The sequence below is a fragment of the Ananas comosus genome, linkage group 19 (assembly GCF_001540865.1).
Source record: "Ananas comosus cultivar F153 linkage group 19, ASM154086v1, whole genome shotgun sequence".
Lineage (NCBI taxonomy): Eukaryota > Viridiplantae > Streptophyta > Magnoliopsida > Poales > Bromeliaceae > Ananas > Ananas comosus.
This window is the reverse complement of record NC_033639.1, coordinates 566,502-710,680: the sequence shown is the minus strand read 5'-3', so window position 1 is coordinate 710,680 and position 144,179 is coordinate 566,502. Positions and strand designations below refer to the sequence as shown.

General features: G+C 35.0%; 13 protein-coding genes across 24 annotated transcripts in view; 8 read left to right on the top strand and 5 right to left on the bottom strand.

Annotated features, from left to right (window-relative positions):
* On the top strand, positions 7,467-15,092 carry LOC109725119 (UDP-N-acetylmuramoylalanine--D-glutamate ligase-like). Its single transcript, XM_020254192.1, has 13 exons — positions 7,467-7,677; positions 9,437-9,541; positions 9,627-9,770; positions 10,422-10,538; positions 11,079-11,189; positions 11,302-11,364; positions 11,455-11,581; positions 12,469-12,551; positions 12,649-12,865; positions 13,082-13,209; positions 13,937-14,011; positions 14,627-14,747; positions 14,843-15,092. Exons 1-13 carry the CDS (start codon positions 7,552-7,554, stop codon positions 14,947-14,949), a joined length of 1,524 nt encoding a protein of 507 aa, XP_020109781.1. The 5' UTR covers positions 7,467-7,551; the 3' UTR covers positions 14,950-15,092.
* LOC109725121 (SURP and G-patch domain-containing protein 1-like protein) lies at positions 17,329-22,502 on the top strand. 3 transcript variants are annotated; one of them, XM_020254196.1, is made up of 9 exons: positions 17,329-17,442; positions 17,813-18,270; positions 19,613-19,739; positions 19,893-20,005; positions 20,082-20,225; positions 20,983-21,117; positions 21,345-21,524; positions 21,910-22,088; positions 22,203-22,502. In XM_020254196.1, the coding sequence occupies exons 2-9, from the start codon at positions 17,868-17,870 to the stop codon at positions 22,227-22,229; spliced, it is 1,308 nt and encodes a 435-aa protein (XP_020109785.1). In that variant the 5' UTR covers positions 17,329-17,442; positions 17,813-17,867; the 3' UTR covers positions 22,230-22,502. The 3 variants fall into 3 exon arrangements, with proteins under 3 accessions (XP_020109785.1, XP_020109784.1, XP_020109786.1); XM_020254195.1 differs by having other exon boundaries at positions 17,332-17,442; positions 17,734-18,270; XM_020254197.1 differs by having other exon boundaries at positions 17,349-17,442; positions 17,806-18,270.
* LOC109724672 (3,9-dihydroxypterocarpan 6A-monooxygenase-like) lies at positions 33,463-36,971 on the top strand. The gene is made up of 3 exons (XM_020253565.1): positions 33,463-34,098; positions 35,389-35,791; positions 36,096-36,971. Exons 1-3 carry the CDS (start codon positions 33,560-33,562, stop codon positions 36,717-36,719), a joined length of 1,566 nt encoding a protein of 521 aa, XP_020109154.1. The 5' UTR covers positions 33,463-33,559; the 3' UTR covers positions 36,720-36,971.
* LOC109725108 (protein ABHD18) lies at positions 42,305-47,105 on the top strand. 2 transcript variants are annotated; one of them, XM_020254181.1, is made up of 6 exons: positions 42,305-42,511; positions 43,112-43,571; positions 44,521-44,605; positions 44,896-45,065; positions 45,606-45,877; positions 46,713-47,105. In XM_020254181.1, exons 2-6 carry the CDS (start codon positions 43,196-43,198, stop codon positions 46,887-46,889), a joined length of 1,080 nt encoding a protein of 359 aa, XP_020109770.1. In that variant the 5' UTR covers positions 42,305-42,511; positions 43,112-43,195; the 3' UTR covers positions 46,890-47,105. The 2 variants fall into 2 exon arrangements, with proteins under 2 accessions (XP_020109770.1, XP_020109769.1); XM_020254180.1 differs by having other exon boundaries at positions 42,305-42,516.
* On the top strand, positions 50,219-52,681 carry LOC109724827 (FT-interacting protein 1). The gene has a single exon (XM_020253752.1). It carries the CDS (start codon positions 50,253-50,255, stop codon positions 52,647-52,649), a length of 2,397 nt encoding a protein of 798 aa, XP_020109341.1. The 5' UTR covers positions 50,219-50,252; the 3' UTR covers positions 52,650-52,681.
* On the bottom strand, positions 52,797-56,203 carry LOC109724828 (60S ribosomal protein L6-like). The gene is made up of 2 exons (XM_020253753.1): positions 56,000-56,203; positions 52,797-53,077 (listed from the first exon to the last, which is right to left on the bottom strand). The coding sequence occupies exons 1-2, from the start codon at positions 56,137-56,139 to the stop codon at positions 52,912-52,914; spliced, it is 306 nt and encodes a 101-aa protein (XP_020109342.1). The 5' UTR covers positions 56,140-56,203; the 3' UTR covers positions 52,797-52,911.
* On the bottom strand, positions 59,974-66,371 carry LOC109724642 (transcription factor HBP-1b(c38)-like). Of its 3 annotated transcripts, none has more exons than XM_020253522.1 (11): positions 65,970-66,366; positions 65,261-65,358; positions 64,426-64,481; positions 64,205-64,321; positions 63,513-63,584; positions 63,299-63,358; positions 63,065-63,142; positions 62,874-62,955; positions 62,490-62,761; positions 61,092-61,331; positions 59,974-60,257 (listed from the first exon to the last, which is right to left on the bottom strand). In XM_020253522.1, exons 1-11 carry the CDS (start codon positions 66,104-66,106, stop codon positions 60,096-60,098), a joined length of 1,374 nt encoding a protein of 457 aa, XP_020109111.1. In that variant the 5' UTR covers positions 66,107-66,366; the 3' UTR covers positions 59,974-60,095. The 3 variants fall into 3 exon arrangements, with proteins under 3 accessions (XP_020109111.1, XP_020109112.1, XP_020109113.1); XM_020253523.1 differs by having other exon boundaries at positions 65,261-65,344; XM_020253524.1 differs by having other exon boundaries at positions 60,137-60,257; positions 61,092-61,302; positions 65,970-66,371.
* Positions 74,035-82,131, top strand: LOC109725212 (TBCC domain-containing protein 1-like). The gene is made up of 10 exons (XM_020254314.1): positions 74,035-74,043; positions 74,311-74,973; positions 75,933-76,073; positions 76,515-76,925; positions 77,401-77,505; positions 79,091-79,231; positions 79,854-80,057; positions 80,602-80,697; positions 80,989-81,100; positions 81,719-82,131. The coding sequence occupies exons 1-10, from the start codon at positions 74,035-74,037 to the stop codon at positions 81,760-81,762; spliced, it is 1,926 nt and encodes a 641-aa protein (XP_020109903.1). The 3' UTR covers positions 81,763-82,131.
* On the top strand, positions 83,940-86,601 carry LOC109725197 (30S ribosomal protein 2, chloroplastic). Its single transcript, XM_020254297.1, has 4 exons — positions 83,940-84,312; positions 85,245-85,346; positions 85,466-85,765; positions 86,347-86,601. The coding sequence occupies exons 1-4, from the start codon at positions 83,989-83,991 to the stop codon at positions 86,383-86,385; spliced, it is 765 nt and encodes a 254-aa protein (XP_020109886.1). The 5' UTR covers positions 83,940-83,988; the 3' UTR covers positions 86,386-86,601.
* On the bottom strand, positions 87,335-90,120 carry LOC109725300 (rhodanese-like domain-containing protein 9, chloroplastic). Of its 3 annotated transcripts, XR_002220233.1 has the most exons (7): positions 89,964-90,120; positions 89,073-89,314; positions 88,829-88,979; positions 88,485-88,570; positions 88,307-88,411; positions 87,972-88,144; positions 87,337-87,505 (listed from the first exon to the last, which is right to left on the bottom strand). XR_002220233.1 is itself a non-coding variant. In XM_020254445.1 (6 exons), coding segments are annotated over exons 1-6 (627 nt in total). In that variant the 5' UTR covers positions 90,005-90,120; the 3' UTR covers positions 87,335-87,503. The 3 variants fall into 3 exon arrangements, 2 of the variants coding, with proteins under 2 accessions (XP_020110034.1, XP_020110033.1); XM_020254445.1 differs by lacking the exon at positions 87,972-88,144 and having other exon boundaries at positions 87,335-87,505; XM_020254444.1 differs by lacking the exon at positions 87,337-87,505 and having other exon boundaries at positions 87,872-88,144.
* Positions 91,955-93,133, bottom strand: LOC109725211 (outer envelope pore protein 16-3, chloroplastic/mitochondrial-like). Its single transcript, XM_020254313.1, has 2 exons — positions 92,803-93,133; positions 91,955-92,034 (listed from the first exon to the last, which is right to left on the bottom strand). Exons 1-2 carry the CDS (start codon positions 93,131-93,133, stop codon positions 91,955-91,957), a joined length of 411 nt encoding a protein of 136 aa, XP_020109902.1.
* Positions 110,233-113,823, bottom strand: LOC109725133. 5 transcript variants are annotated; one of them, XR_002220196.1, is made up of 4 exons: positions 113,113-113,823; positions 111,329-111,462; positions 110,959-111,123; positions 110,233-110,866 (listed from the first exon to the last, which is right to left on the bottom strand). XR_002220196.1 is itself a non-coding variant. In XM_020254216.1 (3 exons), the coding sequence occupies exons 1-3, from the start codon at positions 113,456-113,458 to the stop codon at positions 110,792-110,794; spliced, it is 483 nt and encodes a 160-aa protein (XP_020109805.1). In that variant the 5' UTR covers positions 113,459-113,823; the 3' UTR covers positions 110,233-110,791. The 5 variants fall into 5 exon arrangements, 2 of the variants coding, with proteins under 2 accessions (XP_020109805.1, XP_020109806.1); XR_002220195.1 differs by having other exon boundaries at positions 111,329-111,408; XR_002220197.1 differs by having other exon boundaries at positions 110,959-111,020; positions 111,329-111,408.
* LOC109724930 (linoleate 13S-lipoxygenase 2-1, chloroplastic-like) overlaps positions 138,398-144,179 on the top strand; it is a 14,130-nt gene continuing 8,348 nt past the window's right edge. The window contains exon 1 of the mRNA XM_020253921.1: positions 138,398-138,826. Coding sequence (XP_020109510.1) covers positions 138,448-138,826 — 379 coding nt within the window. The 5' untranslated portion in view covers positions 138,398-138,447. The remainder of the gene's footprint in view (positions 138,827-144,179) is intronic.

Genomic DNA, 144,179 nt, shown 5'->3' with positions numbered 1-144,179 from the left:
CAAAGATTAAAAATGATTAAAGTGCATGACTGATCTAAGGGCTAAAAAGTCGGAAACACCAGATCCTTTATTCTTCCGATAGCATAGTAATTTTATTCACTGAACAAATTATATAAAATATACTAATTAAATATGTAAAAATTAATGAATTATTCAAAAAAATTGAAAGGTAAAGTATCGTTAACTGACTCAAATCAAATAATCTAAAATGATAGGTAGTAAAATCAAAATTCTTAAAGATTAGATAGTTAAATAAAAAACGGTGATAGTTGATACAAGTCTTATACATCTAAGAATAATAATGTACTTTTTAAAATTTTAAAAATATCTAATGTACCCCTTAATTGACCAAAATGTATTTATTGATTTTCAAAAATCCCCGCAAATATCCCCACACTCCCCACCAACACCTTCATTTTCTATATAAAACTTCCTAATATTTTTCTTATCCTCGGGAACAACCCAATTTTCATCTAAACGCTATTTTTTTTATCCCCATACTCGTACCTATTCCTATAATAGCTAGTTCTTGCTTATACCCGAACCAAACGGTACCTTAGAATTTAGGATTTAGAAGGGTATTTCGGTAACTTTGCAGTAAATTTGAAATTTTGAATAGTAATAAGAGGTAAATAAGTGAAAGCCCTTCTTTTACAATATTCAAATTAAACGTTGTGATCGTGAATTCTCTCCCAAATTTCTAACAAGAAAAAGCAAACCAAACACCTTCTAAATTAGGGGTGAAAGTGGTTAGGAATAATTCCAATCAAAGTCCGATTCCAGATTCGATAAGATGCGAATATAGATGTCAAAATTTAGCATTTGATATATGTTGGTACCCGAATTCACATTTGAAAAAAAAAAAAAATGATTATGAATTATAGTTTTGTCAAAATTCGACAGTATTCAACCATTTCACTCCTATAAAATGAAGGATGTTGTCAATATATATTGTTTGAAGATAAGATATTTTTCTATTTTGTTCTTCATTTATTTTACTACAAATTTCATATTAAAATTACATTTTATGTCTGTTAATTATCAGAGTTTATTGAATAAAATAATGAAATATAATATTTGAACACAGGGGTGAAACTGTAGTTGCATTGCATCTTATTCGTGCTAACTCTAATTCATATTTATATATGCATATTATGATATATATATATATATAGAACAAGATTATTATTGGAGTAATATCCCAATACTAATCCACTTCGTATTCGAATCAGAATCTATTTTTAGCTACTGTGGTGACAAAAATTTGGCATCTGATATATATATATTTACGTCTGAAGAAAATTATGGATACGGATGCGATTTCGTCAAAAATCTAATCGTACGCGATTGTTTTCACCTCTATACTTAATAAGCTAAAGGTAAAACATATAAAACTTAGCCGATTCATAAATTATTTTGATTCAGATATCTATCCTTTTAAACTTTTGATTCTATTATTTATTATTTTAATTTATTTAATTTGAATCAGTTAATAATATTTTAACTCTAAAATTTTGACTCTAATATTTTAACTCTAAAATTTGGTTAGGGGATAGGGATAGGAATAGTCTCTTATCGCCCCCTTTATACAGAATAGTAGTTCTCGATTATCCCCACCAATACCTCCATTTTTTATATAAAACTATCTAAAATTGTTGGAAACAACCCAATTTTCATCCAAATCCTATTTTTCTTATCCACATACTTGTACCTATCCCTATAATAATTAGTTCTTACTTATACCTGAACCAAACGGTACCTTAGTAATAATTTAAATGCATGGTTGGTCCACGGGTGATGATGTGGTGGACCGGGTCCACGCGAAAAAAAAACTACACCCGTAGTTGGGGGACCAATGAGAAGAGAGGGGGTCAGAAAGAAAAGAAAATAAAATGGCGATAGTGTAAGGGCTTCGTGGATTCCTCTCGCAGTCCCGAATCCAACGAACTAAGTATCGTCGCAATCCGATGCTCCTACGTCGAGTACGAGCTGAAATACTAACAGTCGACGATGAATTTCGGCAAACAACATCACTTGAGTTCGAAGTAGTAAGAACTTGCCCAAAAATAATGGAAATGCTGAATTACCCACCTCGACAACGCCAAGTACCGGTGCGACAGCAAGAACGGTGAAAACCTACGCTCGCTCGACCTCCTCGCACTACCCCGGCGTCAAACACGTGCTCGAACGGCTCCGCGGCACGACGTCGGTGACGAATTCTCCAACCGAGCTCTCTTGCCTTCGACTGGTTGGAAGAGTGAGGAAGAGGAAGAGATACGGCAGTAGGACTCCTCTCTCTCTCTACACGAAGCTATATAGAGAGAGGGGATGTTGGAGATACAAACGAGGTGGAGATTTACATAACTACCCTCACACTTACCCCCTTGTACCGGTACACGGGATCCTGTACCGGTACAAGAGCCAACCCGAGAGCAGCTAAGCGGGTGCGCGCTGGTTGTACTGGTACAGCTGCGCTGGTTGTACCGGTACAGCAAGCAGAGAAATCTGCTGTTTTGCAGATTTCTTCGCTAAAAGCTGTCCTCGCGTCACACGGAGTCCGTTTTGCGTCTATTTGACGCCAACGCGACTCGGACTTGTCCCGACATTCTCCAGAGCTGCTGACAAGCCTCCACAACAGGACAACAGGGATCTCACAATAATATTTTAACTCTAAAATTTTAACTCTAATATTTTAACTCTAAAATTTGGTTAGGGGATAGGGATAGGAATAGTCCCCCTTTATACAGAATAGTAGTTCTCGATTATCCCCACCAACACCTCTATTTTTTATATAAAACTATATAAAATTGTTGGAAACAACCCAATTTTCATCCAAACCCTATTTTTCTTATCCCCATACTTGTACCTATCTCTGTAATAGTTAGTTCTTACTTATACCCGAACTAAACGGTACCTTAATAATAATTTAAATGCATGGTTGGTCCACGGGTGATGATGTGGTGGACCGGGTCCATGCGAAAAAAACTACACCCGTAGTTGGGGGACCAATGAGAAGAGAGGGGGTCAGAAAGAAAATAAAATGGCGACAGTGTTTTTTATTTTATTTTTTTTTTGAGAATCACGAGACGCTGACACGTCCGCCTCACTATTTATGGCGCGAATCTGCGGGCCCCACGGGGGGGTTAGTGGCGGGTGGGACCCACCGTCCAAAAATTTCTACAGCAGTAGATTTTCGACCGTAAATGAGCACTTTTACTGTCCAATTCGTCGTAAATTAAATTCGCCAAAAATACTATATTTTTAAAATATCGTAATTAACTTTATCCTTCTCTGTTGTTCGACTCGTCGTAAATTAAATTGTTCTATAATTTCACTTTCGTAAAATATTACAATTGGCTTCATCTTTTTTTTTATTGTACGGTTTGATATAAATTAAATTTAAAAATAATTACCTTCAGAAATATCTCAAAACTTCAAAATATCTTATTTATTCTTTTTTTTTCCTCCTCCGTTATTTTAAAATATCTCTATATTTATCACTCATTAAGTTAACTTGGGTTAAACGTGAGTCAAATATCTAGTATAGTTAAAAAATAATTAAAATATCACTTTTGTCCTTAACTTAAGAGCAAATAAGGTATATTGGTGATGGCAGAAGGATATATTTGAAAATACCAAAAAATGCCACTTTTGTCCTTAAATTAAAATACCACTTAGGATTTCAGAGATCTATCCGATAAAGAAAACATAGAAGAAGAATGGTGATTAACTTGAATCGACTAACCAGGACCACGCGTGGTCTGATTTTGGCTCGTGTTTGTGTGCGCGCATGTGAATGGTGAGATGCACCATTCATTTAGTCTTTCAAGTAGGTCAGTCGACAAGCTGAACACGAGCGAGCTGGGGACGGCTCGTGTTCAGTCGTTTAAATGAGGCGAGCACGAGCTCGCTTGCGAACAGTAAGTTTGATTGTCGGTCTTACGTGTTCGCTTGTTTATTAAATCAGCTGAACACGAGCTGTCTTGCTTGTCATCCCTACTACTGGATGAAACATTGAAAAATTATAAATATGCATGCATGCGCCCTACTACTGGGTGAAAAGTTAGAAAAATTGTGTGTGCGCACCTACTCGGTGAAAAGTTAATTATAAATATATATGTGTGTGTGTGTGTGTCCGAGTTATATCGAGCCGGACACGAGTGAGTTGATCTCAGCTCGTGTTCAACTCATTAATTATTCAAGCAAGTTAATATTAACTTGTGTTCAGTTCACTATAAGATTTTGAGCCGAAAATCTCAGTTTGTGTTGGACACAAGTTGGATTGCCAGACCTACTTCCAAATTTCTAAGCAACCAAAACACATAATAGTATATAAAGGCGGCCAAAAGAAGTATACATTTTATACCATACCCATTCAATGAATGGATTTTCATCAGTCACATGATGGGGGATTTTCATTAGTCACCTCTACATATATATATATAATATATATATATATATATATATATATATATATATATATATAATATATATATATATAATATAGATTGAGCTAGAATACTTTTAGAAGCATATCTCATTGGTCTGCTTTCTAAATTTCTAAGTGTTGAGATTTACTTTCTTAATTACTAATAGCCTTTGCGCATCAAATATTATTTCACCTACCACCACCTACACTACCTACACCATCAGGGTCTCAACCCTACATCTTCCTCCAAAGCTAAAAACTCAAAAGCATCAATTCATTGGTGCTTGGGAGTTATTCATAGCTCTACTCTATATATGACTATTTATATAGTATATATATTATAAGAGTCCAGCCACTATCTATTAATATACCAAGTCCTTTGGTACTTATTGAGTATTTCTACCATTTAAAATATAATTTACCTTTTGAATCATTTCCACCCGTTAATTATACTATTAACAACCCAGACCACCCACTCAACACCTAGGAGACCATTATCAATTTAAACCAGGAACGCTATGATCCTAACCCGCAAACTATTATCCAACGCCGAAAATCAATAGTACAAGAGGAGCTTGAACTATTATTAGCTATAGTAAGCATAATTACTTTTTTTATATATATATATATTATATATATATATATATTATAGTTATATATATATATATTAGTCTGGTTACGGTGCTTGTAAAAAGATCAGACTTATGTACTTGTAAATTTGTTTCCGTCAGATCTGGACGCCCTTTTCATCATTTCATTCTATTAAAATTATATTATTCAACCAACCATCCATTCAAACTTTAAGCGGCGACCACATCTTCTGAACCGCATATTCTTTTCAATCCAAATGACAACAAAAATTTACTAGGCACCAATTAATTAAATTATATATATATATATATATATATATATATATATATATTATATATATACTATATATAGAGAGAGAGAGAGACGATGTAATCTCAGTAGAGAGAGAGGAAGAGATGAGGAGGAGAGAGACGGGCGGGGGGGAGAGAGCATTACATTCTCAATGTAAAAGCCCACTACATATTGGGCCTCTCAAAAAGCCCATTAATCAAATTAAAGTTTTAAATCAGTAAATAATTTTTTTTTAAAAAACCCAGCATAGGATACCTTAATGAATTGAAGTGTACAGTATAGAAGGAACTCTAAGCTTTTCTATTGGTACTAAAAATGTGCATAAATCATGTGTATATGGTTTAGCTCTACAAAACTCTAATATGACCTAAAAAGCTTCCAATCACTAAAATGTGACAACCAATTCTCTTGTGCTTCTTCATCATTTTGTCCTAGAGGTGTGCTATATATGATGCCCTAAACATGTGTATAGCACTTTTCATGTATATATATACATACATATGGCATGTATTTTCCATTGGAGTACTTAAATCCTATTCTCCATTATCATGTAATGTACAACCATCATCATCATGTCCACATGTTAGGGGTGAAAGTTTGTAGGATAAACTCTGGTCGAATCCGCGCCAAATTCAATAAGATGCGAATATGAATGTAAAAATTTAGTATTCGATATATATATATATATATATTTGCATCAAAATACACATTTGAAACAAAATAAAAAATATGGATGAAAATATGGTTTCTTAGAAAATCTGATTGTATGGATGAAAGTATATATAAATTTTCAAGTTTTATCTTTTATAAAGTATAAGATCAACTAAATTAATTTTAAGCCATTTGGATTTTTATATGAATTGATCGAAAACTACTGCCGATTTGTTTATAACCAGGCGGACTCACAATCACTGGCTGAAAATTATAATAAATTAAAAAGTAAAAACTATTGCAATTTACCTTTCTTAAAAAACGGACTTTTTTTTGCACAATAATCCTATTAAAATTCCTAATTTGCCAAATAATTTCTTCAAAATTTTATTTGGCTAACAACCTGAGAAACACGGTGAATCGTTCACCGCCTTCAGAAAGCGATAAATGATTCGCCGCTATCATATTGCTATCTTTTTTTATAAATTGTGAGAACTTTTGTGAGGTTATTAAGATTGTATGGAAATTATTACAATTTTTATTTGATAGTTAAAATTAGAGTGCGGCTAGGATGCTTATGAAAGCACGGAGGGCTCTGTGCTTCTACTTTGTTTTCGATGTTCGGACATTCAAATCAACGATTGGCTCCGTTAGACTTGATCTAGAGTATTTGAAGTATCTAGAAAATAAATTTTGCGATTTTTTGATATCATTTGTTTAGTGATCGAAGTGGCTCAAAATCAACGGCTGAAAATAAGAATCTTACAAAATATGATGATATGACATTAAAATTTTAAATCAAAGTTATTGATCTTGTTTTATATGGTATAAAGAATTTTCTATCAAAATTTCATGTGATTTGGATATTTCTACACCGTTAAACTTGCAACCGGCTCACCACGGCCGTTAAAATTATTGATTTTGAGCCCCTTCGATCACTAGGCAAATGATATCGAAAAATCGCAAAATTTATTTTCTAGGTACTTCAAATACTCTAAATCAACTCTAACGGAGCCGATCGTCGATTCGAAAGTCCGAACATCGAAAATAAAGTGGAAGCACGGAGGGCTCCGTGCTTCCATAAGCACACCCGACCACTTGTTAAAATTATATGAATAGATTGTTAGGATATTTTAAATTATTAAAATTATATATGAGAATAAAAATAAATGATAAATCATTCATCATTTTCCTTTTTAAGAGAGAGAATGGTGAATCATTTACCATCTCTAATAAGAAAGAAAAAGTCAATGAATGATTCACCGTCTTATAAATTTCACTGAAAACGGTAAAGGATTGACCGCTTCGTTTATTTCATTTAGAAATAAACTTAGTTGGAAATGTGAATTAATTAGGATTTAAACTTGAGACCTCGGATATCAATCATCAAGTTCTTTATCACTTGCTCTAGAGATGGTAGGTGACAAATTATAAATTTTTAAAGTTGTAAAATGATAAAAAGTCCCTTAAAAGACATAGCCACACCAAAAAGGGAGCAATCAACTCACATTCATTCATTCCCAAATATTATAACAGTCACAGTCACAGAGAAACCGGCTTTGCTCCGAAGTCGGCGCCGGGAAGGGCAGATGGCGACGACTCTACTCTCTCTCCCCCTCCAAACCCACTCCACGAAGCGCTCGTCGTCGCCGACTTCGAGTCTCCGCCGAGTTCGCGCTGCCGTCGGCCTAGACCTCAAAGACCAAAGGGTGGCGGTCAGTCTTCCCTCTCTCTCTCTCTCTCTCTCTCTCTCTCTCTCTTTTCTTTTTCTTATCTGTTCTTTTCCTAGCAAGGAAGAAATGTGTGTTTATTAATGATTTTAACTTATTAAAGATGATTTTGGCTAAAATGCGAAAAAATTCTCTATAAATAATTAAATACTCGCTTTTTCACTTTTACTTTTTTACTTTCAAAAATCTATATTTTATTATTTTAAAATTTTAGAGATATTTAGTGGACAGGTGATTGGTACCCGAGGTTTCAAGTCCGAGTTCTAGTTGATTTATATTTCCAGCTAAATTTATTTCTAAATAAAAATAAACGAAGCGGGTAGCATGCTATCTATCTCTCAAAAAGTTTTACAGATATTTTCAAGAATTACAGAGATAATGGAGAGGGAGAAATGGAAAATATATATATATATATATATTTGTCATTTTTAAGAATATTTTCAGCATAAATTATAAGAAATGAATAGAATAGTATCATAATCCCGATGAAAGGGGGCTAAATGTATGTACTCGAAATTTTGAGGGGTAAAATGTCAGTTTTTGAAAGGAATAGTGAAAAGACGTGATATTTATATAGGTGGTTTTTTTGTATTTTAGCTTAAGATTTTTATTGAAATTGCTAAACAATATATTGCTTTAATGCTAACGTGCATGGTGGATATCAGAAGCGTCTGGGTTAGAAACGTACTACGCTTCTAGTCTGATTTAATTTCCTTTTGAGGTAATTTAAATTCACGCCTTAGGCCTATTAGAAAGTCTTGAGTTTAGACGTGAGAGGGACTACTGAATATGAAATAAAGAAATAACTTTCTCCGACAATTTATTAAGCTTTTGAAGAAAAACATTGGAAATAGATGAAACATGCTGCATGCACTGATCGGAGAGATAACAGAAGAGACAACGAAATAGTAGACATGAATATATATATATCATAAAGTGACGAAAGTGGGAACTGAAAGTCATGACCTCTTGGAATGAAGGGGTTTAACATTGGCTCTAATACCTGTTACCCAAATAAACGGCTCGGGATTAGTCTTTGACTCATGTCTTGGGCCTATTGAAAGTTTTGAGTTCAGGCGTGAGAGGGAGTCTCGAATACATAGAAAGCACTGTTGTTATCTATCAGCTTAAACTTTTAGAACAACCGGTTGTTTAACAAAATTCAAGTACTTTTAGCTTGAACTTAATTTCTTGTACTTACCCAATTCACCAAGTATTTTTGTTTCTTGTTTTGTTTTCAGTGTTTTTTCCTACTTCCCAACTGCAGTTGTAGAGATTATTTATTTGGATGTTCAGCATAAATATGGAGAATCTTCTTCACCCTAGGAGAGATTAAGTCTATTGCATTGTAAGATAGATAGCAATAAATCGATTTGAGTGTGGGATTTGGTGATTTCGGTATTGTTGTTCCTTACTGTACCGCCCCCTTGGATGAACTTTTCTATAGTTACCTTACAACATTCTAGATAGATTTAGAACCTGTTTGATTTTACTGTGTGGTAATAGTGTTGTTCGATAAAGTGCTATCTGGGAGGTTCGAACTTTTTGTTTGCCAATTATTAACTATTGTTTTTCGGAGTAGAGAAGCAGTTCTAGAAGCCAAGCCAAATAGACACTAACAGTAAGATGAGACTAAAAAAAAAAAAAATTATTTGCTGAAGTTGCGAATCTAGCTACTATCACATCATTCTTTAGGCATAAAGCTCTCGTAGAAGAAATAACACCGACACTTCATCTTCCGTAGGTTATAGGGCTAGGGGCATCTGGGAGATCGGCCGCAAGACTTGCTCTTGCTAGAGGTGCTTCTGTTCTAGCAGTCGATAAGAATGAAGAATTGGTCCCCCTGGAAGTACGTAATTCGTTCGTTGGTTATTAGAAACTATTTCTTCTTAATTTTTATCCACTGATAATAGCAGCTTGCGCTATGATTCTAGGATGATCCTCACTTTGCAGGATTCGATAACCTTCAGACCATCCTTGGTCGCTGTGATGATCGGCTACTATCAAATGCAGATAGAGTGGTTGTTTCTCCCGGAGTTCCAATTCAGGAGTATGGTCTTTCGACTTCGATACAGTCTGTAAGCAAAGTTCATTCCCTTTATGAATGCTATAACTTAAAAATGTTATACATATGCAACATGTTATTATTTCTAACTTATTTTGTATCACGCTGAGAAATAGAAGCTTATATTGTTGTGGAAAACATAGCACTAGCTGTTTATCCTTATTAAAATGGGAATGCTCTTCGTCTGTTTGGGGTCCATCTGTCAACATTTCTATACTTTCCTTTCGACTACATTAGAATGAGAGGAAATTGGTGATCGGGTACTTTTGTGTGAATTTTCTTCGATGCAATGATTTCTAAGTTAGTTGGCAGGGTCGGCACGTGCTGATAATCCCATGCTGACAGTGCTGGCATATAAAGGAGGGCCTGTGCTGAGGCATGCCGTGACGTGTCGGTGAGGCATTGGCACGCCTCATGCCAGCGGAGCGGCAATCTTTACCAGTATTGTTCTTCTTTTTTTTTTTTTCCCGTCAAGACTTGCAGACATTTTTGGACGAAGAAAAGGATCAGAACTGTGTAGAACTGCATGGGCCTCTCTCATTTCGTACTTTAACTGAGTTATGCTGCGTATTCAATAAGGACCAATAATTGCTTAAAGTTAAAACTTTTTTTTGGGAACAGTGATGAATATTAGTTTTTTTTTTTTCTCTGCTGCCAAAAACAGGAGAGGCAGGTGATGTCTGAGTTGGACTTTGCAGCAGAGGTGCTGCCTCACGATGTCAAGGTTTTGGCTGTGACAGGCACAAACGGGAAATCCACAGTCACTACTTTTGCCGGACAGGTATGTTAATAAATTTTTCAGTCGGTTTCCATGTCCTTTCCTCGAACTGTTCTTCTGATACTTGCTCTATATAGATGTCCAAGTGTCCGTTTGGCCTGAATTCTAGAACAAATTCTTTACTTTGAAGAACAGCAGGGCTCTTGGTAAATAAATGTCTGGAGCTCTTGCTGTGTCGGGAAGATAAAATGAGCTTCTGGGCCTCAGAAGCAGATGATATGGTTTGAAGCTTCTGTCGTCGTAAGACTTTGAATATCATACAATTGAGATGCTAAACGGGAGCAATGTTTGCAGACATTTTATTTGTCTTTCTGAAACATCTTTCCCGATCTGCTTCTTAAATTCAAGGAGACATGATATGCAAAAAGTGCAGAAAACCAGAATATTCAACTTAGTTTCACGTTACAGAACATATTGTAAGAACGACATAACTTGGAACGCTTCGATGTTTGCATGCAGATTTTCTGTGTTCAGCTTCATAATGGTTCTAAAAGTAGTTTAAACTATTCTTTGTTACTCGCTGTCGATGTTTAATGTATACAGATGCTTAAACACTTGGGTATCGAAGCCTTCGTTGGAGGGAACCTCGGAACGCCTCTCTCAGATGCTGCGATCAGTTATGTACAAGCGTCTTCATTGCACGACTTATTTCAGGCAACTAATTCTTCTCTCTGTGATATAATCCAAGTTCAAAGTTTGGAAAGCCGGCATTCTACCTTTGTTGCGTAAATTTGTAGCAAGTGAAAATCTAGTCTGCTATGTATAGGTTGCTGTTGTGGAAGTCAGCAGCTATCAAATGGAAATCCCACACAAATTCTTCTCTCCCTCGGTAAGTTGGTGTAGGAAATCATACATTTTCACCACGCAACATTTTCTCTGTTAATTTTTTTATTTAGTGATCATTTTATAATAACTAAAGGTTGCGGTGGTTCTAAACCTCACTCCCGATCATCTAGAGAGGCACGGGACGATGCAGAACTATGCTGCTATGAAATGCCGCTTGTTTTCTCGCATGAAACATAGCAAGCTCGCAATCCTTCCTGTTGGTATTTTCATTTTAATCCTCTCTGAACGATTTAAGGACGAGTTTTGTTTCCTTGTGATCGATGTTTTCTAAGCATCTTTATTATTATGCGGTAAAAATGTATAAACTTACATAAACTATGAACTGTTTTGATTCGACTACCCAACCATACAAAATTTTGATTTCACTACCCATCCTTTCATTTTGTTTGATTTAAGTGAATTTAGTAGTTACATAAATTGCATATGGCTAAAATACAGAAAGCCTTCTCGTAAATACTCGTTTTTTCACATTACCCCGCCCTCCCCAGGTGGACTTTCAAAAAACCTACATTTTGCCCTGTAAAATTTCAGAAATGTTTTTCGGTAGTTACGTTATTAATGGTGAGGGTGAAATGACCAAATTGCCCTTACTTGTCCTATAAGAAAAAAAAAAAAAAAAGTATTTCTATCATTTTCAAGAGCATTTTTTATATAAATTATAAGAAATAAACGGAATAGTGACGGAATCCTGACGGAAGGGGGCTAAATGTATCTACTTGAAATTTTGCAGAGTAAAATGTAGGTTTTTGAACGTCAGGGAGGGGAGTAAAAACACAGGTATTTACAGGAGGACTTTATGTATTTTAGCCTTATACGGACTAAGCCCGTAATATAAATGGCGCATTCAATTTGAAATGAAAAAGCCATTAATTGGCTCAAATCAAATAAATTAAAAGGTCAGACAGTAAAATCATACTTTTAAAAGGTTAGGTAGTCAAATCCAAATGAGTGATAGTTGAGATAACTTTTATACATATTTACCTTACAATTCTCCATTCAGCATTTCAGTTATGCTTTTTACGGTGTATATCACTAACAATATCCGATTGAATCGCAGTATAATTGTTTACTAAAATGTTTATTTCAGGAAACAAGTATATAAATGAAGCTTTTAGCTGCCATGCCGACCGATGTAATGTTGCTCGGATCGGAGATTTTCCAGGAATAAAGGTATAAAGAAAAAGATTAAAAAAAAAATTCGTTCTAGAGTTTTATTTCTTCTTTTTTTTTTTCCTCCGCTAGAATTTGACTACAGAATCTGATATAGATCGACACGGAGGCTAAGATCGCCGAATTTCGTAATCCAGCGAACGGATCGATCAATTACCTGCAGTTGGGTGCTTTGAAAGCAGTAGGCACCCACAATTACAGCAACGCGGCGGTCGCTGCGTCTGCGGTTCTCGGATTGGATGTTGGTATAAGCGCCGATTCCATCAATTCGACAGTGGAAACCTTGAGTCTCCTGCCTCACCGAATGCAAGTTGGTAAGTACGTCACTTCGTTTGGAATTCGCAGCGATTTTCACTTGAGAAATGTTTACTTAACAAATTAATTCAAATTGAGCGGCGTCTTTTCACACGCATATTGGAAATAACACTTCCTGTTATACAAATTAAAGATGATTCTTCACGAGTTCGTCGCGTGAATCTGACATATGAATTTGGAAGTCCTGATGGTTGTTGTCTGTCATTTAATAACAGTCTGTACAGATGAATTTGGAGTGATGTGGGTTGATGACAGCAAGGCCACGAATGTCGAATCAACGTATACGGGATTAATGGGTCTCAAAGATCACAAAGCAATTGTACTTCTTGGTGGTGTTGCTAAGGTAATTATGTTTTCATTACAAATTATTACACAATTCAAAGTAGAGCTTTTCTATTATTTATTTATTTATTATTTTACTTATATGCCCTAGAAATCACAAAATTATGCAAATACCCTTGCAATATCTGAACCATCACAAATGCCCTTAAAAACCCTAATTTCTTGCATGTGCGCCCCTGTTCTTATACAAAATCAATTTCGGCCCAAGAATTGGATGACCTTTTATTTAGACAAGGGTATTTTTGTAAGAAATTTCATTTCTGAGGGGGAAATTTGAATTTACATATTTTACAACGATAACCCACTTTTTGTGGAGTTGAGCTAGAATGCTTCTAGAAGTATCAATCCCTTGGCATTTCCACATCGTATTCGATGATGGATTATCTAAATTGAGGATCAACACCGTTAAACATGACGTACATCTTACAAACTTCGTAGAAACCAAATTTCATGGGTTTTCTTTTTTTTTTTTTTTTTACCCGTTGTTCAAGCGGTATTAAAATCAACAAATTTCAACAGCAGATATGTGGTAAATAATGTCGAAAAATTATGAAATTTGGTTCGTAGAAAGTTTGCGGAATATAGATGATGTTCGATGGTATCAATCGTCGATTCAGAGACGCCGTCCTCGAAAAACGACTTGGAAGTATCGCGAGGTTGGTGCTTCTAGGAGTGTTCTTGCTCAATTCTCTTTTTTGTTTACTTCTCGTATTTTCGTTTTGCTTCAGGTTTTGAGTGATCGAGGATCAAACGGTTTTGAACAACTAGTTGGGCTCCTTAAGCATCATAAAGGTGTCATTACTGTAAGTTTGGAGGAAGTCATTTTCATTCATATTGATTTCCCTTTTTGTAACCTAAGTTGATTATTATTATTATTATTATTATTAGGCTAAATATAGAAAACCTCTATGTAAATACTCATTTTTTTCACTTTCCCTTTTTGGCTTTCAAAAACCTAGATTTTGCCCCCTTAAAACTTCAGAAATGTTTTAAAAGGTTATGGTGTTAATGGAGAGAGTGAAATAACTAAATTACCCTTGCTTGATCTATAAGAAAAAAAATAATTTTTTAATATATTTTCATCATTTATAAATCATAAAAAATAGACGGAATAGTGATGATACCTTAATAGAGGGGCATTTTCAGGGGATTACGGCATTAATAGAGAGGCGAAATGACTATATTGCCTTTACTTTTTCTATTTGAAATTTTAATATATTTCTGTCATTTTTGAAGGCAAATTATAAAAAATGGACGGAATAGTGACGGAACCCTGACGGAGTAGGGGCTAAATCATCCACTTAAAATTTTGAGGCAGTAAAACATAGATTTTTGAAAGTCTAGAAGAAAAAGTGAGAAAGTAGAAATTTACAGTGGGGTTTTTTGTATTTTAGCCTTATCATTATTTGTTTCTGTAGTTTGGTTCTTCAGGTGAAATGATACACAGAACCCTGTGTGATGGAGGACTTAGTATTCCTTGTTACAAGACTAAAACTCTCGCGGAGGCTGCGATCTGCGCCAGAAGCATTGCCAGAAACGGTTCGATTCTCGTTCCTTTGACGGACGAAAAACCGAGAAAACGATGAAACAAACAAATATGTTGTTTGATGAATCCTTCCGTTTGTTGTGCGCAGGCGATACGATTCTTCTGAGCCCAGGTTGTGCCAGCTTCGACGAGTTCAGGAATTTCGAACACCGCGGAGAAGTTTTTCAGAAACTGGCTCTGCAATCATTGGAATAAATCTCTCTTCTTTTTTTTTTTGCCTCTTGTAATTAAGAAAGAAAAGAAAAAAAATAAGTTCCTCAGTTTATACACACACTGTCTGTTATTATGCTTGATGAAACTCTATGTTAGTAATAATATTGAGCATCAAAGTTTTGATTCCTTATATATACAATCAAATTTGTGATTCCTTATATATGTATATATAGTCTGGTTGCTATACTATTCGTAGCACGGAGGCTTTCGTGCTATCAAGTTGTTTTCGATAATGCGTCTTCCAAATCGACGATCTGCTCTGTTAAATTTGATCTACACTATTGAAACTATTTGAAAACTAAATTTTATAATTTCTCAATATAATTTGGCTAGTGATCAAAAGGTTTCAAAATTGACAATTTTTAGTGGTCGATGTGATGCGTTTGAAAATTTAATGATGTAAAATAATTTAAATCTGATGAAATTTTTATAAAATTTTTTATAGAATTTTTTTTCACTATTTAGAGTAAGATTCATACCTCTAATCTTAAATTCAAGTTTTTATCATTATTTTTTATGAAATTTCTATTTTTATTCGTTTATTTTTAGATTACTTGTTTGATAGTTAAATAATGTTGAAAAATTATGAAATTTAATTTTCAAATACTTTCAAATAGTGGAGATAAAATTTAACAAGGCCAATCGTCGATTTGAAAGGCACATCATTGAAAATAATTTGGTAGTAGGGAGGCCTACGTGCTACCGATTAGTAGCAGCCTCTCTCTCTCTCTCTCTCTCTCTCTCTCTCTCTCTATATATATATATATATATATATAGTTGAGCTAGAATACTATCGATAACAAACAGGCTTCGTTGCCACCCATTTATTTTCGAAAATAGAGCCTCCAAATCGACGATCGGTACCGTTGAACATGATCTATACCACTTGAAGTGTTTAGAAATCAAATTTCAAACTTTTCGACATTATTTGCCTAATGATCAAAGGGTTTCAAAATTTGTAATTTTAAAGGTCGATATAAGGCGTTTTCTCGTTTAACGGCGTAAAGATATCCAAATCAATTAAATTTTTATTAGAAAATTCTTTAGACTATTTAAAACAAGATCTATACTCTTGATCTTGATTATAAGACTCCTATCATCATTTTTAAAAAAATATTCATTTTCAACAATTTATTTTTGTGTCCACTCGATGGATAAGAGAACAATGTCGAAAATATATAAAATTTCGATTTCTAAACACTTCAAGTGGTATAGATCATGTTCAACGGCGCCAATTGTTGATTTGGAGACTCCATCATCGAAAAAAATTGGGTGGCAATGTGGGCCCGTTTGCTATCGATAGTATTCTAGCTCAACTCTATATATATATATATACTCATTGCACCGCAATATTCGTATATAAAAACTAAGGGTTTGTTTGGTTGCATGTATCTGGAATTACAGTTTAGGTCGAACTACAGTTCGGCTATTTTTCGTTGTGTGTTTTGTTGTAGTTGCACTTACTAGAAACAGCCTAATTGATCCAGCTCCACTAGAGATGTCAAGGGGTCAGATTCGAGTCGGGTTTTCAAAAATTTGAATCTGACGACCAAATCCAACCCGAACCCAAATACGAGTCCAACAGATTTTGAAAATTCATATGCAACACCGAATCCGACAAAAAATTCGAAACCCCAACTTGATCTGAAACAATTATTTAATTTTTTTTGTATCTAAATTGAACTTGAACCTGAACCCAAGCATGAAATCAAACCCTAAACGAGTTTTTTTATTATTATAAAACATCTTCCTCTGTTCATGATCAACTCCTCCATCTCTATCCTTCCTAGGGTTCGATTGCTTTCGGATTTGGATTTTTGAGTTTAGTTTCAGGTTTCGATTTTTTTTGTCGGTTTCGGTTATATATTTTGAAGCATGGCGGTTTCGGGTTTGATTTTGATTTTCGCTTTTGATAGTTGGATTTGATTTTGGGTTTTTTGTAGACACACTCCAAATCAGACCCGTTGACGTTCCTGTTAACGGGTTAGCGGGTCACCGGATCAACGGGTTGAACCCTTGACTCACACGCACAAAATTTCATAATTATAAATTTATTCCTGTACACCTTTAAGTACAAACATAACCGTTATGTTGCCCTTATAAAAAATATTTTTTAAAATTTTTTTAAACTTATAATTTATAGTTTACAATAGAATAATATAAAAACTAGAATTAAAATATTGAAATTAATAAGTAATTTTAAATATATAACTAAAAAGATACTTATTTAGGGATAATATAAAACTATGATGTTTTGGAGAAATATACATACACCGTAACAAAAACTTTGTAGGGATTTATATGTAATTTTATTACTTGGTAGGGATACGTATGCAATTTACCCATAAATAAGAGATCGAATCGTTCGACATCCCCTTCACTATTTCAAAACCTAGGGTTTCCTCCGACACCCCCACCTCTCTCTCTCCCCCTTTTTCCCTCTCGATCGAAATCGTCGTCTCCCGGAGAATCGAGGTATGCGGAATCATGATTCCTACGCGAATCTACCTCCAATCTTTTCTTTTCCCTCTTTTTTCCCCCTTTTTTTTCAATTTTTTTGGCCTATGTATCCAATCTAGGGCGTCTATATTGGTATTAGCGAATCGATGCACTCTAATCCCCAAAATTAGGGTTTCCTTTTACCGATCCTTGTGTTTCTCTTGAATTGTCCTGAAAAAATTGATTCTTGTGAAACAATGAAACCCTAGTAGCAATTGCTTATGGTTCCAAATTTTTTTGTCAATTTCAATTATTTTGTGATTATAGGGATGCAATTTTGGCGATTTCATTGCCGTTTAGATTAGGGCTTCGATTTATTACTCTAATCAGAGCTTAAAGACTGCAGCTTTTGAGTCCCAAACTTGGTTGATCTATCGACGCAAACGGAAAACCAAAAAATCATGGATAAGGGAATCGATTCGAGCCTCTTTGTAAACGATGGCTCCTTCATGGAGAAGTTTAAGCAACTCCAAGAAAAGCAACAGAGAGCCGTTTCGGAGGAACCCAAATCCTCTTCTTCGGCTGCCACTTTGGTCCCTTTGAAGACTTCTGTGATGGCCGCTAAGAGGCCTTTGGATGTAAAGGATGCGAAGAAGAGTAGCCCATTACCCGCATCGGCTGGGAAGCTCGCTTTCAGCTTGAAGCAGAAGTCGAAGGTCGCGGTGGCGCCTGTTAAGTTTAATGCAGATGAGGAGGAGGAGGAAGGGAGGGAAAGGGAGATAGGCTTTGGCGAGGAGGCCACGAAGAGGCAGAAGTTGGGTCAGGTGGATGTTCATGAGCCGTCGGTACAGAAGGGTGACGTTGGTAAATTTCTTTTTGTGTTGCATTTTGCTTATTTATTTTGCAATAATTGGTTTTGGATATCTCATAATGGTTGCAGAGATATATAATAATGCTAAATTATGGTGTATTAGATTCCTACGACGGTGTTGTGTGTGGCTGATATATTGTTGTTGGTAACCAGTGAAAATTGGTAAAGTTGATTTCGCGAAATGATATTTTTCTAGTAGGGATTGTTATATACTATCTTGATTTTATCTAATATGTGCAACCCTACTCTTTTTTCCTTTCCTGATTACGTACTTACTACTTAGATCCATTACTAGGTTTGCATTGCATAAAATTGTTACTTAAAATGAAAATTGAGTTTTTAAAGATATTTGTTTGCGGGTACACGATGATAAAGTGTCCATATGATAATATATCAGTTTCATATTTTTATCCATTAGTTTGGAAGTTATAAAGCATTTTATGTGCCACTATTGTGAGTAACACATGGTTCTATTAGATTTTGGCAGTATGAAACATCCAGTTTTCAGGTTTTTTCTGTTAAATGGTGTATATCGGTTGATAGATGTTTATCTCGATTAGAAGTCAGCTCTTTTTTTTTTTTTTTTACTATAAATCCAGAAATCATTTCCTTGTGAATTTAGCAAAATTCGAACAGCACCCCAGTGTTTTTGAGGCACTAGTGAATTCAGCAGAATTTGAATTGTTACGGCCCCCAGTGTTTTAGATGCCTCGTGATTCAGGCTATTGATGTGCTATTGAAGATTGGAGTGAGCATCTCAGAGACGGAACCATCATTTTTGTTTTCTCTAGGCATACATTGGAAAGTTTGCCTCTTGTGTGATTTTAACTATAACATGTTATTCAGTTTCCCTTAGTTTCGTCACAAGCCAAAAAGAAGAGTTACAAAGTGTTCAATTAAGTGACTGAATGTTCTGTTGAAGTTACGGAAATTGCCATTGCAAATTACATAGTTTGATGTTAAAGGGTTGGCAGGTTTGGCAAAGATTTAAACTGAAAAATCGAAGCTAAGTGACATTTTTCTGGATGATCTACAGCGGGGTGGCTTTCCATACGCTTTGGCCTTTCTTATCGTGCCTTAACATTAGTTTCCATCTACTTTTGCTTTCCCGCTCCTTTAGATTAAACGAATCTTTGCCATGTGTAATCTGTTGCCGCCATTCTTGAAGGGTTTTGTCTCATGAATGCAGCTTATAACTTAAGTGTCTATCGACCTTGCTGGGAAAGGATGTTGATTGAAAAGAATTGGAAAAATGTGGCACCTCCTGCTACAACAGTAATTTGCATTCTGTTGTTCATAGGTCTTGGTATTAATCAGTTCTTTAAGTGCATGCAGCACCGCCGGCACCAAGTGATGAGACAGTGAGGAAGGTTGCCGACAAATTAGCAAGTTTTGTTGCCAAATATGGGAGAAATTTTGAGCATGTCACGCGTCAAAAGAACCCTGGAGACACCCCATTCAAGTATGATAATTTTTCTCACCATAATTTATTGTGATCTGTTGAGTGCATCATGCATCTCTGCATAGAGAAAGATTCTTTCCGAGAAGAGAAGTTCTGATTACGCATTGTAAATTATCCGCTATATTGAAATATTGTTATTTCCATGAAAAACAGGTTTTTATTTGATAAAAATTGTGCCGACTATACGTACTATGAGTACCGGCTTCTTGAAGAGGAAAAGCTCATTGCTCAATCCAAGGAATCTCAGAATCCGACATCACATATTGGTTGGTACTAGTTCCTAGTTCTTTCCTATTCTTTTGTAAATTTTGAAATTTGAGAAACTTTTCTAGTGTCCAACAGCCAATACTAGCACTTCAACATCTAAAGCACCAAGTTCCTCTCATAGAAGCAGCCTTCAACAAGCTTCTAATTACCAAACTCCTGCTTCGGCTTTATATGGGACATATGAAGAGTCCTCGTACTCAGGGGGAGCGTCCAATCAAGGTAAGATTTCCTCGTTTCACTGGACAAATTGCATGCCGGTACTTGAGATGTTTACATTCATATCAATTCTTGACATGGCATAAATTCACTTTTTGCTTGTCTATGGCTGATTCCGTGTTCATCTGTGCCATGTAATTCTTTGTACTCACGGCTTGTTTTTCCAGTCTAGAGCTTGTCCAGAATGCTGTTTGAGTTGTACTCAATCACATATTTCAGCTTCTTTCGATACTAAGCTCCATGCTTTTGTTTGATTAACTCTAGTGTATTTTGAGGTTTTAAATCAGAAGTTTTCCTTTTACTGCATTTATTGCATTAACTACTTGCCAAAATTAGATGTTCTTAAGGACAATTTCCCTATAGATAAGTCAATTGCATTAAGAATCTTTTATCTTATTGCAATTTCTGAAACACGTGGTTCATTTTCCTCCTAGAATTATTAGCCTCACTGAGTGCACTAATTATAAATTGCGGATCGATAGGGAACATACTGGTTTGTTTTATTGGTTTCTGATTAATGCATTCTAGGGCTCCAAAGCAAGCTTTTGCAGTATATAAGATTGCCAGAAGGGCTATAATACACTTTAATCTAGTAGAATATTGGAGAAAGATGACACAAGCAGCAATGCTTTAGCTTTGAAATTGGGCTGCGTTTTCTTTTTCAGTTGGAAAAGTGGAGGATCACTAGGTTAGTCTTTTGGCAAGTATATCATTATGTAACAGTCTTAAGGAGGTAAGTTCCCAATCTTTTGTGTTACAGGTGATTCTAGTGGATCTTCAGCTTCAGATCCTATTGCAATGATGGAGTTCTACATGAAAAAAGCCGCGCAGGAAGAGCGTAGGAGGCAACCCAGGCAGTCGAAAGATGAGATGCCGCCGCCTCCTTGCCTTCAAGGTTCTATTTCCTCACATTGCCCCACATTTCGTTTTCTTTAAGGTTCTATCTTTCCATAGTAAACACTGTTTTGTTTAATCGGAAAATGGGACTGCTAGTCTGATGGTAATCTAATTTTTAATATGCAACCTTGTAATGAATATGCATGCAGAGTGGTGAAGCTTCATTTTATATTTTTGAAAAATTATCATCTTCTTGTTTTTGTTTATTATTATTTTAAATTACAGGTCCTCCTAAGAAGGGTCACCACATGGGCGACTTCATCCCGCCAGAAGAGCTCGAGAAGTTCATGTCTAATTGCAATGATGCTGCCGCGCAGAAAGCTGCTAAGGAAGCTGGTGAAAGGGCTAGAATCCAGGCCGACAATATCGGGCACAAGCTTTTGTCTAAAATGGGCTGGAAAGAAGGTAACACAATATCGCCAACTAACATTCTTAGATCCCGTAAACCTTTTGCGACAACTATCAATCAAGTAGGATTTCCATCTCTGCCTAATGGTTTAATGATAATGTTTTTGCATATATAGCCCTCAACAAATTCGCATCCGTACTTTTATACGTAGCCTATATTTGCCGTTATGCCCCTTGTACTCAACTTTCCCCCCAGACCAATCCGAATCACAATGGCAACAACTCGTGAAACTACCACTACAAAACCCTATTCATTTGCGCCAATGCCATTTAAATGTTGCAATAAAGCATTCATCACGTATACGCGTACATACGTATGCTTTTGCCTTTTTGGAGTTACATAAAAGGATAAAACCTACACGATCTCGTGTTGATTGCGCAGGCGAGGGGCTCGGCAGCGACAAGAGCGGCCGGGCCGACCCCGTCGCGGCCGGCAATGTGAAGTTGAACAATTTGGGTGTCGGAGCGCAGCAGCCCGGCGAGGTCACTGCCGAGGACGATATTTATGAGCAGTACAAGAAGCGAATGATGCTCGGTTACCGTTATCGGCCGAATCCACTGGTAATGCCTATTTTTATATAATTCTTGCCTAATCTTTTAACGCTGACCTTTTCTAACTATATCTGGTGTCTATTTTTATGATGGACCCAACATTTTTATGCCGCGATTTTGCAGAACAACCCGCGAAAGGCGTATTACTGATGAAAAGGGACTTCGACCGAGGACATTATTTCTCGAAGCGCCGAAAACTTTGATGTACGTTGAAATATGGTGATTACATGTGCTTGCTTTGCGAATTTTTCTAGGGAAAAAATCGACTCAGTTTAAGCTTATGATTATGATGATGTTTTTGTTTCTTATCAACACTTGGATGTCAAATCCTTCGAAGCTTTGCGTCGAGATTATCGCGCTTTTTAATCCCAATCAATGTTCCAATTGATTCTTAAGTTTGTGAGATTTGATCATTGGTTTCAATTCTTTGGAGAATTAAAACCCTAAATTTTGTTGGTGTGCTTCTTTGTCCCCAGTCATCAAATAGAATTTAAATTATGAGATTTTAGTCATTTTATTAAATCTATTGGTAATTTTATTAACTTTAGTAATTTTAATTATTTTTGAACAAATGAGATTAGATTAATAGATGCTAACATTATTCAAAATTGGAAAAATAAAAGAGATTTAGGTTAAAAGGGTCATTTATTAAGAAATATATGGTTGTAGCATTTTGGACTATTTTAGTAACTAGAAATGGACTTGTATTTTACTTTTGTATTTTATCGTTACATATGTTATGAATAAATTATATAAAATAAATTATTATTATATATAGTAAAATAAATATACTATTTTAAATTAAATTATTACATAAAATATTATATTATAAATTACTACGAGAAATAATTTTATATAAAATATTTTAATATAAATTAATTATTTTATTTTTAAAAATATATTTAGATATTGTTCTGCATTTTTTATCCAAACGCTATTAAGAATATCCTCTAGAATATCTCCGAATGCATTCAAATATAAATTTACAATTGTTCTATCTTGTATCGAAATATCCTCTGTTCTCGGGAATAACAAAAGTTGTTCTCCAAAATTCAGTTCTCCAACCAAACGCAATAGTGTTTGAATTGTAACAATTTAGCCATCCTCAAAAGTTTTAATCTTGTCCCTGAAGTTTTAGTTTTGTTTAGGTTTCATCCTCAAAATACAAGGACTAAAAGCTCTAAAAACAATATATAGATTTAAATATTTTGGGTTAGTGAATTGAACCCAACGAGATATTATTGCTAGCAGCTGAAGTTGTTACGTTTGGCATCTGACACGAAGAATACACTATTTCGACAAAGATAAAAATATTATTAGTCAACTCTAAAAACTAATTGATCTTTGAATTGGAGTTGCACGTTGAAAATGAACACTCGGCAAAAAATCATGATCGTTTAAAAACTTTCGACGCCAAATGTATAAATTGTCGAACTCAACGGAATCGAAACCAACGGAATTTCCTGCCTAGCTTAGCTGAGTCATGTTTTTTTTCAAAAATTCTAACGCTAAATTGACCGACTTAAATCCTTTGTGGGTTTAAGTATTTTGGGTGAGTGATTTGGATCGTTGCACTTAAATTAATCCTAGTTTATAATTTGTAATGCGAATTTCCGTAACTACTACTAATTCTTGTGATTTTCTCTCTAAAATCTTGAGTTAGTGCATGAGCAAGAAAAAGTGGTAACAGGAAGAAAAAAAAAAAAATTCTCTTAAAAGCCAATTTTTTACCTCTTATTAATACATTGTTATTATGTTACAATACAACCTAGGAGAAAATTTTGAAGTAACATTTTTGTGTGATACAACAAATTATTTGGTTTGGGAATAAACTATTCTTCTTTATTCATGGGATTGGTATTATTTGTGGGATATGCAAACTTTAGAATAATTTTATGTTTGGATGAGAATTGGGTTAATCATATTTGGATGATTGGATTCGAATAGTAAGAAATAAAATTAATTATAGTTATAAAATAATAATATTTTATTTAAATAATAAGCAAGTTAATAATTAATAAAATATTATTTTAACAAGTTAATTAAGTAATCAAGTAGGAATAATATATAAGATGATGGAGCAACATGTTAATTATTCATAAAATAATACTTCAACAAGTAAATTAATTAATTAACTAGGAATATTGTATAAGATGGTAAAGAAGTATGTCAATTGATTATTTATTTATTTAAATGGTAAATTAAATGCATTAGCTAATTAATTAATTATACATTTAGTTAATAAATTAGGTTAATAGTTAAAATATTAATCACTTGTTAATATAAATATTAGTTATTATTTGAATAAAGATATTAAATTAGTTTATTATTTGATTAGTGATTGATTATAAATAATAAATTATCTGTTCAAGTATTTAATAATTCAAGTGGTTCGTGGATAATTAAATAAGTTAATTAGTTATTAATTAGCAATATTTTATAATTATTAGAAGCTATTTAATAGAAAAAATTATTTAAGAACTTGATTTGTTGAGAATAAAATATACAAAGTATCACAGTTCAATAAATAAATTATTATTATTTAAAAAAGAAGAACAAAGGACAAGAATTGCTATTCTATGGGGAAGGAAGAATAGTAGTTCTTCTCTTTTAACGGATTATTCCAATATAACCGTCTTTTAACGGATTATTCCAATATAACCGTTAAGAGAGGAATAGCTTTTTCTCCCCTTGTTTGGTTAAAAAGGGGAATAAATTCTTTTATTCCTCATTTGGTAAAAAAAAGGGTTAAAAAAGGGGTAAAAAAAGCGGGACAGCGTCTGGTTCGGGAACAAGAGGGGGAATAAGTCCTTGTTCCCTCTTTTGTTTCGAAATGTAAATTGTAGTAACCGAGAATAGTAATTTTCGGGCCTCTCGAATAAGCTGGTATAACCCGATATAAGCATGGAACTTGCTGTTCCACCCTTTTCTCTAGAACAAACTTATTTCCAAGTAGGAATAAGGTTAATTAAAGTCTAAATTTAATTTTAATTATGATATTAATATATTAATTAATATATTTAAATCATTATCCATTGCTTAAAAAATAAAGTAATTAATTATTTATTACTTATAATTAATTATTAATAATTTAATGTGCCATAAATTAATATTTATATTGATCAACCATTAAGATTTCTATTAATCTAATTAATTTTTTTTTACTAGTTATCTAGCTAAAATAATTTACTAACTAATTAAAAAGTTAAATTATTTTTTATAATTAATTAATTAATTAATATATTTTTATTATCTTATACAATATTCATAACTAATAAATTTATTAAATTATTTTTAATTAATATTTTATAATTAATTAATTAGATAAAATATTTTAAATTTAAAATTATAACTCTTATTCCTACTGTTCCAATCTAACTGTCCAAATATTATTTATCTTATTTCTAGGAACTAACCCAATTTTTTTCTAAATGCAAAATTGGTCTAGTTTCTATTTATACTTGAATTTGTATCTATTTTTGAAATAAGTAATTTTTATTTATATCAGAACCAAAGGCATATAGAGTACGAAAAACTTAAATTGAGAGGTGGAGACACAGAGACATCCTTGCACATTATGTAGAGATGATGGTTTCTATTTTATCCAATATAAAATTATTATTCTTAATTTACAAAAGCAATGCATTCTTTTATTATTATTTTGGTATTTGTTAGTTGTTACTAACTTGTTCCCTTCTTCATGTTCTTCGTTTGAACTGGTCAAAGTCCATGAACCAAAAAAAAAAAAAAATGCTAAGAATAAGGACATTTACATTTTTTAAATATATAAATTTGTTAGTATATTGTTCACTCCATGTTCACTTTTGTTTTGTATATGTTGTCATAATTGAATTAAACCCTTCACTATATAATTCTTTAATAATGGTAACAGCATATGCTGGCCATATTCATTCCTATATATATAATTACAAGCCTCCATTAATGTGAGATGTGTACAACAAGTCTAATTGATAGTGTTTGTCACATTCTTAGTATTTGTCACTAATGCTATCAATAGCAAATAGGTTCTCTCGCTATCGATTTATTTTCTATGATGAAGCCTTCAAATTCACGACCGACAGATTCTCTCGCTATCAATTTATTTTTTATGATGAAGCCTTAAAATCCACGACCAGAATTACTGAATATGATCTAGACTACGTGAAATATTTAAAAATCAAATTTTATATTTTTTTTCGATATTATTCTCTTATGCATGTATCAAGTGGACACAAAAATAAACAACTAAAAATAAATATTCTTAAAAAATTGATGATAGGATTTTTGTAATCCAAAACAAGAGTATAAATCTTGTTTTATATAGTTTAAAGAATTTTCTAACCAAAGTTCAATTAATTTAGATTTGTTTATATCGTTAAACGAGAAAACGTTTCATTTCGACTGTTAAAATTATAAAGTTTATAACCCATTGATCATAAGTCAATGATGCCGGAAAGATTTGAGATATAGTTTCTAAATACTTCAAAATGGTATAAATTATGTTCAATGATGTTGATTGTCGAATTTAAAGCTCCATCATAAAAAAAAATCTATAGCAACAGAGACTATATATATAGAGTCTGGCTTCTATATTATCGGAAGCACGTAGACCTTCATGCTACCAAGTTGTTTGCAATGATACTGTTTTCAAATCAATGATCAACTCAATTCGACTTGATCCACACTATTAAAAGTATTTAGAAATTAAATTTTATAATTTTTCGACATTATTTACCTAGTGATCAAAAGGTCTCAAAATTAATAATTTTAATGATCGATATGACTTTAATGGTCAATGTGAAACGTTTGTAAATTTAACGGTGTAAAGTAACTCAAATCTAATAAAATTTTTAGAATAAATTTTTTTCACTATTTAGAATAAGATAAGTACCTTTGATTTTAAATTTAAGTCTTTTTTTTCACTATTTGGAGTAAGATTAGTACCTTTGATCTTAAATTCAAGTTTTTTATCATCATTTTTTATAAAATTTTTATTTTTAGTCGTTCATTTTTAGACTACTTGTTTAGTAGGTATATGATGTTAAAAAATTATATAATTTAGTTTTGAAATACTTTCAATAGTGTAGATCAAATATAACGAAGCTGATCGCAAATTTGAAAGCCATATTATTAAAAATAACTTAGTAACACGGAGACCTTCGTATTACCGATAATATAGCAGTCGGACTTTATATATATAATATATATAGAACTAGGGTGGAATACTATCAATAGCACAAAGCGCTTGGTGCTATTAAGTTTTCAGCCTTTGGATAACAAAATGTACTGTTAGAATGATGTGGGTCCTGTAGCGTTGAGTGAGTTATTGGTTGAATAGTATAATCTATCGGATAAAAATAGTCAAAGGATTAAATCTAATGGCAAAAAACTCGATAGCATCAAGCGCTTTGTGCTATCGATAGTATCCCAGTCTCTCTCTCTCTCTCTCTCTCTCTCTCTCTCTCTCTATATATATATATATATATAATATATATAAATAAGATAGGTGAGATCATCATCGGCTACATACTATAAATAGCACGAAGCACTTGGGCTACCAAGTTTTCCGCCGTTAGATCTACCCTTTCAATAATTTTCACCTTTAGATCATACTATTTAACCAACACACACTCAATCCTAGGGGGCCCGCATCATTCTAACCACACATCTCTTAATCAATGGCCAAAAACTTGGTAGCACCAATGACTTGGTGCTATTAATAGCATATGTAGCCTAATTATATATATAATTATATTATTATAAATATATATATATATATATATAATATATATATTATATATTAGGCTGAATACTATCAAATAGTACGAAGTTATTGGTGCATTAGGTTTTGACCCTCGATAAAAAATATACGGTCAGAATGATGTGGCGCTCTAGGATTTTGTGATTTATTGTTAGATAGTATAATCTAATGGGTGAAAATAGTCAAAGAGTAAATAAATCTAACGGTGGAAAACTTAATAGCACTAAACACTTGGTGCTATCGATTAGTATCTCAGTCGCCTTTATCAATACATATATATATGGGTCCGGCTACTATAACTATTATGAGTACGATCGCCCTCGTACCATAAGTTGTTTCGATAATAGAGCTCTGAATCGACGATCCACACCGTTAAACGTTATTTACACCATTTAAAACTTCTAGAAATCAAATTTTATAATTTTATATTTTCGACATCATTTACCTTACGATAAGAGGTCCAATATTTGACAATTTTAACGGCCGTATGTGATACTTGCTAGTTAACGATGAAAAGAATCGAAATTTGTTGAATTTTTGATAGAAAATTCTATTCACTACATAGAAAAGATCAATAACTCGCGATCTTGAATTGAAAATCCGATCATCCTTTTTAGAACGTCGTTCGATTTTGACCGTTCATTTTATGCCCACTTGATGGACTTAATTATGATTTCGAAATTACGAAATTTATTTTCTAGAAGTTTCAAATACTCTAGATCATATTTACGGAGTGGATCGTAAAATTCGGAAGCTCCATCATTGAAAACAACTTATGAGTACGAGGCTCCAATACTCATAATAGTATAGTATCATGGCCTATATATATATATATATATATATAAAGAGAGATAGAGCAAGGCTGCTGTGCTCTCAGGAGCACGGAGGCCTCCGTGCTCCTCAGCCGTTTTTGATGATGGAGTTTCCGAATCGACGATCGGCTCCGTTAAACTTGATATAGCGTATTTGAAGTTTCTAGAAAATAATTTTTGCGATTTTTCGATATCATTTACCTAACAATTGAAATGATTCAAAATCAATAATTTTTAATGGCTGAAAATAAAAATCCAATAAAAAGTGGTGTTATAGCATTAAAATTTTCGATCAGAAATATTGATTTTGTTGTAGATAGTATAAAGAATTTTGTATCAAAATTTCATCTGATTTGAATACTTCTACACCGTTAAACTTGAAAACGGCAGATATCAACCATTAAAAATTATGGATTTTGAATCCTTCGATCATTAGGTCAATGATATCAAAAAATCGCAAAAATTATTTTCTAGAAAATTCAAATGCGCTAGATCAAGTCTAACGGAGCCGATCGTCGATTCGAAAATTCCATCATAAAAAATGGCTCAGGAGCATGGAGGCCTCCCTGCTTCTGAGAGCACAGCAGCTCTGCTCTATATATATATATATAGAGTTGAGCTAGAATGTTATCGATAGCAAAGGGGATCTGTTGCCACCCATTTATTTTCGATGATGGAGTCTCTGAATTGACGATCGGCACCGTTTAACATGATCTATACCACTTGAAATATTTAGAAATCAAATTTCATACATTTTTGATATTGTTCTCTATCCATTGAGTAGACACAAAAATGAACGGCTGAAAATGAATATTCTTTAAAAAATGATGATAGAAGTCTTGTAATCAAGGTCAAGAGTATAGATCTTATTTTAAATAGTTTAAAAAATTTTCTAACAAAAATTCAATTAATTTTAATATCTTTATGCCGTTAAATGAGAAAACGCCTCGTATCGACCATTAAAATTACAAATTTTGAAACCCTTTGATCATTAGGCAAATGATGTCGAAAAGATTTAAAATTTGATTTGTAAACACTTCAAGTGGTATAAATCATGTTCAACGGTGCCGATCGTCGATTTGGAGGCTCTATTATCGAAAAAAAAATGGGTGACAACAGAGCCCGTTTACTATTGATAGTATTCTATCTCAACTCTCTCTCTCTCTCTCTCTCTCTCTCTCTCTCTCTCTCTCTATATAAATATATATATATGGAGTCCGACTACTATACTATTATGAGTACGATCGCCCTCGTACTCATAAGTTGTTTTCGATGATAGAGCTTTCGAATCGACGATCCACACCGTTAAACATTATCTAGAGCATTTGAAACATCTAGAAATCAAATTTTATAATTTTTCGACATCATTTACCTTACGATCAAATGCTCACAAAATTGACAATTTTTAACGGTCGATATGGAATACTTGCTAGTTTAACGGTGCAAAAGAATCCGAATAAATTGAATTTTTGATAGAAAATTCTATTCACTACCTAGATAAAAATCAATAACTCCGATCTTAAATTGAAGGATCCAATCATCCATTTTTAAGACATTGTTCAATTTTGAGCATTCATTTTATGCCCGCTTAATGGATTTTATTATGATTTCGAAAAATTACGAAATTTATTTTCTAGAAGTTTCAAATATTCTAGATCATATTTAACGGAGTGGATCGTCGATTCGGAAGCTCCATCATCTAAAACAACTTATGAGTACGAAGGACCCAATATTCATAATAGTATAGTAATTCTACTCTCTCTCTCTCTCTCTCTCTCTCTCTCTCTCTCTCTCTCTCTCTCTCTCTATATATATATATATATATATATATATATATATATATATATATGGCTGGGGCTACTATACTTTTATGAGTATAGACCCCCTTATACTCATAAATTTTTGACCGTTGATTAATGAAATGTATGGCTAGGATGATGGTTGTCTCTACTTAGAATGATAGTGGTCCTCTAGGGTTGAGTGGGTAGCTGGGTGAATATTATGATCTAACGGGTGGAAATAATTAATGAAATAAATCTAAGGGCCGAAGACTTATGAGTATAAGGGAGCCAATACTCATAAAAGTATAGTACTTGACTAATATATATATATATATATATATATATATATATAGTGTGAGGCTACTATGCTTCTGGAAGCACGGAGCCTTCCGTGCTTCCATGTCGTTTTTGATGTTGCGACTTTCGAATTGTCGATCGGCTCCGTTAAACTTGATTTAGAGTATTTAAAGTAGCTAGAAAATAAATTTTGTAATTTTTCGATATCATTTGCCTAGTGAACTAAGGGGCTCAAAATCAACGACTAAAAATAAAAATCTTACAAAATATGATAATATAACATTAAAATTTTAGATCAAAGATATTGATCTTATTTTATATAGTATAAAAATTTTTCTATCAAAATTTTACGTGATTTGGATATTTCTACACCGTTAAACTTGCAACCGGCTCACCACGGCCATTAAAATTATTGATTTTGAGCCCCTTCGATCACTAGGCAAATGATATCGAAAAATCGCAAAATTTATTTTCTAGGTACTTCAAATACTCTAGATCAACTCTAACGGAGCCGATCGTCGATTTGAAAGTCCGAATATTGAAAACAACTTGGAAGCACGGAGGGCTCCGTGCTTTCATAAGCATACCAGCCCACTATATATATATATATATATATATATATATATATATATATATATANTTGCATCCTTAGATCCTTTTGCCTACAATAAATCCTACTGTAACTTGCATTAATGCTTATTTACTATGCAGTAAATATACATCAATGGGTATATTTAATGGATACATCAATGGGTTTTTACTACGCTCTGAAAAGAATTTACACTTACATCAATGGGTATATTTAATGGATACATCAATGGGTTTTTACTATGCTCTAGAAAGAATTTACATTTCACATTGTAGGTTTCTACTGTTTATGTTGGTTCTTTGTTTGTTAGCATGGTGAAGTTAACTGTGCCGCTTTCATTCTATTATGCTGGTGTTCTTGCTTTCTGAGTTAAAATTCCTCTTATTCGCTGAACTTTAGTTAAATTATTTTATTTTATAGGCAACATGTTGTGAATACTACGGCTCAGAGAACGAAATCAAGAAAAATAGCTAACTGCACTGTTAATTATAATATTATGAAAGTAGTGATCGACATAAAAGTTTTGTGACTTCAAATGGTTTGCTAGGCGATGATAATACAGAATTTAAAAAAGGGCAAGCTTATTGCTTTTACTCCGCTCGCTGGTGTAAAGTATTTCTACGTTGTTTTGTACGTGTGTGTATATATATATATATATATATATATATATATATATATATATATATATATATATATATATATATATTACACTTCTTTGTTCTTCTTGTTTTTGTGCTACTTTAGCCGTCCTGCGATTGTGATGGATAGTAACCCCTTCATTCCTTCTTTCATTAATCAATTTCAATACGATTATTTATTTATATTTTTCTTGCGTAAACTTCAATTCATCTCCTATCATCTAGCTTTACTTTAACTACACTAGTACTATAATTTAAAAAATTATGTTAAATTATTCTATAATTTTATTTTTATTTTATAATCAAAAATTTGCTACTAACAAGATGGTTAAATAATTGTTTTTGCAAGTTCTGGGAACTGGGAAGTCCCAAATCTAATATGAGCACAAACATCTAAAGATGAAAAAGTCTCCTTTGTAACTGTTACAATTATATTGTGTGGAAATGAGGTGGAAAATGTCTAATTTTGGGGCTATTTAGTAATTGCACATTAAAATAACACTTTAATACAATAAAGGGTAAATTTCAAATACCATTTCTGTTGTCTCGCCCTTTCTCCCTTTGCTATCTGTGGTTTAAAGTATATCACTTTCATACTCTGTAATTTTTTTTTTTTCTTTTCATCAGTTCCTCCATTAACATTTCGTTAAATTATATACTAATAATTTTAGATATTCTATCTAGATTTATCGAATATTCACTTTAGTACCTTTTAGTTTTAATTTTGTCATTGATTTAACAAAAAAAAATTAGTGGAGGGGATAAAAAAAAGAAAAATAAAATTACGGGGTGCTAAATTGATACACTTTAAATCACATGATACTAAAATAAAAAACTGTAAAATCATAATATGGTATTTATAGTTTTTTTCCAAAATAAAAATATGTGTACTTTTTGTGCAATGCAAGAGACATTCGATAGATACTGTGACGTATAAGACTTGCCCTATTTAAAGAATTGCTTGTGTTTCACCGAAAGTGAAGAGAAGTGAAGTGATTTTGACCGTAAATGTGTAATTCTGATGTTTAGTTTGTTGAAAATTTTGTTAACTTCTCTTTCCCAAATGAGAGCTAATGTGAAAATTGTCTGGGAAACAAATACAATGGAAAAAAATAATTTCTATATAAGCCTTAGTTCAAGTGAAAACCACAATTAATTCAAATATATAAATGCAAGAACAATGCTAGGTTTACGATCTAATAAGAGTCTTATCTTCTTCTTCTTCTTTTTTTTTTTCAAAAATGATTATTTTTGTATGCTAAAAATCAGAACGGAGCATTGTAAGATTTCGATCTCTTTAAATTGAAAATTTATAATCAATTCGTTTTTGTGGGTCTCGAGGTTGAACTCCTGATTTTGAAAAAGTCATAGATGTCGGTATTTATTTTCACATCGAAGTCGTGAGATAACTAGAAGCTTCAATCACACTTATTCGAATAAATTGTATACGGACCGTTTTATTCATATTTTTAATAATTTGTAAATAATTTGCGAATTAACGAACTATGATTTCGATCATAATCATACAAAAATTTATTTATAATCTATAAATAAATACAAACTAATCTCTCTCTCTCTCTCTCTCTCTTAAACTCCTAACCCATGGCCATGGATGAGCTCAAACCCTACTCCGTCGTCGTCGTCGTCATCCTCCCCATCGTCGTCGTCTTCTTCTTCCTCCTCCGGCCCCGGCGCGGCGGCGCGGGGCCCCGCGCTCTGCCCGTGGTAGGGCACCTACACCTCCTCGCGCCGCTCCCGCACCGCGCGCTCGCCGAGCTCGCCGGCCGCCACCGCGGCGCGCCGCTGCTCCGCCTCCGGCTCGGCGCCGTGCCCTGCGCCGCCGCCTGCTCCGCCGCCGCCGCCGCCGCGCTCCTCCGCGGCGCCCACGACCCCCGCGTCTCCGACCGCCCCGCCGGCGCCGCCGTGCGCCGCCTCACCTACGGCGGCGCCGACTTCTCCTTCGCCCCCCTCGGCCCCTACTGGCGCTTCGTCAAGAAGCTCTGCGTCGACCGCCTCCTCGGCGCCCCCACCCTCGCCCGCCTCCGCCGCGTCCGCACCGAGGAGCTCCAGGCCATGCTCGCGGCTGTTCGACGAAATGCCGAGGAGAACGCGGCTATCGACGTCGGCCGCGAGCTCATCAGGTAATAAGAGATTGCTTTACTTGCGGCGGAGATATATCATAACACAATAAAAATATCTTATTTATTTTTAGAATAAATTTTAAATACCACTTATGTAATTTCATACTTTTAAATTTTAATACTCTATGGTTTAAAATGTATCAATTTAGTACTTTATAATTTTATTTTTTTTTTCTTTTCGTTAACATTTCTTTAAATTATATATAAAAAAAATTAGACATCCCACATAGGTTTATCGTATATTTATTTTAATACCTTTTAGTTTTAACTTTGTCGCTGATTTAACAAAAAAAAGTCTGAAGAAAAGAAAAAAAAATAAAACCATTGGATACTAAATTGATACATTTTAAATCACAGAATATTAAAGTAAAAAAATATGAAATCACAGAAGTGCTATTTGAAGTTTACTTTTATTTTTATATATAATATCACTTTATAATATGTCGCAAATCACTTGGGATCTATTGTGATATATTTTTTGAAATTTTATCAAAAAATGAAGAAGTATGTAACTATATATTTTTGTTCTAACTCAGTATTATCTAAAGATACGATCCAAATAGTTAGCAAGATATTTTAGCTTGAAATTTTTATTTATATACCTCTTGTTGCTATTCAAAATTTTTAAATTTACCGCAAAGTATTCTTCTGAAGCCTCAATCATATTAGCGAACCTTAAAGGGGAGGATTATAATTGATTTTTTTTAAAAAAAATAAGGATATTTTGTCAATCAGAAATAAATTAGATTTTTTTAAAATTTAGAAGAATGTTCTAGTGAGCCGAATTCAGCTTTAATAAATGTTTTTGAAGTTGACCAGAGTACTAGAATTAAGGCATAACTAGGAGCCTCCCACAAGAGATGGATAATTTAATCATTTATTATTGTGCTAAAATTGATGCATTTTTTTTTGTATACAATGGATGCATGATTGATTAGAACTTTTCTTTATGAAAAGGTTCCCATGTACTTTTTTGTTTTTTCTTCTGTTTACTATTAGGAATGTGGAGAGGAAAGTAAGGGGGCAATTTAGTGTTTGTTTGGTATAGGATTATCTAACATTATTAAGTAAAATGAACTTAGAAAAAAGCATATAGAGATATATACGCTTTTCCTTTTTCCGATCAGACCACAAGAAATATATCATAACTAACTCTGTAGAATCTGATATTATGTACAGAAACAAATAGAATATTTTTTATCATACTTTTTCGGAGCACGTAATGTGATCTTTTTGTAATTCCAAACAGAATGTTAGAGGACTAACGTGTATTTAGACTCATGATCACAGATTGACCAACAATGTGATATCAAGGATGATGATGGGCCGGCGATCGTCGGGGACCGACGAAGAGGCGGAGGACGTGAGGAAGGTGGTAGGGGAAGTTGCGGAGCTCGCCGGAAAGTTCAATGTATCGGATTACATCGGATTCTGCAAGAACTGGGACTTGCAAGGTTTCAATAAGAGGCTGGATGACGTGCACCGGCGGTTCGACGCGATGGTGGAGAAGGCGATAAAGGAGAAGGAGGCGGCAAGGGCGAAAGCGAGAGAGAGGCAGACTAGGAAGGAGGAGGAGGAGGAGGAGGAGGAGGATGATGCAGGAAAAGACTTGTTGGATATATTGCTTGACATATATGAAGATGAGGGTGCAGAAATGAGGCTTAGCAGGGAGAACATCAAAGCTTTTATTTTGGTACATATGATTACAACACACTCCATTATTACATACATTTTGAGTCTAAAAAGAACAAGAAAAAAAGAATCAATGTCTTAGCAAATGAGGCCTTAGATACTAAGGTGTTGTTTGGTTAATGTTATTAAGTAAAATATGGTAGTGTGTGGTTTTGTGTATCCGAATCTAACTACTGTAGTTGAAACCGTATGAGTAGATTCAAATACAGTAATCGGAACTATACGTGATACTGTAGTTGGTAATAAAAAAATATATAGTTATAACTGCTGTATTTTTAACTATATACATTTACCAAATGACACAGGACATCTTCGTTGCTGGCACTGACACATCAGCGATCACGATCGAGTGGGCCCTGGCAGAGCTGATCAACCACCCTGACATCCTCCGAAAAGCCGTTGCGGAGATCGATTCGGTCGTCGGCAAGCACCGGCTCGTCAACGAGTCCGACATCCCTAACCTCCCCTACCTCCAAGCCATAGTCAAGGAGACCCTCCGCCTCCACCCGACAGGCCCTCTCATCGTCCGTAAATCCTCCGCCGACTGCACGGTTGGCGGGTGCCACATCCCCGCGGGGACGACACTCTTCGTAAACGTGTGGGCCATCGGGAGGGATCCCGAACACTACAAGGACCCGTCGGAGTTTCGCCCGGAGAGATTTTTGCAGGGCGGAGAGCAGTATGGAGTGGATGTGAGGGGGCAACATTTTCACTTCATACCGTTCGGGACCGGCCGGAGGAGTTGTCCTGGGACTTCACTGGCAATGTTGCTGGTGCAGGCGGCTTTGGGGGCGATGTTGCAGTGTTTTGAGTGGAGAGTCGAAGGTGGGACCGTCGACATGGCGGAGGGCCCCGGGATCACGCTCCCGCGGGCGAGCCCCTTGGTGTGCACTCCGGTGGTGCGATTGGATCCATTTCCGCTGCCATAGGGATAAATTGCAATTCCAAATGCGGTCTAAAGAAGTTTAGTACTCAAATTGCAATTTGTTGCACTTTCTAGTTCGAACTTCCAAACCTGTTACAACCCACTATATACCACATCCATTTTAGTAGATTGAATGATGATGAGTCGCTGGTGTGACAGTAATCATTCTTAGTCATTGCCATATTATCCAACCACAGTCAGTCAACTATATTATACTGTAAGATTTAATCGTGACAATCTAAAAAGTTTGAATAAATTATTACAGTAAGTTAAAATTTAGAGACCAAAATGTCACGCTCCTTGTAGTTCGAGAACGAAAAGTATAATTTAGCTTGTTAATGAAACATAAAAGATCATTTTACAAGTAAAGTCAAAATTTCTATCTAGCTGAAGCCAAGTGCACACATTGGTGTCTCCCTTCTTTTGGGGGTGTTTGGTTTCATGGTTTGCTAAAAATGAGTCCTAAAAAAATGTCAATAAATTTTCTTTTTGGCTCATATATGAGAGACAATCTAATCAATCAATCAATCATAAGCACATATACTGTACGAACAGTAGATCGTAATCGCTAAGCAACTATCCCAAAAGTACGTGCTGATAGAAATGACGCATCCATCGCACTTAAAAGCTCAGCCATAGAGCTCGCGGGCTTCGACCTGAGTCAACCCACCTGGACGTTGGGTCTATTGTTGGGCCTCTTACCGTTAGGTCTCTTGTAAACTACACATCTACTTAACTTATTAGGCTCACTCAATACAACTTATTAATTTCTTGAGCCTATTGTCATGGAGCAGAAAGTTGGATCTATTTTAGCTCAATAATAAATAGCCAACATAAACTTTATAATAACCACTAATGGCCATGTCTCTTGCTTTTTGATTTGGCTCACAACAAAGTGGCATTTAAGCAAATGGTTTGGCTAGAACATTTGTCACAATAATTTGAACAATTTGCTACATAGTCTTATGAGAGAGTGTTCCTTGTCTCTCTATGAGATGCATCCCATGTAATTTCATAATGAAATAGTTTATTTAACACAAATGCTTCTCACCTATTAAATATTTACCTACGAATGATATTTCACTTATTTTTAATTAAGGGAGCTGATATTGTCAAAATAAATTTGAATATTACCAGAATAGACACATTATATTTAGTCGTGAATGAATATTTTTAGTTTGGCAATAGCAAAAAAATTGATTTGCCAATATCAATTTACTTAATTAGGGCTATGATTTGACATGATGGTTGAGTCGGAAATAAATGCATGTAAGCATCAAGCTAATGATTTGTTTGGATGGAGAATAACAAAAAGACGAAAAGAAAAGAAATTAGTTTCTCTTCTAATTTTTGGAGGGAGGAAAAGAAGAAAAAATATTTTTTTTCTCTCCATTTCTCTCCACTTTTATAAAGAAGAATTTCTTCTTCTTTTTTTTTCATTTCTTTTCTCTCCAAATTCCGATCTAAATGATGAGAAAAAGAATTTTTTTCTTGCTTAATTCTCTTCTTCTTTTCTCTCCGTCCAAGTGGAGTGTAAAAGGAAACAATTAAACTTTATCATAATTATTTTCTACACCTGAAAGTAAGGGTGTCAACAAGCTGAACACGAGCGGCCTAGGGTTGGCTTGTGTTCGTCTCATTTTATAAACAAGCTGAACACGAGCTGACTCGTTTAAGCATTGAACCAAAAAATTTAGCTCCGACCTTACGAACAACAAATTAACAAGATTAAAATATATATATATATATATATATATATATATATATATATATATTAATAATATAAATGTTAAATATATGTATTCGAACTGTTATCGAGCTGAACACAAGCCAGCTAACCCCAGGTCGTGTTCGGCTCGTTTAAACGAGCTAAAAATTTCGGCTCCTGTTCAGCTCGTTTATTAAATGGGCGATTTGTTCTCGAGCTTATTTCGAGTCGAACATGAGCTGGCTAGTTAACAGCAAGCTGGATTGCTACCCCTACCTAAGAGCCTATCCAATCTTCTTGTAGCTTGTTTGCAGAAGGATTTCAATTTGCAGAATAATTACAAACTCCGAATTAGAGCTTTTATTTTTGAGTGTCAGAACCACACTTCTCGTTTCTACCGCAGCAAAAGCTCAAAGCTTATTATAATACTCTTTATTATAAGTGAATACTAGTTAAAAGTAGAAGCAAAATCGAGCCAAAATATTTTATTGTTCTCTATGTCACTACAAAATAGAAGAATTTAGGAAAAAAAAATATTTCTCCATTTTTTTTGGAGCGCAGAAGTACCTTTATTATATTATAACCAAAAAAATATTTTACCAAAATAAATATAAAATTCCTTTTTCGTACTTTCTCATATACATAATATATTTTTTCGCAATTCCAAATAACTCTTAGAATATGTTTATCTCACCAAAAGTAAAAGAGAATGAAGCAGTTTTTAATCGTAAATACTTCTGTTATATGGTATACTGCAACTTCACCTTCAGTATAGTAGCTCAATTTTTTCAAAATAGCGTAATTAACTTCAGCCCACTGCAAGGGTCGAAATCAATTACGAAGAAAGAGTCAGTAAAATAATAATGAAATAACTAATATCGTACACTTTCAGCTTTTACGCTATTAACTTTCTACCAAACAAACAGTAAAACTATAGGAATTTTAGTTCCACAGCTATAAAAACAATCAGAAAAAAGAAAATAACTTTTACCTGAACTTTAATTCATCTAAAAAACTTCACTTTTGGCAAAACAGCCGGACCCAAATAGGGATTGAAATGGGAGGGATCTACAATCTCCTGCTCCTTTTCTTGTCTGGTCCGGGCGAACTTAAGGCAGATCAATTTTAGTCCTATTTTTGGCCCCCCCTTATCAATTTTAGGCAGAGTGGATCAGGACAGAAACATGAGCGGAGTTTGACGAATTTTTGACGATCGGGACCGATCAAAAGAAGAAAGAGGTTTTTTACTTCTCGCTTCATTTACTTCGCAGATCAAAATATATTTAAAGTGACTTACATTTTTTTTTTTATAATTTTAATTTTTATTTATCGTTTTATTGGAAGCGAATCAGGATAAGAGCTCCAGCAACCCGGATCTATTTGTCCCACATCCAAATCTTTTTCTAATTTTTTTTTTTAAGAAAATTTTTGTTGGCCCTTATCCTAATCCTGTGCTCCGTACGATGAATGACACGTGGCATTCATTGTACGACCCTCGTTCGCCTACCCGGACCCACCGCGCCCACCGATTTTATCCCGCTTTATTGGCCCTTTCGGGTAAATTGTAAGAGTAGTCCCTTTACTATCCTCATATTGCAATGTGGACTCTTTACTTTGCTCTTAAGTCTTCTAATTCTAAGGTTTTGCAGTTTAGTCCCTGATTATAAAAACACGCCACCCACGCAGATATGTTGGATTGAAACTAAGGATCCATATCAGAATAAAAATCGGAATAGGACCAAAATGAGAAATGGATTGATGATATCTCGTAATTTAATTATTGGGTTTAAAATAGTAAACAAAATCTGAATAATTGATCCTCATTATTATTGTTTTGTTAAAAAAAATATTTTATTGCTTTTAAATACGTATAAAATGGAATTTATAATTTTAAAACATGTAAATTTCAAATTTTAATCCATAATTCAAAACGTAAATTTGAATTCATTAATTTGAATTCCAAATTTAAAACTCACAAATTAAAATTTGAATTCAATTTTGAAATGAAAAATCAGAATTTAAAAAGTGAACTAAATTTAGACAACAGAGTTAACCTAAAATTAGCTTTTAACTATCTAGATTCGTAATTAAAATTTAAAAGCAAATTTGGATTGACAATTCAAACTTAAAATTTGACTCGAAATTTGATTTCACGATTCACGCTAAAATAATATGATTTAAATCAAAATTCAAACTAAAGTTTAAGTCAAATTTTTAAAAATATAATTAAATTCAAAAATAAAACCTATATTAGAATTCACATTTAAACTTAAAAAATCAAACCTCGGACTTAAGTTTAAATTCACAATTTGAATTCATAATAAATTTATGGCTAAATTATAAAAAAAAAATATGTAAATATCTGCTTTTTTTACTTTTTTTTTTCCTAACTTTTAAAATCTACATTTTGCTCCCTTAAAATCTCAAAAATATATTCGGGGGTACGACATTAATGGTGTTAGCAAAATGATCAAATTATCCTTACTTTTTATTTTAAAAAAATAATTTATTAATATATTTCTGTCATTTTAAAGAATATTTTCAGTACAAATAATAAAAATGGACAAAATAATAATAGAACAGTGACGAAGGAAGACTAAATGCAATAACTTAAAATGTTGAGGGGATAAAATATAGATTTTTAAAAATTAAGAAGAGAAAGTCAAAAAACGGGTATTTATAATATAAATTTTTACAATTTAACCCAATTTTTTTTAAAAAATAAACTCCTCTAACCATGTAAAATAACTAAGCTTCGAACTTGAAACCAGAGGTTCCGACCATCAATCCCTTAATCATCTGCACCAGATGCAGTGGATATTAAATTGCAAAATTTTAAAAATTGAAATATTTAAGCACAAAGATAAGGAGACTAGGGATATCAATGGATACGGATGCCTAAAATTTTATCCGAACTTGAACAGAGTGGATTTACCCAATGCTAAATGGATATAGTTTTGAATATAAATATCAAAAACAAAAATCCGTCGAATTTGGACTCGGGTGTGGATTTCGATTGTATCCGACCCGAACCCGAACTCGAACTCGAAATTATTTTACATTATATATATAATATATATAATTGTAATACATTTTGAAATATTGTAAAGAAAAATAATTGTTTCGGGTTTCAATCTTTGCGTTCGGACTTGAATTCGGATTTCAAACTTTTGGTCGGATTCGGATTTGAATATAAATTTTTAAAATCCCTCGAATTCGGGTTCGGGTTCGATCTTGGATTTGGTAGTCAGATTCGGATTCGGGTTTTTAAAAATTCACCCCGAATCCGACATCCCTAAAGTAGATCAAGTGCGATATCAGAATAGTACAGGGGCTACCATGCAAATTTACACCCCCTCCTTTCCCTTTCGATCACGAGCCGTTTGATTTCGACGGTCCAGCGTGCTTCTCTCGCTCGCGGATTTAGAAATTTTATTTATTTATTTATTTATTTATTTTATTTATTTATTTTTGGGTAAACTTTAAATATCCTTCTTCGTACTTTCTCATTTTAATACCCTATGGTTTAAAGTGTATCACGTTAGTATCGTGGTTTCATTTTTATTTTTTCGCCAATTTTTTCGTTAATATTTCGTTAAATTACATACAAAAAACTTCAAATAATCCACCTAGGTTTATCGAATATTTATTTTAGTACCTTTAACTTTAACTTTATCACTGATTTAACAAAAAAAAATAGTAGAATCCATAATAAAAAGATAAAAATAAAACCACATAATACTAAATTGATACATTTTAAACTACGGGCTATTAGAGTGATAAATGATAAAACCACAGGGGTGATATTTGAAATTTTCCCTTTATTTTTTATTAATTTTATTATTTTATTATTTTTATTATTACTAAATGTAAATCGTATCCTTCGCCTTTACTTGTCTCTCTCAATTTCCCCCCTCTTTATCCACTCCCCCCACGGCTACACCCCATTTTCCTCGGATTTTGCTACATTTTCGCTCGATTTTTGCGGTAAAGCTCGGATATTTCTACGACTTAGGCCATTTCGCAACTGGGGTTTTGATAGGAGGATCCGAGGTTGCGATTTGGTGGAGAATTTGGTACTCCACTTGGTATGGTATTGTATTGTTCCCATTTTTTGTGGTTTTTTTTTTTTTTTTGGTAATGTGGATGCGATGTTTGTTATGCGTTTTCTCAGATCTGGGTTAATTCGGTGGGGATTTGGATAAATTTGTCAAATCTGTGGTTAATTCGTGGGGTTTTGCAGTGTTTTGCTTAATTTAGGGATTTCGGTGTGACGGGCATTGCTTATTATGGATCCCATTAGTTTCTTAGTGAAATTTTGATCGAAGATCCAATGTTTAGTTTATTTATTTGCGCAATTGTGATAGGCATTGCTTATTGTTTGCATGGTACCTGCATTGTGCCAAAAATTCATTGTTTCGTAGAAAGAGGCAACTTCGTAATTGTGAAGTAGATGGATTAGTTGTTTTTGGGTACTACCCAAGATGATCTAAGTTTCATTTTCAAATCTTGTAATTGTTTTACAACGTAGGTGAAATTTCACTCTTGATTAAAATGTACTCCCTTAGATTTGCATCTTCCTAATTTAGTAGATTTGTTGTTTTTAATGTGTTTTACCGGACGAATTCGCGTTCCTTTATGCTCTTGTTTAATCAGGATGAAACTTTTCATCAAATTTTGATATGCAGGTTAATAATCCCTCTCAGTGGGCTTAATCAATACTTGGAGGATTCGGTCGTCGCTGTTAGAATTATAATTGGTGAATTCGAGGGATGGTATCGATAAATCTTGGTGTACTACACTATGTGTTGGACCACATATACGGGACTTTTCTTCACAGGACCAAATTGGGCACGCCATTTTTCTCGAAGGGTTGGGGAGGGAGCAAGCTCGATTTGTTGGAGAGGATGGTGAAGCAGCTTTTCCCGGAAGCTGAAACGCAGAATTGGCCGCCCAGCATTGTTAAGCCTGTGTGGAGAACGGTGTGGGAGACAAAGACCGCATGCTTGAGAGAGGGCGTCTTTAGGACTCCGTGCGACGAACAGCTAATCAATGCTTTGCCTCCCGAGAGTCGCAACGCGAGGGTGGCTCTGCTCGCACCTAAGTTCGTTCCGCCGCAGAAGATGGCTTGTGTGGTTCACCTTGCAGGTAATTTGTGTTCTTTTAGAAAATCATTACTGGCAGATCATTGGCGCTAACTATTAATCCGAAAAGTTCGAGCTGTTAGAAATACGCAACCAATTCACTTAAAGCGTATAGACACAATATCCACGGGTTTCGATTGTGACTCGACCCAACCAGCCTCACTCCATTTCGAACACGACTCGGTCCAACCTGACCTTCCGCCATTTCGAACACAACTCGGCCCAACCTGGCCTCTCACCATAAGGTAGGATGCTGGCCCTTTTAAACCAACAATTACTACTACTATTATTCCCAAATTAGAAGTTTTGGGTTTGAAATGGGAGTCATCATCTAGTTCGCCGCTAATTTTGTCTATGCCTAGAAGGGCAAAGTCGAAGCTCGTTCCAAATTATTCTTTTGCAATTCGTCATTTTTGTTCTTCTCGAAGTACAATATCTTTCACGATGTATTAGGTAAACCATTGTATTACTCTTTTGTAAAACTATTCCATCATTATATTGGATAATGTTGTTTTCATTTTGTTGCATGATATTATGAAAGATGAATATCTATGATGCCATAGCATATTCAAAGAAGTGCTTTTTTGATTTGTTGCATATCATTGCACTATGTTTTTTTTTTTTCTCATGTTTTGTGAAGTTATGCCTGTCAGTGAATGTGTTGAACCTTAATTCATTTGCATTTAACTACTGCTAAACATGGTATGATGCATGTGAGAACATGAAATTAGGAGTTAACATATTATATGCGCTAAATACTAATGGAGTCATATTTTTTATTCATGCACTCCCTTTTTCTCTTCTTTATAAGGAGAGAAAAAGGGCCTAGATGGAGTGCATTTGAAATGTATTTGCTGTACTGTGTTTGGTTTTTTCTGTTTTAATCCTTCGGACATTTCAGATTTTATTTTTTTTTAGTTACAAAAAAAAAAAAATGTGCTTTTATATTACAGGGACTGGTGATCACACTTTTGAGCGGAGGCTGCGGCTTGGTGGTCCACTTTTGAAAGAAAATATAGCAACTATGGTGCTTGAGAGGTGAGATTTGCGACAGAACTTTTGGAGCTTTTGTTGTGGTGGAAGGAAGAAATGAGCTTTTAGCCCCAATAGCAGAAGCTCAAATTTTGAAGTTTCTGCTTCTTTTGCGGCTTGAAGTTGTTGGAAAGCCTGTAATGATAATAAACTTTTAGTGTTTCTTTGAACAACTCTATTCAAACCACACTTTGACCGAAGCTCCAGCCAAGCCTAAAAGGCGTTAACTAACATATGACCAAGGCACCTTCGTTTCAAAATTTGTAGGTTCTGACCTATTTTCAAATATGTTGCAGCCCATTTTATGGAAACAGACGGCCCAGTTTGCAGCGAGGAGCGAAGCTTCGATGTGTGAGTGACTTGCTACTTTTAGGAAGAGTCACTATTGACGAATCCCGCAGTCTTTTGCATTGGTTAGAGGCTGAGGCTGGTTATGGCAAGACAGGCATATGTGGGCTCAGCATGGGTAATAACAACATGTAGATATTATCTAACCTTGCGGATGATTTTGTGCTTGTTATTGTCAATAGAGCCTGCAAATGCCCCTTTGTCATCTCATCTCAGCTCTTTTACACTTAAATGTTACCGTTTCGACGGGTTCTCTAAAATTTCACCAAAATAATCTTCAGTCTGATCTCCTCATTTCTTTTGAATGCAATTACGTATAAACCCATGCAAAAATCATCTGTTAGCATATATGTGCCCTTCGAAAACTTAATTTCTTACACTATCACTCTTGCTTACAAAAAAATGTATAAAACCAACATTGCAACAAAAATCGGATTCCTCCCGACGACATGATAGCGGCACTTTTTCAAGTAATTGAACTTTCAAGGGATGCATATGAAAATTCGGATTCGACAGGACCTTATATGGCAATAGATGATTCTTGATGTATATGCAAAACCCAATTATGTCCCAAAATAACTATTTACTTTGTGCATTGGCAATTAAAGTGCAAAAGATCATTCCTTTTTTCATTTTGGTTGTTGTAATTCTTTTCTAGGGGGCGTACATGCTGCTATGGTCGGATCCTTGCACCCTACTCCGATCGCTACGCTTCCGTTTCTTGCTCCGCATTCCGCCGTCGTGGCCTTCTGCGAAGGAGTCTTTCAGTATTGCACTGCTTGGGAAGCGTTGAGAGAGGATGCAGCGCAGAAGGCCGGGATGACTCTCGAGCAAGTTAGAGAGCGGTTGCGGTCGGTGCTGTCGTTGACTGACGTCACTCAATTCCCAGTACCCAAGAATCCTCATGCCGTAATTTTTGTTTCTGCTACAGTTAAGTTTCACTATCTCTTTCTTGCGTAGTTTATCCTAAACTTTCTCTCGCTTTTGCAACTTCTGAGGACAAACTCTTTTTGCTGGAGTGAAAATGTCGCTGTTTCTGCGGGCATTGTGGTCTCTGCAAGGATATTTTAGTCCAAAAATTTGCGAAAACAAGATGAGAGAACCCAAAAAATTCGCAAAACAACAAAAGAGTTGTTTTCTGTAAATTCAAATGGAAATGGCCTTTTGTTAAATGTTCAGAAGGAATCTAATCCGTACTTCCGAACGCCCGGATGTACTGTAGCCACCCGGATTGGATTTGGTGGTGATCTGACCATTGGCTCGACATGTGTTCAGTGACTTACAGGAGTTTCAGGTGCATGGTCCGGGCTCCCGAAAGTTTCCAGACAGATTAGCTGATTAGAATTGTCCATTGGGCTTGTATTTGCATCGTCACTTCCGCTCCTTTTATCCTAATAATCGGCAAATTTTCGAACTATTTACATGGAAGAGAAAAAAGTTTCGATGCTTTTTCGACCTTCCTATCTTACTTTTCACTTGAAGTCTCAGCACTTGGAAACAAAGCAGACTGTCGAAGATTGTTACAAATTTTGTTTATTTTACTGCATACTTTTGGTCTGTTACTGTCTGCTGCAGCATCTTTCATCAGAAAACTGACAGATTAGCTTGGATACATACATTGTTCTCATTATTTTCCTTCATTTATATTTGAATCAATATTTCCTCCACTTTTATTGCTTCAAAACAATATACTACAAACTTTTCTGTTCATTTTTAACAACTCCCTATATGAAAAGTCAATAAGCCGAATTCGATTCTTTTTTAGGACGACGGTTACATCCCGAAGCATTCGGTCTTGGAGCTCCAGCGAGCGTGGCCGGGCTCGGAAGTCCGGTGGGTCACCGGCGGCCACGTCTCGTCCTTCCTCCTTCACAACGACGCATTCCGCAAGGCGATCGTCGACGCCCTAAACCGGTTAGAGTGGAAGGAATCATTACTATAAACACCATTTTTGCCCTAAAGTGGCACACATACTCATTTGATTGCTCTGTAATTTGTTGTGTATTGATGTGTTGAAACTGTGCAATTGATGAAGTTCTAGAGGAAGCTGAAGGAGCTCGATAAGCTCGATCAAACCGTAATTCGCTGATTAGAATCGAAAAGTTGTAAATCAGATTTGTGAAATCAAAATCTATTTATAATAAAAGATTTTGAATTATGATTCTCAAGTCATAATATTGTTGATTTTTTTTTTTTTTTTTTTTTCAGTGAAATATGAACTTTTCCAAGTATTTATGTTTTGCTAGTTATTCATTTGCTACAATTGAGAAGGTTAGTGGGATTGGTTTTTAATCATTAATTTTACAATCCAGGAATGAATTTGATGAGTTTTGAAGAGTCTGGTGATCAAATTGATAAAAGGTAAAAATATATAGAACTTATCTGAACTAAGAACTATTTGAGTTGGCTACTCAACTTTTTAAAACTTTGATTTTTACTACTAAATTTTTTAATTTGTTTGATTTGAATCAGTCGGTGACACTTTGACTTCAGAATTTAAATGCGTTATTAATTTTTACAAGTTTAGTTAATGTACTTTATGCAATTTTTGCAATTATAAATTCATTATTAAAGTAATTAATTTAAATTTTAAAGTCAAAATGCCGTTAATCGACACAAATCAAATAAATTGAAAGATTTGGTAGTAAAATTAAATTTTTGAAAAATTGGGTGGTTGACTCAAAATGAGCCATAGCTCAAGTTATGTATGTTTTTTACATTGATTGATAAAAAAGTAATTGACCAAATAGTTAAAGGGTTTTATTGCGTCATTGGTCCCCCACCTTTTCATAACGTTTCATTTTGGTCCCCAACTTTCTTTTCTTAAAATTAGGTTACAAAACTTTAATATTTGTTTTAATTAAGTATTCCTTATTAAAAATACCGTTAATTTTAATAAGGAATTGCCGTGTGACAAGATTTGACGCGGTCATGGTACCGATGTGGCAATATTGGTAAGTGTTGATATGACGTTTCCTGTTAAAATTAATATTATTTTTTATGATCGACCTTCATTGAAATAAAAACGAATTACAACTAAAAGAAAAAAAGAAGAAAAATCAGGGACCTAAATGAAAAATGGAAAAAAGATTGCGGACCAATGACCCAATTAATCCAATAGCTAAATTTTTATTATTAGCTGCATAAAATTAGAGACCCTAACTTCATAATTGACTTCTTTTCAACCTTTTAAAGCAAGGTTTATTTAACATTTCAAGCTGAAAAGATGAGCTTCATGCAAATAATTCCATAGCTAAAAGTTAGTGTGCATATAAGCATTTTCTTAATAACAAACTTAATGCATGATTAGTAAATTACGAAAATCCGTGCCGAGGTATCATTCTGAGACTAATATATATATATATATATATATATATATATATATATATATATAGGCCATGGCTATTATACTTTTATGGGTATAGACCTTTTTGAATTCATAAGTTTTTAACTGTTGCATGAAAGGATGTGCGGTTAGGATTATAGTGATTCCCGGTTAAGATGATAGTGGTCTCTTAGGGTTGAGTGGGTGGTTGGTTAAATAGTATGATCTAACGGGTGGAAATAATTAAAAGGGTAGATCTAACGGCCGAAAATTTATGAGTACAAAAATGTCTATACTCCTAAAAGTACAGTAGCCGAACTATATATATATATATATATATATATATATATATATATATATATATATAAAAGCATTTATTAGCATTTTTAAGTGTTAGATGTATTAAGAATAATACATGTATGTATCATGTTCTATGATTTGAAAGTAGTTTTGAGAATATATTCCAATTTGGAAAGGTTAGTAAAGACAATAATAGCAGCAAGGAATAAAGGCAATTTTCCCTTTTGTTGTCGAGCTTATTGAGCTAAGTTGGCAACAAAAGAGAGAGAGAGAGAGAGAGAGAGAGAGAGAGAGAGATAGATGGAGAGAAACTCTACTCCTCAAGTTGCCCACTATTTTGTGTACACAACAAAGGCTCTCTCTCTCCCTCTCTTTCTCTCTCTCTCACACACCATATACATAGTAAAAATCTCTCTTTTTTAGTACCTTGCCAAATACAATAAAAATGACAATAACATTCTGTGTTGTATCATATTCAATAAATCTACTTATTATTAGTTAATGCATGTTGAATCAATTCAAGATATATACCCGTCGATCCAATAAAAATATGAATCATTCTCTATATTTCGTTAAGCAAATTCTGTGTCATATCATATTCAATGAATCTACTCACTTTTAGGTAATGCATGGTGAACTGATTCAGTATACGTATCTGTCATTACTGGTTTCAAGCGGTTATACTGCCGATCCAATAAAAATATAAATTATTCTCTATATTATTTCATTAAGATTTACTTAGTCCCAAAGATTGCAGAGATAGCAATTCCAAGTGATCCTCACATTCCCAACCCAACCAAACACAGTAAAGATAATAAATAAATAATAAATAAACCATGACAGTAGAGTTCTATATAAGAAAATATGTGATATCACATTCAATAAATCTAAGTGAGAGTTTACAAATCTTAGAGACATGGATGGTTCCACTTAATATTCAACTTCAAAAATCGACCCAGATATTCCTTTTTCTCAACACCTCACCAGGAATTTCCTTCCCCTCAAAAAAGAACAACCTGGAAGTCCAGCAGACAAGTCAGGAATCAATTCCTTCAATCCCCTTTTCCCCTTTCCATCAAATCCTTTAAGAGACACTCATCTTGTGAAATAACCAAGAAGCCTTAAGATCGTAAAGTAAATTATAGCTCACAAAGCTCTCCCAGGAAGCCAAAGAGAGAAAGAAGGCGAAGAGCAGTTCATATTCTTTTCTTCCTCCTGAGTCTCTTCCGCGAACAACTGCTTTGCTTTGGAGTACGGCTTCCGGGTTCAGACGATGCATTGCGGCTTGTAGGAAGCAAAAACAGGCCAAAAGGAGATGGCAGAGGGAGCTTGTTGGTGGTGTCTTGGTGATGTTTTCAGTTGATACTTATGCCTTCATGGATAGCGACAATCTTCAAAAAGCACCTTGCGGAAGCACTTCTCGATAGCTATCGACTTAAGGGTTCAGCTTCATCTCAACAACCCAAGTTGCCCAACAAGCATACTTGCAGAATATATAGGAAGTTAAATTCCCTGAAAAGGTGAGAACTTCATTATTCCAGTATAGCTTATGTTCTCTTCAGTTTTATATCAGAATGATACTCACCATCTCTTCTTTCCGAAATGCTGCCGCTTTTCCAGGTCCTTCTTCACTGAACGATAGAACGGCCGAATCGACAAGGCGACAGAGAAACCAAGGGGATGAGCCACGACGACCTGCACCACGAGGACTACCAGCTGAAGGACACGAACCCGCTGCTCGGCGAGCGATGGCCCACGGCGGGAGGCGGAACCCGACAGGGCCTGGGAGGCGGTGGTTTCAGCGGGTGGCTGAGCAGCGACAAGCTGACGAGTACGTACGACCTCGTGGAGCAGATGCACTACCTCTACGTCCGCGTCGTGAAGGCGCGGGACCTCCCTCCCAATCCGCTCACGGGAAGCTGCGACCCTTACGTTGAAGTCAAGCTCGGCAACTACAAGGGCACCACAAGGCACTTCGACAAGCGGACTAATCCTGAATGGAACCAGGTTTTCGCGTTCTCCAAGGACCGGATCCAATCGTCGACGCTCGAGGTTTACGTGAAGGATAAGGAGATGGTGGGGAGAGATGACTACATGGGCAAGGTGGTGTTTGATTTGAATGAGGTGCCGACACGGGTCCCGCCTGACAGCCCATTGGCCCCGCAGTGGTACCGGCTGGAGGACAGGCGGGGTGAGGGGAAGGTGCGGGGGGAGGTCATGCTGGCAGTCTGGATCGGGACGCAGGCCGACGAGGCTTTTCCTGAGGCCTGGCACGCAGATGCAGCCTCTGTCCACCCGGAAGGGGTGGCCAATATCCGCTCCAAGGTATATGTCTCCCCTAAGCTTTGGTACCTCCGAGTTAACGTCATTGAGGCCCAGGACGTGCAGCCTAACGTCCGGGGCCGGACACCAGAAGTTTTCGTGAAGGCGCAAGTCGGAAACCAAGTGCTCAAGACGAAGAGCTGTGTGGCGGCCACCCTCAACCCACTGTGGAACGAGGATCTTATCTTTGTTGTGGCCGAGCCATTTGAGGAGCAACTTATTATTAGCGTCGAGGATAGGGTGAGCCCGAGGAAGGATGATCTGCTTGGCCGGGTAGCATTGCCATTAACCTTGTTCGAGAAGCGGCTTGACCACCGGCCGTTCGTCCACTCTCGCTGGTTTGACTTGGAGAAATTCGGGATCGGCGTGCTCGAAGGCGAGACACGAAGGGAGCTCCGGTTCGCAACCCGGGTCCACCTCCGTGTCTGCTTAGAAGGGGCCTACCACGTGATGGACGAGTCAACAATGTACATCAGCGACCAGCGGCCCACGGCCCGCCAGCTATGGAAGCCGCCGGTTGGAGTGCTGGAGGTGGGCATTTTGGGCGCGAAGGGGCTGCTGCCGATGAAGATGCGGGATGGAAGGGGGACCACCGATGCCTATTGCGTTGCAAAGTATGGGCAGAAGTGGATCCGGACCCGGACGATGGTCGGGTCCTTTAGCCCTAGCTGGAACGAGCAGTACACATGGGAGGTGTTCGACCCGTGTACGGTGATCACCATCGGGGTCTTCGACAACTGTCACCTGGGCAACGGGGGCGGCGGAGCTGTGAAAGATTCGAGAATTGGGAAAGTCAGAATCCGGCTCTCAACCCTAGAGACCGATAGAATCTACACACAGTCGTACCCTCTCATCGTGCTCCAGCCTTCGGGAGTAAAGAAGATGGGTGAGCTCCAGCTTGCGGTGCGGTTCACGTGCCTCTCTTTCACTAACATGATCTACCTCTACGGCCAGCCGCTCCTACCCAAGATGCACTACCTCCATCCCTTTACTGTAAACCAGCTCGACAACCTCCGCTATCAAGCCATGAGCATTGTTGCGGCCCGGCTTGGCAGGGCCGAGCCACCATTGAGAAAGGAGGTCGTTGAATACATGCTCGATGTGGAGTCACACATGTGGAGCATGCGAAGGAGCAAGGCCAACTTCTTCCGGATCATGTCACTGCTCTCCGGAACAATCGGCACGTTCAAGTGGTTCAGCGACGTTCAAAGATGGAAAAACCCGATAACGACCGTGTTGGTCCACGTGCTGCTTTTGATCCTCGTCTGCTATCCGGAGCTGATATTGCCCACCATATGCCTGTATATGTTCTTGATAGGGTTGTGGAATTACAGATTTAGACCAAGGCAGCCGCCGCATATGGATACAAAACTCTCGTGGGCGGAGGCAGTGCACCCGGATGAGCTGGACGAAGAGTTTGATACTTTTCCTACTTCGAGGCCGCAGGATGTAGTTTTTATGAGGTATGACAGGCTGCGGAGTGTGGCAGGGAGGATACAGACAGTGGTGGGTGACATAGCGACGCAGGGGGAGAGGGTGCAGTCGCTGCTGAGCTGGCGGGACCCGAGGGCAACATGTCTGTTCGTATTTTTCTGTCTCTGCGCGGCGGTGGTGCTCTACGTGACTCCCTTCAAAGTGGTGGCTCTGGTGGCAGGACTCTACATGCTCCGCCACCCTCGGTTCCGGAGTAAGCTGCCATCGGTGCCGAGTAACTTCTTCCGACGTCTGCCGTCGCGGGCCGACAGCATGTTGTGATTTGGTTTGTGGGATTTCTTTCTTGTTGTTGTTTTTAACTTGTCTTCCTCCTCTGTTGTACTATGATGGGTGCTTTCATGTTTGATCAATTCCAGATTGCCTGTAACCATCTTGCTTCTGTGATAATAAGAGCCTAGAATAATACACTTCGAGCTATCGGAAAAGAAGTTGATAAATATAACGATCTTCTCTCTCTTTTCTTTCTCAAACTCTGCTCAAGTAGTAAAATGATCTCATCAAATGATTTTCAAGCTTCTCTGTCTCAATGAATCCACTTCTCCCATTCTTCGGTTTCAACTTCTTTTCTTTCGCGAAACACATCATCAAATTTCTCAACGCCAACTCCCGAGATATCAAACTTAGTTGATGTTGCAATGGTATAAGCTTGATTCTCTGTCATATTGATAACCCGTTGATCTTGAAAGGGCCTGAATTGGCAGAAACAGTAAGAAACAACAACAGAAATTCAACGACACAGTATAATTTTTTTAAAAATAAGTTCTCTGCACCTTTGTTCAAAGTTTCATTATCCGGGACATTATCTGGGATAGTTTGTATACTGACTACAACATACCAATGTGACAAATTGGTAACAAAAGTAGGATTAAATGTATTTTTTTCGTAGATATCATGCACATCAAGACACTATCAGCATTCCATATCAGATAGGCACATAATTTATCCTTGATGGATCCGTCTTGCAGTAGTTCTTTTAGAAACCCAGTATCTCTCTAGTTATTATGAATGTTTCAATAGTGAACTGACTATAACAATCCACCCCACTAGCACTAATAACTCGTTGCGTCCAAACCATCAGTCCAAAATGCTTAAACCCAGTTGTTGTTATTAGGGATGTCAACGACCCGAACACAAGCGAGCTAGGGTAAATGAGCCGAACACGAGCTGGTTTGTTAAAATACTGAGCTGAAAAATTCAGTTCGTGTTCGGTTTGTTTATTAACGAGCTGACTCGCGAACAACAAGTAGATTGTTAGCCCTACTAACGGATGAAAAGTTGAAAGAAAATAAAAAAAAATTAAATCTTAATCTAATAATTGAAATTCACAAAATATAGGTTTCTTTACATTTGAGTTGGCCTAAAATCCAAATAGTAGAAATTTGTAATATATATAAAATTATGCTACTATACTATCGATAGTACATTTTCGGCCGTTGGATGAAAGGATGTGTGGCTAGGATGATAGTGGTCTCCTAGGGTTGAGTGGTTGGTTGGTTGAATAGTATAATCTAACAGGTGGAAATGATCAAAGGGTAGATCTAACTGCAGAAAACTCAATAGTACCAAGAGCTTTGTATTGTCGATAGTATAGTAGACGGACTCTCTCTCTCTCTCTCTCTCTCTCAGCTATATCGAGCGAAACACGAGTGAGCTGACGCAGCTCGTGTTTGGCTCATTAAAATTTCAAGCTAAAAAAATTCAGCTTGTGTTTGGCTCGTTTATTAAATAAGTGATCAATCTCGAGCTCATTTTGAACCGAACCCGAGCTAGATCGCCAGCCTAGTTATTACTAAAGCCTTTTGTCCTCATATTCTCGATCATTGCCTTTCACATCTGATGTAGGACTATTGGGGCATCACAGATTTTCCTAGACTAAACTGATGTCCTCACACTTTCGGCTAGTAAGCCGGCTCTGATACCAAAATATAACGACCCAATCCACCAGCACTAATAACTTGTTGGACCCAAACCACCACCCCAAAATGCTTAAACCCACTTAATGTTGCTAGAGTCCCTGATTCTTATATTTTCAAACATATTCCCTTTCACATCCAATGTGGGACTATTGAAGCGTCACATAGACAAAGCAAGGTTTCATATTACTCATGGATGGCTATTGACAACTTATCAGAATAGAAATGCTAGTCATCGCACAAAATCGTAACAAGCATTCATCACTAAAAAGAAATAAAAGAAATGGAACACTTTATCTAATTATACCTACTGAACCGTGACGTACTTACAAAACATTGTATCAGCAATAGACACTGCAACATTACTAGCCCATTTTGCGATCTACACATGTATGAACTGAATCAACATGCAAGTCATAACTCACATCAACCCGCACACTTTTAAGAACCAAAACTACAAAAATAAAATGTCGTTTCATCCGCACTACCCATGATCTTCATTTGATTGACAATTATAGTGCCAAAAGTTGATGATAGAATCAAATAATTGAAAAAAAAAAAAAAAAGGTTAAGTGGTTAACCAATAAGTGCAAGCAACCCTGAGGACCTGGCTACTTCTTATCTTAGAGCAATTTTTGGCAAAACTCTTTATCTTATAGCATTTAAGCTAACACTTCCCAAGTGCTTGATCTGATTCCTTGAGGCATTTTCCGTGCCGTTATGTGACAATGGCATTTAAATACGTGCTATGATCCAAATTTATTATCCAGGACAATATGTGTAGGTTAGAAAAAATTGCCTACATATCTCCACAAAGAATGAAATCACAAATTTGTCCCTTGAAACTTCTAAATAATCAATTATCCCACTAAATGTTGAAAACTAGAAACTTATCCCTTGCTGTCGGTCGACCCGTTAAAGTCTCTTCTTCAATATCTTTTTTAAATAATTTTTAATTTCTAACCTCTCCATGCTATCTGCCGTGTTATTTTACATGAACCGAAAATTTCCAAACCTTTAAAAAAATCGTAAAAAAAAGGGCTAAAATGCAGAAAATTCCTTATAAATATCCGTTTTGAAGCTTACCCATCTGTCTTTTAAAAGCCTCTATTTGCTTCTTAAAATTTAAAATTGTACCACTTAAGACGGCAGCGTTACTATTCCGTCACTATTTTATGCATAAATTATGTGGTTTTACTGAGATACTCATTATATCCTTAGAAATAATAGAAATACCCCAAATTAGGTAACTATAAAAAAAGAGGTCCTTTATTGTTTACCAATTAACTTTCCTTCTGGGTAGATTAGTACTTACCTAGTTGTTCAATACATATCATACATTTTAGCCTATAACTTCTTAGGGCTATAATTATGAAATAGTAGCAGTGTGAGGTTAAGTGCTACAACTTTTTAGGGCGAAGTGCAAAAGCAGATATTTATGGAGGGTTTTTCTACATTTTAGCCTTAAATATCATAATTTTTTGAAGGACGTAACAACTTTAATGGCGAAAATTTGGTGGTCAACTTCCGAGAACAAATCTAAAACTTCGCAAGGAGAGATACATATCATGCATTTCCCCCTACAATACATGCAAGTAAGGTTGATCTCCTTAGCATTCACGGTTCGTTAATTCTACGATTTTAGCATCCAAATCGCAAATAGGTACCAAAACCCTAGATTAAGCGGTTTGTGTGGACCTGAGCGTCGTCGGAATCGGAGCCGCGGCGTGTGGGAGAAGAAGCTCCCGAAGCTCTCCGGCGAGCGGCGGCGGAGGAGGAGCGTCGCGGATCGGGCTAGGGTTTTGGGATCGAAACCCTAGGGTTCCGAGCTCCACCATGGCTTTTTAGAGAGAGAGAGAGAGAGAGAGTAAGAGAGAGAGAGAGAGAGGCGGGGAAAAGGAAAATAAGAGGCGGTCTACGGGTGACGTGGTGGAACCGGTTCATTTAAATAGTCACTACTTAATTATTGCATGCACCTGGTGCATAGGGAAATCTCATGCACCACCCAACAAAATAACATTCTGGTCCTCGAACTTTGATTTGTTTTGTTTTCAGACTCAAAACTTTCTAAAGTTATTACAATCTAGCAGATAGTTCAATTTAGTTTACTGAACTTGAACGGTGACGTGTTACTGACAATGTTGTGGCGGTGTTACTGACCCGATACGAGTTTAAATCTGGACCGAATCCGACTCATTTATATCCCTACCATTAGGTCTAGACCTGAGCATAGGCCGCGCCGATTTCAAATTGGGTTATTTTTTGTGCAAGCGCTTTCGAATTTTTCAAACCAATTTAAAATCTGAGTCCGGTTCGATACGATCGGGTCGGATCGGGTAAATTAATTGTATAGCAAGTCCCGGCCCGGTCCAAATTTTATTGAGCCTTGAATTTTGAGGCCCAACCCGGTCCGGTAAACCGGGCCGGGTTGAACGGATCAAGCCCGATAAGTTGCATTAGAGCTAACGTAGTTTCTTTGTATTTTAAAAAGATTACGCATGTAATTAACAACTTGATAAAGTCTTAGAGGGTTTAATTGTAAAAAATCAAAAGTTCTTGTACCTTTTTGCAAAAGAAAAGTCAGGGAGTATTTATACTTCTCTCTCTCTCTCTCTCTCTCTCTCTCTCTTTCTTTTTTGCCCTTGAAAAAAAATTAAGTCAGATTTAGGGCCTAAATTCGAAAATCCCAGGCTCTAAATGTTTCTAAGTTGTTAAATTCCATTCCTCTTCTATAATACAAATTTCTTAATTTTCTTAGCCTATCCAATCCAATCATATCACGCGAACGAACAGACACAGAGATCAGCATCTTTACTTGGTTCGAGATTTCGCAGAATCCAACCCTATTAATTACACGCCTTCCTATATAAATGACATAGCTGATATTCTAGGATTAGCCATATTAAACATTCATTAAACAACATAAAAGTGATAGGTTAGAATGTCTATTTCACTCTTTCCATAAATAAATAGTTAATTTAGGATACTTTGGTCAGTGAAAAAAAAAATATATATATAATAAATATGAAGGACTATATGCATAGGAAATATTCAACAGGAAAATTAATTATTAAACCAATATTCAACATCAACTTTTTGTTTAATTAAAAAAATATATATATATAAATTTCAACAAAGTCAACAACCAATTGGAGCAAAATTTCTAGAATAACTCTTGTTGCTTGTTGCTTGGGGTTAGTTACATGGAATCTGGATAACTAACCTATTTTGTCAAAAGGTTCACACAAAAAAAAAAAATGTCAAACCAATGTTTAGAAATTCTTTATTTATATATATTTTTTTAATTAGGTCCTTATCAATTACATGTTTGCAAGAACACTCCATTAATGGCTTAATAAATAAACACATTTGAAGAACATAATTAAGCTCTAGTTAATTAACTACAGTATAAATTTGTTGGGAGCATCCTCATTAGCAAAGTAATTAATACTACATTAATTTAGTGTTTGGTTAGGGGATAGGGATAGGGATAGGCCCTTATCCCCCTTTATACCCAAACGCTAATTTTTTACCCGAGAATAGTAGTTTTCAGTTATCTATAATAACCGAGTATAATTATTCCCACCAACACCTCCATTTTCTATATAAAACTATCCAATATTTTTCTTATTCCATATTATCTATCCAAACGCTATTTTTCTTATCCCTGGGAACAATCCAATTTTCATCCAAACGCTATTTTTTTATTCCCATACTTGTACCTATTCCTATAATAGCTAGTTCTTGCTTATATCCGAACCAAACGGTACTCATGTTATTGTTACATATACACTCCAATTATTCGATCATCAATCGTCTAAAGTTAATATGTATCATTCTATTGAAAGTTCGATTAATTTGAATTAATTTCTGGTTATTTTCAATTCACAAAGTTGAAATCGATCGGTAGGTTTAGTTTGAAAATTTGATCTTATAACCCAAAAGAAACACTAACTAATCAAAGAACAATGAAACTTAATTAATTAGCTACATTTTTGTTTTCTTTTAAGTTGCTCTTAATTAAGCCACTACGCCCCCACTAAACCTACACAATTCTACCATATAATTAAGAAGTGATCAGAGGCTCGAATTAATCCCCTTTTTTGGACATGCATGCATGCACGTACGTGGTTCAAACACGTACGTGACCTCCCAAATCGCAAAGGGTAACAAATCAATTACTATACGTAATGCGCGATTGGTGTATTTATATGTTGTAAGTAAAACCTAGCTAGTTACAATGTGGTAGATGTTAAGTACTTCAAAATTATGAGGGCCCTGAAACATTGCCATTATGGGCTAGCTAGCTAACAATGTACTTGCTTGTCATGCAGATATCATCGACATGTACCGACCATTAATGCATCAATAATAATAGAAGTATCCGAAGCATTTTCGTATTTTTCGAATCTGATGATCTATAATAGAGGAGATCGATCATATCGGTACCGAGATCGATGCATCGATGATAATAAATTAAAGGTATCCAAAGCATTGTCGTACTTCAATCCAATGATCTATGTACAATAGAGGAGATCATATTATAATTAGTACCAACTATATTTCCTACCCTATGTATATTAGCTATTTAATGGCTATATATTAACTCTCAAATTTCCTACACAAATTAACAGCCCATTTTGCGCGATATAACTAATATCTCTATGCATAATATTGCACTAGACCTTTATTTTTCACCAACTAAGCATGTGCATATAAAGAGAGAAAAGATAAGAGTACTTCTGTAAGTAAACGAAGGCATTTACTTCTGCATTATTTTCGGTGAAGGGGTATCCGAATCAAACCGTCGGCACCGCACCTACCTACTAGAGTTGATTCTTAATATAAAAAGTATGAAAATGAAAAGCTAAGAAGAAAAGTAGAAAACTCTTCTTTTTTAGTTTCTTCATGCTTCTTTCAAGATCATAATTAATTAACTCTATGGTAATTTTCTTCGTCAACTTTTTCTTTCTTTTACAGTCAAAAAAGACTGCTAAAATAGAGAAGAGAGAGAGAGTGCTAGCATATATATATATATATATGACGAGTTTGGAGGAGTTTGGAGTTTAACGGTGTAGAAGAATCTAAATTTCTTCAAATTTTAATAGAAAATTTTTTAAACTATATAGATTAAGGTTAACATTCTTGATCTTGAATTTAAAAGTCCTATGCTCAAATTTTAAAGAGTATTCAATTCCCACCGTCCATTTTGACATAATTTATTCTAAGTAAACGATATCGAAAAAAACTAAAATTTTATTCCTAAGAACTTCATATACCCTAGATCATATTTAACGGTGTGGATCGTTGATTTGAACGCCCTAAGATCGAAAACAACACTATAGTACGGGAGCTCCCGTACTATAGATAGTATAGTAGTCTAATTCTATATATATATATATATATATATTCTACTTTGATGCATGATATATCCTATTTATGTATAGCTATATTTATGTACATTTCTCCAAAAGATATATTTCAATATGTGCGAAGTTAGAATACTATTAGTAGTATGTGAATTGTACATACTGTAAATATTTTAACCCTCGGATATTTGCCTAAGGTTTATGGAACCCGTATTGATCCGAGTGCTAAAAAATCTATAGTAAGCACTATTCATATATTACTGATAGTATTCTGGCTGGATTCTTTCAATAGACTAGCTAGAATTTTTCTAAATGACCAACCCTTTTGCATTCTCACATTGAAGAACATACTGATCTATGTTGTCATGACTCATGACATGCACCCTTCACTTCTGCATGCATGCATGTTTTTCTAGCTAGGGTTTCTAACCAAACGGTCCGTCCTGCCGCGGGCGGGCGATCCAGAGCGAGCTGAGGGCGCGGAGTCGGTGGAAGTACTCGGCGATCTCCAAGAAGCATCGCGCGGATTGTTGAGTGGTCAGGATTTGCTGAAGCCTGTGGAGGGTCTGTTGCCTAAGGTTATCTGCCTGTGAACACCCAAACACACATAGAGCATATTGTACATATAATTGGCACAAAATGAACATCACTAATCAAAACTGAGCACTTCTTTTAATTACCTGTAGAAAATAAGGAGTTAAACTTTAAATTTAATCTTTAAGATATTTGGCTACCAATTATGTATGATTACATCATTAGAGTACTTCAACTTTGATGTAACCGTGTACGTTAGTACTCTGCGGTTTGAAACATTACACCATAGTAGTACATGTATGATAGAAATTTGAAACCTTATTAACTTTAATTAGAGGTTAAGATGTCAAAATTTGCATTTAACACAATATAAAATAAATAAAAAACATGACTTCCTTGTAACTAAGTAAATGATTAGGATCAAATAAATTGCAGAAACTTTATCAAAAAAATAAATAAATAAATAAATTGCGGAAACTATATATATACCTAGCTATCTAAAAAAGCATTGTAATTATATACCTAGCTATCTAAAAAAGCATTGTAATTAGCATCTTACCTAACATTTTTTTTTCTGTTAATTAGTTAACCTACAACTACCTAATAATATTGAAAAAAAAAAAAACAAAAAGAATAAGAAGAAGGAGACTATTCTTATGTACCAACAGTAGTTAATTAATAATTTAAAACTTAAGGTCCCACCATGTATATATATCTATACTTAACCTGTTGACATTAATTGTATAATTTAACTTTATGTCCATTTCTCTTAAGTTGACTCAACAAAACAACTATTTGTGTCCTCTTGTAGATAATCAACCACTTCCTATCGTCAATGAACAAAAACCTATAAAAGTGTTATAAAAAAATGATTAGGGTTTCCTTACTTGTCTAACGAAGCCTTCGAGAGCGGTGAGCTTGTTGATCGCGACCGACATATGCCCCATGTAGTTGGCCATGTTCGACGGGCTGCTCAACACGTCGGAGTTGATGGTTTCGGAAAGCGAGTGGTGGAGAGCTTCGAGGCCTTGGTTGAGAGCTTCCTCGGATTCCTGCATCGATTGTTGAAGCCCGCAGATCCCCAGGAATTGTTGTTCGCTGAGCGGTTCGATGTGTCTTAGAACAATCTAAGGGATTAGGTACAATGATTGATATATAAGCCATCAATATTACTCACTCTAGTGCACTAATAGCAAAGTTTATGGAAACTTCATCTCACAAGATACAATTTGCAAATGTTTATATTACAAAGTAAGGACTTAAACAATAACATGCAAAAGCCAATTTTGATGAGTTTGTGTAAAGATAAAGTTAAGGACTTGCACTATAGGTTGAAAAGAAAAGGAACAAAGAGGAGATGGAGAGCCCAAGATGATGTTTGATTCTCTTTCCCAATTACATCTAGAATCCAACCACACCACTCCATAGAATATTGGAGTGCAATGCCACATCCCCTCCATTATTGGAAAACTATCTCCATCATATATCTGACCCCTCCACACCACCATTGCACCTACTCTAACCTCATCATACTTTATGACAAAGAGGATCCTTCCAAGGAAGGACCCCTCCCCCTAAAACTAAACATATATAACACTATTCCATCAACTAGGACCTTCCACCACAGGTTAGCTAATCCATCATATTTTCTATACCTAATACATGAAATAATTACTAGTGTCACTTTACAGTTTCAACAACTTCATCAGTGCATATATAGAACTATATATTAGGATCCACTACTGTTTTCGATTGATCGCGACCGTTGAAACTTGTATTCGACGATGATCGGTATGATGGCGGTGAAGACTTTCTAACAAGTTGGTTATAAGAACAACCTAGCTAGATCAAGCTGAGGTCACCATTGATAAACTTGGTAAATTTTTCTTTTTATCAAAAGGAACTCCTTAATTAGATCCACCATATGTACTACAACTTTTTTTAAAAAAAATTTGAAATTAAATTTTTTTTTTTTTGAGAGATAGGTAGCACGCTACCCGCTTCGTTTATTTCATTTAGAAATAAACTAAGCTAGAAATGTGAATCAAGAGACCTAACAGCAAGAAACCCAACTATAGACCTAACATCCGGATGGGTTGAGTTAGATCGAAGCCCATGAGCACTATGGTTGAGTCCTAAGTGCGATAAATGTGTTTTTTCTATCAGCACGTGATTTTGAAATAGTTGGTCACACTAGGGACAAATTAAGTTTAGGAGCACTGCGCATGCATGGGTGCAATAACTAACTTAAAACTTGAATGTAAGAATGGATTAGGGTTAGAAACCTTGATGAGCTCCGAGGGGCGGAAATCGCCGATCCAAAGGAAGCACCGCTCCGTGGGGGTCTTCCACATGCCGGAGAAGAGGTGGAAGACGTCGGACTTGGCCACGATACTCTTGAGGTTCATCAGCACTTCGTAGTGCGAGAGCGTGCTCTCGACGAACATCCGCAGCTGGTTCTCTGGTAGGTGCTCCTCTAGCGCCGCCCTGAGCTGACACATTATCTTGTGGTGCTCCTCAAGCCATCGTCCGTACTCGAGGTCGAACATTGCGGCATCTAATTACGAATAAGTGCCAACAAATCAACAAAAAAAAAAAAAAAAAAAAGAAGAGAAATTTACATGAACATCATTTAAAATCATCTATATATATATGATCATATGTAGTGCCTGAGCTGAGGCCCCCCATGCTGGTGGGGAGTCCTTGTTCGCCGAGGAGCCCTCCACTGGCGCCACCACCAAAGAGAACACCCTGATATTCCATTAGCAACAAGTATAAGCTTAGAGTGAAGTACAAATCAAATACTAGATCATTAAATATGTTCTATTTGTTTTGTTTCAATTAATCACAGCATCTGTACCTGAGCTCTTGATCTCTGAAGCTCTTGTTCTATCTGGCTTAGTCTGATCCTACTTGACTCTAGTTGTTGAATGTAGGCCTGTTGAATAAAAAGAACAGTAGTAACATAGAAAAAAAAGGAAGAAAAGAATTAAAAAGTACTTGAAATTAAACATATATTTGGTATGAGAAAGAGAGAGAAATGGGTCTATATATGTAGAACATGTTGATAAGCAGATTAATTAAATATGCTAACCTTTTTCCTAAGCCTACTTTTTCTTGCTGCTTCTCTATTCTGAGCTAACCTTCTCAATGTCTGTGGACATGCAGATGAGCAAGTGATCAATACACCAAGCATCGATCAAAGTGTTTTGTACATTATTATATACTATACACGTATTTACACACACACACACACACACACACACACACACATATTATATTTTTGGGGAAAGAGTGCAAGTAGTTACCTTGGGATCTGGTGTCTTGGGGCCTTCTTGGTCTGAATTAGAAACTGTGGCTTTCCCATTGTTTCCTTCTCTCTGAACATAAAAAATTAATCAAATTAGATGAATAAACACTATAACAGATTGGGTGCAATAACTGTTGAGTTATATGAAGCAATCGCTTTTCTTTAAAAACTTAAGCTAATAGATAATAGTTATTTTATATTCAACACTCACTCTCCCTTATATTCGGGCTCTAGATTTTTTAATAGGCCCAAGATNTTTCTTTAAAAACTTAAGCTAATAGATAATAGTTATTTTATATTCAACACTCACTCTCCCTTATATTCGGGCTCTAGATTTTTTAATAGGCCCAACGTGGACTTAATTAAATAGAAGGAACTTCTTCTTTTTTTTTTTGAGAAAAGGTAGCATGCTAACCCTTTATTCATTTAGGAGATAAACTTAGCCACAAAAGGAGGCATCAAGGCCTCACATCAAACGAACCAAAAAAAAAAAAAAAAAAAAAACCACTTAGTAGCCTCATAAGACTTGAACTCAAAACATCATTCTCTGATACCGTGAAAATAAAATTATGAAACAACTGTTTTTCTTCAATAACTTAAGCTAATAGAGAAGAGTGTTCATATTTTTATATTCAACAATAACTGCATGCTAGAGAGAGAGAGAGAGAGAGAGAGAGAGAGAGAGAGAACCTTCACTGTTGGCTTAGTTCCTTTTCCTGTCTCAGTTCTAGGTTTTCCTGGTTCCATGGATTGGTTTGAAGGTCCCTTTGAAGTACTACTAGTGTTTGGGATCAAAGAGATAGGACCCTACATATATTGAGGATCAAATTAATCATCAAGAAATTAAGAGGGTACTATTCAGTTAAAGAGTGATATATAAGTAGCTAGGTACGTACGTAGTTATTCCATACCTTTGAGTTAGATGGTTCTACGTGCATGGGCTGGGAAGGGAATATATTCAAAGTCTCTGCACACATGAATTAATCCTGCACACATTAACTCCTCTGAAGGTGGAATTTAGTATATCCAACAGGAAGAGTATGTGTGTTGATATATTACACACACAAGCACAAATAAAGCATATGGATATATATATCTAGAGCATTAATTTTCTTTTGGAGAGAGAGAGAGAGAGAGAGAGAGAGAGAGAGAGAGTATAAAGAGGTGGTTGATGAGTCAAAACAGTGCAAAAACTCTTTCATGCAGTTTTTGGTGGGAAAGAAAATTGAATAGATGAGGAAAAAGGTTGGAAAAGAGAAAAGAGACATATTTTGTACCTTGTTTTAGGACAAGATCTTGGAATGAAATCATGTATGAACAGTTTGTTACTTGTCACACTCACACACAACAAAAGGAAAAATAAGAGAGATATATATGTCAATTAAAAAGAAAATAAGAAGAAAAAAAGTTGGTTCCCTTGAGGGAAAAGCCACTAGGGCCAAAGAAGAAAAAAGGAGTTGATGGATGAGAAATAAAATCACTAAGAAAAACTTCTACAAATTTCAAAGTTACATATATATATATATATATTTCTTATTAGTCAAATTACAATATAATTTTGCCATGATCTTATTGAGACTTTTTTAAGTTAAGATTCTTTTAGGAGGAACATCTATAGCACTATGATAACCCCTAACCCCACCTCCTGATCAGCTTCTTCTACCTACTAATTATTTGATTCTTCTTATGCATCTAAAATTGAAGAAAAATAGCCAAAAATTTGCAAGAAATAGTAAAGAAACTTACGCCGATGTTCTTGAGATCCTGATTGTTCCTGTCCATCTAGATATAGAAAGAGGGCCTGATCCAGCTCTGCGAAATCGTAACCCCCTGAATCCTTTCTCCTGATTTTATAAAATAAACATATAATATGCTATTAATGTTAATGGCATAATATATACAGAAGATGCCTTAATTTAATTATGAAAAACTTATACTAATACTGGTTTCTTGTCCACCCTTATCTCTATCACTATTTTAATTTTTTTTTCTTCACACATGGAATTAATTAATTTTTTTTGTTCTTAATTGTGCCTCTTGAATAATCAAGCAAAATTGAAGGAGACAGAAGAGATGAACACAAAACAATAAGAGGAGAAAAATTAAGTTCAAATCAATATTCCTTAATCAATACTCATTCATGTCGATCGAAAGAAACTCGAAGATCTTAATCCATGCATGAAAATTAATCTACAACATGAGTTTTGCTTAATTCTCTTTATGATCACCATCTCTTTGAACCACCCATTGCACATGATATCATGCACATCACCTCACTCCGAATCAAAACCGCTTCGCAGATCAACTCATATGAAAAACCCCAAATCCAAATTCTCTTTAATAAGATAAAAGCCAAAAAAGGTTGCAAAAACAAAAGGGGAAAAAAGAAAAAAACAGAAAACAAAAGTAAATATTCTTGGCTATGCATGGATTAATTTGTATCTCTCTCTATTACATGATGTTGCCATGAATATTATTGGAAGAAGAGGGATGGATCATCCCCAAGAGTGTTTGGTGTTCTTGTTGTTGTTGTTGTTGTTGTTGTTGTTGTTGCACTTGTCCCTGCTTTGACTTCCCTCTTCTATCCCCCATGCAATAATAAGTGCTTCCTCCAAAAGCACTTCCTCTCTCAGCTCCTTCACAAGAACTCAAAAGCAACCTATTAATGGCAAAACCAATTTCTGTTGCTTCCCATGAGAGGGTATCTCTCTCTCTCTCTCTCTCTCTCTCTCTCTCTCTCTTCTCCCTAACAAATTAAGCTTTAAGAGAAAAGAGCCTTCTTTTCCTTATGGTAGTAGAATAATATCTTAATTAAATCTATTTATTCCCCCCTCTTCCTCTTGACCAAAAGCTAAGGAGACTTTTGAGAAGAGAGGAATACTTATTCAAATATATGAAATATATATATATATATATATATATATATATATATATATATATGAAATAGGGATTCTCAACATACAGGTTAATTTTGTATGAAATCTAGGGATGGATCTCGGACCAGGCTTCATTCCTCAAACTTTGCTTTCTATACAATGATAAAGCAAGTTATTTTTTTGTGGAAAAAGAAAAGAGAAAAAAAGCAGGTGATAACTCTTATAGGTAAAATATTGTAAGCTATTTCTGCTTTGTGCGCATTATCCATTTAACGTTAATAGTTTCTCTGGCTAAAGAGCAGTCCTTTCTCTTTTCCAATATGTTCTTCCTTCAATAATGTTTTAAAGATCTAAAACTAGGCTATGGTTTTATCTTTTCATTGGATAGAAAATCTTCAGAAGTTTCTTATAGCTTATTATGTGGATTTTAGCTGTTTATTATTAGTAGTACAGTTACTAATATATCTTGTATGTGCACATCTTTACATTGGCGAAAAAATCAGTAACATTTTGGGACTTCTAATTTACGTGAATGAAAGCAATATTGCCTAGTTAATATTGTAGTGTTGCACTGTTGAAGGTTTTCGACATTTATTTNATATATATATATATATATATATATATATATATATATGCCTATATTTTAACTTAACAAAAGAAATTTTATATACATATTAATTTGTTCGCGTATGTATGTATATATGTACATATTTGTTCATGTATATACACATGTTTATTGTCCTTGCCCTATCTAAAATGTTGAATTTAACTATAGTAGTAACTAGTGAGTACTAATTAAACATTGAAATTTGATCATTTATTTGATAATTTGAAGCATTAGAACTAAATTTGGATGCATATATGTAACTTATTTCATAGAATATCAATTTGGAGAACTATGACCATGGGAATTAAAAGTCACTCCTTTTGTTTTCCTAATTAGGATTTGAGTCTTGATAAATGATGTTGAATTTAAATGTACTTAGAAATTAATATTACTTAATTTCTAGTCAAAAGCTACCTACCTAATAGTTGACCTCAAATTAATGGTGCAAGTAAGTATATATATATATATGCATGAAATTAACAAATTGGAGGGGAAAAAAAAAATCCCAATATCTATCTATAATTAAGTGATCAAAATAGAATATAAGTTGTTACATTTTTCTTATTTTAGATAACCAGTTAAAATAGATAGAGAAAGTGTCCGAAACTAGCTAATTTTTCTCATGTCATGTAATTTTTGCTTATATTACTACCTTTAAAACAGTTTAAATAAGGATTAATTAATGTGATGATTAATGCGATAAGTTAAGAGCTTTTTTTCCTTTTTCTTTTTGGTCATCAATTTTTTAATGTATAGAAAGATTGAAAAATCATTTTTATACACCTCTTAATTTCTCACTAAAAATTTTTTTTCCTAAAAAAAAAGACGTAAAAAAAAACAAGGACCTTAAAAGGTTTCTCTTTTTTTTTTTTTTTTTGAAATTTTATGTTATTGAGATGTGGGGGTGGCAAAATTGAAATTATCCGAAACGATGGGGGTTTATGTTGGAACATAACCAGGCGGGGCCGCTGACGTCATTATGACGTGGGTCCACCTAGTCAGAGAGTCGCCACGTGGCGGGCACGTGGGTCCCGCACAACTCGTTTTGAAAGGTTGGTGTGGACCCCACACTTAGGAGGTTAGGAGGTGGGCCCCGCCCAAGTACATATTTTTTTTTCGTTTTGTTTTTTTTTATTTATTTAATTTTTTTTGTCCGTTACGTAATTAAATTTATAATAATTGGTTAATTGCAATTTAGTCCCCAACCTTTATCCTTTTCTTATTTTGGTCCTTCATTTTTCGTTTTCAAAGAGAATCCTTATATTAAATTTATGATTGCACCCGTGATCCCTAACTTTTATACTTTTTTTTTTTCAATCTGATCCGTAACCTCTATTTCCGTCAAGCCCAATCTCATTGCCTTCAATATTGCTTTTTTTTTTTTTTTTTTTTTTTTCCTGGGGGTCTGATTGCCCCACTTTTGTAGCTTAGTTCATATGATCAATGAATGAAACGGGTAGCATGCTACCTCTTTCTCAAAAAAAAAAAAAAAAAAATGCTTTTAGCATCTATGAGTACTACATTGGCCTTATACACGTTGGGGTTGGATTCAGAGTAATTTATTTTTATCCTATTTTTGGCTCCGACTTACCATTTCATTCGAGCGGATCGAGGCTAGAACGAGTTTTTGACCAATTTTTCGTGGATTGGTGTGGATCAAAGGAAAAAAAAAAAAAAAGGTTTTCCATTTTTCGCTCCGTTCATTTGACGAATCAGGACAATTTCGAAGTAGGTTATTTTTTTCTATATATTTTGTTTTCACTTAGAGCGGATCGGGACAGGAGCTCCACCAACCTGGATTCATCTGCATCCCTACTATTTCTTCTCTTGACGCATAAGTCAAGTTGAGCGTTCCATCACAATCCTTCGAAAGCTTGAAAAAAATCGGTGCTGAGTTTGATCGGGGCTACGGAATTATAATCTTGGTCTATATATAAGAAGGTGGATTTTTATTTGATTTGATGTAGCCTTTTCACCAAAACATGCGAGAATTTTAATGGTCGAGAACTAACCAAGCTTAGATGGTTCATCTGATATTTATTAGGCACATGAGTGAATGCTCTTAATTAATTAAGACAAATTTTGAATATTAATTAGTGTATGTAGTAATACATGCGATGCGGCCGATAGATAATTAGAGAAGAAAAATAAAAAATGACGACAAAGAAAGATGAAATAACAATGGGAAAAAAAAAACGATAATAAGGAGTGGATTCATCTTGCATATTGAAGAATGTAACAGCCGAAGGAAGTGAAAAAGAAACAGTTCGGCCCAATGCAAAGGTATGACCCGATTCGATTTAAATAAAAAAAAAAGAGAAAAATCCGGTTTGCTTCAAACAAAGATATGTGGAGGATTTGAACATATTCGGGAGAATCCACACTCGATAATTATTGGTTCGATTCAAGCAAAAAAGAGAAAAATTCGATTTAATTCAAGTAAAAAAAGAAAAAAAATATGTGAAGCACTTGAGCTGATTTGGGGTGGAGCTCACACCCAATAATGAAGAGACGTTGCCATGTGGCAAATTTAAGAAGAATAATGAATAAATATAGATATAGATTTTCGGCTATGGCTACTATACTCTTATGAGTATAAGCTCTTTGTACTCATAAGTTTTCGACCATTGGATGAAAAGATGTGCGGTTAGGATGATAGTGGTCCCCTACGGTTGAGTAGGTGGTTGGTTGAATAGTACGATCTAACAGATGAAAATGGTCAAAGGAATAGATCTAACGGCCGAAAACTTATGAGCATAAAGAAATCTATACTTATAAGAATATAGTAGTCAGACTTTAGATTTCCTACCAAATCAATATTTAGATAACAACATATGTTTAAATAGAGACAAAATTGAAAGTGATACTAAATATTTTCAAACCCATGAATTTAAAATAGTTTTCATAATTTCTATTCTTTTAGTTTATGATATGGTAGAGAATTTTGTTTTGTATTATTACACATAGAATACTTTATTACATTGTATAAATTAATTAATCCCAATATCAATTTGGATTTTGTTTTGGTATAATAATAATTAGAAAAATGCTAACTTGTAGTCTTGTACTGGCAAATTACAACCTAGTCAAGTAATCTATTGCTTAGAAATTAAATTGTTTCAATCCTAATCAATTATTTTTCCTTTTTTTTTTTTCCTTCTTTTGATTGTAATGCTAATTAATGTTGAGGATATGTATAACCCATGTTTTTCATGCAATTTATTGTTTTCAACTTTGAAATATTCTTATATTCATCAAAGTTATAAGATGTATGAGAGAGAGAGAGAGAGAGAGAGAGATCCTAAAGTGTGGTAATTGTTTGATTCTGTTGTAGAATATTTATAGTTTTATTTGATGATATGCTATTTGAGTAACATTATTAGAAATGAAAACTTTTTTTTCTTTTGAGTCTTAAATTAATTTCTACTACACTAAAAGCTCTAAATTATTATATTTTACTGATATAAATGATCACAAAAGCAAAAGGAAAAAAACCTCTTGAAAATTAAAGCATCATTCCCTTCTCAAGATGTTGAATTTTTATTAAAAATGCAAGGCAAGTTCTCATGGAATAAATAAATTAAACCACTAAATCACAAAAAAAAAAAAGAGAGCCTATAATTGATAGGATTAGACCATTACTAAACCATAAGTTTCAAAGGAAAAAAAAAATGAAGTGATAGCATCTACAAGTATTAAAATTTCATTGTCATTATAATAATAACATGGTGGCTAAAAATAAACATTTTCGCGACGATGACTTTGTATACATATACATGCTTGTACGGAATTGACTATACATGAAATTAATAAACTTGTGAAAGAAACCTCGCGAAAGAGCCATCCTTTTGTAGATAAACTTTTCTCAAGTCGAAAAGATGTGTAATTAACATTGAATTGACTTGGTAATGATATTGAAAAAAAAAAAGGAAGGAATTTTATGATATAACTAGTATCTGATATGCTCGCTCTGATATTATGCTAATTAAGATTGAGAATAAGGGCTCGTTTTGGTCTAGCTATTTTGGAGAAGTGGTTTTTACAGAAATAGTTTTGATTTGGAGAATTAATTTTAGTTAAAAGCTATAAAGTGCTTGATTTGAAAAGTTTTAAATTTTAAAATTTAAGTTTTGTTTTAAATTTGAATTTTGAATTTTAAATTTTAAATTTTAAATTTTAAAATTTGAGATATGAGATTTGAGATTTAAAATTTAATATCTAAATTCAAAATTTTAAAATTTGAAACTAAAAATTCATGAGTTAAAATTTAAACACAAAATTTAAACACAAAATTTAAATATAAAGTTTAAAATTTAAAATCAATAATTTGCAATTAAAATTTGAAGTTTGAATTTAAATTTAAAATTCGAATCCAAAATTAAAATTAAAATTTAAAATTTAAGCCCAAAATCAGAATTAGATTTTAAAAAGCAGGTTTTTAGTTGCTTCTGATTTTGAGTCTTGAAAATCAAAACACTGATTCTAAAAATCAAAATCAGATTGTGAAAAAAATATTGCCCAAACGCTCTATTAAATGAAAAGGAAAAATCACTTTTCGCTCTAAAGTCATTTCTCAAAATCTAGGCCAAACACCTACTAAGCTAATTTATTAGGGAACGGTCGAGGAATGCGTTCGACACATTGACTCTAATTGCAATAAATTGGAGAAAAAAAAAAAAGAAATCTAAAGAGCCAACATCACAATTTCAACCCCTCTTTCAATAAATTCTATATATGTGTCATTTTCATTAATTTTTTTTTTATTCCCCCTTTGTTTAAGCCATTTAAGAAGCAAATTGTTAGGGAACAAACTTTAACAAACTAATCCCTCTTGTCCTTGTTGCTTAGCAAATAAAAAATTACTCATCTCAATTGGAATTGATTTATATTATATTGCTAAAAATGGATTAGGTGTATCAATAGCTCAACAATAAAACAAATTAGTTTATAGTTTATGGACTAAGATATTGTATATAAACTCTCACCCACTCCTCTAAATAGTTCATTGGAAAAGGCATGAAAATGATATGTAGCACAAGGGGAGCCATTAAAAATATGAAAAATATTTTGGATATATAGTTAAATTCATAAGTTACAATACTCATGTGGCAATTTATTTATTTTTTTTTCAAATCCTATACTAATTGCTTGCTTTACATAATTTACACCTTGTATATTGTAATTGATTTTTTTTTTATCACAATTAACTAGGGTTTTGCAACTTATGGGAGATTGAAACATGCATAAAATTTGTGAATTTGGTTCACATTTTTCTAAAAAATTTGTGAAATATCTAAATGATAAGTAAATCTAAAGATCCAGATATTTTTGTTGTTTTTTCATACTCCATAAAGACATTCAAAAAAAAAAAAGGGGTAAATTTTAACATTGGTTTCCGTAATACAACGAAAAATACTCCAATAATACAAAATTAAGAATTGTATAGTATACACGTGATATTTTGTATGAAAATAAACAATATTTTAGTACTGTATTTTATCACAGTACATAAAAGTATAGGTAAACTTCAAATACCATTTATGTGGTTTCGCACTTACTCACTTTAGTATCCTGTAGTTTAAAATGTATCAAGTTAGTACCTTGGGATTTTTTATTTTCTCCTTTCATTAACATTTCGTTAAATTATATACAAAAAACTTCAGATATCCACATAGATTTATCGAATATTCACTTTAATACCTTTTAGTTTTAACTTTGTTACCGATTTAATGAAAAAAATCTGACGCAAAGAGAAAAATGAAACCATAGGGTACTAAATTGATATACTTTAAATCACATGGTCCTAAAGTGAGAAAGTGTGAAACTATAGGGTTGGTATTTGAAGTTTACTCTATATTTTATTGTCAAAATTACTAAATTTTATATATTGAACAAAACATAGTAATGCTATAAACACTGCAATCAAGCATTACATTATTGCATTAAACCAAACGCGCTAATACAGTATCAGTAGTAATCTCATTTAGAAATCCAAGATATCTGGATATATCGAAATACTCTATAATTTTATATAACTCGGACCAAACGTGCCCTAAAAGTATTCTCCCTATAATTAATGCCATCAATCTAGATCGATGTTCGTAAGTCAATTCGTGTTCGGCCCGAAATGAGCTCGAGATCAGACGCTCGTTTAATAAATGAGCTGAACACGAGCTGAATGTTTCAACTCGCTCAGATTAGGCTCGACTTTGAACGTTCCACTCAGTAGTAGTACGGTTGGCAATCTAACTTACTATTCACGAGCCAGCTCATGTTCGGCTCGTTAATAAACTAGCTGAACATGAGCTAAGTTTTTCAGTTCGATATTTTAACGAGTCAGCTCATATTCAGCCTGTTTAATCAACGATCGAACACGAGCCAACCCTAGCTCGCTTGCATTCGACTCGTCAACAGTCCTACATAAAAATATTCTCCCTGCAATTCCAAACAGAGTATAAATTCTAAGGCCCGGCCGACAAACGAGACCGGGTCGGATGAGCTTCTTAAAAACCCAATAAACAAAGGCCCAACAATAAAATACCCACAACTTTAAAATCTGAGATCCATGAGCCCGGCCCATTAAAATCTACAGCCCAAGCAAACTATTTATTTACTCCAACAAAGCTAACCTATTAGAACATGCCACGTGTCGAATGGAAATTACTCCGCGGAACAAGTCATCCTGTCGAAGGCAAATTTGACATGGCGGCCCCCCCAACTTTGTGTTTTTCGATTGAGACCCCTTTAATAATTTAAGAAATTTAATCATATTAATTTTTATAAAATAAATTAAATAATTACTAACTAAAAAAGAGCATTTTTCTTCTATTTAGCCCCTTCAAAATATTTTTTTACTAATAGTCCTAATAAATTAATATTTGCAGAAATAATCCTTTTCTTACCATACGAGTGTTTAGTGGAGTTTTTAAGTTGAACGCAATGGTTCAATCACCGTGTTTAAACATGACAATTAAATTTTCATATTTTTTTATTTTTTTACTGTCCCTGAATTAAAAAAGAGGAACTAGAGTGCGGATATGAACACGGTGATTCAATCGTCATATTTTAATACAGTGATTCAATCATCATGTTCAATTTAAAAATATTTACGTAACACTCGTGTTACAAAAAAAGAGTCATATATGTAAATATAAATTTAATAGGATTATTATAAAAAAGTTTTGAGGGACAAAATGTAAAAAAATTATATAAGTGTTGGATTTAATATCTTCAAAACTAACTAGAACAACTCAAATAAAAAAATAAGAAAATAAGATACTAATACAAAAAAAAAATTAAGAAGGTTTTCGAAGAGAACTATAGTTGAGGGGTCTCCATGCATTTTTACCACTCCCTCCCCTCTCCCATTTCTCTTCGTGAGATCTCTCTCTTTCTCTCTCTCTCTCTCCTCTTCATTTCTCCTCACTCTCTCTCTCTCTCTCTCTCTCTCTCTCTCTCTCTCTCTCTCCTCGGAGGCGATGACCGAGGATGCCTCGGAACCCTCGCCGCCACCCTCCGCCGCCGTGGGCGGCGGCGGCGGAGGAGGAGGAGGCGGTGGCGCCCTCTTCCGGCCCCGCCGCGAGCCCTTCGAGCACGGTCTCCTCCCAATCCCGAAGCTCGTACTCTCCGACGGAACCCTAATCCTAACCCTCGCCCCGCTCAAGGATCGCCTCCTCCAGCGGCCGATCCCCGACCCCCACCGCGTCGACGCCCCCGCGCTCGCCGACGCGCTCCAGATCCCGCTCGACCACGCCCGCCTCGCCCTCGACACCCTCGCCGCCGTCCTCCCCGCCGCGGACCCCGCCATCGCCGACGGCGCCGGCGCCGCCGACGTCCGCGACCTCCTCCTCTTCCTCTACATCCAGTCCTACAAGCGCCTCGTCCCCCGGGGGCACAAGGACTCCGTCGCCGTCGCCGATGTGTGGCCCCATGCCTCCGCTTTCGACGGCTACCTCTCCGCCCTCTCCCCGATCCAGGTCCGGATCATATCACAAAGTTGCTCTCTTATGCTTTAATTCCTTTTAAAGTTTCATTATTCTAACTAAAACCCTATTTTGGATGTGACATATGTGATGAGAGTCAATGCAAGTGCTCAAAACCATTTTGGATGTGACATGTGTGAGGAGAGTCAATGCAAGTGCTTGTTTTGATGAATGGTTAATATGATAGTTAAGATATCTTGTTGAGATCAGGAAAATCCGCACATTGTTTGTAGAAGTTGCTATTTAGATGAATTGGCTTGAACTCCCATAAAGACGACCAGCTTGAGAGCTTGAGCAAAGAAAATTCAACTTTTAAGCGAGAATGTTAGAGTGACGTAATTATGACAATGTGTTAATGTTTGTAGAACCATTTCTACCACCATGAAAAAGCACATGAGAAAAGTGAAAAAATATCGTAGGAGATATGTTTGTTGTATGGGAAGAGAAGGTTGATAGCATCAAATGCTATAAGAGAATGCAGATATCTTGTTACAAATGGCGAGTACAGTATTACAGCCTAAAAACTGAAACTTCCTGTGGAGACTGCTGGTGTTCTTGCATTTCTGGACGACAAATATTGACATTTGTTATAATTCCTTGATGTCCACTGGCTTGTAGTAACAGCGTAATTTTGCATGGTGACCTGATAAGGTAGATTAATTGACTTGTTCATGTTTTATTGTCAGAGTCAAACATGTTTAAAATCATTTTGGCTCACTGATTTTTAAAATGACCTCCATCCTCTTTATTATGAAAAGATGCGAATAAGTAGTACTGCCTCGAAAGCGTAATTTTTGTCATGCAAAGTGCATTCCACTTAAAAGTTGTAGCTTATGATAGAAATTGTGCTGTTTTCTTCACAGGTTAACCATGATGACAGTGGCATCTGTTGCATAGTATTTTTGTAGATAATAATTCTTGTTTTGATGACGCAAACCCATGTTTGATTGCAGCTTGTCCGGAGCAACAGCCGTCGTTTTATGCCTTCACAAGCAGACGAAGAAGCTCATCAATTATCATATCTGCAAAAGCATATGGCTAACATACTTACTCTTTTGTCCGATTCTGTTGAAGGCGAGGGTGAAGATTCTCTGGTTTGTTTGGATATACCTTTCTTCACCTTCATCTACTAATTATGCGCTAATTTCTAAATAAGTCATGGCTTATTGATCTGATGCCAGACAATCAATGCTATCCATTAAATACTATACATGTGATTAACTTGTGGTGAAGTGCTGATTGGTCTCATAATAGTTAATTGATAATGCTAGTCAATAATCTGTCTGGGTTTAGAAGTCCCATGTAATAGTTTAAGTTTATGGCTAAATTCTTCTTACACTAGTAAATATGTGGCCAATGTGTGGGGTTTGCTTCTTTTCTTGTTTCCCTCATTTAAACTACTTTCATTTCACAACACCATTATTCCGCATGAATGCTATGACTAGTGAAAAAATCATGCCGATGCTTGTTATTAATCAAAGGCGACCGATGCAACTGTTCGCTTGGACCTATCTTAATTGTTGCTTTTTAACCAGGTATTGACGGCGGAAAGTTTTGAACATCTCAGTTTCCTTATTCAGTTCTCTGAAGGTATTCCTTTGAGTCAGGCAGCCGCTTTTTTTGCGAATTCTGATCCTGACATGCCTGCTGCTCCTGTCCCTGCTGCCCAAGTTCATGAATGGGTTTTGCAAAATATTGCTGCTTCATTGGAGAATATAACTGAAAAGGTCTCAACTAAAGAGAATGGCTCGCAAAGTGCTTCAGATTTGGATGTGACTATGGCTGATGCGACCGCAAGTAATACAAGAATCCAGAGCAGTAGCTCTCCAGCAGCTATGTCTATGCCTAATAATCCTGCATATTTACGGAATCAAACCTTTGTGGAGGGTATCGCTAAAGCTTCTTTGGTCAAGCAGGCAGGCGATCTTAAGGGACATTCTGTAAAGGTTAGGTGATGCCATCAAGCCTCTTGTTAGTTCTAGTGGACTTCATAGATGCTAGAATTGGCAGGGAACTTGGTGCTTCTGCTCTTTCTTCTTCATGAACACATTCACTTTGTAATTTTTTAAGATGATATAATTTTACTACCTTCATCGTTGGTATTATAATGTGATACATCAATCCTTTTAAAAACTGGGTTAAATTTTCTCAGATTGAAATAAAAATTATTGAAATAAAAATTAATTCTATATTCAGCTAAGTTTGATGGGCTAATTTCCTCTTACATAGTATCTTATATTCTTTTGGCTTTTACTTACTATATTTGTAAACCATCTGATGTATGTACTTGCTTGGTCCATTTAGAAGCATATTTTGTGCTATATGTTATTCTTTTGAAAAGAACATATAAATTACTGTAAATAGTTGAAAGTTCTGTGTTGTATTTGGCACTGAGTATACCTTTTCTTGTTACATTTGCAGGTTTTAAACTGCCATGACTCCGTGATCTACATACTAGCACCTTTGAAGTATGCTACTGTCTATGGGTGTTCTGATGCAACTATTATCCTTTGTGCCATTGGTAAGGTATGTACAGTTTTGTCAGGTCATGATCTTCCTTTTTCTGAATTCATCTCTTTCGATAATGAAAAGGTTCTACAATTATCTTAGACAGTTGTTTTCCATTTCTTTTTTTTTAGACCATTATAGTTGCAGTTTTTGCGCAGGACTGCTTGGGATATTTTACATTCGTACAACTCAGAGAAATTTCTGGTTTATTTTACATGGAGGAGAATATATATTACTAAGTTTGTCCTGTAAAATGTTTAGGCATCTCCACTCTTCATCACTTCCCTTCATCATCACTTCATCACTTTCCTACTAAACTGTACCTTATGAATATAAATATTCTTTGCCTTTATATCATACTTGTATAAACCTTTTTTATATAATGTAACTTGTGGAATGGATTTACAGGTCAGTTCATATTTTGAGTCGAAAACTAGCAGAACTTTTTGCACTGAGTGATTTACGCTCTAGATAAAATGGTTGGAGATCTAGGGCTTGTTTGACATTGCCGTAGGCTACGGTGTTGTACAATGAAGCGACTTTTTAGTAGTGCCTTTGGAAGATGCACTATGTTAAAATTCTTCCTGTAATTTCTCCTTTCAGTAGAAGGAGAAGCTCCAATTTGGAGCTTCAAATTGGGGCTTCTGCATTTGGATCTCGAAATCTTATTTCACTTCAGCACATAGTAGATTTGGGTTTGGGAGAAATTTTTACTTGCAACTGTTTTAAGCCCTGCCTAGAATGGTTAGTATATAAATCTAATGTGATGATTTCCTTGCACAGGTCTGGCTTTTTTGGGCAACTAGTTACTGTAGCACTGAATTATATTGTTTCTTTTTCCCCCTTTAACCTCAAATTAAGAGCAATTAAAGAAAGGTTGCTGCTTGTGACAGCAACTTACAGCTGTTTTATCTTGCACTAAACTGCTTTGTCACATAACCTTACACTTATGAGTGGTTAAGTCTACCTATGCCAGTTCCTTTGGGGCTGACATCTGGTTGATAGCTAGTTGGAAAGCTGTACTAGTTTTTGATAGAGCCTTCTGAAAAGTAAATTGCCTAACCCTACATTGGTGGTGATCATTAAGAAAATGATGTTGATATAAATTAGGACACATCTTTTGCATGTATAATATAATAAGCATCATTCATGTGGGAGATTAGTGGTTTATTGTTAACTTCTAGAGGTCTAGTAAACATATTTTTATAACTGGAAGTTCAGATGATGGAAGAGAAATCAGAACAACCTTTCAATAATCTAGTTGTTGCTCTATATCACTTCATTCCTCTTCTTTTTACATATCTTAGGACTACCTAATATATACCAATTTGTAAGATAATCCAAGCATGTAAGAAGTTTTGTTGAAGTTTTCTTTATAAGTTCTGTCGGTATATTCCTTTTTCTTATCTGATGCTTTTATCAGTCAGATCCTGTTCCTTATTATGCGAGGTTATTGTGTGCTTGACGTATTAACATTGTTGGTAGATATCATTATATTTATGTTCCTTTTGCTTCGTAGTTCAACTATCCTCTTTTTTTTTTTTTATAAAAAATTATACTTATCATAGATGAATAACATGGAACTTTTTTCCCATGTTTCCAGGCTGTTAAAATTGAGCATTGTGAAAGGGTGCAGATTATCACAGCTGCAAAACGCATCTGTATTGCCAACTGCCGCGAGTGTTGTTTTTTCTTGGGCATAAATCACCAACCTCTTATTGTGGGGGATAATCATAAACTGCAAGTGAGTGATTCTCATGAAATAAAGTTTACAACAACATTAAAAAAGAAGAATGTTGGAAGAATGTTGGAAGAATGTTGGATCTTTCTACAGCTGTACTGTTTCTTGTATATTCGTCATTCTTGGATATAACTTTACATGATCGCTATTTATTCCCTCTCTGGTATTACATGCTGCATCAATAGCTTGAAGATAAAACTTATCTTGTGCTAACATATTATTGTTTCTTCTATGCACTTGGATTATTTCTGTTCATGTTATTCTATTTCCCAAGTTGTCTTTTGATGTAGTAAATGTGTTGGAGAGCATAATTACCTAATGAAACATTTACCAAGGATGCTAGACATCCAAGCATCCTTTTCTTTTCTCATGATATACCATTAAGCGGAATGAAGATATAAGAATGGCAATATGTAAGAGACTGTTCAGAAAAGCCATAGCTATAATCTTAAAGTGACGATGCTACAATGTGGTATATTATTACTAAAAAAGTAAATATATAACCTTATCAGGTGACTAATTATGAATGATGTTTCTTAGTACTAAAACTTTGTTTTTAAATGATGTTGAATCAATACAAATTTATATTCACTGGTTTATTGAGTTTGCTTTATTACTTTTACAGGTGGCACCGTTCAATACTTACTATGCACAATTGGGGGAGCACATGGCTCAAGTTGGTGTGGATCCGACCATCAACAAATGGGACCAGCCATTTGTATTGGGAGCGGTCGATCCTCATGATTCGCTATCTCACCCTGCAGGGGTTTCCGATGCTCAAGCCGAGTCCGCCACCAGTCTTGATCCTGATCTATTTACCAACTTCGTGGTGCGCCATATACTTATATGACTGCTTATTGGTTGTAGGCCTTGTGTCATCTTTTGGTTTCGTCATAAAATTTCTTTGATTCTAATCTCATCTCCTTTATTTCCTAGGATGTAAGTAATTTCTTTGCCTCTTTGGATGTATGAACATCTTGTTCAGCATATCTATTTTGTTTACTGTAATGTTAATTGGTTGATAGGGAGTTTTAAAGAATGTTGCATGAGAATAGCATATAAGGCCTCCGCGCTTGATAAATCACCTCATAGCTGGAAAAGTTTTCATACAGTATCATGATCATAAGAACCTTGCAATGAACTAAAATCAAACTCATGGTTCTGCAGTAGTTCTCAGTGACTAGCTAGTTCCGACATCGTAACCGGTCCCTAGTCAACATAATTTTCACAATAAGATGCCTAAATTTGTCTTACAAGAACTCTAGTTTATCTTAAGTATTCATATATATCATTGCTATTTCATGAGGTTAAGGATATGACCATATTTAAGTCACCTAATTTTAATTCTCCTCTTCTGCTGCACTGTGTTGCAGATCCCTAGCTGGTTCGGAGCTGAATCATCATCAGAGCCGACAAAATACAACCCATTTCCATTGCCTGAAATATACTGGGCATCCCAAAAGAAAAAGGTATGTATTCTAGATCGCGAATGCAGTCCAAGAAGATTGTTTTGGAATTGCACACTGTAGAAATCTCATTCTTTTCAGTCGTTAAATTTCTTTCAGAAATCAACTTGAACAACTTTTTTTTTTTTAATTAAATTGGTGCTCAAATTTTCTTGCTTTCATTTCTTTTCTTTTGGTTTCTCCTAAGCTGTCAAGAATCAGTAAGTTTTCTGCCTAAACTTCGCCTACGAAAGTTCACATTTATTTCCCTATTCGCCTGGGCTATGAAGTATTTATTATCAATTTTATTTTCAGCATGCGATTTTGGATGATATCCAACAAACAATACGGGAGCTGCAACTTGATGAGAACCGGAAAAGGGATTTAGCATGCGCCCTTCATGTGCATTTCAGAGACTGGTTATACGGTAATACTTTTAACTCCTCTTTATGCTTCTCTCTATAATGCAGCATGAAATACATGCAACTAACTTTACAAAATAGTGGGTATGCTGAACTTGGTCATGGTTCGCCACTTAGTCATGACCAAGTACGATGTATCTGCTTGGGAGTAGCAAAACTTGTTTTCTTAGTGTCACGCCAAGTTAAAAATTACAGTACTCAAGCGCGTAACTCAATATGAATGTTTTGTGTCACTGTTATTTAACCAACAACTGTAGACATTGCATTGCACACCAGTTTTAGTTGCAATTGAAATAAGTGGAAAATTAGTGCAACATGAAATTTATGCAAGTAATCGCTATGAAAGAGAATGTATGTTGGAGTTGATGACGGTCAGCATGATAGGTTTGACCAAGTTTAATGTTTTTGATTTGCGAGCAACAAAACGTTCTTTCTTAGTATCATGCCGAACTACTGATTACGGCACAAAGATGTGTACTTCAATATTAAATATTAACATGTCGGTGGTTGTTATTTAACCCAACAGCGGTAGACATTCTACCTCGTGCTAAGATTTAGTTGTGTTTGAAATGAGAAGAAAACTTAATTAAATCCATTATTCTGACCCCCCTTTTTCTTCGCAGCCTCTGGCAATATACGCCAGCTTTATTGTCTTCAAGGTGATTGAACTAACGACACATTAATCCGGTAACTGTAACTCCACACCTTCAGTGTTGTGTAAACTATTATAAGAGTCTGATCTCTCTGCCATTCCGCCGCTTCCCGCGTCCGAAATTCACATTCAATTACATTTCCGAGGGTACTTCTTTGTATCTTACCAATTGGATGCTGTGCTCTTTTCTTATCTGTAGCGGTTTTTCAAGGAAGAAAATGTGAATATTCACACACTATTTTTTGTAGTTTTTATTCCCTTTTTTTTCTCTTTTCGTGCCGATTCGAATTATGAGGTGGTGGGGGAGGTTGCGCTTGATTTTGTTCGCTACTAAAAAAATAAATTTATTACAATTGCTGATTGCCTCTTTCATCCGATCTTTCATTTGATGGGTATCTTCCAACGACCCCCGTGGTTGGTTTAGTGCATTCGCGCTTCGCTTCCTTTGTGTTATTGTTTGTTTCATTTGATTGCTCTGTGGCTTCTACTGTGTTATGCTGTAAGGATATAAACCAATTTGGGCACAAAACAGAGCCACGACCGTTTCGAGCATATCGATCGAGCATGTCGGTTCAGGGAGGTCCCTTTTTACGGTGTGCCAAAACAGTAACCACTGGATAGTTAAGTGCGAAGAAATAAAATTACCGGGACAGCGAAGTGCAAATGCGTTTAGCCACTTTGTAGAAGTACGAATCGGAGTTTGAAGAAGGAGAAGGAGCCGTCGACCCGCAACAGACCGCTTCATCGGCCCCTGCTTTCGCGGTTGGACAAAAAGAGAAGTGACTTAGACTCCGTTAGGTAGAGCACCTGTATTCCAATTTAGGCGGCGGAAACTACCAAGCTGGAGTAGGGTAGGGGCAGAGGGGCGATGCATTATGTAGAAAGCCTTTTTTTTTCTAGTATTTTACTAGTTTGTCAGTCTGTCGATAGCAGTCCCCTTTTTTCGTACTGCAGATTTACTCTTGCTTTACTATTGATGGGAAATGGGCGGGGGATGCCGGAGAGATAAGCCGGTGGCTCTTTCCATTGTACAAGCAAGATTGGTTGGATTATGCAGCGAGCAGAAGTTATGATAAAGGATCCTGATCTCGGAAGAGATTATTTGGGTCCTGGAGGATTGAAATAAATGCCAGAATATTGACTTCAATAGTTTGTGGGCTGCTTCTCTCCAGCTGCAAGAAATGGAGGCTTTTTTCCTTTTTATTTTAGTTTTGGGTAAATTGTCTCAGAAATTAGTTTGTCGTAATTTGTAACTCAAACTTTTAGAATTATTGCAATAAGCTTTCTAATGTAATTTAGTTGACTAAATATTGATGTATCGGCAACATAAAAGTAATATAATAATATTGCGATTGCTAACGCATCAACAATTAAGATGCCATATCACTTTTATATTAGTGATTCGTAAATATGTAGTCAATTAAATTAAATTATGGGACTAAATTGTAATAATTTTAAAAAGTTGAGTCAAAAATTATAGCTAATTAAAGTTTGAGAATTAAAGTGTCACTTATCTCATAATTTGAGGACCATCGGTGCAATTTGCAGTCTCATATGCTTTAGACTTCGTTTGGGATTGCAGAGAGATTCTATTACGTACGGTGAGAAAGTACGATGAAAAATATTTTGTTCGTTTCAGTACATAATATTGCGTTATGTATATTACGATGAATCGATTATAATATATTTTCTACAGTTCTACCGAAAAACGTAGAAGCATATCTTTATATATTTTTACCAAAACTTTATTTTATCCAATAACGTTAGATGAGCCTCAATACCAAACTAAGCCGTAGAGCGCTTCCTAATTAAATGTCCTTATTACATTTTGCTTTTTCTTTTTCTCTCTCTTTTTTTTTTTGTTGCAATTTTGCATTTGCAATAATTTAATTATTATTAAGTCATCAACTATAATATTTTTATATTATGTTTACATCAATTACATGTCAGTATACGATTCACTAATTTGGAGAGTGAGACTTGAGTGCTATAATAACACGAAAAATTTGGGCCAAAAACTATAATAAATTAAAATTTAGGGATTAAAGGGTCAGGGAACATAATTTGAGGGCCAAAGCCCTAATTTTCCCAAAAGTTTTAGTTTCCGAGGTGTAATATGAGGATTGTACAAGGACTTTCTATAAATTTTTCCATCCCTACCATTTCCGATCGTTTTAAAAGGATAACGTTCCCTCTCTCTCTCTCTCTCTCTCTCTCTCTCTCTCTCTACACACCACAAAAATGGCGACGATCTCCTCGTTATTCTCCTCGACGCTCTTCGGAAACCCTAACGACCCCCGCCGCATCATCCGCACTCCCGACCTCTCCCCCTACCGTGCCCTCGGAGCCCCATGGAGCCCCCGAATCCTAGGTCCCTCTTTCTCCGTCGCAAACCCTAGGAGTACCAGAAGCAAAACCCTACTCGCCTCCGCCGCGGTGGCGGCGGAGGCGGAGACGGTGGCGGCGGGGGCGCGGCGGCTCTACGTGGGCAACATCCCCAGGACGGTCACCAGCGAGGAGCTCGCGAGCATTTTCGGGGAGCACGGATCCGTAGAGAAAGCCGAGGTATTATAATTGATAAGAACCTCTAATTAGAGAAGCTTCTTCTTCCTTTTTTTTTTTTGGTAATGTAATCTATTTTTGCTATCAAAATTGGTTTTTATTCTTGTTGCTTGAGAACAATTTCTTGCTTAATTGCTTGAAAAACCCTCAAATTTTGACCTACGAGACCCTGAAACATGTAATGAAATCTATGTTTGGTATCAAAATTGGATTTTAGCTTGCTAGTTGAGAATAGTTTCGCGTTTAATTGCTAAAAAACCCTCTCAATTTGTGATCCATAAGACTCTCAAATATGTTGAACAGAATTGGTTTCTAATTTGGAACTTGGGAGCTTGAGATTGGTGGATTAGTGGGGTTCTTTGCTTGTTCGAATTCATATACAAAAGGCGAATGTTAACTAGTTATTAGGCATTCGGTTTCAAAATTAGTAGAATAGGTAGAATAGAAAGTAGTTGTATACATCAGGTAGTAATAGCATTCGTGAACGATGATAGAGTTAATGAACTAGACTTTAAATATGGTTTTCTTTGTCGCGATAATATGTTGTTGGGATGAATGATTTAATTCAAGTTGTGTAAGAGAAGAGGAAAGGGTCATCCTAAACGAAGAGAAAATATTAAAAAAGAAATGATAGCTCTTCGTTTAAGAATGGACGTAGTATGAAAGGAACAAAGGAAAAGGATTCATGTTGTGGACTTCCAATAATTGGTTATAAGCATTATTTTGATCTTCCTTTGTTTCATTGAACATACTTCTACCTGTTTTTACAAGTTCTACATGAACATGACGACGCATTGTGCCATTCAGTTGCATGAGATAAAGAGTCAAAATTGATTAGAGAAGTAGTGACTCCTTCACCAATATTCAGTGATAACAACAAACTAATCGTTAATCTTCTAAGTGATCATGTAATGGTCCTGTGTTGTCTTTTGCAGGTTATGTACGACAAGTACTCTGGTAGGAGTCGGCGCTTTGCGTTTGTCACTATGAGTTCAGTAGAAGATGCAAATGCTGCTATCGAGAAGCTTAACGACACTGTAAGTCACAGTAATCCAGTTGAACCCTTCTTTAGTAATCTGAAATCTTGGTTTATCGGGTATTCTAGTCCCTATTCATATATTGAAGCAATCGTACCGTAATTACCATTTATCAACAGGAGATTGGTGGTAGGAAAATTAAAGTTAATGTGACGGAAAAGCCGTTGGCGACTGTTGATCTCTCCCTTCTCCAAGTTGAAGAATCTACATTTATTGATAGCCCGCACAAGGTTTATGTCGGTAATTTGGCAAAGACGGTAACCTCAGAACTACTTACCAAGTTCTTTTCTGAGAAGGGAAAGGTTGTCAGTGCAAAGGTCTCTCGAGTTCCAGGAACCTCGAAATCCAGCGGCTTTGGCTTCGTCACATTTTCTTCTGATGAAGATGTCGAAGCAGCTATATCTTCCTTCAATAATGCTGTAAGTAAAGCTTTCTTCTACCAACAATTTCCTGCATGGGTATCACCGGTGTTGTTGTTATTGCGAATATATATATTTTTTGCCTTTCGACTGGACTTCTAAAATAGCTTCTTTACTTCGAGAAGTAATAGTCATGTGTTTAGAAAAACAAAAAGGAGACGGCGCTTTACGATGATGGGAAATTATTAAGAGCTTTTAGCTTCAAAAGCAGAAGATATCTGAAGCTTCTATTACTGCTGTAGCTAGAAGCTGTTGGGGGAACTTAACCAAACACCCCTTTGCGCTTATTCGAACAGCTGTTCTCCAAACAACATTCTCATAGAGGCTCCACATGGGCCAAAAGGGCCCTACACCGTAGAGTTCATTATTGTTTACGCGCTAGTTGATACTCCCGATAACACGATGGATATTCCTCTCCTTCGTCATAGTTTCTCCATTTCTCCGCTTCCATCGAGACCCTTGATAGCTTACAATCTTTGCTTTGTCTTTTCTTGGCTAATGAGAGTATTATCATATGAAACTAAAACCAGGGTGTATATTATCGGTTTTTTTTTTTCTCTTGTTCCTGTTCTTCTTCTCAGGTGTTGGAAGGGCAAAAAATCCGTGTCAATAAAGCATAGAGAGAATGTTAGATGAACACTTCGAAAGATCGGACCCATTGGAGCCTCCTAAAAGCTGAGCAAGTGATTGAGCAATGCAAAGGTGATATGTTTCCATGGTAGAAGAGCCTTTTTTTTTGTGTGTGTGTTTAGTGAATCCTTTCCGGTGGATGTTTGTTGTAGTACCTCACAAAATTTTGAATGCAAATACCATCACCTGTTATTTTGCTTAAAAAAGTGGGCTTTATATATATATATATNTATATATATATATATATATATATATATATATATATATGCTGAGGATTGATACAAGGTATCTCTCTTATATATGTGGCAAAGATCAATAGATGAGAGAGAGAGAGAGAGATAGAGAGAGAGAGAGATAGAGATGAAACATGAGGGTAACAATTTTAGTTATGTTCTAGGTATGCTCTATACTTTCATATTTGAAATGGCAAATTTGTTACCAACTAAACATGTCACTTGTGTGTATATTCTTATTAATGAACTAATAATTCCTAAGAACCTCTGCATACTACAATGGCTCCCATCCTACCTTTCTTTTGTTTTCAATAGCATCTCCACAAGTGGGTAATTTCATGTACTGCAGTAAGATGATGGTGTAAGGTTTAGATTCTAAAAAGTAATTTCAAGTATAAAAGTAATTTTTCCTTCAATAGATAATAGTTTGGTAACTTAATTTTTAAAATTTGATTCTGATTCTTGGAATCAGTTTTTTAATTTTAGAGGTCCAAAGTCAAAAACAATTAAAACTTGCTTATTAAAATCTGATTCTAAATTCAGATTTTAAATTTTAAATTTATTTAAATTTCATACTTCAGCTACATATTATAAATTTCAAAATTTAAATTTAGATATTAAATTTTTAGATTTTAAAACTCAAATTTGAAATTTAAAAACTTAAAATTTAAAACTTCAAGCTTAAGACAAAAGAAGCAGTTGGACAAATTGAAAATAATATTTTTTTAAAAAAAAAAGAAAAATAATACACACTATTAAGCTGAACAAAGGTCAAAAAAAAAGTGTGGCATAATTTCACTCCCATCTCACAAATGCTATACAAGAAAACCTAATCTCCATTGATCTTTCATCTTTCTCTAGTAATATTGTCTCTATCCTGCACCCAAAAGAAAAAAAAAAAAAAAAAGCAAAAAAAATTAATAACAGGACACCTTTTGAGGCATATAGGAATTTAACATGTAGTACTGCTGCATCAAATTAATACAATGAAAATGCTTGTGTATGTATTAAAATGCTTGTGTGTGATTATATAAGAGATAACATTGTGCCAATGTGCAAAACAAGATAAGATACAGGCCATTTTAGGTATGATAAATTGTATGAAACGGCCGTTTTATCTTTCAACAGCTTAAGCTATTAGTGAATAGTATTTTAATATTTATATTCAATACTATCCGAAATCAGAACATTCTGCTCTGATAATACATTTAATTATATGAAACAATCGTTTATCCATCAGAGCTTAAGCTACCAGAGAACGATGTTGTTAACATTTATATTCAACGAGGAGAGTTCTCATATTTCCAAAAACTGGAATATATTAGGCTACTTCATTTCTCTACCTGAGAAAGAATCTGTGGCCTCCAAGAATAGCTAACAATGCGAAACCTCGAAACACAAAGTTGAATGACACAACAACATGTAAGCGGAAAAAATTCCGACTGCTATCTCGCGGGGCTCATTTGAAGTATCTTTTCGGCCTGTTCCGGGAAAAATGTGATAAAAAGAAACGCACCTGAAGATGAGGATCAAACAGAAAGAATGTTAAGTACGAGGACGAGACGACCCTCGACACAGAAAAATAAGCAAAAAGAAAACAAAAAAGTTGGTTTTTTTTTTCATCTTTTCTATCCATGAATAAAGCATGTTAAAGTCGCAATTAAAACGATAAACTTACATATCAATACGGTCCCGAGTACCGCAGAAATTTTCCCCTGGACGGTCACTAGACCGGCCTTTCCCGCGTTTTGGAGCTCGGTAGCACCTTCCGAATCAAACGTACCTGCATACACGAAACGTAATTACCGTAACCACAATTACGACGATTTTGTGTAACTACAGTTGCTAAAACTGACCCGGTTTGAGCGATTGAAGGCCCGATGTTATGCAAGCTAGGTTTTCGAAACCTTCTCTGTCGAGCCTATTCGCAGCTGCAGTGGACCTTCAGTATCAAACAACTCCTCCATTACAAAGTAAACTATTTCGGCTACATTACAAGCAAAATCGCATGGAAACCGTGTTTACGGTTTAGCAGAATCGGCATTCAATTGAAAGTGTTCGATTCGATGCTCGCGGCATGAGGTTCAGCTGTTATAGCAGAGAATGCTAGAGCGAACATAGTTCTCATCGATAGCGGAAAATAGCGCGAAACTGAGAAGAAAATCATCATGAACAAAGAAAAACGGAGGCATTCGCCAACCTCAATCCTTCCTGGCACACGACTAACAGTTTACTATCGGGAGAGAACTTCTCCTTCACCGATTTGACGAAATCGGGATTCAGTTTGGTGAACGAAAGGCCGAAGAACAACCCCGCAAAGTTGTTGTGCACCGTCCGCTTCACTATCGTCCCTGTCGGCCATTAAATCTTTGAGCTCAAACCGTAATTACCAACCTCAACATAGAGCTCGCGACGGAAAGTTAAAAAAGAAGCTAAACCGATACCTAAATCGTTATCATTGTTCTCGATGAAGAGGGGCACGTGGTGGCACGACTTGATGTGAGCGCGATCGAACTGAGTTTTGTCCCGGACGTCCAACACGGTGTATCCCTCCTCGTCGACGAGCCTCTTCGCTTCGTCTCCGCTCACGAAATTCACTTCGGCTCGAATTACTGAAATTCTCTTTCTACATGGCTTGCTGTTAACAGCTCTCGGGTAGTCGATTCTAAAAGCTGCCCAAGAGACCCTGGGGTAGCAAAATATTTGAATTCGCCTATTTGAGGTTAAACAAACTTTCTAATCGCATAAATTTGATATTTACTTACGTTTGGTCCGACTGTAGGGTGTAGTGTTGTTTAATGAAGTACTGGTTAAATAACACTGTTAGGAGAAGCACTATAACTAAACCCTAAAAAACAGAAGCACCAAATTGCTGCTTCTGCTTCTGAGCCTCAGAATTTCAAACTCTTCTATTCGTCAAACGTTCTACTCGAGGTGACTGCTAAAAAGAAATAAATTATAAATTCAAAATTGGATTCCTCGAGTATATAAAATTCAAATTCAGATTCAAATTCAGCATTCCTACTACAAATTAAAAATGGCCACAATGAGTCTAATTAAGCACATAAAAATTCACAATTAACCTAAAATTAGCTCCAAGGAAACCCTAATTTATCCAAAACTATGGTGTTCTAGCCCTAGACACACAAATTAGGTTTCCATAGCCATTTTGTAATTCGAAAGCTGCAAAATTGACAATTCTAGATGAATTTAGATGGGAAAAAAAGCTATAAAAATCACAGCTTTTACACTCAAATTGCAAGAACAGAGAAGAACGAATGGTAAAAAATTTAAAAAAAGGAAAACAAAAGGAGCGCTTTGATTAAATTAATTACCTCGGAGGAGAGGAGGCCGTACACAATCCGACAAGGGCCATTTTTTAGGGTTAGGGTTAGGGTTAGGGTTTAGGCGAAGAGTCGGGACGAAGCGTGTACTCCGCGCGCCATCGGCGCTATAGGAGAAGTGGGTCCCACGAGAAAATCCCTGCAGCAAATGGCAGAGCGCCACGTGTAGGAGCGGCGCGTTCTGGATGGGTCGAGATGGTGGGAGCCGGGGCGAGGGCATTATAGTCATTTTATACTCGGCGCCTGAGACTGAACCGGATTGAGCCGGCACGAACCGGAGCGAATCGGCTGAACCGGGCCGGTCCTACTCGTTCTCTAATGCTGCTAAATTTTTTTAATTTTTTTTAAAATAAAATATTCACATAAAAAGAGTATAGGAGTATATAATTATTAGCAATAAAAAATCAAAAATTATCCTTATAAGTAGGGGTGAAAACGGATCTAGGATATTTGACGAAACCATATCCGCATCCATATATTTATTTTTTCAGATACGAATTCGGATGCGGATATATATGGGATGTTAAATTTTTATTATCATATCCACTAAAAACGGATTCGGATCTGATCAAATATTTTTTCGAATTCAAATATGGTTCAGATATGTATTCAAATAATAATATATATACTAATATATATATACAAAAAAAAATTTTATTTTTCTATCTTGTTTTCTAACTATATTTCTTTATATATAAAATACATAATTTTAATATATAACTCATTATAAAATAATCGAATAATACAAAAAATCACTTTATAATTTCATGTATTAATCATCCTTCCGTACTTTAATTGGTAATGAATTAGAGTAGACAAAGAAAGATTGACTATGGAGGAAGAGGATTTGGCGGGACCGGGCGGGCGGGCGGCCGAGCAGGCAAAATTGGACCGGGCGGATCCAAAAATATAAAGAATATAAAAATAATAATACTAAAGTTCAGATATCCATATCTATATCTGTTGTTTTTGGATATCCAAAAAAATTTAACTCTCTAAAATCATATCCATATCCGTATCCAACCAGATCCGAATATTATCAAATACAAATATTGATATTTTCGAATAATATCCTATCCATATCTATATCTGTCGGAGATTTTGCTGAGGCATTCTTGAAGTTTCTATGCGGGTTTCAAGATTGATGACGCGGATGCCGAAGGGTCAAAAGTTCCTTAGAATTTCTAGGAGGGCAATAAGTATAGTCTCTTGAGAGTTTTTTTTTTTTTTTTTTTTTTTTTTGAGAGATAGGTAGCACGCTACCCGCTTCGTTTATTTCATTTAGAAATAAACTTAGCTAGAAATGTGAAACAACTAGGATTCGAACTTGGGTCTCTTGAGAGTTTGTAGTCCCTCTTTTTACCTTGTAGTTATGCGCCACTTGATGCTTTTTCATTTGTAACTTGGGTGATAAGTGTGACCTATATAAGGTTGTGGCCTCCAACATCTCTCCTTAGAAAATTAGTTGTAAACTCTTCTCTCAATCAATATACAACACTCCTTTTTTTTTTTCAACTCTTTCTTTCTTATACTTAGTTTAGGGCAGATAGGTCCTAACTTAGCGAGTAGAGAGGTAGGCTTGCTTTGCTCACTTTGTGAAGAAAGGCGAATGTCGCATGGACTAGACAAGTGATTTTGCTTAAGTCTGTGACATGCAGCTCTACTTTTGCTACAACAGAAAGCTAATAAGAGAAATTTAGTAACAATTTGGGGGCAGACAACTTTCTACTTCTGCTGCAACAGAAAGCTACTCCAGGAACTCAATGAAACCTTTTCCTCAAATAGCTTGTGATCAAAAGCTCAAGAGTAAACATATGGCAGCTCAAATGCTCAGAAATGGATTGAAGTAATTCACAATCACTATAAAATCAATCACCAGTGAAAGCAGTAGCACTACTATCTAATTATAATTGTGTTTCGACGGCGACGACGACGGCAACGGCTTTTCTCTCAGAAGAATCACTCTTTGCACTAAACATGCTTTAAAAGCCACTAAAATCCATCACCATAGAAGTCACAGCAAGAGCTGATCCTGCGACGACATCGGCGGAGATGCTCCTCCCTGTAAATTAGCAAACAATATCTTCATATTGTGATAGATACCGACCGAATGAGGAAAAGAGATACAGAGGAAATACTTGTTGTTTTAAAACATCTAAACTCCAAAGAGAGAGGGAAAGAGATTCAGAAGCGCGGGAAAACAACACCCGGTTTTGAAAAATGTTAACTATTTCTGTGTCTCAATTCATTTTGCGAATTGAGAGCTCGATCTGCGCACCCATACCATGCAGTAGTTGTGCAACTTACTATTTTCGACTCGAAAGGATTTAAGCAGAGAAGTAAGAAACCATTTACTGAACTTTTAAAATCGCAAAACAAAGAATGTATAAAGAGAAATCAATTTAGCGAAGGTAAAGTTCGGTTCTACGGTTCTGATACCGACAGTAGCAGCATTCACGAAATAAATTACAATATATTGCGAGAAAGAGAAGAAAAAATGTTCAGATATATTGTATTCTATGGGTTTCTTACCTAAAATTTAAAAGCCCCATCATTTCAGATAAATGTTCTTGTTTTTGTTTCGATCTTTGATTGTTTGCGAAAATGTGAGGGCATGGAATTTTAGCTAGTTTTTCGGACACCAAAGAAGAATCATGAAGTGAACATTAAAGCTATACATGGCCTAAACCAAAAAAGGCGACGCGAACTAAATCTAGCATAAGTACAATCACCTCAGCAATATTCATAATAATCACTTTTTGCGAACTGAATTTGTACTAAGTTTACTTATACGCCCGATAAAGGCGCAAGGAAGGATGGAAATTTGTACCTCTGAGACCAAAAACAGTTGCTCCTGCAGCGAAAGCACCGACAGCACCGTTAACGAAGTCCTTTTTCATCCTCCGTCTCTCCAGAAGCCGATCGACGCCTGAATATACACCTCCTAGAGAGGCAAAGGAGAGTCCGTAGTTTCCGCAAGCCCTTAGGGTTCTAACCAGATCAGGATGAGCAACATTTTGTTCCAATGCAGGGTGGTCAGATAGCAAAGCAGCAACTGTGCCCCATACTGTTCCGACAGCTAGTCCGAAAGTTGCACCCTCGACCGCCTTTTCAATTGCAGTCTCTTTATCACTCAAGTCCGCGAGATGCGAGTGCTCCATGACTGACATCAGAAAAAGTACGCAAGAAAGATACTAATCGAGAATAATACGACTGAGCATCGACAAAACATGTCGACAGCTAAACTCTCGTGCTGATCGTGACAAAACTACGCAGTTCTTAACTGTATCGACTCAACAGCTCGCTGATTGATCTCCGGTGGCGCTTCGTCTACCAAATTGAATCTTTAACCGTAAAAGCACAGTAAGTAAACAAAGCGACTCGCCGCCAATTTGTAAAATCTCTTCCTGGAATCGTAATCTACTGCGAAAAACATAACAATGTATCTATTATGGCTGTATGAATGAATCCTATAGTTCACCCTAATCATGCAAGTCCAAATTTGCTGTTTGATTTGATGCATTTGCATTCAACTGTTGCAATTGAAACTACACGAAGAGGCTCAACTGCACGGCTGAAACTACGCTCAACTTGGCCGCAAGACAAATCGAAGCAGTTGAAGAGCGTAACTTTAAACAAAAAGATAATCTTACCTCTTTAATAACCTTTCAAAATGTAAATTTTTTATTCCCTACGTAGAGGGTAATCTCACCACCCCATATATGATAAAATTTTGTAAATTCACTTTTCAACTGCATGTAACCGATAAGTTATTCATAATTGCGATAATTTCTACTATATTTAACGAAACAAGATGCATGTAATTAAAACAGCTGTATTTTCAACTGCATATGTATCCAACTACACTATAGGTCGTTTGGTTTGACGTAATTATAAATGCAGTGTAGTTGAAAACACAACAATTATAATTACATGCAACTTGTTTGATTAGATATAGTAGAAAATGCTACAGGTATAAATGCTTTATTTGGTTGCATGCGGTTGAAAAAGTATATTTACGGATTTTTATTATTTTATATATACGGTTGCAATTACAACTGTAGCAGCAGTTGAATTCAAATACATCAAAATAAATATCGAATTTGAATGTACACGCAGTTATAACTGCTCCAGTGCAGCTACAACTACATTTACAATTACATCCAACCAAACGGCTCCTAAATTCGTTCACAATGCGAGGAATATAAACAATTATGAATTTATCATAATTTTTTTTTTTTATATGTGCAACAAATTTCTCTTCCTTCTATTTTATAATCAAAAGCGTGACCCCAAAAAATACACCAAAAAATAAGCTTAAAAAAAATTGGAGAAAGAAAAGCAAATGTTCAACAAAATTAATCCAAAATTTACACAAAGACAAAATGAATACAAATTTTATTTAATTAAATTGATAAAACAAAAAAAAATACTCACCCCTCTCTACGCACTCTGTGGAGCTCCGTACGAGAAGCGAAAAGAGGAAGTACACAATAACCGCTTAAGGGCAGGAAATGGACGGCTGAGATCGCATCACCGGTGTTGAGATTTTTGGAACTGATTTGATCGGAGCCGTTGGTGACAACTAAGTGTGTGTTCATGTTCAAGGCCCATGGGCTTTTTTAAAAATTGAGATTGTTTGTGGGCCTTTTTGCAAATCCACTACACTTTACGTATAATTTTCATTTGTTATATTATATTATTTTTTTGGTCAAACACATTATTATTTTTATTATTATTATTATATTTTATTAATCTCTACACTATATATATATATATATATATATATATATATATATATATATATATATATATATATATATATATATATATATATACTAAACTATTTTTTTTTCTCGCCAATTCTCTATGGTAATATTAAGTAATCTATTATTTTAGACAAAATCTAATAACTTTATTAATAGATATTGGTTAGATAATAAAAAAAATATAAAATGAATCAATATGATATATTCATCGAAAGATTCTATCAAATTATTTTTAATTATATTTTTTGTTATTTTTATATACTTTTTTTAATATCAAAATAAGTTGAATATATATATGCTTTGTCATTTTTAGCCAGCTTTTTTAACTGCTTAAAATCGTTACGGATAATGAATCTAACTCGGACCCGGATTTCGGCCAACATATCGAATCTGGATCCATCCATACCCGGCTTAAAATCGGATGTTCGGATCCGACCGCATGCAGTACCTTGGATTCGCTTTTAAACCAAAGTTTTTTAAAATGAAAAAAATATAATAAATTCAAAATTTGTTTATACAGAAAGAAAATACCATAACCGCGGAGATATTTCATATATCAACATAATAAATTTAAATTAGATATTTAAGTATCCGATCAGGATTTTAATCCGCACGAAGTAATTTTTCCGAATCCAGTTATTTTTGCCCGGATCCGGTTATTTTCTGGACCGGACCAAGTTGGTCAACCGGGTCGGGTTGTGTTGGGTCGGGTCGGGTCGGGTCGTATGTTGCCCCCCGCTCAGGTCTAATAGGTTATTGGGCTGAATTAAACAAGTTAAGGCCTATTGGGCTTGTCCTAACGAATAATTCACATTGCTCCCTGATCTTTTTCAATTTTTTACTTTCGTCTCTACGTTTTTTTCTTCTTGCAATTTGGTCCCTGATCTGTGTAGGATACATTTCAATTAAGTCTCCGCCGTAAAAAAAATGCTGTTACTAGTATTAGAAATTGCCACTTGACATGGTTTTGGTGCTAATTCTAATATAACTTATTTTATTGTGAAATGTAATCTTTTAACCTTATTCAAAATAAACTAAATTGACTCTTTTTTTTAGAGATGAGAGTGTAAAATGACCACCCAAAAAAAAACATTCTATTTTGTTCACAAAAAAGGGTTAATTTCATACAACTCCCTGTAAACATATAGGATAGCAAATATATCCCTACAAAGTTCAACTATTTATATTTATTCCTGTAAAAGTTCAGTGGTATTCATATTTGCCCATCTGGTTTGTTACTATTAGAGCACTGCTTATTTTTTAATGAAAAAAGGGTAAAATTACCTTTTTGACCTCACAAGTATGTCTCTCCAAAAGCCTCAACTATTAGAATTAAGCAGAAATATTTTTCAAAAACTTTTCAACGGCTATCTTTTTTTTTTTTTTTTTTTTTTTTTTCTTTCTGCCATCACAAATAATATAAGCGGGATAAAAATGTTAATTTACCTCATTTACTAATTAGGATTGAATATTTTATTTATGATTAACTATATTTTTCTAATGGATCATAATAGAAAGGGTATACTTGAAAATTTTAGGACTTTTGTATGGATAAATATGAAAAATCAAACTTTATATGAATGTATCTGCTATTCGGTATGTAGTGGCTTCGTTGGTGCAAAGCTTGTGAAGATCTTGCTCTCTTTTAGTTAATGCCTGCAAAGATCTTATACGTTTAATTAACTATTTTATAATAAATCTTCTTCTTACTCTGGTCTCCGTGGACGTAGGCTTTAAGATGAACTACGTAAATTTTGGAGTTCTTGATTGTACAATTATTGTGTTTTTTTTTTTTTTTTGTGCTTATTATTATTGTGCTCTGTACTCCATTTGAATTTTTTTCCTACACTTCATTCAAATATCACACTCATATAGGGAACCTAAGATTACATCTTTCTTTTTAGGGTTAATTGCATACACATCCCTGCAAACATGGTAAATTACAGATATATTTCTGCAAAGTTTCAACTTTCATAAGTTATCCCTGTAAAAGTCATAATGTATTTAGATATATTCCTGCCGTTAGTTTCCGTTAAATAAATTTAGTTAACTACGGTTAAAATACTTAATCATGATTAATTAATAAAGTGAATTGATAATTTTACCTCATTCTTCTTCCTCTCCCTCTTCCTCTTCCCTCTTCTTCGTCGCCGGCGAGGGAAGAGATGCGGCGGGTGATTGCGACGGAGAAGGAGTTGCGGTCGCAGAGGAAGCGGCCGATGGAGGCCATGTCGACGGTGCTCCTCGTGGGAGATCGGGCGGTGCTCCTCGTGGGAGATCGGCGCTGAGCTCGCCATCCCCGGTGGCGCCGCCGGTTGAGGTAAGCACGGAGAAGGCCAAACAATGGCCTTCGCCGCCTCCTCCTTCTTCTTCTTCTTCTTCGTATCCTCCTCTTCTCCTCCTTTTTCTTCTTTGTCGTCGTCGTCAATGATCCGATCGTTGCCGCCGCCGCCGTCCGCTTCCACGGGCCATCCCCGGCGGTGTCGCTGGCCGACAACGGCCTCCGCTGCCTCCTCCTTCTTCTTCTTTGTTGTCGTCGTCGATGATCCGCCGCTGTCGCCGTCCGCTCCTGCGGCCCGAAGAGAAAGAGAAAGAAGAAGAGGGTAAAAATTGAAAGGTCATTTCTGCAAATGTGCTTTTGGAGGGACATATTTGTGAGAGTAAAAATGTCATTTCACGAGCATACTGTAAAAAATAACAGTTTTCTAACGGATCTTAATCTAAGGGACATATCTGAATACATTAGAACTTTTGTAGGGACAACTTATGAAAGTTGAACTTTAAGGGATATATCTGCATTCACTGTGTTTACAGGGACGTGTATACAATTAACCTTTCTTTTTATAATGATCCGAATCTTTCTTTCTTTTTATAATGATCCGTTTCGCAAGAAATAATAATTCGTTGGATTCAAATCACCGGCTTAAAATGCTAAACTCAATTATTATTAATAGTGTCTTTGTCAGTTATAAGCGCATCACTCTCCCATATTTTTCGATGTGGGACTATTTAGGTGTCACAAACTCCTCCTGTTTAGACCGTGATGTTTTTGTCAGCCTATCATACATATAGTTCAAAATCACCAGGTGATATGAGACTTGTCTCTCCAGCGTTGTCATTCAGACCCTGACATAGCCTATCATTTTTAGATCTTGACTACCTTGTCATTCAGACTCTAGCTCAGCTCAGACTCATCATATATTTTCGGTTGGGCCTGACTTCCTCGTCAGCCCATCAGATACATAGCCCAAGATCATTAAGCGAAGTAAGACTTGTCTCGCTATTATTGTCATTCAGATGCTCGCACGGCCTGCTATTCAAACTCTGGCTCAGCCGAGACTTATCACACACTTCCGGCTAGTGATTGGCTCTGACACCAAATGTAACGACTGGAATCGCTAGCAACAATAATTTGTTGGGCCAAAATCACTGACTCAAAATGCTTAAACCCAATTATTATTACTAGTATGTCCATCACTTATAAGCCTATCTTACTCTCCGACATTATCTGATATGTGACTATTGGGGTGTCATAGTTGACACTAACCATAATTCGAAAAGCCCGAATTGATTAAAAAAAGAGAACTTCTTTGGGCCGGATTTTTGCCGCCAACACATTTCCAAACTTTTGGAATTGTGGTTAGTATCAACGATTCAATGATGAGTCTCAGAGCAGTTCGCGGGCATAATTTTCGCATACTATCTATACATATAATAAAAGGCGAACCCTAAACCCGCCACGCGTCATCTCCTCAGCGATCCCCCCCTCTGCTCAGCTCTGCCCGAGGAGAGAGAGAGAGCATACAGAGAGAGGGGGAGAGAGAGAGAACAGAGGAAGAGAGAGAGAGCAGAGTAGAAGGAGAGAGAAAGAGAGAGAGAGAGAAAGGGAGAGAGAGGGGAGGGGCCTACCATGTGCGCCCGCCGAGCACCAGGGGGGCCTCCCCGCGTTTGGCGGGGGCCTTCGGCAGGACCCACAGAGAGCAGATAGAGAGAGAGGGAGAGAGAGGGAGAGAGAGCAGACAGAGAGCGAGAGGGAGAGAGAGATAGAGAGAGAGCAGACAGAGAGAGAGGGAGCACCCCAACCTGCCCCCCCGCCCTTCTCTCACTCTCTTTACCTCTCTCTCCCTAGCGCCCCCCCCCCCATCCCCCTCTCTCATTTTCTCCTCTTCCCCTCCCCCTACCCTCCCCCCCCCCACCCCCCCTGATCCCACCTCCACGCGGGGCGACCGCGCGCAGCCGAGGCGGTGCGGTCACCCAGGTTCTCCGACCCGCGCTACCGACATTCAGGTCCCCCTCCTCAATCCCTTTACTCTCTCCTCACACCCCGACCCGGCTTCTCTCCACCTCCCACCTCCTCCTTTCCCCTCCCCCGTCTCTCCCCCCTTCTCCACCCCCCACCTCCGCCAGCGGGCGGCAGCATGAGCGGAGCGAAGGTGCGGGCGGCAGCAATGAGCCGAGCCCGGGCGTGACGCAATTGCCTGGGGGAGCAGAGCTCGCCAAGCAGTGCTGCCGCGGGGCGCATGGCGCCACGCCAGCGGTGCATGCGGATGGGCTCTGCGGCAGCGGCGCGCTTGAGGCGGCGAGCGCGTACTCACCGACGGGGAACGAGGGGTGGGAGAGGAGAGAGGGAAGAGATGAGTGAGAAAGAAGAAGAAAGAAGAAGAAGTCAGAGGAGTAAAGAGAGAGAGAAGAAGAGAAGAAGACGAAGAATTACAACTAATTTTATATTTTATATATAAATTTCAAATCTAATTTATATATATCTAATTTTATTTATAAATATATATTTATTTACTATATATAATTTTTATATTTAATTTAAAATTAAAAAAAATTGTTCAAAATATTTTAAAAATTACGCAAATTTCCCACCGCGAAGCGCGGGCCTTCACTAGTAATTTATGAAGCGGCTACGTTGCAAAGGCTGGATTGGGCCAAATCACAGTTGAGATCCTTATGTGTAAGATCACATCTTTTGCTTAGCTACAAACTGTAGATGAAAAGAAATGTATCCAATTCTACTATTACAAGGCTTGAGAAGAACAAATCTCTTGATTGAGAAAGGAGAACTAAAAATATCCTAGTTATGGACCTGCCGATTGGGTCGAATCGGGTCAGATTCAGATCGGGTTCGAATTTGGTTGATCACAGATAATAATATATAATAATATTTATATGATTCAGTGAGTTATCATGAAAATAAATGCCCCTAAGAAAAAGATATAAAGATAATTTTATTATGAAAATGACTAATAATTGTCATTTTGTTATTTCCAAATCTCTCAAAGGCAATATCTACATTGAGTCTAATGAGAGGAAAATATTGAAGTTGAGTTTATTTTTTCGAAAAATTTTCTAAAATTCGAGTCATATTATTTCCTTACATTAATGCATAAAATTGTAGCTTAGAACATATCTTTATATCATTTGCAAAACCTAATAGCACTTAATATATATAAATAAATCTCTGTCTTGTTTTAAATAGACACTAACTAAATCTATTTTATTTTAAACCAAAAAAAAAGAACAATAGTCTCATTAAATCAACCATGTGCATGGTAGTTGAATTATTAATCAATTAAATAAATTCAATTCCATCAAGACTTATGGTTCCAAACCTCTATGGCTCTGTTTGATATGGAAATAAACCGGGGACAATACAATTTATCTCCGCTATTCCGCCAAACGCCCTAAAAAATGGGTCGGGACAACTACTCTGGTCAAACTAGAAATTATTCTAGATAATTGTAAAATATATAATTAATCCAGAAACAACTATTCTATCGTTTTAGTGAAAAAAAAGAGAGGCTATTCTCATGCTTGTATCTAGTTAATTAAAAATAATTAATGTAAGAGAAACATATAATCATCCTTATATTTAGGTAATAATAATAATAATAATAATAATAATAATGATGCTGATGCTGATGATGATGATTCATTTATTTTTAAATTTATATTATAAATAAAATAGCATGTGTAATACATATACAATGTTAAAATATATTATTTTACATTATTTATAGCTTGTATCTAGTTAATTAAAAATAATTAATGTAAGAGAAACATATAATCATCCTTATATTTAGGTAATAATAATAATAATGATGCTGATGCTCATGCTGATGATTTATTTATTTTTAAATTTATAATAATAGTAATAAAAATAAATATTGTTATTAGTAGCACTAGTAGTACTATTATTATTATTATTATTATAAATAAAATAGCATGTGTAATACACGGTGAATCGGGGCTCGTATGTTAAGTTGAACACGTGAACCATTCACCGTGTTCAAACACGGTGAATGGTTCACCGTATTTAGTACATATTTTTTATATATTGAAAAGAGGAATAGAAAGTAGGGATGTCAATAGATATGGATATCCGAAATATTATCCGAGTCCAAACCCGAATAAATTATATATATATATAAAATTTATTTTTATTTATTTATACAATATATAAAATATTTAATAATTTTTTATTTTTAAATCTTCATCCAACGGTATAGATTTTTAAAACCCGCTGGGTTCAGGTTCGGGTTTCGAGTTTTTGGTCGGATATGGATATGGGTATGATTTTTTAAAATCCGTCGGGTTCGGATCCGGGTTTGGATTTTAATTTGATTTTCGGGTTCGGACTCGGATTTTTGAAAAAGAGAAGAAAAGAAATACAAATTCTCTATTTTTCTTTTCAATATATAAAAAATATGTACTAAACACAGTGAACTATTCACCGTATTTATACACGGTGAATGGTTCACCGTGTTTAACTTAACTATCGCTCCCAGCCCCGCCCGGATGGCGCTGACGTGGCGCCTACGTGGTAGACATAGAGCCATTTTTGCAAATTAAATTTTAATAAGACTATTTTTAAAATAAAAATTTGTCGGGGGTTAAATGCAAAAAAAGCCCGATTTCTCAAGTTCCATGTACAAAAATTTCAAAGTTTTTGGTTTATTTGACTTTAGCATGCACGTTCGTACTTCAAAAGAAATATATAATTATTTTCCGCATGCATGTTATTTATCTGCATGCTCGTGCGACACATTTCTATCTGTCTTCATCTATTCTATATTTTATTAACACGATAACTAGGGATGTCAACAGGTCGGATTCGGGGCGGATTTTTAAAAATTCGAATCCGAACTCGACTATCAAATCCGAAATTCGAACCAAACGGATTTTAAAAATTCATATTCAAATTCGAACCCGATCAAAAATCTGAAACCCGAACCCGAAAGAGCTAGCGATTGGTGTAGGGAAGGTTTTAATTTTTGAATATTAAGTTTTAGATTATAAAGATATATGTATTTTGGTGAGTTCGACTGGGCTATTATTAGTAGCAAAATTCCATTGTTGCTACCAGTTTTTTAGCCTTTGGATCAACTCATTTCATTATTTCTAACCATTGGATTAAATACTATAACCTAGTGGGGACCACTCAACCCTAGGGGGACCACTCAGCTCTAACCGACTAATATCATCCCGACCCTACAATTTTTCATCCAAAGGTTAAAAACTTGATAGCAAAAAGAGCGTTTTACTATTAATAGTATTCCAGCCTAATTCGTATTTTGGTTTAGATTATAAAAGTGTAAGTATTTTTTTGGCATGGTTTGAATTTTTTTATATATTATATTATATTAAATTTGTTCGGGTTTGGGTCGGGTTCGAGTTTGGGTTCGAATGTTTTTAAAATATCCATATCCGAACCCGCATCCGTCGAATTGTTTTTTTTAATATCCATATCTGAATCCATGAGTATAGCTAGTATGCTTATGGAAGCATGGAGCACTCCGTGCTTCCAAGTTGTTTTCGATGTTAGGATTTTCGAATCGACGATCGGCTCCATTAGACTTGATCTAGAGTATTTGAAGTACCTAGAAAATAAATTTTGCGATTTTTCGATATCATTTGCCTAGTGATCGAAGAGGCTCAAAATCAACGGCTGAAAATAAAAATCTCACAAAATGTGATGACATGACATTAAAAATTTTGATCAAAGATATTAATCTTATTTTATATAGTATGTATAAAGAATTTTCTATCAAAATTTCAAGTGATTTGGATATTTCTACACCGTTAAACTTGCAAACGGCTCACCACGGTCATTAAAATTATTGATTTTGAGCCCATTTGATCACTAGGCAAATGATATCGAAAAATCACAAAATTTATTTTCTAGGTACTTCAAATACTCTAGATCAAGTCTAACGGAGTCGATCGTCAATTCGAAAGTCCGAACATCGAAAACGACTTGCAAGCACGGAAGGCTCCGTGCTTCCATAAGCATACCAGCCCACTCCTGAATCCATATCCATTTACAGCGGATAAAATCCGCTCTGTTCGGGTTTGGATTCGGATAAAATTTGGATATTCATATCTATTTACATCCCTACTGATAACACACTTTCTACATACTGAAACGGTAGGGACATAGAGAATCGGCTATTCACCCTTTCGAAATTTTGATTTTAGTATTCATTCTTTCAATTTGTTTAATTGATTCACGTCAGCCGACAAAACTTTAACTTCAAATTTTAAATTCATCGTTTATCTTTACATCTTTGATTAATATACTTTATAAACTTCTCGCAACTATATATACTTTATTAAAATAAGTAATTAACTTAAATTTAAAGTCATAGTGCTGTTGACGGATTCAAATCGAACAAACTGAAAAGTTGAATTATAAAATTAAAATTTTGAAAAGTTGGATATATAGTTAATTCAAAATAATTTATACTTTAGATAAATTCTGTATGTTTTTACATGTTGAAAAGTTTGTAACACAATAAATGGTCCCATTGAATGCATGGTGCATGAAAAAAAAAAGAAAAAGAAAAAACGCACCAAGTATATAACTAGGAAATTAAAGTGAAATAATTTTAAGAGTTTAGGGCATCAAATATCGAACTCAAATGCTCGAAACTTTTGCCAAAGTTACGGTACAAGTTGTGCAATTGACCCCAATATATAATTTGCTCCCTTTACACCTACCTATTTGTAAAATTATCAAATACAAACTGACTGTCCATAGCGCAAATGGTAAAAAGTTTAATAATTGATATCCGAGGACCCAATTTCGAAGTTTAATTATTTTCTTATTTTGGTTAAGTTCATTTCTAACAAAAAAAAAGAAGAAGAAAAGTATAGACTCTGTACTATTTTGGGCGAGGCGGCGTGGGCGGCGAGGAAGGAGGCGGCAATGCTAGGGGGAGGGGGCTGAGAGTATTTTGGGTATAAAAAATATATAATAATATGGAGTCTGGCTACTATGCTATTAAGAGCACGAAGCATTTAGTGTTACCAAGTTTTTCGCCGTTAGATCTACCTTTTTGGTCATTTTCACCCGTTAGATCATACTATTCAACCAACCACCCACTCAACCCTAGGGGGCCCATATTATCCTAACCGCACATCTCTTAATCCAATGGCCAAAAATTTGGTAGCACCAATGAATTGGTGCTATTAATAGTATATTAGCCTAGTAAAAATATGATATAAATGGAATTTTAAGAAAATACTAAAGGCGGGGACTAAAGTGAATATTTCTCATTTTTCAATGGAGCAAAATGTTGGTTTTTAAATGACAGGGAGAGAAAGTTAAAAAACGGGTGTTGACAACACAAGTTTTTTGCAATTTAGCCTAAAATATATTGCTAAAACTCAATTTCACATTTGGAATTTTGTTAATGTAGCATCCATAAACATGAGATTAATTTAATTAACATTCCAAATTGGTCTCAAAGAAAAAAAAATCCAAGATAATTACATGCGTATAATTGAAAATTCACATGGGATAAAACAGTAAAAGTAAAAAAAAAAAAAAGTATTTTCACCTGGTATTAGAGCAGGAGGTCCTGAGTTCGAGTCGCGCCAGACTCCTAGCATATTAATTTCCTCCCATTTAATTCAAACCCACGTCATGAGCCGATTAAAAAAAGTCTCGAGCCCAGACGTGAGGGGAAGTGTTAAATATAAAAATGTTTAAACACCGTTCTTTAACAGCTTAAGCTTTTAGAGTACAACGGTTGTTTCACATGGTATCAGAATAGGAGGTCCTGCGTTTGAGTCACGCCAGGCTCCTAACATATTAATTTCCTCCCATTTAATTCAAGCCCACGTCATGGGCCGATTAAAAAGTCTCGAGCTCAGACGTGAGGGGGGAGTGTTAAATATAAAAATGTTTAAAACACTGTTATCTAATAGCTTAAGCTTTTAGAGACAACGGTTGTTTCACAATAAAGTTGATCTATATGCTATTTTGATTTAGCTATATAAAATTTATACTAATTGCTTACTTCATAAACTTATAGTTATATAATTAAATTGCAAAAAAAAATATACAAATAAACTCAAAAAAACAAATGACGCATTTAAAATTTAAAATTAAAAAGTCAATAGCTAAATCAAATCAAATAAATTAAAAATATACACTATAAGAAAATCTCAGTATAAGAATGCATTTTAGACGACGCTTGGGTAAAGCGTCTCCAGGCATTTATATAATATAGCAAATATTGACGCTTCAAAAAACGTCAACATATGTATCGTTTATTGTATCAAACTAATTTATTGAATGACATATTTTACTATTACTTTTAATTTTTTGACACTTCAAGACGTCAGAATTTTTAAAAATTCTGGTACTTTAAAGCGTCAGAATATATTTTACCAACGCTACAATATATATGTTGTGATTCTTTATTTGCTGATATTTTTGCCAACGCTTTTAAATATGATAGACTATTTTGAAATGCTTTTAAACATTCTTAAATATCCAAAAAAATATTTTTTTATCGTTAATTCTTTTTAGTTGTATAGTAAAATTAGAATTTTTATGGGTTAACTACATACAGTTTCTTGTAAATATATCGAAAGGAGAATCTCTTGATTGAGAAAGGAGAACTAAAAATATCCTAATTATACCGGCTGTCCCTAGAGCAAGTGGCAAAGGGCTTGGTGGTTAGTATTCGAGACCCAATTTCGAATCCTAGTTGATTCACATTTCCAGCTAAGTTTATTTCTAAATGAAATAAACGAAGCAGGTAGCGTGCTATCTATCTCTCAAAAAAAAAAAAAAAAAATCCTAATTATGGACTGTAAGTTGATTGGGTCGAATCGGGTCAGATCGGTTTCGGATTTGGTTGACCACATATAATAATATATAGGGTACGTAAATTTCAAATACTCCACCTGTGGGCATGTGGTTTCATACTCTCTCACTTTAGTACCCTGTGGTTTAAAGTGTATCAAGATAGTCCCTGTGGTTTCGCATTTTCTTATTTTAGTATCCTGTGGTTTAAAGTGTATCAAGTTAGTACCATGTGGTTTCATTTTTCTCTTTTTATTATCCATTTCACTAATTTTTTCGTTAAATCAGTGACAAAGTTAAAACTAAAAGGAACTAAAGTGAATATTCGATAAATCTAGATAGGATATCTGAAGTTTTTTTTTTAATATATAATTTAACGAAATATTAGCGGAAGAAAAAAAATCAATGACAAAGTTAAAACTGAAGGTACTAAAGTAAATATTCGATAAATTTAGATAGGGTATTTGAAGTTTTTTGTATATAACTTAACCAAATATTAACAGAGGAGCCGACGAAAAGAGAAAAATGAAACACGGGGTACTAAATTAATGCACTTTAAACCATAGGCTACTAAAGTAAAAAAATACAAAACTAGATCGAAGATTGACCTGATCGATAAGTATCGAATTGTCACATAAACCAAGTGAAATTTTGCATGGTGAGTTACCATGAAAATAGATACCCCTAAGAAAAAGATATAAAGATATTGTTATTGTGAAAATGACTAATAATAGACTTGCAGATGTGTTCACTACAACAAAACTATGTTTTAGCGGCGATTATTTTTTAAATTAGCGGCAATTACAATTGCCGCTAAAATATTTTGTGGCAATTTTAACAATTGCCGCTATTGGCAGGGTCGCTAAAAGTTTTAGCGGCATTTATTCCGGCGGTTGGTAAAAATTCAAATAAATGCCGCTAAATATTATACAATAACGACTATTATAAATGCCGCTAAATAATATACAATAACAACCATTAGAAATACCGCTAAATATTATACAATAACAACTATTATAAATGCCGCTAAATAGTATGCAATAACAACTATTATAAATGCCGCTAAATACTAAACAATAACAACTATTATAAATACCGCTATAATTAATTATAATTGTCGCAAAAAACATACTAAATGACTAGTAAATAAAGCTTATAGCGGCAATTAAATTAATATTAAACTACTTGATTAACAACTAAATACTACAATGAATTGAAATATTAAAAAATATTAGTAACCAAAAAGCATTAATAATTTGTATATCAAATAGTCTCAATTTTCAAATTACAATCTCAGTATTCAAATTAAATTTCAAACATAAGTTCTAACAAAAAATACTTGTTCAAAATGTAGCGAAAAAATAACAAACATCGCATGTTTGAAACTCTTGCTTCCCACTTCAATTTCCGCAGCTCCAGCTGTTCTGGATCAACCAAAAAGAAGTCATAAAATCAGTATTCGAAATGACCAAATAAAAATCATATCAATTTTCTGAAAAATATGAAAGTTAGGTTGTACTGATTTGGTCTAGCTTTTCTTTTCATTTTGTAACAATAGCACTCAAATTAAGTAGACAAGTACATCTGAAAATGAACATAAGAACAGCGAAAAGGATTTCAGGCCAATATCACCAAATAGGTTAGATTAATATCTGACAATGGATTAATCAGAGTAAGCCCTTCTCCAAAACTGGGAGTGCATCTTCAAATGATTCTATGCAACAATACTTGTTCAATAGATTCTACCGAGCCATATAGGCTGCTAGTCAGTTCAGGTCAGTGTATGAAGTGTTTACAGTGGGCTTATTTTCATTTTCAGTAGATTCTGGAAAGTCACATAAGAAACTGCACTTTAGAGAAGAATATGTAAAAAGTGAGGGGGACACTGCAAATTGGTAATGTCGAAGGAAAACACCCTTGCTTGTTAAATAATAACATGAATTAGGCACATGATGATACTTAAACAACAAAATGATAGTCACACAACAAAGATATAGTAATAGCATGTAGGCAAAAATATTTACCTTTCCTGTCTTGAGAAGAACCTCTTGAACTGATGACTAGATTTGACAAATAGAAGAAAATAGAAGTTTCAGTACAGGAACATAAAATTGTACAGTACTACAGAATATGTTATTTCATACAACATGTGTCAACAATTGCATATTGTGGGCGAATAATTGCACCACTAATATTCCTGCTTAAGTGGAGTATGACACCTAAAAAACGGAGGTTTTGAAGACCAGGAGGTAAGTTTCATTACTAAAAGCAAAGAAACAAAGTGACTCATAAGAGAGGATTAAAGCGGTATACTACGAGGTTCTTGTAGAAAACCCACAAGCAAGACGGGAATAGTGTTTTTAAGTCCTAAGCATGGACTCCCCATGCGTGGCGTAGTTGACAATGTTAAAAATTTATAATATGCAAATGGCTTGCTCACATGGGTTTGTCGTGAAAAGTAAATTCTTGCATCTTCAATTAGATAAATAACAATGTGAAATAGAGTAACTATTTATTGACTGGACCAATGAAGCTTAAGGCGCATGCACGCGAAGAAAAACAATCTAATAAGTTCCTCTTTAGACGAAATGACATACCATACGAACATTTTAAGGTAATTAACAGATAATCACTATAGAGTAGCAAAATATGTTAGTTACAAGATATCATCTTACCCTTGCATAAAGACCTGTGGACTCAAATAGTGTATCATTCCCTCCATATAATAAGCCCTGCAAAGAAGAAAGAGAAAGAAGGTATGCAACATGTTCATGGAGAATGATAGATCACCATAACAAACTTTAAAACTTGACAAACATGTAGTAGAAAACGAAGACATTTCGTCCATCTCCATAGTCAAAGTTGTTTTAAAGCTGCTTCTTCAGTGTTAATATAACAAACCGCATCATGCTCACCAACAGTTTTCAAGAGAAAAGGAAATAAAATCCAACCGACCTTCTCTGCACTAAGCGGATGAAGTGCTGAGGAGGAACAAAGGCACGCTCCATATCAACGAGGGCAACTACCATCTTTTTGGCCTCATTTTTAAACCCCTCCAATGCAGCAGATGCAATTACAATGACCTTGCAACAAAATGGAAGAATTTTAGAGTTAGAAACCATATTTAAATTATCTCAATTGATGGGAAGAGGAAACCTTTCTTTCTGACAGCATCAGACAAAAGGATTACCTCACGCTTGAAGGGGGGGTATCTTCCAAGTCCTGGCGTTGCATTTGCAGCAGCAGATACTATATCTATTAATACGCGGTGCACCTAATGGCACGAGTTATAATAAGGAATTATGAGAAAGAAAGATCAGTAACTAAAATAAACCAGATAGTCACATTTACAGCAATACAAGCTACATAATGTGAAATATATGCATTGTGCCAGAACTTAAGGGAAAAATGGAAAATGGCCCAAAGATTGACAAGTGCACCATGTTTTCCTCCCATTCAAAAACTGAAGGATGATATCAAAAATGGAAAATGGCCAAAAGATTGACAAAAGTATACGATTATTTCTTTCCCGCTACAAAAAATGGAAAATGGCCAAAGATTGACAAGTACACCATGTTTTCTTTCCCACTTATTTGATAGGTCAACCGGGCAGAGTGCACACATATATATGAAGCATGATACTTGACTGGTAGCCCTAAAAGATTAACCATTTGATAGGTCAACCGAGCAGAGTGCACGCATATATTAAGCTCAATGCAATGGGAACGAGGAAAGAAACAGCCCTTACAACTGTGATTAACAAAGGATAACAAAACAGACACCTTTCGCAATAAGAGCATATGGGTACGATTAAGTATTAACCATTCCAAAGCTGAAATACAGGGAAAAAAGAACAAAAAATCAATCACATTAACAGGGAAGCATTTTCTAAAAGCATAATATTGCTGATAAAAAGAAACACTTACAACACCAGGAAAGCAAACAAACAAATTAACACTATCTAGGCTTATGCCTTGAAAATAGAGATAAGATACTATTAGATACAAAAATGCTTCAAAAGTCATAACTTTACCTCATCCACACAGAGGCGTGACGGTTCCTTTGCCAATTCTAAAACACCCTTTATCAAAGACCTTAAACCTTTCTCCGGAGAAATCAGATATGGTTGATAACCATCAGCTTCCAGCACAATCTAGAGTGCCATAAAAACCATTAAAAGAGGTTAGTCATAATGTAGGACAAAAATATTAGAGTAAGAATGAAGAGATGGTTAAATTACCCTTTTGACATTATTAATATCAAAGTGCCTGTCCAGTGGAAGTTGTTTGATCCTATTAGGGAAGTTCCCCTCAAAACTAGCAACAACTTTCCAACCAGCACCCTGAATATGAAAGGTACAGCTCTAAGTAGCATAACCAATANCATGTCAAATAAACTTCATCTTTGATGCTCCAAACAATACTGTAATTTCTTGGAAAAAAAAAAATCAACACTTGATTGAGTGGAATCAGCATTCTTTTCAATCTGGAGCTCTACAAATTCAGAAGCTGAAAATGATTATCATATCTTTGCAAGCAACAGACCAGAGAACAAGTGAAGTTCTGCAGGACGGTGCACTGGACATGGAACTAATTAACTTCATCAACACGAGCCACATGATTCACCGAGCCACAAGTCCAAAGCATAAAAAATGAAACTTGATGATTTGTTGGTGCACAGTTTTTCATTAAATCCTAGCAGTCATTCATAAAAATCAACTTTCAAAAGAAGCAGAAGCTTACAAAAAAGTAAAAAAAAGAGCTACTTTGAGGGTCTGAAAAGCTCATCTTAGCTAGTTGCTGTCCCTATATCCAGCCAATCATAGGCTCCAGACAGTTTCGATCTCAAAAGCCAACATAAATGCCATCAAAGCTGAGGTTGAAGGTACCTTCGAGTGTATGCCAATACTAGGTGGCCTGCTAAGGACTTCCACATGCATCTTATCATTAATTAGTAGGTGGCTCTTTGCACATGAACTGAAACTCCTCTTCCCAACGTGGATCTCTTTTTTTCTTAATGCACTGCATTGATTAGAGTAAAGAAGTAATGTAATTTAGTAGATATAATCACAATACACAGGTTTGCTACGTATAGGAATGACGACGATACAAACCTTGGTCTTTCTCTCTTCTCCTCTGAAAAGGATTCTCACATACGGATTAGTATGATGCTTTCCTTCGAGATCAAAAGTAAATATATCAGTTCACTCTCAAGTTCAATGACCACCACTGGGATGCATTTCTGCAGCTGCTGGGCTGCACCTTGGTGTTGCAAATTTCTTGCTCCACAAGAAAATTCAGAACAATATAAGGCTAGGGGGCAATTCAAAAGTGATCTTTGACTTCTATACTATAAGAAAAATCTATATTTCACTGTGAAATTCCTTTACAATTAAGAAATAAAGGTCAAGAATTCAGCTTTGACGTAAAATCTTTTTTTCGGTCTTCGACCTCAATGAAAACTGAAATTACCACTCATCTTACCTCCAAATTGGTCCAAACAAGATTCTAACTACTAGAGGATGAAGTCAAGATCACTTGCAACCCCTTCCAAAGCTCAGCTCCTATAAGAAATTTAAACGAATTTTATCAAAATCCAAGGCTGGTCCAGTTCAGTCCTGAAAATCAGCATTGCACCATTTTTTATCAACATGAAAATTAGAGCTAGTAACCTGATTTTTAAAGCCTAGTTGCTTTTCATTTTTAGCTCAGTTCATTTATTCATTTGCAATTGGGTCCGCATATGCATTCATGTGAACTTTCCTAATCCATTCAACACTCAATAATTTATTTTTTGGACCTATCTTGAACAACAAGACCAAGCCTAATTATTATCCAAATTCATGTGAACTTTCCTAATCCATTCTCCACTCAATAATTTGTCAGGTCTCACACAGAACATATGCATGGTGCTAATTTGAAGGCCCAACTCAATCATCAAAGATAGATTCCCAAACATAGAGAGACCCACAAAGAGTTAAATGCTCACACATGGTGGGGCCATGGCCATCAAGAGAACAGCATGATATAGTTCAGTGATGTTTTTTGTGTTTTTCCTGATCAAAGCCATCTCCAGAAGCTTCACTTTACAGAATGCCTCTAACTTCCAACATTTTACTACATCCCAAGAATCCCCAAACAATTTGTTCTTAAGTTAACTCGATTTTATGAGGAAAGAGAGATGGATTCCAAATATGCTAATATACAACAAGTTGATTGTCAGAGATGTTTGACAAATTCAGGTTAGAATTTAAGTCATAATAGTGAATAATTCATAACTAATAATCAATATATGCTTTAACCTCTTATTCATTCATTAAGAGATTGGAGGCAAAAATATATGGGGGTTTTTTAAATTGCCATTTGGATTTGTACCACGATGATTACCAGTAACTTTCATACATCTAAATTATCATGTGTTAACATGTACGTTGTAACAAAAAAGACAGGAAGGTGCACGTATTCAAAAAACAAAAATTAACAGCATTCAGTAGCACTCACTGCCAAAATTTGATAGTTATTCACCACAACTATACCATTTTGTATGTTGATGATTAAACTGCATCTATATGTACTTCAAAAATTGTTAGTGTGCATCTAACAATTTTATCAACGGTGATACTACTCACAGAACAACACTACTACAATATAAACCAAAGAAGGCATATCGGTTTTATCCTCTGCAAGATGACATAGTTTCAAACTGTTGCTTAAGTTACAATCCACAAACCACTTAATATACAAAGAAAAAAACTAAGCATATCGAGCTTTCCAACGTCTTTTTCTCGTCCAATTTACCATTATGTAGTAAAGATTCATCCTGAAAATATAAAGAGAATTTCTCAAACATCTGCATCTTCCACCAAATACATGTCCTGCTTCAATTTGACCAGCTACAATAGAGACCATGAGTTGTATGATTTGACGATAGAGATTCTACCATGTTGCTCCGGTACGACCACGACGTATAGCCATATCTGGTGTAGTATAGATACGACTCTTTTAATTAGCTAAATCAACTAAAATGTACTCTAATCCCACCACCTACATATGGTTGTAATCCAAAAACCCTATCAGAAGTTTTCAACAGTTAACTCACCATTTCTAATTAAATTACGTTTCCCAGTACGAAAGCAACGTTGCATTTGGACGCGAAAATAGCAACATCTCTAACTTATACTGGCAAAATGTAATGTCAATTGTTTATGCAGTAAAATTTCCACATTGAAACATTAAGCACAGGGAGGGCAAATCAATGATATACGCACCAGTATATGGAGTAACCCAAGAACACCTCCTCTTCACCGTCGAGATCTCCACCAGAGGCACAGACACACCATCGGGAACAACTTTCTCCAGCTTAGCCAGGACTTTACTATCCGACCTAGCGGAGCTCGGCCTCCGCCGGGCCGTGAAGCTCGGCCTCCCGATCCTCCCCGTTGAGGCACAGCTACAGAACGAAGAGGACTTCTTCTCCTCCGCCTTGTTCAACTTCGGGGAATGCTTCCGAGGTATAGAAGATGATCTCGCCTTGTTCCCCCCAGGTCCGAGGATCGGCCTCGCCTCCGATTCCGCGACATTAATGGACCGCACCTTCGGAGCTCCCGTCGACATCGGAACAAACGACAAATCCAAAACCCTAAGATCTCACCTCCCAAAACCTCATGGAACACGAATCACACCTCCAGATCTCAAAAAACCCTCCACAAAATCGATCCCTAAAAGCTCCGATCTCCATCAAAACCCTAAGAATCCGCACGTAGCACGAAAGAGAGAACTGGGGGATCGCCTCGGCGAACGATCCTTCCCAATCCGACCATCGTATATGAGGTTGAGAGGAGCGGAAAAGGTTGGAGGAGAAAACCCTAAAGAGGAAGAGGTTGGAGGAGACGCGAGGGAGATGGGCGAGAGGGGTTGGGTTTGGGTCTGTGTAGAAGAGAGAGAGAGAGAGAGAGAGATCGAGAGAGGAGAGGGAGAGGTGAGGGAAGGGAGCTTGGATCTGAGAGAGAGTTGGCGAGAGGGATGGGGAGGGAGTAGGCTGCGGGTTGAGAATGAGCGCGAAGACGGAGTTGGTTGGTTAGGTGAGGTTGGTTAGACTGGATTGAATTAGATATATTAATATATAAATATTTAGTTTGAAACTAATATTTAAAATAATTGCCGCTAAAGGTGTAATAAAATAATAGTAATAGCGGCCGTTTGATAATCACCGCTAAATAATTGCCACAAAAAGACCTTTTTGGTGTATGGTGTTGTTGTGTGTTTGTTGTTTTTTTTTTTTTTTTTTTTTTTTTGTTGAGCAAATCATTTTGTTATTTCCAAATCTCTCAAAGGCAATATCTACATTGAGTCTAATGAGAGGAAAATATTCAAGTTGAGTTTATTTTTTCGAAAAATTATCTAAAATTTGAGTCATATTATTTCCTTACATTAATGCATAAAATTGTGGCTCAGAATATATCTTTACACCATTGCGTGTGTGCATGGTGAATATCAGATAAATCATGCCACATGGATCTAAAAAATTGAACTCAGGACTTTTTGGAACAGATAGAGTTTAAATAGCTTAGAATTTGTTTTGACAATGCTAAACCTAATTATATCGTTTGCAAAACCTAATAGCACTTAATATATAACTAAATCTCTTTCTTATTTTAAATAGACACTAATAATAGATTAAAATCATGCTACTCATTTCTATTTTTAAACCAAAAATAAGAACAATAGTCTCATTAAATCAACTATATATGTGGCCAATTTCATCAAGGTTTTTGGTTAATTCCATACATATGGCTATGTTAGATATGAAAATAAACCGGGGACAACAAAGTTTATCTCTATTATTCTGCTAATATCCTAAAAAAAATGATCGGGACAACTATTCTGATCAAATCAAAAATTATTCTAGATAATTCTAAAAATAATTTGGAAACAATCATTCTACCTTTTTAGGGAAAAAAAAAGGACTATTCTCATGCTTGTATCTAGTTAATTAAAAATGGTGAATGTAAGAGAAATGTATAATCACGCTTATATTTAGCTAATAAAATAAATAATAATAATAATATATTTATTTATAATAATAATAATAATAATTATTATTATTATTATTATTATTATTATTAGTAGCAATAATACTACTATTATTATTATAATAAATAGCATGTATAATAACATATACTTTGTTAAAATATAATAGCTTACATTATTTATATATAGTTTTGTCATTATTTTCTATTATTCTTGAGATAACTACCAAACATGCTTTTATCTATTCTTAAAAATAAAAAAAATCTTTAATGGAACAAAATTTTGAACTTATTTTTATATATCTCAGGATAACTAATTATTTTAGAAATAAAAAAACTTATTTCTAAGAATGATATATACATGATGCACACTTTGTACTATACAATTTTGTAGAAATTATTGCCCATATACAACACAGGCCATGTGCACCATTGTAAATTAACTGCAATAAATCTACATTTAAAGATACTTTCGCTTTAATATGATGTCGAAAAAATTTTATCAATGTTTGATAAAAATATATTTATCGGCGATATTTAATTATGGTGTCGACACATGTCAAATATTGAAGACACTAAAATAAAATGTCGTCTAAAAAATATCATCTAATACATATTTTATTGTAGTGATATTAATGGATTTTATTAATTGTCACAAAAAAACCACAACAAATGAAAATAGGGACCAAGGAGAATTAGGTGGCCTTTCATAATAGCAAGTTTTGTGCATCTCTCAATAGTTTGGGCTAAATTGCGCTCTGGTCCCTACAAATTTGTCCAATTTTATTTTGGTCCTCGAGTTCTTAAGTTTGCCATATAAAAATTTCAAAGTTTTTGACTTATTCGACATGACATTAGCGTGTTCGCACTTCAAAGATATATTATTTCTTGCATATTGTACACATTTGTATGCTCTGTCTTATCCATTTCATACTTTTATTAACACGATAATATAATTTCTAAATATTGAAAGGACAAAAGCATAAAGAATTTATCGGAGTTATTAATTTGTCAATGTATTCACATATGACATGACGTTAGACTATTTTGAGATACTTTTAATCGTCATTAAACATCAAAAGAAAGTGTTCTTTAATGTTTAATTTTTTTATGAGTTACATAGTAAAATAGAGTTTTGTAAAGTCACATCAAAAAAGTAATAATTGACTTCTTATACATTTTCACTGAGTACACTAGAGCCCACAAAACATTGACAGGTGTATACCGAATCTTCCAATAGATTATTATATGTGGTGTAAAATGTTTCAGCAATCAATATACTGTAACACACCAGGAAAAAAAAAAAAAAAAAAACTTGAGTGCCCCTATCTAGCTTTTAGACTTATGGTCGATTTAGAGCACATTTTGTCACGCTTAGCATTATTATGTAGCTGAGCCAAATGTGTCCCTATGTAGCGTTGGATAAGCTCGTTTGTTTTTTTATTTTTATTTTTGTGATACCCTGCTTTTTCCGTTGTAAAATTACTTTAGTTGTACCACGTTAAATGTTCTGAACATCTTGGATCTAGTCACTATTCGAAATAATATAATCGGATTAAGATGTTTAATCCTATCATATCTTATATATGTAGAACTACTACTAATCCGGGAGTGCTGACCACATTTTCTCTTCTTTAAGTCTTAAGGTTTTCGTCAGGCTCACAAGCACCGAGCGATGTAAGGCTTAATTATCTCGATAGCCTTAGCTGATCTTATGGAGAGTAACGCTCCACTCATTGTAGGATTCAGGCTCAGACGATACTTATCTCACACTTTCGATTGGTGATTGGTTCTGATACCAACTGCGATGGTCCTACTTTTCAGGAGGTCATCTATTATAAAACTACTCTAATTTTGACACGTTTAACGATCTTAAACTCTTGGACATATCCACTGTTCAAAATGTTATGGTCGGATTAAAAGATTTATTCTTATTATACCTTGTACGTAGAACTACTTCAAATCCTGAGATATCATATTTTTCTTATTTTTGAACCATAGATTTTTAATTTAATGAATATGTTCAAAGGTAATTCTTTACCACCTGACCTTTTACTTTATTTGATTTGAGCCGATTAGTAATTTTTTAACTTCAAAATTTGAATGCATCATTTATCATTACAGGTTTATAATTAGCTAGTATATTTTATGTAATTTATGTAACCTTAAACTTATAAAATTAAGCAATTAGCTTAAATTTTGTGTCTGAAAAGACATCAAATAATTTAAATCAAATATATTGAAAGATTGGATACTTAAATCAAAATGATCAATAACTCAAGCAAATTTTGTATATACATTTTTACCATACACACATATATGTATGCATATATTGTTAGGATTTCCATATATTGTGGCCCAATTAATCATATTTAATTAGGATTTGCTATAGATAAAGGTCAATCCTAACAGATATAGAACTACTTGATATGGCATATTTTATTCCTATCCCATCTATTTCAATGTTTAAATAGAATTCTAATTAGACTTTGATGGGAAGTCAATCTGGACTCTATATAAAGGGGTATTGGTCCTGCCAGCTTCTCATGCGCTTTCTGGTGAAGAATTACCATCGATTCCACACCATACGGGTAGAGTGCCTGAGATAGGAGGAGAAACCAAATCACCCAAGTTCGGTTCGTGACTTTCAGATCATAGCCGGACTTTACGCTTCCGGAGGATTGATCAAGAACTTCTTCTTCATGGCGCTCTGTGAGTTATCTTATATTCTTGTTTTGATCCTGGATTTTGGTATGTATTTAATTTTCTATTTATTTTACATACCTTGATATTCTATCAATTGGTATCAGAGCCAGAACGATAAATTTAATATTGTAGGCATTCTTGGTCGGATTGAATTATGATGAATTTTAGAATTAAATATGAAAAGTATCTTGCGATTTAATATCATGGCCAGATTTAATTCGGCCATGCATAATGTATAAATTATTCTTCATCTTCTTCAAATTGGTGTTCATTTGTTTTGACCTGTAAGATGTCGTGACTTGGGGCTCTTGCTCTCACGCGGTGACATCTTCATGTCTAATGTGGCATGGCACTACAATAAAAACGGTTTATAGCGACACTTTTAAATGTAGGTACATGTCAAAAAAGTACTGCTAGCTAAAATTACCGACACTTTTAAAAAGTGTTGCTATATGTGGGTAAGCTAGGTATATAGTGACAGTTAAAGAGTGTCGTTATAACCTAAAAGAGTGCTGCTAATTTACCAACACTTATGTAAGTATTTAGCAACCGCCGAAACTCTATCTCGTTGGCTGCGGTGGCCGAGGAGGACGACAGTAAAGGCTCTTCGTTTAGAATTTCAGTGGATTGAGTGAAGAGAGAAGAAAAGATGGTAATTGATTTTTTTTTTTCTTTTTTGTTTGTAATCGGGCCAAATAGACTGGGTGTGGTGGGTTGAGTAGAGTAATCTTTTATTTTTGGTTGGATTGAGCATTATATTTAGGCATTAGTAGATGTGTTTTTAAGTTTTAGCATAAATGGGACACTTACTCAAAAGTGTTCTAAACATGTGTCCCTATAACCTAATTTTGTTGTAGTGTGGGTTGACTTTGTTTTGGGTTTTATGTTTTCGACGAAACCATATTAGTAGAAGAAGATGACGGATAGGATCAATTTATTTTAAATTGATTTTATTTTATTATACTTATTGAATCGGCCCATATGAAAATTACTATGTTATGCATGCCGCATTAATGCACGCCGCATCAATGATTTGGCTAGCTTCTGAATCGGTCAAACATTTTTTTTGGGGTTAAGTTGACTAGCCAATTCATTAGTGCAACATAAGATTGAACCCGTAATTAATTATTGGGCTCCTTTTTGCCAATTTGTACTTACTAGGTGTCCGATTTTAAGCCCATTACGCACTTAAATTCTTTTATTTATCTGAATCAATCCGTTGGAGTCTTTATCTTTAATAATGCATTCGTGAACATAAAGAATCCGTTCACATAAAGATTTAATCTTGCATACAATATTAATTTATCATAAATTTGTTTGTTTTAAATTTGTGGTCAAATTAGAATATATAAAGTTTAAAATTTAATTGCGATATTATGTTTTAAATTATCGCAATCATATTCTTATTTTGACCGGATAAACATGAAAATTTAAATAATCATAATTGTTTAATTTTGATTATTTAATATTGGCGCTAAGTTGAATTAATTTATTATTTTGATTAGTTAGGTGCAAGGCAAAACGGCCCTAATTAAAAGAAATAATAATTTATTTTACTTTAAAGTAGCGCTTTCGGATAATTTTCATGTTAATTATGCAGCACTAAGTCAGAATAATTTATTGCTTCAACTATACGGGTGCAAGCCAAAGCGGCCCCGACCGGAAGAAAAGATAAATTAATTGCTTTAAAGAAGTGCATGCGAAATTGCACCATAATATTATATTTAGTCTGCTCCCAAAGGAGGTCTAGACATGAAGGTACATGGGTGGTGTAGGATTGTAATTTTCTTATAACTCGTTTGGAGAAATTTGCCCGGCCAAAGCTGACAATTTTTCTATATAGAAAATTTGAAATTACTAAGACCTGCAGAAAGTTTAAATTAGTCTCTGAAAAAGAGATTGCATATTTATGCTCATAACTCTGCTCCCAAAGGAGGGGTTGTGATGTCATATAAAGCATATGCATAAAGAACGAAAAATACTTATATTCATAATTCTGCTCCCAAAGGAGGGGTTGTGATGTCATATAAAGTGTATTTCTCTAATTTTGGTGTGGTAATTTTGATGTGGTATTTTATTGATAAAACATGCATTTTATTTTTCAGCTATGAATCCATTTTCTGTTCCTATTGGTGAATCTGTTCCTATACTTAATGGTTCTAATTATTCAGAGTGGAAAGAACAGATTATGTTCATTTTGGGCTATATGGATTTAAATTTGGCTCTGCGCGCTGAACAACCGCCTAAGATAGTGGGGCCAATGACCCCACAGCAGGAATCCGTGCAGGAAAAGTGGGAGCGATCCAACCGCTTAAGTTTGATGCTCATGAAGTCAAGGGTATCAAAAAGCATAAGGGGATCAATCCTAAAATGTGATAAAGCCAAGAATTATCTAAAGGCCATTGAGGAGCAATTTGTCAGCTCCGATAAAGCCTTGGCTAGCACCTTAATGAATAAACTGTCTTCCATGAAGTACTTTGGAAATGGCTCGATTCACGAGTATATTATGGAAATGCGAGATATTGCAGCGCAACTCACCGCACTTGAAGTAACCATCTCTGATTCATTCTTAGTGCACTTTATTTTGAACTCTTTGCCATCTGAATACGGACCATTTCAGATCTCTTATAACACACATAAACATAAATAGTCAATTAATGAATTGCTGACCATGTGTGTGCAAGAGGAAGGTAGATTAATACAAGAGAAACAAAATGCAGTCAACTTTGTTTCTCAGAAGAGACAAATAAAGCGTGCTAAGAATGGCAAGGGCAAGAATGACTCAAAACGAAAGAACAAAGAAGTTCCATCTGGCTCACAAGGCCAATCAAGTAATTGGACTCCCAAGTGCTTCTTTTGTAAGAAAAATGGTCATATAAAGAAGGACTGCCAAAAGTATCAGAAATGGCTCTAGAAGAAAGGTAAATTTCTGGTTTTGATACATGAGTTGCATTTAGTTTCAGTTTCGTCTAATACTTGGTGGATTGACTCTGGTGCCACATGCCACGTGGCGAATTCCGTGCAGGGATTTCAGAATCGGAAAAAACCCAGTAAAGATGAAGCGACTATCTATACAGCTGAAGAAAATCCAACTAAAGTAGAATTTGTAGGAACATTTAGATTAGTTCTTTCTACTGGTCACATTTTGGATTTAGTTGATACATTTTATGTTCCAAATTTTTCTAAGAATTTAATTTCTATTTCGAAACTTGTTGGATTGGGATATGGTTTCAGTTTTAATAATAAAGTTTTTTCTTTATCCTATAAATCTCAGATAGTTGGCTCTGGTGTTTTGAAAAATAATCTGTATAAATTATTTTTGGATGATTCATATAGTGAAATCCTTCTTACCATGCACGAAAATGTTGGATCAAAACGTGGCATTAATAATGAAAGGTTATCCATGTTATGGCATAAGAGGATAGGACACATCTCAAAATAGAGAATCCAAAGGTTAATTAGAGAAGGCATTTTAGATGATTTGGACTTCTCTGACTTTGGAATATGTGTGGACTGCATAAAGGGAAAGTAGACCAAAACTTTTTCCAAAAGTGCTAAAAGATGTGATGGAACATTAGAATTGATTCATACTGATATATGCGGACCTCTTCTTATTTTAATTACCGGCCATAAATATTTTATCACATTTACTGATGACTACTCTCAATATGGCTATCTCTACTTAAAGAAAAATCTGAAGTATTAGATGCCTTTAAGGCATATAAGGCTGAAGTAGAGAATCAACTCGAGAAAAGGATAAAAATAGTCAGATCAGATAGGGGTGGTGAATATTTTGGTAGACAAACATATAAAGGCCAAGTCCCTGGGCCTTTTACTAAGTTTCTGGAGCAGTGCGGAATTATTCCACAGTACACCATGCCAGGGACACCTGATCAGAATGGTGTTGCTGAAAGAAAGAATCGCACATTAATTGATATGCTCAAGAGTATGATTAGTAATTCTACCCTTCCGATATCATTGTGGAGTGAGGCACTCAAAGCTGCCCTGTATATTCTTAATCGGGTCCCTACTAAAGCTGTCACTAAGACTCCTTTTGAGCTTTGGACAGGTAGGAAATCCAGCTTAAGACATTTCATACATGGGGTTGTCAAGCTGAGGCCAAATTGTATGATCCACAAATAAAAAAATTAGATCTTAGAACCATATCAGGATATTTTATTGGTTATTCAGAAAGATCCAAGGGGAATAAGTTTTACTGTCCATCACTTCCTATAAAGATTGCAGAAACTAAAACAGTTCGATTTATTGAGGATAGTGCAATTAGTAGGAGCTTTGAATCTCGATTCATTGAATTTGAGGAAATTCAAGAGCATTCGGATTCTGTACATGACAGATCCACTATTATCTCTCACGATTTGATGGTTCCTATTCCAGTAGAACAACAAGTCGTTTTGGAACCACAAAGTGATTGTGAACCTATCATTGATAATTCATATGAAGATGTACAAGTGGATAATTCACATCAAGATGTACAAGTGGATAATTAGATAGATTTAAGAAGATCCTCAAGACAGAGAAGACCGGCTATATTCAGTTATTATATCGTCTATCTTTATGAGAATGGCCAGAGTTTAGCTGATCCTCTTAGTTTTTCTGAAGCCATAAATAGCAGTAATTCTACGGAATGGTACAATGCCATGAATAATGAGATTGAATCCATGAACCACAATAAGGTATGGGATCTTGTTGAGCTACCTATAGGAGTTAAACCCGTAGGATGCAAGTGGGTTTATAAAATCAAATGGGATTCCAAAGGTAACATAGAGAGATATAAGGCCCGACTTGTGGCAAAAGGGTTCACTCAGAAAGAAGATATTGACTATAAAGAGACTTTCTCTCTAGTATCTAGAAAGGAATCTTTCCGTATTATTATGGCTCTGGTTGCTCATTTTGATCTCGAGCTACATCAGATGGATGTCAAAACTGCTTTTTTAAATGGGGATCTCTATGAAGAGGTGTATATGAATCAACCTGAAGGATTCTTGCAAAAGGGAAAGGAGCATTTGGTATGCAAATTAAAGAAATCAATATATAGACTAAAGCAGGCCTCCGACAATGGTATTTAAAATTTAAACAAACTATTTTGACCTTTGGTTTTAAGGAAAATATTGTTGATCAATGTATTTATCTAAAGGTTAGTGGGAGTAAAATAATTTTCTTAGTCCTTTATGTTGATGATATTTTGTTTGCCAGTAATGATCTTGGGCTATTGCATAGCACTAAAAAATTTTTTTTCCAAAATTTTGAAAGTGAGGCCTCATATGTTCTTGGTATTGAAATCAAAAGGGATGGACATAAAGGTTTACTCGGTCTATCTCAAAAGGCCTACATAAAGAAAGTTTTGAAAAATTTTGAAATGCATAATTGTAAGCCCAGTATTGCTCCTGTCCAGAAAGGGGATAAGCTTAATGCTTTTCAGTGTCCAAAGAACCAATTAGAAATTGAACAGATGGAAAGCATACCCTATGCCTCTGCAGTTAGTAATCTTATGTATGCACAGACGTGCATACGTCCGGATATTGCTTTTGTTGTTGGATTACTTGGCAGGTATCAAAGTAATCCAGGTATGGAGCATTGGAAGGCTGCTAAGCAGGTTATGAGGTATTTGAAGGAAACTTTGGATCATATGCTGATTTACAGGAGATCAGATTACTTGGAGCTGATCGGGTACTCGGACTCCGATTTTGTTGGATGCCCAGATACCAGAAAGTCTACGACTGGGTATATTTTTCTGCTTGCTGGTGGAGCGATATCATGGAAGAGCAGCAAACAAAGTGTTATTGCTCTTTTGACCATGGCTGCAGAGTATATTGCATGTTACGAAACCACATCACAGGCTATTTGGCTAAGGAATTTTATCACAGACTTAAGAATTGTGGACTCCATTGCTCATTCAATAAAAATTTTCTGTGATAGTTCAGCTGCGGTTTTCTTTGCCAATAACAACGAGATTACAGCGGGGTGTAAACACTTGGACATTAAATTTCTTGTTGTGAGAAAGAAGATAAATGAAGGTTATATTACAATTGAATACATCAGTACCAAGTGTATGATTGCAGACCTAATGACCAAGGGGCTGGCACCTGGGTCATATACGGATCATGTTAGAAATATGGGTTTGATTAGTTCTTTCGATGTATAAAATTGTAATACTTATTTTCTTTCAATAAAATTAAAGTTTAATGCAGCTGTGTTGGACCATTTAATAGACATAAAGTTTCGTCTATTAACGAATGAATATACAGTTTAAGTTCATTCATAAAGTTGTGCCATATAAAGTACTCGGCTAGGAGATAAAAATAATACGGTAATTATGGAAGGAAAATTTCGTTATGAAGAGGTGGACTGCCATAGTTTCTATCATTGTAGTTTTTTAGTTTGAGCTAAAGATTAAGTGAGTTCTAAGTTATTTGACCATAAAGTTTTCAATAATGCATAAATTTTTACACAAATAAAAATTTAAATTTAGAAGATCTAAATTTTCTATACATCGATTGTTGTTAAACCAACAACCCAGAATTTTCAAAAAAGAAAAATGATGGAAACTCAAGTTGTGGGTTTTCCAATAATTATGAATTTTTGTATGTACATCTTTTTTATGTTGTAAAACACTTTCCATGGTTTAGATCTTTATTTTGAAACTTTTATCAATGGTTTTTAAGAACTTATTGCAATAATTATTTTATCATTCACTTACTAACTTGGTGTTAGTTTTAAGCTTGAAATTAATGCCCAAATGCAACAACTAATGAAGCACTAATAAACCAGCAAAATGTATGACAGTATATATGGGCGTGTTTGGTTCGCTTTTTTTTACCCAAGAATCGGAATTGGAATGGGCGAATTTGTTTGTGGGTGTTTGGTACGAAGGAGTCCCATTCCGATTCCGATTTTCGAGTGGGATGAGAATCGATACTCTCCCATCATCCATTTTTCCAATCCGGCTTAAGAGGTCAGATTGAAAATTGAATCTGGACAGAATGGATATTTATTCGGATTAAATTTATTTTTTCAACTTTTTTAATTAAAATACGAGTTTAAATTTAGAAATTAAATATTTAATTTTAAATTTTAATTTGAATTTGAATTAAAAATTAAAATTTCATCAAGTATTTCGAATCTAACTTATGAAGTTGAATTTAAACTAAATTTTAATTTATATAAAGTTTTATTCAAATTTTTTTAAAACTTAAATTAAATTATGGATTCAAATNACAAGAGCCAACCCGAGAGCAGTTAAGCTATTTCGCGCTGGTTGTACCGGTACAGCCACTAAGCTTGTACCGGTACAGCAAGCAGAGAATGCTGCTGTTTTGCAGAATTCTTCGCGATAAGCTGCCCTCGCGTCGCACGGAGTCCGTTTTACGTCTATTTGACGCCAACGCGACTCGGGCTTGTCCCGACACTCTCTAGAACTGTCGACAAGCCTCCACAGTCAAACACCAGGGATCTCACACTTCTTGTGTTGGTAGATAAGCCTCAACTGTGACAAACCATGCATTCAAGTCATTTTGGACCACTCTGTAGATTTTCCTGTATGCTCCAATCAACATTTGATGGGGAGTGATCATCATCTCCAATGTGCATGATATCCTAGCTAGGATTAATTTAAAATAGTCATATATATTAGATATTGTTAGGATTTAGTTAGATTTGTAGTTAATTTTCTAATTATCTGATAAAAATTAATATTTATATTTATTGGAGATAGATTAAAATTTAAATATTAATTAGAGTATAAATCTAAATAGATTAGAATAAATATTTAAATCTATTGGAGATAAACTAAATCTAAATTTAAATATTATTTAGAGCAGAAATCCTAATTGGACTATGATTCGGGTATGTTTTGATATAAGCTTAATTTATATATAGCTCTATTAATGGAAAGCTCCAACTTCAAGTCTCTCTTGTGATATATAGAGGTAGTACGGCGGAGTATTGTAGTGTGCCATTGCAACGATCCGACCCGCTAGCAACAATAACTCGTTGGGCCCAAATCATCGGCCCAAAATGCTTAAGCCCAGTTATTATTATTAGCGTGTAGACCCTGACATCCTCGTCGGGTCCAAACCAGATCACAGACACACAGAGCAGGACCAGAATTACCAAGTGATGTGAGATTCTAAAGGTGGTTCCTACGGGTTCAAGAGGTGACTCCCACCAAATCCGTTAGTGTAGCACTTTGTCCCGCATAGCACTTAGCTCTCACATTTCCGGCTGGTATTCGTCTCTGATACCAAATTCAACGACACGATCCGCTAGCAACAATAACTCGTTTGGCCCAAACTACCGGCTCAAAATGCTTAAGTCCAGTTATTATTGTTAGCGTATAGGTCTCATATAAACTGATCGAAATCAGTATCCCATCCGATGTGGGACTATTGGGGGTGTTACAAACTCCCCCTGTTTAGACCCTGACGTCCTCGTCGGGTCTAAACTAGATCATAGACAGACAGACCAGGACCATTACTAGGGGATGTGAGATTCTAGAGGTGGCTCCTACGCGTTCAAGAGGTGGCTCCCACCAAACCCGCTGGTGTAGCACTTTGTCCCGCATAGCACTTAGTTCTCACACTTCCGGCTGGTATTCGGCTCTGATACCAATTGCAACGACCCGACCCGCTAGCAACAATAACTCGTTGGGCCTAAACCACCGGCCCAAAATGCTTAAGCCCAGTTATTATTATTAGCGTGTAGGCCTCATATAAACTGATCGGAATCAGTATCCCATCCGATGTGGGACTATTGGGGCGTTACAAACTCCCTCTGTTTTAGACCCTGACGTCCTCGTCGGGTTCAAACCAGATCACAGACACACAGAGTAGGACCAGAATTACCAGGTGATGTGAGATTTTAGAGGTGGCTCCTATGGGTTCAAGAGGTGGCTCCCACCAAATCCGTTAGTGTAGCACTTTGTCCCGCATAGCACTTAGCTCTCACATTTCCGGCTGGTATTCGTCTCTGATACCAAATTCAACGACACGATCCGCTAGCAACAATAACTCGTTTGGCCCAAACTACCGGCTCAAAATGCTTAAGTCCAGTTATTATTGTTAGCGTATAGGTCTCATATAAACTGATCGAAATCAGTATCCCATCCGATGTGGGACTATTGGGGGTGTTACAAACTCCCCCTGTTTAGACCCTGACGTCCTCGTCGGGTCTAAACTAGATCATAGACAGACAGACCAGGACCATTACTAGGGGATGTGAGATTCTAGAGGTGGCTCCTACGCGTTCAAGAGGTGGCTCCCACCAAACCCGCTGGTGTAGCACTTTGTCCCGCATAGCACTTAGTTCTCACACTTCCGGCTGGTATTCGGCTCTGATACCAATTGCAACGACCCGACCCGCTAGCAACAATAACTCGTTGGGCCTAAACCACCGGCCCAAAATGCTTAAGCCCAGTTATTATTATTAGCGTGTAGGCCTCATATAAACTGATCGGAATCAGTATCCCATCCGATGTGGGACTATTGGGGCGTTACAAACTCCCTCTGTTTTAGACCCTGACGTCCTCGTCGGGTTCAAACCAGATCACAGACACACAGAGTAGGACCAGAATTACCAGGTGATGTGAGATTTTAGAGGTGGCTCCTATGGGTTCAAGAGGTGGCTCCCACCAAATCCGTTAGTGTAGCACTTTGTCCCGCATAGCACTTAGCTCTCACATTTCCGGCTGGTATTCGTCTCTGATACCAAATTCAATGACCCGATCCGCTAGCAACAATAACTCGTTGGGCCCAAACCACCGGCCCAAAATGCTTAAGTCCAATTATTATTGTTAGCGTATAGGCCTCATATAAACTGATCGGAATCAGTATCCCATCCGATGTGAGACTATTGGGGGCATTATAAACTCCCCCTATTTAGACCCTGACGTCCTCGTCGGGTCTAAACCAGATCATAGACAGACAGACCAGGACCATTACCACGGGATGTGAGATTCTAGAGGTGGCTCCTACGGGTTCAAGAGGTGGCTCCCACCAAACCCGTTAGTGTAGCACTTTGTCCCGCCTAGCACTTAGTTCTCACACTTCCGGCTGGTATTCGGCTCTGATACCAATTGCAACGACCCGACCCGCTAGCAACAATAACTCGTTGGGCCTAAACCACCGGCCCAAAATGCTTAAGCCCAGTTATTATTATTAGCGTGTAGGCCTCATATAANAAACTTAAATTAAATTATGGATTCAAATTAAAATTTAAACTGTAATTTTAAGTTTGAATTTGAATAAATCAAAATTTAGTTTTATATTTTGAATTATCCGTTGAACTTCAAAGTCTAATTTTTTTTAAAAAAATAGATTTAAAATTTTGACATTATTTCAAAATTTTGATGTAAATTTTTAATATTTTAATTTTCAATTTGAATTTAAATTAATATGTTATAAAGATAAAGTTAGTATATTAATTTGATTATATTTTTTATACCTATCTAAACCAAACACCGACAATGAGAATGATTTATTCCGATTCCGATTCAGGTGATGAACCAAACAGAATTAGGTAATGAGTCATTCCGATTCCGATTTCAGCTTATTTCGATTCCGATTCTGATTCCGATTTCGACTTCGAACCAAACACGCCCAATATGTACTATCATATGAAAGACTCTTTTAACCAATTATATGTATATTTCACCAAGTAACACCATATAAATTTTATGGAATAATTGTCTATATACCTCTCAAAATTTTAAAAATATCTCATTTACCCATCTTTTTTTTTTCTCTTTCCAATATACCTCTCACTTTCCTCCGTTATTTTAAAATATCATTATAATTACCATCCGTTAAGTTAACTTGGATTAAACGTGAATTAAATATCTATCAAAGTTTAAAAAAAATCAAAATGCCTCTTTTGCCCTTGACTTAAGGGCAAATAAGAAATGTTGGTGATGATATAAAGTATATTTGCAAAGACCAAAAATCAAAATACTTTTTGTGCTCTTGACTTACGGGCAAATAAAAAAAGTCAATAATGGTAGAAGGGTATATTTGAAAAGATAAAATAGTAATTTTATAGAAATAATAATAATTATTGCTAATAATTCATTAACATAATTTAACTTTAGGGATATATTTGAAATAAATTGGAACGTAAAAAGAATATTTTTAATATTAGCCTTTTAAGAGGAGCAAATCAGAAAGTTAGAAACTTTTTAAGAGTATATAAGCAATTGCTTCTAAATTTATAACGAAGATGAAAATAAGTACTCAAAACAAAAAAAAAAAGAAAAAAAAAAGAAAGAAATATTACAATATTTTCGATAGCTTGCTTTTTGTTNTAGCACTTAGTTCTCACACTTCCGGCTGGTATTCGGCTCTGATACCAATTGCAACGACCCGACCCGCTAGCAACAATAACTCGTTGGGCCCAAACCACCGGCCCAAAATGCTTAAGTCCAGTTATTATTATTAGTGTGTAGGCCTCATATAAACTGATAGGAATCAGTATCCCATCCGATGTGGGACTATTGGGGCGTTACAAACTCCCCCTGTTTTAGACCCTGACGTCCTCGTCGGGTCCAAACCAGATCACAGACACACAGAGTAGGACCAGAATTACCAGGTGATGTGAGATTCTAGAGATGGCTCCTACGGGTTCAAGAGGTGGCTCCCACCAAATACGTTAGTGTAGCACTTTGTCCCGCATAGCACTTAGCTCTCACATTTCTGACCGGTATTCGTCTCTGATACCAAATGCAACGACCCACTCCGCTAGCAACAATAACTCGTTGGGCCCAAACCACCGGCCCAAAATGCTTAAGTCCAGTTATTATTGTTAGCGTGTAGGCCTCATATAAACTGATCGGAATCAGTATCCGATCCGATGTGGGACTATTGAGGGCGTTTCAGCCATACCAGAGGAAAGCTAGGCCATGGTTGCATGTACCTAGTAAACAGGTGCATGTGAGAGAGAAAGATAGTTATCATTTAACTTTATAGAAGACGAGAGAATAGTATGAGAGATTCAAAAAGAGAGCTCAGATTGAAGCTACTCTATTATAAAAGAGAAGTCAGGTGTAATCTCCTCTTATTTACTGAATCTTATTTTATCCGCATATTTTCTGTTTTATTTTTCTCTCTTTTATGATTTCATCAGTTTTTGCAGAAGACGGATTTATAGTAAAAATTCGATTCGATGCTTCCATTTCAGAATCTCAACATTGGGTATCGGATCAACAACAGTCGGTATCGGAGCTGATTACGGATTCACAAAATCTGGTATCAGGGCGAGTACCGGATTCCCAACAATCGATATCAGAGTTTAAAGTTATTGATCACCGGGAGAGATCGATGAAGTTGGCCACAAAATTCGAAATCGAGAAGTTCGACGGCAAGAATAATTTCGAATTGTTGTAGATTAAAGTACAAGCAATCCTTGTATAACAAGAGTTGGACGGGACGTTGAACGGGAACGACGTATTTAGACTTTTACTAACTGCCGAAACAAATGCCATTATAACTTTTATCGATCCTATCAATTGCGGTAATTATCATAATTGTTACGAAACTATTTAGTAACAATTATAATTACCGAAATATTAAAAAATAATCACCGTTAAAACTTAATTTTGTTGTAGTATGTGGTCCTTAATTTAATAACCATGCACATCTTGTGTTGATAGATATATAAGTCTCAACTCTCACAAACCATCCAAGTCATTTTGGACCACTATGTAGATTTTCCTATGTGGAGACAACATATGCTCCTATCAACATTTGATGGGGAGTGATCATCATGTCCAATGTGATATCCTAGGATTTAAAATAATCGTATATATTAGATGTAATAGACTTACATCTTGTAACTCGGTTATAGTATTTTGGATAGTGGTTAGATTCAAGAGGTTATGAAAGTTAAGTGTGTTAGAGCTAAGTGGTTGTTAGGATAGGTCACCGCCTTAGTTAGTTAATTCGTGATTAATACGCGAATTATTCGCAAATTTTTTAATATACAAATTAAACGGTCCGTCTCCGTGTTTTTTCGAAAAGTTTGAAAAAAAACACGTCTTCTTCCTCAAAAATAATTATTCGTGAATTATTCGCGATTCGCGAATGATTCACCCAAAAAAACGGTGCTTGCGGTCGCGGATTTGCATCCGAGGGTCGCGTCGTCGCCGCTCTTGTCGCCGAGCTCGTCCGGGTCGTCGTCGTCCTCCTCCGCCACCCTGGCCGGCGCCGGGAACAAGAGCCGCGGCGGCAGATCCGGCCTCGTCGTCCTCCTCCTCCGCCGCCATGGCCGGTGCCGGGAGCAAGAGCCGCGGCGGCAGATCCACCCGAGGCCGTCCGCGGAAAAGAGGAAGTGGAAGTGTGGAACAGTGTAAAAATCACGGCTTTTTGGAGGCATACATCATGTGTGGTCCACGAGGCCACTTCGGCCTCGTAGACCACATGAGAGGGAGGTCCATGGTGGACCTCCCTCTCATTATATATATATANTAGGATTCGCGTATGTTTTGATATATGGTTTATTTATAGCTCTATTGATGAAGAGCTTAAGAAGGAAGTATACATGGCCAACTTTAAGTCTCTCTTGTGATAGAGGTAGTATGGCTGAGTATTGTAGTGAGCCTTATCCGAGGAAAGCTAGGCCATGGTTGCATGCACCTAGTGCACGGGTGCATGTGAGAGAGAAAGATGGTTATCATTTAGCTTTATAAAAGACGAGAGAATAGTAAGAGAGATTCAAAACGAGAGCTCAGATTGAAGCCATTCTATTATAGAAGAGAAGTTAAGTATAATCTCTTTTTATTTAATAAATTTTACTTTATCAGTATATTTTCTGTTTGGTATTTCTCTATTTTGTGATTGTATCAGTTTTTGCTAAGAAGACGGGTTTATAGTAAAAATCCGATTTGACGTTTCCGTTGCAGAATCTCAACATCCGATACCGGATCAACAACAGTTGGTATCGAAGCTGGTTACAGATTCACAAAATTCGGTGTCAGGGCGAGTATCGGATTCCCAACAATTGATTTTAGAGCTTAAAGTTACTGATCTCCAGGAGAGATCAATGGAGATTGCCACGAAATTCGAAATCGAGAGGTTCGACGGTAAGAACAATTTTGAATTGTTGCAGATTAAAGTACAAGCGATCCTCGTATAACAAGAGTTGGACGAGACGTTGAACGGGAACGATGTATTTAGACTTTTACCAACCGCCGAAACAAATATCATTATAACTTTTACCGACCCTATCAATAACAGCAATTATCATAATTGTTACGAAACTATTTAGCGATAATTATAATTATCAAAATATTAAAAAATAATCGCCACTAAAATTCAATTTTGTTATAGTATATGGTCCTTAATTTAACCATGCACATCTTGTGTTGATAGATAAGCCTCAACTCTCACAAACCATCCAAGTCATTTTGGACCACTCCGTAGATTTTTCACAACATATGCTCCAATCAACATTTAACGTACGGGGAGTGATCATCATCTCCAATGTGATATCCTAGGATTTAAAATAATCATATATATTAGATGTAATAGACTTAAATCTTGTAACTTGGCTATAGTATTTTGGACAATGGCTAGATTCAAGAGGTTAAGAAAGTTAAGAGTGTTAGAGCTAAATGGTTTCCAAGATAGGTGATCGTCGGGAAGTAGGGCTCTATATTTAATATCAAAATCAATCATCGGACAGAAGTGTGAGATGAGTGTCGACTGAGCTAAGTCATACAGCGGGTAGAGTGAGCTCCCCGGCTAATGGTCGTTGTAGGTGGAGCAAGGCTCCCCACAATATCGGTTAAGACTAGCAAGATAAGTCTCACATCACCTAGTGCTTCTGAGGGTGCTTGAGCCCGATGAGAACATTAGGACTTAAAAAGAGAGATTAATATGACAGTACTCTAGAATTTATAATAATTCTATATATTAGATATAATAGGGCTAAACCTCGTAATCCGGCTATAGCATTTTTATGAAGCGCCACATCCAATTCGATCATGAGAGGAAATTATATTATATAGAAATTATTTTTTTATTTTTAACTACTATAATGCTTTTTTAAGAACTATAACGTGCAACAACATAAGCAGTCACTAGCTAGCAAGATGTTAAGTATCAGATGAACAAGTTTCTTTGATCCTCTTGGGTTGATCAACAAATTTTGATTCCATTTTGGTTCTTATACTTAAATACCTCGTTTCATTAATTACCACCTTAGATTTCTCTCGATAGCTTGGAGACAATTTGCTTCCATCAACTTTGATTACGGAAGAGATGGATTTCCAATAATTATTCATGCATCTTTCTTTCGCTCTATCGTCGTTTCTTATTCAAGCTATGCAAGCCACATGCAAGCTTATCAAACGTTCGTTCACTGATGTTGCACCGTGTATTCGGTGAGAAGCGCCCTTTGTACGTATTAGTAGAGCCTATGATATTGCTGAGTTGTTGATTATAACACGTTGTGGCAAGCAGAAAAGCACTTCAGAATATCTAAATTATTGCATGTGTTGCAACTCACTTTGACATTTCTAATGCGCATGAATGGATTAACTAGATTTTTACCATCCACATATACTATTTGGTGAAACCACAGCCAAGAAAACGGAATTGGCGGAATTAGCTGAAAAAGAAGATTTTCGTTGAACTTGAGTACTCTAGCTAGTCCAACTTTGTAATAACAACAATTGTTTTATATTAATTACAACTTTATATATCTTTCTTTTTCTTTCAAGTTATAGGTTTCCTTGCACTTTGAGATGCACTAGATTAATTNTTTTCAACGAATTTAAAAATTAAAAGACGAATTTTATCCGAATTATACCCGTACCGAATTTTTGCCGAATCCGAATTAACTAACTATGGTAACCGCTGGGAAGTAGGGCTCCATATTTGATATCAGAACCAATCACCAAACGAAAGTGTGAGATGAGTGTTGACTGAGCTAAGTCATATAGCGGGTAGAGTGAGCTCCCCGGCTAACGGCCGTTGTAGGTGGAGCACGGCTCTTCACAATATCGGTTAAGGCTAGCAAAGTGAGTCTCACATCACCTAATGCTTGTGAGTGTGCTTGAGCCTGATGAAAATATTAGGGGTTAAAAAGGGAGAATAATATGATAGTACCCTAGGATTTATAATAGCCCTATATATTAAATATAATAGGGCTAAACCTCGTAATCCGGTTATAATATTTTCGGCGGTGGTATGCGCCACATCCAATTCGATCACGAGAGGAAATTATCTTATATAGATCAAATTATCTTTTTATTTTTAACTACTATAATGCTTTTTTAAGAACTTATAACGTGCAACAACATAAGCAGTCACTAGCTAGCAAGATGTTAAGTATCAAATGAACAAGCTTCTTTGATCCTCTTGGGTTGATCAACAAATTTTGATTCCATTTTGGTTCTTATACTTAAATACCTCGTTTCATTAATTACCACCTTAGATTTCTCTCGATAGCTTGGAGACAATTTGCTTCCATCAACTTTGATTACGGAAGAGATCGATTTCCAATAATTATTCATGCATCTTTCTTTCGCTCTATCGTCGTTTCTTATTCAAGCTATGCAAGCCACATGCAAGCCTATCAAACGTACGTTCACTGATGTTGCACCGTGTATTCGGTGAGAAGTGCCCTTTGTACATATTAGAGTCTATGATATTGCTGAGTTGTTGATTATAACACATTGTGGCAAATAGAAAAGCACTACAGAATATCTAAATTATTACATGTGTTAATTGCAACTCTACCTGACATTTCTGAATGGATTAACTAGATTTTTTACTATCCACATATACTATTTGGTGAAACCACAGCCAAGAAAACGGGATTGGCGGAATTAGTTGAAAAAGAAGATTTTTGTTGAACTTGACTCTAGCTAGTCCAACTTTGTAAATGACCTGAGAGGTGTAGAGTAAGTGACAGCTGGCTCCACTGCCGTCGGTGAAATACCACCACTATTTTACGGTTGTTTCATATTATTTAACATAGTATCAGAGTAGAAAATTTTGAATTCGAGTCACGCCAGACTGCTAACATAATTGCCCATTAACTCAAATTCACATTGATCGTAGGCTTATAAAATAAGTTTCGAGTCCAAATATGAGGGAAAGTATTAACTATAATAATATAAAAACGTCATTCCTTTATCAATTTAAATTTTTTGATAACAACAATTGTTTTATATTAATTACAACTTTATATATCTTTCTTTTTCTTTCAAGTTATAGGTTTCCTTGCACTTTGAGATGCACTAGATTAATTAGTGGCATAATTCAACTATTACGTGCAAACATGACAATTAATAATCCAACTCAACATCTAATTAAAATGGAGCAAATCTCACATTAAGTTAACTAAGTTTTTATAGAGAGCAAAACTCATTTAATTATATATCTAGGTTGAATTGTTTAACTCATGTTGAAGTGTGAGCAAAACCCATTAATTTTGTATTTTAAAATGCTACATATACACTCAATATATATTATAATCAGTAGGCCATTGTCCATTTTACACTCATCGATCCAAACCCCTCTAAGAATTTGGTATCAAACTTTATTGCATAGTTTAATGGACCCCTCTCTTCAATTAAAGTTATTAATTATATCGTCATTTTTATCGCATCCGGTGGATATAGTTTATAAATCTTTAAAACACAAAAAATATTATTTTGTATTAATATGTAAAAAAATGATAAAAATTGAAGTTTGGTTCAACAATTTCTTTAGTCATTGAATTTAACTATCAAACGAGAAGAGAAAATTTAAATTTCTTTATATTTTAAAATTTTACAGAATCATATGCACGTCATCTGATCAAAACTATTGCATAGATGTCTATGCAAAAAAAAAATTAAAGCTAATGAATTAGATATAAGATTTAGATTAGTTTCATACAGGTTTTTGCTAATATACTGAATGGCAAATATATATACTTATAAAGTTCAACTTTCATATATTGTCTCTACAAAAGTTCTAATATTTTCAAATATGTCTCTCTAGTTTGTTACAATTAGAAAACCATTAGAAAACTGTTTATATTTTCAATTTTATCATCACAAATATGTCCCTTCAAATGTTATATTTAACTTATGATTAACTAAAATTTTCCAACGTATTCTGACGCAAGGACAAATTTGAAGACACTATGACTTTTGTAGGAACAATATATAAAAATTATATTTTATAGAGATATATTTGTTATTTACTATGTTTGTAGGGTACCTGCATGAATTTTTTTTTTCTTTTTGAGAGATACATAGCATGCTATCCAAATTTGAAGACACTATGACTTTTGTAGGGACAACATATAAAAATTAAACGTTACATAGATATATTTGTTATTTACCATGTTTGTAGGTGGTACCTGTATGAATTTTTTTTTTTTCTTTTTGAGAGATAGGTAGTATGCTACCCGTTTCGTTTATTTCATTTAGAAATAAACTTAGCTGAAAATATGAATCAACTAGAATTTAAACTTGGAACTTCGAATACCAACCATCAAATTCTTTACCACTTGCGCTAGGAATGATCGGTGTATCTCTATAAAATTAATCATAAGATTTATACCATTTTATATTTGGTTGGAATAATCCTACCTCCCGTCCTGTCAATAATTGTCAAGATCTTCAATTATCGAGAAAGTTCTTTTTTTTTTAAAAGTTATTTTATTTATATAATAATTTAAAATTCATTCGACATGATTGATCGGATTATGAGATAGTACCCAGAGCAGTTTAGTTCAACTAACAAAATTAGACTGATTTAAAACGTGCATTGACCCGTTCAAACCAGCGGTTTAACAATAAAACCAGCAAACTGATTTTAAATTACCCGTGCAAACCAGTGGTTTAAACCAGTAAACTGATTTGATTTTATGATTAGAACCTGCCAAATTTTTTATTTAATATTGTAATAATTAATTAAAATATGCATTAGTTTATTTTACTAATTTATACTTTAAGTATATTTTTAATTTATATATAATTTATTAATATTTAAAAATAATATAGAATACTATACTTAACTATTATATATTTTTTATTACAATACAGTATTAAGTATTTATGACGTCATGTTGATGCCACAAATTTCAGTGATTGAATTATTGATTGAGCCTAGAACCTGCGATCCGATAATATTTTTGAACCCCAAACGAATCCGAATTTTAAGGCATTGATTTTATGTGCAAATAGAACATTCGATTAATTATTGAACATATTGCATTAAAACTCACGAAAAAAAATCCTTTTTGATATTATTTCAATATTATTGAACATTCGATATTTATCATACCAAAATCGGAGATTTTGAGTTCAAGTCGATTAGACTCGAGTTTTCTGAGTCATATGTTCAATAAGGGGGCGTATTTAATTCGTTTGGCATAAAACGAATCAAAAACTTATTTTCGGTATGAAAATATTTTTTCACTTGTTTGGTTAGACGTAAAAATATTTTTTTATTTTTACGGATTTGAAAAAAAAAATGAACTTTTCGTTTTTCACTATTTTTCAGCGGACAATAAAAACTCAAGCTGCCTAAAATTTTTTTTACCAAATCAAACAAATATAATTTTTTTTTTCTTTCAACCAAACAAATATTAATAAAAAATTACTTATTTTATACAAATCAAATATTACAAAAAATAAAATTATTTTTACATAAAAATTATTTTTTATAATTTTACGTTGAATCAAATAGACCCTAAAATTGCATGTATTTTCCATGTGCTATAATGTGTTGGCTTATTCAATGGTTAATATACTTTGATGCTTTTTTTTTTTTTTTTTTTTTTTTTTTTTTTTTTTTTGAGAGAGAGAGAGAGTGTCCGTGACAACCCAATAGTTCCGCATCAGATAATATGAAAGAGTATGATGGATTTATAAGTGACAGACATACTAGCAATAATAACTAGATTTAAGTATTTTGGGCCGGTGATTTGGATCCAACGAGTTATTACTGTTGACGTGTCGACTCGTTACATTTGCAATTAGAGATGAATGATAACTAGTCGAAAATATAATATAGGTCTTACATCGCCTAATAAATTTGTGACTATTTGTATGATTGAGCCGGGCTGACGAGAATGTAAGCCCAATAATTCCACGTCGGATAATATAGAAAAGTTTGATAGGTTTATAAGTGACGGATATACTAACAATAATAACTAGGCTAAAGTATTTCAGGCCGATGGTTTTGGTCTAATAAGTTATTATTGTTAGCGGGTTGGATTGTATTCCAAAACAGTGATGAACATGCACATAAGTGTATATGTATATATAGCACTCTACATATATACCTCCTCATTGTATACAGGGAAAGCTTTAAATACTACCCCTGTGGTTTCACACTTTCTCATTTTAGTACTCTGTGGTTTAAAGTGTACTATCAATTTAGTGTTATGTGGTTTTATTTTTATCTTTTTATATATTATCTATTTTACTAATTTTTTTCGTTAAATCAGTGACAAAGTTAAAACTAAAGGGTGCTAAAGTGAATAATCGATAAACCTAGGTGGGATATCTGAAATTTTTTATATATAATTTAACGAAATATTAACGGAAAAGCTGACAAAAAGATAAAAATAAAACCACATGGCACTAACTTGATACACTTTAAATCAAAGATTACTAAAGTGAGAAAGTACGAAACCAATATTTGAAGTTTATCCTTATATATATATATCATATATAACTATACTACTAATATATACTAATAGTATTATTATATAATATATTATATATATATATATATATATGATCATCCCCATCCAAAACCCTCAAGTATCTCTCTCCTCAGTCCTCATCAGCTCCCACGTTGAACTAAATACAACTCAAGACACACACCAAAAAAAATAAAATAAAATAAAAAAATGTTGAAGCCCTTGTTACAAGCACAAAACCACTCCCCCTCCCTCTTCTTTACCTCATCCCTCAATCCAATTATATACCCAATCACAATCCCGAAACCGCGATATACGCGGTCGCAATCGTGTCTAAGCCGTCGTCGAGAGGCGACTCTGAGGGCTCTTCGGGTGCGCTGCGAGGCTGCAAATGAGGAGGCGGCAAGATCTGCGGCGCCGGCAGCAATGGCGACGAAGAGCCCCGCAAAGGTGAAAGTGGTCGTGACGGTGCAGTCGACTGTCGGCGGAGCCCTCTCGAACGTCGGCCTCGCCCGCGGCCTCGACGACATCGCCGACTTGCTGGGGAAGACCCTCCTCTTAGAGCTTGCGAGCTCTGAGCTCGATCCAAGTAAACAAATTATTTATAATTATAGCGCTTTCACTACAAACAGGATGAATGTAGTTGCAACTACTGCATTTCTAATAACATACATCTTCAACTACACTGTATTTATAATTATATTTAATCAAACGCTTAAGTACCTTCTTTTTTTCAAATTTTTTTAAAGAATTTACATTTACATATGCATTTTGTAAGCAAATTAATGAGCTAATTTGCATGTACTCACACATACATATTTTATATATATATATATATCCAACCAAGTCGATTTGTAACTGCACCTTTTTTTTTTAAGTACTTATTAAGGATTTACAGTGACACATACTAAATTTCTAATATATACATACATAATTATATCAGTTTATATAAAACAACATAATATAGAAGAGTTTTCAAGGGGAAAAAAAATTACACTATCTTTTGTTTAGCTTGGTGGATAGTATTGTATTTTATTTTATTTTATTTTGTTTTTCTGTGCATCATTTTTTTAAGTTTGCAGAAGCAGGAAAAAAAAAAAAAATTTTAAGAGAGAGTAATTAATGAGTACTTGAAAAGTACACTTTGACTTTTTTATTAAAATGAAATCAAACAGGCCCATGTGAAAAACAAAAATAATAAAAGGTCAAGTAAGTGAAATAAATGCATGTAGGAACCTTTTCAGAAATAATCAAAATTTTATTTAGAGATACATTTGTTTCACCAAAAGTGGAATAGCCTAATTAATTTAATTTGTTGTAGATGGTAGTTAACCAAAATTAGTAAAAACTAAAAAAAGCTAAAATACAAATTTTTGCTTTTTTTTTTTACTTTTAAAATCTATATTTTGTCCCACGCATCAGGATTTCAATTTTTTTTAAAAAAAATTACAGTGTTAATGAAAAAGACAAAATAATCAAATTACCATTACATGTTATATAAAAAAATAATATTTTAATATATTTATGTTATTTTTAAAATAATTTTGATATATCTATTTATAAATTATAAGAAATAAGATGGAATAATGATGAATTCTATGAGAGGAATAGTAAATGCATAACCTTGAAATTTAAAAAAAGTAAAATATAATTTTTTTTAAATATTTTATACATGTCTTTTTGCAAAAAACTATTCAGTAGCTTTGCTTTTTTTTTTTTTTTTTTTTTTTTTNGACCAAAATTTTTAAAATTGGTCTGTCCTATATACTTTATCTCTCCATCCTCCACTTCTTGCGGGCCCATGTCTCCATTGAACACTTATTATATCTTCTTTGCTGTTTCCCACCAACTCCACTGTTGTGCCCAAGTGAGCGAGAAGAAAATTAAATGCATCGACTTAAAATTTTCAAACAGCAAAATTTAAGTATTTTTTATGTTTTTATATGTTAGTGTGGAAATTTTTGGTGAAACGAATACAATCTCTTTCGATTAAGCTAAGAGGCTGTTTGGTTGCATGTAAAATCATAAAAAATAATTTTTCGTAAAAAAACGTTTGGTAGAAAAAAGTTTTATGTTTTATAGTATTTGATTTGTAGGACAAAAATAATTTTTTATTAATATTTTTTGGTTAAAAAAAGAGAAAACTTCAAATACCATCCTCTGTTGGTTCGCACTTTCTCACTTTAGTACCTTGTGATTTAAAGTGTATCACTTTCGTATACTATGATTTTATTTTTCTCTTTTTGTTATTCCCTTCACTGATTTTTTTCGTTAAATCAGTGACAAAGTTAAAGTAAAAGATACTAAAGTGAATATTTAATAAACTATAGATGGGGTATCTGAAGTTTTTTGTATATGATTTAATGAAAAGTTAAAGGAGGGACTGATGAAAAGAGAAAAATGAAACTACGTGATACTAAATTAATACACTTTAAACTATAAGCCTCCGTTTGGTTCGGGGTTAAGGAAAAAGTAGCTATTCCAGGGATAGGGTTAAGTTCAGGGTTAAAGTGGGGTTAAAGTTTTTTTGTGTTTGGTTGGGGTTGGAGTTAGTCTAGAATAATGAAAAATAGTGTTTGGTTGGAGTAGGTGGGATGAGAAGATAATGATTGATAAAGAAGGATAATTATTGGTTGGAGTAGGTTGGATAAGAAGATAATGATTGATAAAGAAAGATAATGATTGGTTGGAGTAGGTGGGATAAAAAAGATAATGATTAATAAAGATAGTAAAATTACTAAAATAGCCTCACTATAATCATTTAAAATAAATATTTTATTTATTGTTTTAAATATTCTATATTTTGGGAGCCGTGCGGGGAGGGGGGGTGGGGTTTACTAACCCCACCACTAAATGCTTGCGTTTGGGGATTAAATGGAGGTTAAGGGGTTATTCCACCCCTTAACCTCCAACCAAACGCAAGCTAAGGTACTAAAATGAGAAAATGCGAAACCATGTACAGATGTAGTATTTAAAGTTTATCCTAAAAAAATTTATATTTGTTTGGTTCGATAAAAAAATGAATAAAAATTTTTTTACTAGATTTGAGTTTTTATTTTTCTCCGAAAATCGGCTAAAACGAGAACACTATTTTTTTTCGAATCTATAAAAATAGTTTCTAAAAATTTTTTTCTACCACTATAAATATTCCAAGAAATAATTTTTTTTAAGTGGAAAACTAAACCCTAATAAATAGTACTAGGAATAGGAACAAGGAATAGGAACAACCAGGTAACGTCCTTTTCCGTGGACGTAGTTGTCGATCACGTGTAGTTGTCTAGGGCAAATGATTGGACTAATAATAAATTTTACAATTAAAGATGTTCGTGGATCAGGTCCGCCGTCTGAATAGTTGATATATTGTATTCATATTCTAAAAAATGAGTAATATATATATATATATATATATATATATATATATATATAGAGAGAGAGAGAGAGAGAGAGAGAGAGAGAGAGAGAGAGAGAGGGGTCCTATGCTTTCGAAAGTACGGAGGTCTTCGTGCTTGTAAGTTGTTTTTAATGATGGGACGTCCGATTCGGCGCGGTTCCATTAAACATGATCTACGCTATTGGAACTATCTAGAAACCAAATTTCATAATTTTTTGACTTCGTTTGCCTAGTGAACGAGTAGCTTCAAAATGAACGGTTGAAAATAAAAATCTCATAAAAAATAGTGATAAATGACTCAAATTTCAAATCATATGTATTGTTCTTGCTCTTGATGTTAAGTAGAATTTTCTATTAAAGTTTCATGTAATTTGGATACTTCTACACCGTTGAACTTAAAAACGTGCCACATTGGCCGTTAAAATAGTAATTTTTGATATCTTGTGATCGCTTGGTAAATAATGTCGAAAAATTATAAAATTTGGTTTCTAGATAGTTCTAATAGCATAGATTATGCCTAACGGAGCCGATCGTCGAATTGGATGTCCTATCATCGAAAACAACTTATAAGTACGTAGGCCTCCGTACTTTCATAAGCACGGGAGAACTACTTTATATATATATATATATATATATATATATATATATATATATATATATATATATATATATATATATACACTCTATCAATTTAACTTCGAATCAAGTTTTGATCTAGGTACTTGAATTAAAAAAACACCGATCTGGCTTTGGATAGTGACTATCTGTATCCTATTTACTTAAGATCGAATATGGATCGGATACGGATACTCGTATTCACTTTTTTTATACACTTTATTAACGGTTTATGGACAAATCATAAATCTCTCACTATAAAAAACTTGCATTCAAATTAGTTGCATCCAATCCAATAAAATTCGTTCAAAGAAATAATTCAAGCAGTAAACAACTAAGATAAAAAAAAAAAGAGTAAAAAAAAAAGAATAAACAGGGCGACTAAGATTTTCACTAAACTGAAAAGACACAAAAATCCTTTACCTATAAATTCTATTGAAATTGATCCCTCAACTTCAATTTTTTTTAATTTATTATCGGGTATTTCACCGGGTCTGAGTCCAGGTTCGGGTCTGGATTTAGAAACTCATCCGGATCCTACCTATTAAAAGGTCATGTTCAAGTCAGGTCCAAGTCCGGTATTGACATAAACTATTGGGACGCAAATCCAAAACTTTAATTGATTTTTTTACTGGTATACTATTTATTTTTTATCGGGTCCAATTCAAATCTAGGTAGAGTCCGGCTAGGGTCCGAATTGAGTATAAAATGTCGGATATTTTGAACAGCTTTACGTACGACTGCTTTTGTATGACAAATTCACCACTACGTCATGTGTCCTTTTTACGGTTTTACCCCTTCCTCTACTAGAAAATTAATTATTTCATTATTTTTTTTTGAAAAACTTCAAATACCACTCCTGTTGTTCAGTGGTTTTTTTACTTTAGTATTTTTTATTTTAATTTTTTATTTTTGTTATCTCCTCAGTTAATTTTTTTGTTAAATTAATGAAAAAGTTAAAACCACAAGATACTAAATAAAAATTCGATAACCTACAGAGTATTAAAATGAATATTCGATAAACGATGAGAAGGGTATCTGAAGTTTTTTCTATATATTTTAACAGAAAGTTAACGGAGGTGCTGATGAAAAGAAAAAAAAATGAAACTGCATGATACTAAAATAATATACTTTAAACCATATAGTACTAAAATAAGAAAGCGTTAATTTAATAAAAATATTTAAAGTTTTTTCTTTTTTGAAAAATTAAAATTCTTTCCAGCAGAGTAGGTGGTTCACGGGATTCGAATATCTGTACGAGTTTAAATTTGGAGGTAGAGTTAAGCATTTGTTGATTCGATTCGGTTCGATTTATACAATTTTTTCAAAAAAAAAAAGGGGGAACCAAACCATGCAAATTAATCGAAATAATTTGGTCGGTTTCATTCAACTCCGATTTGTTTGATTTAAGCAAGCCATTTTTACTTGATTCCAATCTTTTTAAACTACTAAAAATAATATATGAACATGAGTAATTTTACATTAAAAATTATTAATCTAATACAATCATAATTAAGATCTCTAATTTTTTAATTATTATTTAAAATTAATTAATACATAAATTTTTAAAATGGGAAAATTTTAAATACCATCCTTGTGATTTTACGCTTTCTTACTTTAGTACCCTGTGATTTATAGTATATCAATTTAGTGCCCTATGATTTTTTTTATCTTTTTATTATCGATTTCACTAATTTTTTGTTAAATGAATGATGAAGTTAAAATTTGGTGGGGTATCTGAAGTTTGTTAAATATAATTTAATGAAAAATTAACGGAGAAGTTGACAAAAAAATGAAAATGAAACTACAGGACACTAACTTAATACATTTTAAACTATATGATACTAAAATGAGAAAGTATGAAACTACTGGAGTGGTATTTGAAGTTTACCTTTCTAAAATTTAAGACTAATATATATTAGTTTACAAAAAGTGA

Coding starts and splice junctions, on each gene's coding strand:
- LOC109725119 (XM_020254192.1), top strand. CDS start 7,552: ATGGCGACGACTCTACTCTCTCTCCCCCTCCAAACCCACTCCACGAAG. Junction 11,365..11,454: donor ACAAATTCTTCTCTCCCTCG/GTAAGTTGGTGT, acceptor TAATAACTAAAG/GTTGCGGTGGTTCTAAACCT. Junction 12,866..13,081: donor GCCTCACCGAATGCAAGTTG/GTAAGTACGTCA, acceptor ATTTAATAACAG/TCTGTACAGATGAATTTGGA.
- LOC109725121 (XM_020254196.1), top strand. CDS start 17,868: ATGGATAAGGGAATCGATTCGAGCCTCTTTGTAAACGATGGCTCCTTC. Junction 21,118..21,344: donor GCCGCCTCCTTGCCTTCAAG/GTTCTATTTCCT, acceptor TTTAAATTACAG/GTCCTCCTAAGAAGGGTCAC. Junction 22,089..22,202: donor GTTATCGGCCGAATCCACTG/GTAATGCCTATT, acceptor GCGATTTTGCAG/AACAACCCGCGAAAGGCGTA.
- LOC109724672 (XM_020253565.1), top strand. CDS start 33,560: ATGGCCATGGATGAGCTCAAACCCTACTCCGTCGTCGTCGTCGTCATC. Junction 34,099..35,388: donor GTCGGCCGCGAGCTCATCAG/GTAATAAGAGAT, acceptor TCATGATCACAG/ATTGACCAACAATGTGATAT. Junction 35,792..36,095: donor ACATCAAAGCTTTTATTTTG/GTACATATGATT, acceptor CAAATGACACAG/GACATCTTCGTTGCTGGCAC.
- LOC109725108 (XM_020254181.1), top strand. CDS start 43,196: ATGGTATCGATAAATCTTGGTGTACTACACTATGTGTTGGACCACATA. Junction 45,066..45,605: donor CATATGTGGGCTCAGCATGG/GTAATAACAACA, acceptor ATTCTTTTCTAG/GGGGCGTACATGCTGCTATG. Junction 45,878..46,712: donor TAATTTTTGTTTCTGCTACA/GTTAAGTTTCAC, acceptor ATTCTTTTTTAG/GACGACGGTTACATCCCGAA.
- LOC109724827 (XM_020253752.1), top strand. CDS start 50,253: ATGAGCCACGACGACCTGCACCACGAGGACTACCAGCTGAAGGACACG.
- LOC109724828 (XM_020253753.1), bottom strand. CDS start 56,139: ATGGTGGAGCTCGGAACCCTAGGGTTTCGATCCCAAAACCCTAGCCCG. Junction 53,078..55,999: donor CCGATTCCGACGACGCTCAG/GTCCACACAAAC, acceptor CTGCCAATTCAG/GCCCTTTCAAGATCAACGGG.
- LOC109724642 (XM_020253522.1), bottom strand. CDS start 66,106: ATGGGGGATAGAAGAGGGAAGTCAAAGCAGGGACAAGTGCAACAACAA. Junction 63,143..63,298: donor AAAGTAGGCTTAGGAAAAAG/GTTAGCATATTT, acceptor TTTATTCAACAG/GCCTACATTCAACAACTAGA. Junction 62,762..62,873: donor CATGGGGGGCCTCAGCTCAG/GCACTACATATG, acceptor ATTCGTAATTAG/ATGCCGCAATGTTCGACCTC.
- LOC109725212 (XM_020254314.1), top strand. Junction 76,074..76,514: donor GCGAGGGTGAAGATTCTCTG/GTTTGTTTGGAT, acceptor CTTTTTAACCAG/GTATTGACGGCGGAAAGTTT. Junction 80,058..80,601: donor ATCTATTTACCAACTTCGTG/GTGCGCCATATA, acceptor ACTGTGTTGCAG/ATCCCTAGCTGGTTCGGAGC.
- LOC109725197 (XM_020254297.1), top strand. CDS start 83,989: ATGGCGACGATCTCCTCGTTATTCTCCTCGACGCTCTTCGGAAACCCT. Junction 85,347..85,465: donor TCGAGAAGCTTAACGACACT/GTAAGTCACAGT, acceptor ATTTATCAACAG/GAGATTGGTGGTAGGAAAAT. Junction 85,766..86,346: donor TATCTTCCTTCAATAATGCT/GTAAGTAAAGCT, acceptor TCTTCTTCTCAG/GTGTTGGAAGGGCAAAAAAT.
- LOC109725300 (XM_020254444.1), bottom strand. CDS start 90,004: ATGGCCCTTGTCGGATTGTGTACGGCCTCCTCTCCTCCGAG. Junction 88,980..89,072: donor GAACAATGATAACGATTTAG/GTATCGGTTTAG, acceptor AATGGCCGACAG/GGACGATAGTGAAGCGGACG. Junction 88,412..88,484: donor CCTTCAATCGCTCAAACCGG/GTCAGTTTTAGC, acceptor TCGTGTATGCAG/GTACGTTTGATTCGGAAGGT.
- LOC109725211 (XM_020254313.1), bottom strand. CDS start 93,133: ATGGAGCACTCGCATCTCGCGGACTTGAGTGATAAAGAGACTGCAATT. Junction 92,035..92,802: donor AACTGTTTTTGGTCTCAGAG/GTACAAATTTCC, acceptor GCTAATTTACAG/GGAGGAGCATCTCCGCCGAT.
- LOC109725133 (XM_020254216.1), bottom strand. CDS start 113,458: ATGTCGACGGGAGCTCCGAAGGTGCGGTCCATTAATGTCGCGGAATCG. Junction 111,021..113,112: donor TTGGGTTACTCCATATACTG/GTGCGTATATCA, acceptor TTGATCTCGAAG/GAAAGCATCATACTAATCCG. Junction 110,867..110,958: donor GAGAAGAGAGAAAGACCAAG/GTTTGTATCGTC, acceptor TAATCAATGCAG/TGCATTAAGAAAAAAAGAGA.